This window comes from Cyprinodon tularosa, unplaced genomic scaffold, assembly GCF_016077235.1.
Source record: "Cyprinodon tularosa strain WSP-4 unplaced genomic scaffold, ASM1607723v1 ctg15, whole genome shotgun sequence".
NCBI lineage: Eukaryota > Metazoa > Chordata > Actinopteri > Cyprinodontiformes > Cyprinodontidae > Cyprinodon > Cyprinodon tularosa.
The window spans coordinates 1,419,555-1,539,211 of record NW_024038331.1 but is presented as its reverse complement, the minus strand read 5'-3'; the positions used below and the strand labels follow the sequence as shown (position 1 = coordinate 1,539,211).

The window sequence follows — 119,657 nt, the reverse complement described above, 5'->3', positions numbered from 1 at the left end:
GTTAGGCCATATAATATGAATGCAAATCACTGAAATGTCCCCATATGTCATAAAAACAAAGCTGTAAATGTGCGTGTTAGGGGGGGTATGACTTGCCCCCAGGGCCATAAATCAGTAACTTCCATATGCACATATTAAATTAAACTCCAATAGTATGTATGAAAGCTTTTCAGTAGTGTATATGGAAGCTTTTTAGTAGTATGTATGAAAGGTAAAGCTTTTCACCAGTTTATATGAAAAGTTCTCACTACTCTGGATGAGAGCTTTTGATTGATTATATAAGATCTAAGATATACATTTTTTCACTAGTTTATGGGAGAGCTTTTCACTAGTGTTTATGCACGTTTTTCAGTATATTATATGGAAGACTTTAATTTAATATGTGTATATGGAAGTCAATTCTGATTTATGTCCCTGGGGGCACCTCGCAGTGGGGTAGCTCCTGAGGTGTTAAAAATAATTTAAAGAATGAAATTAATCCTAAGTAGAGAATTATGGCAACTATCTTATTTTTTTATTTTCTTTATCTGCCATGATTTTTGTACAGAACATTTGCTATGTTAAGGACACTTGGTGAACATTAATGTTTATTTTAGCTAATTTTCTCTTGCTGGAAAGGGATCATTTTCAACAGTAACTACTCATGGAAGCCAGAAAGATTCATAATTAAATAAAAATACGAAATAACATTTTAATAAATAAAAGCACATAATATGATTATGAAATGGTAAAATAAGGGTATATTATCAAGAAATACTGTCTACTTTTATTCAATAAGTACTTATATTTTATAATTATTGACCATGTTTATCATAATTTAGGCAACTGCCTGCTGAACGGTTACCTGTGCAGATAGTCTAGCTATATGGTCAACTAATACCAGCTTATTACACTCTCAATGTTAGTCTATGCATAGTAGAAAGGCAAGCATTTGGAGAACACTAATCAATAAATATTATTTAAACATCTAAATTAATAAAAGCTATATTTTTAGTTTTAAAATATTATTCTTATTCATTATATTATTATATGTCCAGGAACACTGTGAAAGCTTGTTTTTATTCTATATGGGATTGTCCTACAGGTCCAGCTTATTTCAACATCTTAAAACCTCACATACCTAAGAACATTTTAGATGTCAGCTATGACGTACACACCCACATAAAAAGATTAACTCTTAAAAAAGAAGTTGGACCTTACATTAACTCATGACAGTATCCTTGTATTGCTGCATTCTTCTAGCCTACCATCACATGTTCATCAACAAAAAAAAATATCGAGAGCATGAGTCATGTTTTGGTTCCTCCCGTATTCTGAAACCAGTTTTTATTTAGCTATATTCAATAGATGGATTAGGAGTCACTCCTCAGGAAAAGTTGTTTTTATACAACATATGGACCAATGCCTTTAAGTTGTATCAGCTCTTTGTTAAAAAAAGGAAGAGTGGTTTTAGGGTGTGCATTCTGCAGATCATTTTTGGATTAAGTTTTTCAGATAGCTTATACAGACTAACGGCTATTTTCAGTCTCCTGTGTGTGATGTACAAATGTTATGGTGGGAAAAAAGTTGAAAATACAGAACCACTCATATCGTACCTTATTCATTAAATCAGACAGAATTTATAAAACTTCAGCATTTATTGAAACGTGACACAGCAGCATACAGTTATATTGGTTGTTTACATGATAAAAATGCAGTCAATACCCTAACTACACATGTGTACACATCTAATATGGCTTTGGTTTTTATATTTATGAGTATAGATTTTTTTTTTTAATATTACATGATTTATATTTTTTCCCACTGAGATTACAGACTCCCCTCTTTGACTCCAAAAACATCCTTTCTATCTTAAGAGTTTGTTAGAGATGACTTATTTTTTACACCGACTGAGGACATCCTCCATCTTCTCCTGGATTTCTTGCACCCTCACGGTCCACTTGTCACGCACTTCGTCTTCATCATCCTCAGTAACAGCATAGTAGCCCATCAGCGAGATGAGGCCAATGTGGAAGAGGTGTGCGATATGAGAGCAGCAGCGCTCCATGATCTGATGGTCTCCTTCACAGCTGTCCAAGTACACATCCAGCAGAGGTCTTCCAAACAATGTTTTTGTCCCCAACACACCGCGGTAGAACACATCTAGACTCATATCTGACTTGTCCCTCTCATAAATCTTTTCAAAGTTCTCCATGTACTTCTGACTGTTGTCCGGATCTTTCTTCACTCGTGCCACCATTTCGTTGAAGGCATCGTACTGGTGCTTGATGTACTCCTCGTACTTGCCATAGGTTTCGTTCACCTCATCAGTGCGGATCTTCTTGAGACATTGCTTGTTCTTCTCGGAGATGGTCTCTAGTTGGGCGTGGATTTCTTTGAAATCCTTGTCCAGGGCATGGCTCTCCTCTTTCATCAGGCCCTTTCTGGCCACACCAACCAGAGAGGAGACGACTCCAAACATGGGGTCGATGGAGGAAGCAAAGGAGGACACCTTCTCCACACAGCACAGCACTTTGACTGTGGTTTTTTTGATTTGTTCAGCACTGGCCATAACTGCAAGGCTGAATTACTCTGGAAGGGGTATAAATTGAAGAAGAAAAAAAAGTATAAATTATACAATGTTTTACCAAATCAATAAGTAAATTCTCAGTGCTGCATGTCATTTAAGGTCTTTTTTACTGTTTTCTGAAAACTGAGACAACTTCTTAAGGATTATGGAAACAAAATAAGATGCAATATGGGAATTTTAAACGTAAACCAACTTCCCCATTAGGAGTTCACAGATTTTTCTAATAGTCCATGCTTCCTATATACATTTTAATACTTCCAAATAAGAAGTATAGAATTTGCTTTTATAATTTCATGCCAGTATGGAACAATAAAAGCTGTATTCCACTTCTAGTTTCTCAAAATCCCAAAAAGATATTATGAATATTATGATAAACGTTTTCATATCCATTTAATATTTTGTATTAATTGTCTTTATGATGAAAAACAACCTTTTTGCTTCAAGACAGAATATTATCCGTCAATGCTTTATTAATTTAATATTCTACAGTAGTAAACATTTACTTTTTGATAGTGTTATTTATATTTACATTATTTTTACCTGCGTAAGCAGCAGAGTATTTGTCAAATATGTTTTTTAAGAAATTAGAGATACATTATCCTAAAATTTAAGCTATACAAAAATGTAATCACTTGCTTCATTTGTCCCTTAGTTGCTTTTTAAGGTCAAAACAATTTAACTAACTTAATTTTGGAAACATACCTGCTAATACCTTACCAGGCATCCCTATAAATAGTAGTCTTTTTTTTTTTTTTAAGCAATCTAATAATCTTTTTATACCGATGAAATAGTAAGCAGTCTGGAAGAACTACTTGAGTTGCATTGGATGTCATTGCTGAGACATTAATCATCCCTCTCAGTGTAGTTCTGCTGGAAAAAATAACTCACTAACAACAGTAGGTCTGTCTTCATCTCTAGTACTACAAGAAAAACAAGAAAAGTGCGAGCAGGTTATGACCTTCTTCGAAACATCTCCAAACAGCCTCAGGTAGCCGTTGTAATGTAAACCTCTGGATGCGTTTGTTCTCCAGCTCTCATTTCCTGATCTCCAGCTGCTTAATATGACCAACGCCTCGTGCCGCTATCAGCCCCCTGTCGGCTTTAGCTCCAGCACAAAGGTCCTGAAACCCTTCAGAGTAGAGATAATAAACCACAAAGGCCCGTCATGTTTACTTACCAGAGATAAAATTGTTTGTATCCCGCCCGTCTACAGTGGCCTTCTGACGATCTTTTCCACCATTTTTTAACACCAGTTAGCTAAGGCCCGCCCATCGTAACCAAATTAGGATGTAGAAACCAGGAAGTGAGCAGGGGCTTCTCTGTGCTGATTGGATAAGGAGAGAGCCTGGTGCTGATTGGATAAGGAGACTTCCTGCGTAGGAATCGCTGGAACTAATTCAGTTTATCTCATCCTTTTTTTGTAAATTGAAAATAAAGAATATCAATGACAATGTCAAACAATACGTCAATAATTAACATTACAAGAAAAGAATAAGCTCACAACTCCTATTAACTGCAATAGAAATGGAAGGTTAGAACAAGGAAAGAAAAAAAACAACAACATTAAATTATCAAGAAAAGGGGACTAACTGAAATTCTTCCATTAAATCAGACAATTTAATTAATATAAGGATCTGCATCTTTTTCAGACATCGGTAAAGTTAGTTTTTGAGAGCAGATAATGAGAGATTAGATTAGATTAGATGCAAATTTATTGTCATTACACAGGTACAAGTACGAGGCAACGAAAGGCAGTTTAGGTCTAACCAGAAGTGCAATAGCAGCAGGATAAATAATGGTTCTATACTGTAAGTACAGGACATGGGTTTGTACTGAATAAGTATAGAGGTGAATACCATTATAAACAGAATCTTACTAATAGATGAATATGATATATAGATAACTAGTGTTATGAACTAAATTTACAGCTGGATAATTACAGAATATAATATACAGGTGGATATTACTATAAAAAGGGTTTTCACAGTTATGTACAATAGCATATATACAGATGGGTTTTACTATTAAATGAATAAATAAAGTTTGTACAGAAACTATCTAAATTAAACAGCAGTGGAAGGTAATTGCATATTACAATTAAAGTATGCTATTGCAAATGTATATGTAAACAATGAGAGGGAGCATTTTGCATAACAACATTTATGGATATAATATTTGGTTATAATCATCAAAGCATTAACTAAGAATTCCAGATTTTTTTTCATTGATATATAAACCAAACTGAATTATTTGTAAGGAATTAAAGTCCACATTTATACATCTAGAAGATAAAAAGATTTGAAGTTGATCCCATGGGATTCTTACTTCTTTACATTCATAAAACAAATGAATTGTAGTTTCCAATTGAGTTGTACAGAAACCACAATTACCAACATTGAATTTAAATCTCTCTCTTAAGTACCCATTTGAAGGATATTTGTCATTTATTATTTTAAATAGTAATTCTTTATATTTAGGAGGAATTGTGAATTTCAAATAATTTGTCTTAATTTTGGTTATCATAGATTTCTTAAAATGTTGTAAGAGAAGTGTACGTTTTGTTCAACTAGGGTACATATTATGTATAGAATATTGATTCAAGAACCTATTAGTGCATTTATTGTCTCTAATGTCTGAATGCTCAATTTGAAGCTTATGGAGTCTTGGAATAGAGAAATGAGATATACTGTTTTTAACTAACATAAGAAGAACATTAGGTATACAACGTAAAATTTTATTGTAACTTGTTAATGAACAATCAGTTCCATGAACCCTGTTAAAATCCTCCAAACTTAAAATATCACCATTTCCATCCATTAAGTGAGAAATTGACCAGATTTGTTTATTCCACCAATGCTTTATAAATATAGATCTTCTACCACATAGAATGGCTCTGTTGTTCCACAGTGGGACATTATGAGGGCTGAAGTTGTGCTTGAAAATGAACTTCCACTGTAACAAAACCTGCTGATGGAAATGTGAGAGTTGTAGGGGGAGTTTAGATAATACGAAATCCCGTTTTAGAAGAAACTCAATACCACCCACACTTTGAAACAAAAACAACGGTATAATAAACCAAATGAGATCACCAGGACTGAAGCCATCTTATTTTTAAAGTACCATTCATAATTTAAAAATCAATTGCTTTAATGCCACCTTCTTCGTAATTGTTTAGCAAATCACTTTTTCTAATGTAATGGTGTTTGTTTTTCCAGATAAAATAGAAATTTATTCTGTTAATCTGTTTTATGAGATTTGGAGGGACGGCTAAGGAATAAGCAGGAAACGTCAACCTGGATAAGGATTCAGTTTTTGTTAATAATGTTCTGCCAAACAACATCAGGTCTCTCTGAAGCCAATTATTCAAGGTTTTGCCACATTTATCAATGTTTTCTTTTAAATTTTTCTTACACTGGTAGCTTTACATTTATTAATCCACATTACTAAGTACTTAATTTCAGTTTTAACTGGAATATTGGAAATTGAAGAATCACAATAGTTACTAATACTCTTAATTTCACACTTATTTATATTAAGCTGCAGCCCTGAAGCTTGTGAAAACAACTCTACTTCCTTTAGAGCTAGAGGAATTTGTTCTTTATTTTTTAAGAAGAGTGTTGTATCATCTGCAAATCGAATAATTATTATTTCTTGGTTATTTATTTTCAAACATTTAATATTAGAGTTTTTGATTACTATGGCAAGTAATTCTGTAACTATAATAAATAAGAGAGGCGAGATACTACAACCATGTCTGATTCCTCTTTCTACATTGAATCTGGGACATGTGCCCTGTGCCAAAGACACACAGCTGTTAATATTGGTGTTTAACATAGTAATCATATTAAGAAAAATATTACCAAATCAAAAGTGTCTCAGCGTTTTAAAAATAAAATTATGTTCCACCGAATCAAATGCTTTTTGGAAGTCTAAAAAGTTTATCTCATACTCATACCTAATCCTGATCACCATATTCTAAGGAAAATTGTAGGTAGGAGAAATGAAACCACAGCCAGAAACCTACCTGGTAACCTTTTAACAACAACCACTCCTAAAATTCTTCTCATATTTAAGTCTCCATACTTTCATTTTATTTCCAATCGGAAAACCAAGGCGATGCTATTTTTAAACATGAGATTCATCAGAATTAGAATCAGAGCATTATAATAAGACTTTATAATAAGACATTATAAGACTGTTTACCAAAAGTATAAGGTATCCTTATTTTATCAAGTTGCTGTCAACAGTCTAATGGATGGATCATTTAAACTTCCATTGGCTATAACAAGCATGGACAGTCAATTATATTTATTAAGTGGGCCTTGTTAGATTAAATTCAAGACAATACAACATTACCTAAAAAAAATAAATACAAAAAAATAAATAGCATTATTATATGTTGTGAAATAAGGTTAGAAACTGTGAAAACACACAGATTTTTCCCCCACAGCTTTTATTGTCATTTCGCATTTAAACCATCCCCTTGGGGAGCAGAAGGCTGCCATTGTGCGGAGCCTGGGGAGCAGTGTGGGGTTAAGGGTCTTGCTCAGGGACCCAAAGGGTCAGTCTGTGGGAGTGGGGCTCAACATCAGAACCTCAGAATTCCAAGCTCTATGCCCTAACCAATAGGCCACCACTCCCTACTAAATGTGACTAAAACAAGCAAATATATCAGTTTTTTTAAATTAGAGGGTTTTTTTTCTTAGTTTTTATGAAATAATAGCATATTAAAAACAAATAAATAGAATGATTTTCACAAAAAGTTTTTGGATCACTGCATTGACAGTATTCTAAAAAGATGCAAAGGCTCCCTAGACTGAGAGGTCTTTTAAAAATCCTGGAAACATACCTTTAAGGACTTTTATTGCATAGACTCTTCTTACTGACATGAACAAAAAAATCTTAGTTGTTAAACTATACATGGTTTGTAAATCATAATATCTTCGTCTTTTTTAATATTTTCCTCATGCGTATAATCACCACATGCTTGTGAAAGCTGTAAATGTTCTTGGTAAGGTAAAAATCCTGCCAGTCCAACTTTGAAAACTTTGTGCCTGACAGAAAATATATTAAAACCGATCATTAATCAACTTACATATTTTATTTTTTTTTTACAAGAATTTTAGAAGATTTGTTTGTTTTAACCAACACTATTATGTCTTTCCCTATGATTTGTGATGGAGATTCCCTTAAATGGAAGAAAAGTGAGATAAACTGCTCTACTAACTGAATTGTTTAACTGCCTATTTGACATATTTTCTGTCACCTGATGGAAATCAAACTTGTTTTTTTTTTTTCATAATGGCTAATGTTTTATGTGAAGAGAAAAAAGAGATACCAGACTAAATCACTTAACGGTATTGCAAGGTTTGCAATATGAGCAGGGAATGGTGCAACTAGAAAGACAAGGTGACATTTTGAGGAAAAGCATTGAAACCCTATTAATGATAAACACCCCTTTATGCCATCAAATTAGCTATTAAGTGGCTAAATGATAACAACAGCCACGTTTTGGGAAGTTGTTTCAAAGCTCCAATCTTAATCCCAAAGAATATTTCTGGATAGAGCTGAAAAAGTGAATGTGTGTAACCAGGACTGAATACGTGACTCAGGTACTTTAGCTTTGTACAGAAGATAGACTTGCTAAATGTCTTTTTTTATTAAGTATTGAGAAATACATAAAAAAAAATAGGATTTTTCCATTTTTTGTGAGGAATTTTCCTCAATTAAAGACAAAAATCTACATTTTTTTTTCTTGCAAAGTCTTGAGAACTGGAATGTGCTTTTAGTTTCATAAAAGCAAAAACACTCACGCTTGATTAAGCTTGATGAATACATGTTTCTATAACAGATTGCATTACATTGAAACTGTTCTTAATCTGATTTGTATCTAGTATTTTTGAACTCTGTACTTTGATATCAGGTTGTGCTGCCCTGATTTTTTTTTTTATTAACTATATAATGTTGTAGAAACCAGGAAGTGAATCTTTGCTGTCCTGTGCTGATTGAATGAGGAAGGCGTCAGTCATATGTGTCACAGGAGCTCCAAAGAAATTCATTGGTCCCTCTTCAATGACTCATGTTAGTTGTAGTTTTACTCATTCACATACATAAAATAGGTGAGCAGATACTAAAGAAATGTTTGGTTAGGAGTGTTCAAGAGCTTATTAAGATTCCTTTCATACTTAAGTCTGCATACCATCGTTTTAGTTTCTATGAAAGCAACACTGTTCCATCATGCTAAATGTTCGATTCAAAGGAATTTATTTAAGAGAATAAGGATCACAATCGGTTTACCAAATTCACGAATGTCCCTGTAAATTCATCCTTTGCCATTATCACCTTCTCTCTGCATGCACATTTTAATCTCATTAACACTGATGGCATGTAATAGGATTTGTATTTAATTTTTTTAATGTTCTCCTTTAAATTAAAGGGCATACCTAGCAATACAAAATATAATTTGTTTGAAATTATACGGTTGCGTTTTTATCCTGTTTTTGAAATCCTTCAACATATTAATAGCAAATACACAGAAAACATAATCTCAAAATAGCGGTCTTGGAATTATTATCATGAAAAATAATTTATCTTAATCTGATGTTTCCAAAAGAAAACATTTTCAGGACTTCTCCTAGCCTAAATTTAACTTGTTGGCCTAAAAAAGCTTTGTTTTAAATGTTGAACTAAACTTGAAATGACCATTTGTTCAACAAAATAAGTCCCAAAGGCTCTCTGGACAACCAAGGCCCTGCTTTGGATTTTCTGTTGCAAAGCCAGGATCTATATCCTAAAGAGAAGAGAGCTACAAAAGTATTTTTAGTAAATGCATGACTGAGGTACTCCCATTATGTCAGAAGATTTAGCTGAAACTTACTGTACAGCAAAGTTTAAAAGACAGTTCTATCAAATATCAAGGATATTATTCTGATGTTTACCAAATATATCATTTTGGTAATCTTAACAGACCTAAAATGACAAAAAATTGTCAGATTTAAAGTCAGACAATGTGAGAAAAAGGAATATACATGGAAGGAAAACGTACACCACATGCGTTAATTCATAGTTTTGATGCCTTCACTGTGAATCTACAATGTTCATAGTCGTGAAAATAAAGAAAACTCTTTGAATGAGAAGGTGTGTCCAAACTTTTGGTCAGTACCCTATATATGTATATATATGTAGATATAGATATATATAGATAAATATTTACAGTGGTAGAGGTTTTACAGAATTGTAAAGGCAAACAAAGTTTAGAGTTTCATTTGACACATGAATTGGGGAACAAAGAAATAAAACCTGCCTTTTTTATGACTGTGGCTTGGTTTGTATGTACTTGGTATCTATACCTTCCTGAAATAACTTGCAACTTTTTTTTAAAGATTTTGAATAAGATATTTATTATCAACTGTCCAAAAGCTCATGTTACTGCCATCTGTGCTACATATGGTTATGTCTCTAAAGGGTCTGTTTATTTTATCCACCCTCTTAGCAGATTTATTAATCCTGGTTATAACAAGATTAGACAGAACATTTTTTTTTATTCTTTAAATTCATAACACCTGCAACATTTTAGGTTGTGCTCTTAAGAGCCTTTACCTGTTACTTGTTTTGCAGAGCTCCTTTTTCTTTCTGTTTCCATTGAGCTTTTGCTAAGTGTTTGGTTCCTCCCCTTATTTGCTTATTCAAATGTAGAAACTTTAGACTCTGTGGGAATGATGGTGTTTTTATGTTTATTTTACTGACTCTGTCCAGTCCCTCTTCTCCCCTCTTAATTAAAGGTTATTTTCTGATGCTATTGGTTAATCTGACTCTGCAGCCTTTCTGAGAACAATTATACAGTCAAATTATTTATTTTACAAAATATTAATTTCCATGTAAAATGAAAAGAATAATTTCATTTATAGTTGGCCATCTGCTTGAATGTTTTATTCTAAATAAGAGAGGCTTAAAGTTTTGTAAACTGAATTAAACAGAATTGCAGAGTTATTAATGAATGGCTTTTAAATGTATGCATTAAGGAAGGGTTAGGAAGAAAGCTGTGAAGAGGTTCAAATGTTTAGGTATCAAAAACAATGTTGCATGCTTTAAACAAACCTCAGGGCTCTCTCAGTCCATGGTCTAATTATACAAAAAGTGTGTCACAACTGCAGACTTATTCTGCTCACCTAAATCAAACTCAGTATAGGTGGGTAATAATTTAAAAAAGGCAACATTTGGCAGAGAATCTTCAAACAGGACAAATATTAGTATGCACTCCAACAATCTCAATGTTAGGGAACAGTAGCAAAAAGAAACTCATTAAAAGTATGCTATGTAGTAGCAATCAGCTGCCACGGTGCAAAGATATGAAAAACATAAGACCTTTGTGGGCTCGCAAGCATATGAAAAATATGAGACTTTCACGGGCTGGCAATCAAAACCAGTACTGCATATCAAGCTGAATGTAACATTTCCACTATGAACCTGATGGTGACAATATTATGCTGCAGGGATGCCATTCTTCATTTAAAAGAGACTGACTGGACAGGCTTGGTGTTAAATCTTATAGAGCTAAACACCATTCATAACACACATAATAGAAAACAGGTTAAAGAATCTAACAGACCCTACAGTAATATATAGCCTTAATTTTAAAGTTCATGGGAGCTCTTTATCTGTTTCCTTACTTATGCAAAGGAGAAAGAGGAAAAAAAGTGAAAAGCTACAATAAATCAACCCCACAAACACTCTCAACTAAGGAAAATTGTTTTACAAAAGGTTCCAGGTGGCTGAATAAGAATGTCAATATAGTGAAAAAAAATAAGTGAAACCCATGCATAAGTTGTCTTATACTTCAGAGCAATGAAGTCCCCGAAATGATCAGAAATGTGTTTGAGAGGTTCAACAAAAAATTTAAAAAAAAGAAAAGTTCCGCAGGCAAGATTACTTTTGCAAAACATTGTAATTAAACATTTCTTTTAAAAACTGTCCACATTTTTTTTTATCAAGATTTTTTTTTCAAAATGTGAGAAACCGTTCAGCCGCAGTAGGCATGTGTAAACAGTCTGTTGTGTTTTGAGCAAATATCTGAAGCTATTTCTGTACTTGTTTAATCATGTTCTTAGCAGTCCAGGTGCTGGAACCAGTCACTGCAGCCCACAGGTAAGAGGCATGCTACACTCCGGACAGGTTGGGTAAACATGACTTACAGTAATCAGATAACGCTCTGATTCTACTCGATGCACTTGTTCTAAAAACGGAAATCTTTTTAAAAAATATATCAATACTAACGAAAAAAAATATTCAAGATTTTAGTCGACTATTTAATCCCCCCCTCTCATTTTCCTTTCTATGCTCCCACCCATTGCTCAGCAGGGTTCAGCTCAGCTGCTCTTCAGTTGTTTTTCAGGCTATAAAACCCCAGGCTGACCCTCTGGCTGTCTTTTTTGTCCACCCTTCTCTCTGTACTGCTGTTTTCCTGCACTATCCGCTGCGACCTGGGTCCAACTGGCCGAACTGACCATATAGTTTCAGGTATGCCCTTTAATGAACTGTGCAGCATGTTTGACTCAGCAGCGCTCCATGGAGTGGTCCTGCTTTTTGGGATTAGAAGGGTTTTAGTCCGCCATTGAAGTGTTGGAGAGCAGAGGCTGACCTCTTTTTGAAACAAAATCGATTCATTTCCAACTGTTTGCTTGGTTTTTACAATGTATTTTACAGGGAATTCTTTTTATAATGATATATCATGCATTTTATAGTATGTTTCCCTCAGTCCGGTCGAACATTTATGTGATTTGTTTGATTTATTTCTTTAAAAAAATACTTTATCAGACTTTTTTCTTTGTATCTTTGGTCAATTGGTTTTAGGACCAGGAAAGAGATGACATCAATGAAAATGGACAAGCTGTTATTAGAGCTGTTGGTCCTGCTGGGGTGAGGAAATTCAAAACATGTATCACACTGACATACGGAACACAGTTAAACCACACAATTGTATAGTGCAAACTATACATGGTACATAGACATAATTATTGTTATCATGAAGTACATTTCTATAATGAAAAATACAGTGAAAGCAAATATTTACTAAATTTATATTTTTTCTCATCATCAGATATTCTGTCATACTGCATGGGACTGAGATCAGGCCTCTGTAACATCCAATCCAAAAACATTGCTTTGTTCTCCTTGGACCATTTTTTGAATGATTTAGCTGTATGATTTCTCTGTTTGTTCTCTACTTTATTGCGCATTTGGATGAGCTGAACTCTTGATATGTTGCTACTTTTATGGAGCTTGTTGTGAACACTTAAATTTTAGTACTACCCGTCCTATCTGTCCGTTTGTCTAACTGAACTACTGCTGGTGTTCCCAAATGTGAGAACAGGCTCCAATCAGAGAAAAAAGTTTTTTTGTCTGTTTTGTATTGGATTTTTTTTTTTCCTGTGGGCGTCTCCCAACTCTCCTGTTTACAGGCCTTTTTCCAGTTTTTTTTTATTTCTGAGATATTTAACTACCTTACCACTATGATGAGTAAGTATATTAAATGTTCATGATGCTCAGAAGAAGTTCCAACCTGGTTTTTCATCAACAGCTAGACAGTATCTCTACTTGAGGTCAAAAGTATCCTTCCTCAAGCAATGTTGGTTTATCCAACTTTGGTCCTTTCTGGCACACTGGTTTGACCCCATTTACAATAAATCTACCAAATATAAATAAGAAGAATACATCTCAACCATACAGTACCTAGTCTTTGTCTCAGCGTAAAATCCAGTTGTTTTGTACTTTGGACAGAGTTCAAGATTTTTGAAGACTATGAAACAAGTCACCTGAAGGTGGTTGAGGGATCTGATGTGGATCTTTTCTGGGGAAATGTGTCTAGTAATATCCTAACAGAGTTAGACATCTCTTTAACTGTGAATATATCGGGATTAAATTTATAGATGGATGCACTAACATGTTCAAAACGTTATCATGTTCATAGAAAAAGAGCAAGTAAAGATTTGCTTAATTTTCTGAGTCTTATTACGCTTTACACTAATTAATGGTTTGCTATTCCCCGACAGTGTAGTAATCTAATTTAATGTTGTTTCTAGAGTCGTTGGGTTTAGTTTTGGTGCAATCCAAAGGCCTGATTATGATGACACTCCAAACCCGGAGTTCCTCAACGCATCCTGGATGGCCAGCATCCCTGATGATCAGCCATTGTCTGCAATCACAATGCCAGGAACACACAACACCATGGCCCTGTATGGCGGAGTTTATGCAGAGTGTCAGACATGGACCTTGGCCTCCCAACTTCGAGCTGGTGTTCGTTTTCTAGATGTCCGTGTGCGTCACGTCGACGGGAATCTGACCATCCACCATGGGGTGTCCTACCAGTGGGCTCATTTCGGACATGTACTAGAGGGTGTGGTTGACTTCCTGCATGAATATCCAAGTGAGACTGTTTTGATGCGGTTAAAAGAGGAATTCAGTGAGACAAATGACATATACAGTGCTGTGGTAGATTTCATCCATCGCTATGCTTACTGGGACCTGATATGGCACAGCAGAATGGTACCCACTATGGGTGAGGCCCGAGGGAAGCTCATCATTCTGCAGGACTTTACTGGTCCAGATTTGGGAATGCGCTACGGTTCCCTGGATATAGCCGATGCCTGGAAGGTATGAGAAGTTAATGTTGTTTTGTTTCAGCAACAATCAAACTGTAGCTGTTAGGATATATAATAATGCTCAGTCAAAGTAAATGTGTTAAAACGGATGGTGAATTTATGCAATCAAACTGAAGTTTCAAGAATCTTATAAAAGTAAATAATTTATATTTTAAAAAATATGTACACTGTAAGCTGGGTCATGATAGTATTAAAACGGTAAAACTTTTGTAATGTAACTTTACTGTTACCTGCAGGTACCAACCCTGCTGTATTTGGAGGAGAAATGGCAGAGTGTCTACAAACATCTGGAGGCTGCACCATCGGGAAATATGGATCAGATTTTTCTAACCTATGCCAGTGGAGCTGGCGTGTTTGCCCACCCCAGAGCTGTTGCACAGGGAATCAACCCACAGCTGTATGAGTACCTGCAGGCTAAGACAAACCAGAACCAGCGCCTCGGAATCATATGCATGGATTTCCCTGCTGCTCCTATGATCCAAACCATTATTGATTTCCAACTAAAAGAGGTTGTAAAAAACAGCAAAATGGATGTGAAGCATGCATCTTTTTTAGTCAGACAGATGATCAAACAATTTGCTGCCAAGAATTGACCTGTATTTTAATGACCCAGAACTTTACGAAAATTTGGTTAAATTTAAAAAAAATCAGCCAAGAGAAATAATTTGACTTTTTAGCCAATGATTTAAAGCTAACCTGTTTTCATACATCATTGTTTAGAAAATGAAAGTTGCAAAACAGGACTACTTTAATACAAAAGGAAATATTGAGTTTAAAGCCTTTGTTTTAAACAAAATTATTACGTTTTTTTAAATTGTTAAAATGGAAAATGCAAACTTCCTGACTAATAAATGAAATGGTTTAAGCTATATTTGTTTATAGCTCTTCTTATTTACTCATCTGAATGTGAGACTGGGTTGCACCTTAACTTTAATCTGCTGCCACCAGATGGCAGATATTCTGAAAAAAGTCTCCATCTATGGTTGCTTTAAGGCTTTATAGAAAATGTGGCACATGAACCATTTATCATACTCTTTTAACATTATACTTATGCACCATTTTCTGGTGGCCAAGCTCACAAAATCCTAAAACAACAAATAAAAAAGCAAGCAAAAACACTGTTTTTCAGTCAATGCAGTGCCATAATTGATCTTAAATGGTCATGATTTATTAATTACCCAGATGAAAATACAATACAGGGTGTGTTGGAAGAAAAAAAAAAAACAGATTTTCCCCTTTAAATAATGATCCATACCCCATTAACTGTCATGTCCCTTCCACAGGACATACACTCTTAGATAAAATTTGTTGGTAGCCCTATACTGAAAAAAACCCTACAATGATCACAGAAATAAGTTGAATCTGACAAAAGTAATATTAAATGGCCTGTAATTATATAGCACAATTTAAAGTCAGAGGAATTGACCAAAGCGCTTTACACTACATTCAATCATTCACAGATTCACACATAAACCCACACACTGATGGTGGCAAGCTACACCACCAGTCCCTCCGACCACCATCAGCAGGAAATGCACGTGAAGTGTCCTGCCTAAAAACACAACAACACTGAACGCCATAGCCTTGAACCAACAACACCTCCGACAAACCTCCGGTTGCAAGGCAAACCTACTTCATAATAGAATGGCATATATATATATGGGGGGTGCTTTCAGGGTTCTGCCCTCTGTTTTAGTTTATTTTTCGTTTCTTGGTTATTCTGTATTTATTGTACAGTTATTCTGTATTTCTTGAGTTACTCTCTGTTGCCCCCTTGTGGCTGTTCCTTCCCACTTGGCTCTTTTGTAGGCACTTCTTTTCACACCTGCTCCGTATGAGCTCATTAGCCCATCCTATGTTATGTTCCCCATATACTATATATATATATATATATATATATATATATATATATATATATATATATATATATATATATATATATATATATATATATATATATATATATATATATATATATATATATATATATATATATATATATATACTCCACCTCTGCAGTTCTTGTTTGCTGGTTTCTTGTTGTTGTTTTGTTGCTTTCCCCGTCTCTTGCTTCCCATGTGGATTTTCCCTGACGTTCAATGGATTTTTGGTTTTTAGTATTCTTCGTTTTCAGTTGCCTGTTTTTCTTTTTCTTTACTTAAATCAGTAAAACAAACAGTTTTCTATTCAGATTGAGAGGCTGGCTTAAGATGTGACCCCGGCGCTCACTGAGTGTGTGTGGGCTCCCTATGAATATGGGCTCCTATGAATACATCTCTGAATTTGGGTCCTCAAAGCCTCCCCCCAACCTGACAGATATTTTGTGTAATTCAAGAAATCCAGAAGGAAGACTATAAACAAGAGCATTCAAAGAATCTCAGTATTGGCCTTCCCCATTAGTTATGCTTCTGATTATATCTGAGACGTTGCGTTAAACCTTCTGCTGTTTTTTTGTTGTTTTTTTCCCCCCCTAATGTCTCAATACTGGGTGGCACTCTTTCTAATGGTTGTTTTTTTTAACCTTTTAAAAGACAGAAGTTAATAAAAATCCTCCAAACAGTGGTGTAGTCAGATGTTTATTCTGGTGCCTTTATATTAGTAGACAGATATTTGCTAAACTGAATAGTTTAATACATAGAAAGTATAATTTATTCAAGTGTCCCATTATTTTCTTGTTGGCTTAAAGCCCTGTGTTTACACTAAGAGGGTTTTACACTTGTTGAAATATCTAACTGCATAAATTCTGAACCTTGTTTTGAAAAAAGTCTGATTCGCAGAAGAAATGAACACCTCCATAGGAGAGGCTGGTGGTTAAAAATAAAGCAATATTTTGTGTGTCAGTTGTTTGCATCAGATGAGTTGCAGATTTTATCAAATTTCCTCTAAGAAGTAAAAGCTGTTGCAAAAGAGGTTGAATGTCTTCAACCAAATGACTTAACATCCTGTTTAAACTGCAAACAGCGTCCGCAAAGTTGTCGGTTAGTTAAGGGCAACTCATGTAGGAGTCTTAATTCAGAAGGAAAAAGAAGTTTAAAGGTTTCTTTTATGTTAAAACCCATTATCTGCAGCTTCTATTTGCTTGATTGAAATTTAATTTTAAAAGATGGACTCAAGACCTCAAAGTGCCGGATTAATTGCAATAATTGGTGAGATATTTTTCTGTTTATTACAATTTTGACATTAAATTTAAGTTTCTTAAACCTTTGCCTCTTTCTTTCTGTAGCTGTGATGAACATTATTTGGTGGATGGTGATGATAGCAGCCATTGGACTGGGTGGGTTAACTTTTATACATCAACTTAAAATTCTGAGGCATCATGAGTTTAAGTGATTTATTGGCTGTGCAGGTGCCACACATATGGACCGCTGTCCCCAGCAGCCCAAAATCCCTGTTTACCTGATCGTGCTTGGAGCAACAAGCCTCCTATCTCTGATTTTCACCTACAGCAGCAGTGGCTACCAAGACGGAGCCGTTCACATCCTGAGCGTGGTCTGCATGACTTTCCTGCACATCTTTAGTTTTGCGTGGCTGATAGCAGGTGTGAAAAAGTTTTAACTCTTTGCATTCAAGCACTTTCTGATTTACTGAAAATTTTGATAATAGAAACACGCTGGTGTAATTTGGCAATAAGATCAAAGGAAATGATTAGTGTTACCAGTTTGGATAAAAACTAAAAAGCCTAACTTATGCCAAACATAGGCTTAAAATCAGCCTTTCAAAAACAGTTTCTGTGTTTTCATTTTTTTTTGTCAAAAAAACAGGAAAAAATATGATGTGATGCACAGGAACTGCTGGTTACTTTTAAATTAGGACTAGAAATATTACAGCTTTTTTCCTTTAAGATCAAGTGCAAAGTCATCAGTTTCTTTAGTACAAAGCAATTTTCAGTTTGTATTTTAACATTTAAATCTAAAAGTATTCATAGGGTTTTATTGTTAAGAGTTTATTGTTATTTCAAAATTGCTAATTTATGATTTTTTCTTTTATATTAGTTACAGACATAATATGTACAGCAATTAAAGATTCATACATGGTATCTTCTTGTGCTCTTTCTGTAGGCTCGTCATGGGTTTATTCAATTTACCCTCCAAACTACAGTGAAAAGGACCAATACTGCCATAAAACGACCTACCAATTTGCATTTGTTGTAACCACACTCCTGTGGGTCGCCATGATCTTGGTGATCCTCTGCAGCTGCTGCTTCGCTCTCCTAACCTGCTGCACCACTGTAGTTGCAGGACGCCACTTGTTACCAGACCGCAAAAGCTTCTATGGTGCAACAAGTTTTCATGAACCAGCAACGGGGGATGTGTAATTGAAATTTTGGTTCTTGTGTTAAGATAGTAGAGGAAGTTATTCTTACACTGCTAACAGTGTAGAGTTTAGTCTTTCTGTTGACACCTCCCTGTGTTTCCCTGACATTATTAAAGCTTACACACTAGGTAGAACATGTAGCTTTAGCTAGAAATCCCTCTTATACTTTACATTTAATTATTTTTGTTCGTTATTTTCTAAAATAGACATATTCATGATGCATGAAAATATTTTTGCTTCACAGCTTAAATTCTCAAAGCAGTTTAGTATCAGTGATTGTTTTGCAGGCTCAGTTCAACTGGTTGCACCAGAGCTGATTAGATTGTTTCCTGTTATAACCAAATGAAGATAAGGCATCCGCTAGCACATACATTCAGTATGAATTTGAAATGTAAGTAATCAAAAAGACAAGGCTATGTGCTAAGACTGAGCTCTGAACCTCAAATTTACTATATCAAGTTGAGTTTTTACTTCTATGTTTTCTTGTATACTGATAAGTGCCTGATTACATATTTCTAGCTCTATTCTGAACCTAATTTACTTTTCTATCCATATGGCTCACAAATGACTGTTCAATACCCATTTTCATCTGAATTACTATTATTTTGTTTTTGTTTTAACGTCTCTGAAACCTGTGTAGTATTTACTGGAATCATGGGTTCTTTCTTTCACAATGCAATGTTTTTTTCCGTTGGTGTAAAAAATAGTAGCGTGTAGGAATATGACTTTAAAATGACAAAGAAATACGTAAGATTGAATGATAAATGTTTATTAATTTTTTTTTTTTATATTAATGAATTTCCATTACAATGTTGACAAAAGAAAACAATAAGTTCTTAATAAGATAAAAAGAGATCAACTTTGAAGAATAATTACATTTAAGTATCCTCCAGGTCTGGGTAAGTATGTTAAATCAATCAAAAATTACATCCATCCATGCTTGGTTTTGAAAACCTGAAGTTAATATAAATATTGTTCTGTATTTTGCATAGATTTTATTTGCACATGGATTAAAATGAACAAAAAACTCATCAAATTTTTTTTGAGTCCAATAAATTGTGTAATTTGGACATAAATCATCCTCCACCTTCCATTGAAAACATCACTGGGGTATGAAAAGCAGACACTAGATCTTGCCTAATTAAGAGGTCTCTTTATTTTAAATTACTAAGTAAATATGTTGATAGATAAAATTGGATAAAAGAAGGGTGTTATTAAATAAAAAAATAAAACATACAAGCTTAAGGTATTGTTTTGAATCAATAGTATTTATAATATTAGATAAAGATACAGTATTCATTTATTATTATATATGGTATATAACAGTACAGCAGGTAAACATATTAGCTAGAATACAGCAATTTTGTTCTATAGTCTATACTAGTAGGTAGCAGTAATGCGCAATCAACATTTTTGCAAAGCGCCATTGAACCTCACAAATAAGATTTATCTGTAGTACAAAATCTTATGTTAAATCTTTAGAATTTGTAAGAACAAAAGGTGCTAGTAATTTTCTTTCTTTCGTGAGTAAATTTGATCTGCTTGTTTAACGCCCTGTTCTTGAATCTATGTATAATATAATGTTGCCCCTTTATTTTTATTTTTACCGTTATTATTGTTCCCTCTCTGTTTATATTTGGTTTTCTTCTGTATTAAGATATGCTTTTTGCACTTTCTGTGAATGCAATTAATGCAGTTCTGTACTGGTATCTGGTGTGATGTACATTGGTTAAATATTTTTTTTTTTTTTGGAAAAAAAATGTATCTGTAGTACATTTTCCAGTACGCTAGGTGGCGATAGACACATTGATGGAGCGTTTTGCGGCATGTCAGTTGAAGTGGGAGCTCTCGTGGCTGTAGCTAACAGAGCATAGCTTGTTTTATAAATTTGGGTTGTCGGTTGTGGATAAGAGCTCCGGGGTGAAGCTCGGAGGAAGCTCTGTATCGGTGAGGTTTGTGGCAGCGCTGATCTGCGGGGTTGAACCAACATGTGGAGCTGTAGCCGCTTCGTCCTTCAGGATCTGCTCAGACAGTCTGCTGTCAGGAGCTTTTCTCTGACTCCTGCACAGGTCAGTGCCACACTGTTGTTTTTAAATAAAGATCTCAGATCAAACAAATATCTTACAGCTAAACCTCTGCTGCCTTTATCAATGCAAAAGCATAAATCAGACTTTTATGAGCTCCTCAGTTGTTCTAGATCCCAGATTTCTGACTTTTCCCTTGTCTTTAAATAGCAATATTTAGATGGATTTGACTTTGTTACTGATTTACCTGTTTTTTTTTAAACCTAGTTCTAGTACTTGTTCTAAACCTCCCACCAAAAATTTCCTTTACTCTTGTGAGAAAATGAAATTACTAGAATAGATTACAATGGAGGATCCCTTTATTGTTACACAATGGGGAAATTCTGGTGTTTACAGCAGCAAAAAGATTATATGATAAATTGTTACACAAATGTTGACCTTAGAAAAATGTATAAGAATAACAATATAGTGAAGAGCTAAAAGATAAACAATAAAATAATGCACTTTAAAGTGTTTTAACAATATAAAACTGTGCACCAATAACTAATATACAGCTATGGACTTTATTACAGTAATGGATATTTGAAAATAGCAGCAACATCAGAGATGTGTAAAATAAAAGCAGCATGTTATTTAACTGACTAAGGTAGAAACTGTGCAAAATCAGCATGAATGTAACTTATTGAGTTTGTTGGGAACAGTGATGGTTATAGAGTCTTCCAGCTGCTGGTTGGAAGGATCTGTGATAACGCTCCCTGGTGCATTTAGGGTGCAGCAGGCTGTCATCCTAAATGCATTATTATAAGAAAACAAGCTTAATCTTAAATCTTAAAATTCTGAGACTGTGAAATGTTTATCAAAATAAAAATAATCCTGTGATCTTGTAATCTCAACATTGAGCTTTTAAAAATATTTATCTTAATTTTCACATTGTGACTAATAAAACAAGATCACTCTGTGGGCATTTTAAGACAATATGATGAAATGATTACAGCAAGATAATGAAACTGCCGTGAAGCACAGGTTCTAAACCAAAAACAAACCTCTATGCATGGCATTTGGTTTTTAAGGTTTATTGATTGGAAACCAATCTGGACACTTGTGTGAATCCAGGTTTATATCCTTTTGGTGATCTTGGCTCAGGCGGTATTATTAAATATAGGAACATTTTGGAGCTTTAGATTTTTAAACCCGCACTACTTTACCCCAAATTATATATATTTGTTTTATTGTATAAAATTTGTACTAGGAATTAAAAGCCTGAATTAGGGAAAGTTCTGAATTTTATGTTATTAATCTTAGTGCTTATTTCTCTATGCTGATTTACTATTTAAATTCAGGATATGGTCCAATGTCTTTATCCTTGCATCATGACAAACAGTTAGTGATTTAGATATTTTCCCAGCACACTGTTGTCGTGGAGCGTTGGTGGCAGGTCCCGCTGTCGAAAGAGGGAAGTCCGCCGAGGCTTTACCCCCGAAGACACCGTATCTACAAGGTGGTGGAGGACACAAAACATGCTCCCAAGGAGAAGATGGAGCTCATTCTGACTCAAACTGTGGCAAGTGAGTATCTATTAGGGCTGCGTATTTTCGCCAAAGTCCTGAATCGATTCGATTTTGATTCATACAGTTCTAAATGGATTGATTTCAATTCGATCTGTTTTTACAATAATGAAAGTGGTTCATATGTGTTTCAGAATACTCATGTATTTTATTTTTTCCTGTCATATTAAACACAAAGTGCAAACTTGTAAAACAGACAGTTTAAAATTGAGATGTGAACAAAACTGTCTCAAAAGTGCAAACTTGTTTGTGAAAAGTGAAATAGCCTCACTCGAGCAAACAGACGTGACACAGCAGACATGCATGAGCTGCATTATCATCACTGCACAGACCATATTTGCAGCATTGTCTGTAACAACTACAGGGTGTTTGCTGGTCAGCCTAGATTTGTTAATGTCTTCCATCAACCTATTAGCTATATTTGCAGCTGTCTGGCTTGAAGTATTTTGAGTGCATCTTTCCTGCTCATTTGAATGTGAATGTCATGCATGTCACTATAAAACTAATCGATCTCATTCCCTAGACATCGATTTTGCAAAAATGTAAAGGAATCGATTCAAAATCGATTAAATTGATGTTTTTTACCCAGCCCTAGTATCTATCATCCTCTTGTTGGTTTTAAATTACCTGTAAAAAGTCACAAATCACATTAAAACCTTTTCTTTGCATTCGGAATAACAGAACTCGGTGGAAGAGGTGATACAGTGTATGTGAGGAAGTCTGTCGGGCGGAACAAGCTGCTTGCCCAAGGCCTTGCAGTGTATCCATCACCAGAGAACAAACAGATGTTTGCTGAGGAGCTAAGAGTGCGTACCACATGATTTATTTTTACTAAAAACGTTAAACACTCAGATACAGCTCTTCATTGTTATGTTTTATTGTAACCCAGCTTTTACGCGAGGGCAAACCAGACCAGAGGTTACAAACCAGAACGGGACAACTGGTGAGTTTACTAGCATATATCACTCGTTTTCAGAGTTGTTCCTGCTCCTGTGGTTCCACTCTGACTGAAAACCAATGGGATGTGAAATGTAAAAAACGACTAATGGCTATAAGCTTGTACTAAATGCCCTCTCTTGTTTTCACAGACGGTTGACCTTCTTAAACACTCCAAGCTCAATATCATCAAAATGCCTTCAGATGAATTCCAGCTCACTAAAGAAGTCGTCAGCAGACAGTTTGAGAAAAAGGTTTGTCTGCTGTTTCTTTTTTTTTTTTTTGAGTGGGGAATGCATCCCCATATGAGCATTGTTAAATATTTAAAAGGGGATGTTAAAGTGAACTGATCTGCCATGTAGCAGTATAATTTAACCCTGACATATTTAGAAAGATATAATTTTTTATTTCATTACATTATAAATCCAACATGGCACCCCCTGCTGGTAATACCGCATACTTTTAGTGGCTTAACGATACGTCAGCCATTTTTATATACCGTAAATTCTCTAATATTGGCCTGTATTCCAATAGCGGCCGGGTCTCTAATAATGGCCGGTCTCGCTGTCAGAGGAGGTAAATAATGGCCGGTCTCTAATACAGGCCGGGGCTATAAACGTTTTTTCTGGGCATACCTCAACATTATACTTGTGGTAGTAAGTAACATACAAGTACCACAGCCCTGCGCAACTGGACGACAGCCGACAGGCCCTGACTGCTGCCCGTCTGCGCGAGGAAGAGAACAGACACGCAGCAGAACAGGAGGAGCGCGAGTGATGAGGAGATTAAAGGGAGAGATGAAGAGGAGGAGAAAAACTGAGGAGGAGAATTAAACAGAATTGGAGGATTTTTTTTTTTTTTTTTTACTTCAAACCAAGCGAGACATGGCAACTGTACTTTTTCAATAAATGAACCTAGTGTTTTATAGGTTCAAATAGACACAAAATCTCAATTTTATTCATTCCACTGGTAGTCTGTTTTGCTCAAATAGCAATAGAGGCCTGTCTCTAATTCTGGCCTCTATCCAATAAAGGCCTGGACCGCGATGCACTTGAGTGAAATAAAGGCCCGGGCCTATATTAGAGGATTTACGGTAATTAAATAAAAAATGCCACCGTTAACTTTCATTTCTGGGAAAGTATTTTTGTTAAACCGAAAAAAAAAATTCTCGTTTTTTAATGATGTTTGCAAATATTTCCTCAGCTGGGAGTTGTCGTTCCACCTCAGGCATTGACTCTGCCTTTTGAGCCAATAAAGGACGTGGGCGACTACTGGTGTGAAATTACAGTATGTATTTCTCCCTCTCATTGGCTAAATTCAGTTTTTCTAACTAAATTGAAACACATTTTAAGCTGTTTATTTTCATCAAACAAGATCACATCAAAAGCATTCCTTTGTGCATATTAAGCATTTTCTGTACTTCTACTTTCGTAGCAGCTTCTGCATGGTTGACCTTTTTTAAAATGACACCAGTGGTTGTGCTTACTTTGTCTGCAAATGTCTTCCAGGTGAATGGAATTGACACAGTTCGCATCCCCATGTCCCTGTTACCACACGAAGATCAGTCTGCGACCTCCCAGAAGCAGAGAAAGGCACAACGGAAGCTGCAGGAGGCTGATCTTGCCTCACAGGCCGCCGCCGAGGAGGATGGCATTTTAAAATCCATTTCTGAGACAGAGGAAGCAGAGGACGCCAAAAACTCTGAGACATTGACTGCCCACACCCAGCAGGGATCAACACCAAGTGATAACTCAAATGAAAAGTAACAGACTTCTGAATAATTAAGTAAATATCAAGCTGATGTTTTTTGTATTACTAAATAAAAACACAATATGTATCAATAACTCTGAGAAGTGACCTTAATCCCACTTTGGAATTGGTACGTTTGCTTGTTTAAAACAGAAGTTTATTTGCAATACAGTGAGAACTTTGCTATTAATAATAAACTGTGTTACAGTTTAGGTCAGATGTTGGTGTTTGTTCTTCTTTGGTGTTTTTTTCTAATATTTAAGGCTTTTTATAATCTTTTTGCAGGGTTGGATCATTATACAATGATACAGTATCGATTCATACATAGGGTATAAGTTCATACTTGAACTTAAACCCTATGTTGGTCTGTTTCACTGCTTCAAAACAAGTGTCTTGGGTCATTGTTCTGTTAAAGCACACTTTATGCCCAAAATTTAACCAATAGACTCAAAACAGTCATCCTCAGATGAAGAACAACTGATCCAGGATGTTCAGGTACAACCGAGGCTGAAGCTTGACGTCCACTATACTGGTTTCACTGAAGCCATATTGTTCCCTTAAATTTGATGGTGACTTGATTTTGACACTTATCAAGCCAAAAAACACATTCTGGAGAAAACAGTCCTAAAGATTTTTTTTTAACAAAAGCTAAATTCAGAAATTCCAGGAAAAGAGATAAAGTCAGACTCAACCAAACGTGAGGAGAGCATCCTGGCTTCATCTGTTCCATCAACACCAAGCAAGGCTCCAAAGGTGCTGGTACTTCAAACCAGGTGCATGTAGTCAAACTATAAGTTTTGTTTGAATAGAATTCAACTTTATTGTCATTACGTTGTAAAGTGCAAAGCAACAAAATTCACTCTCTGCATTTAACCCATGCCCTTGGGGAGCAGTGGGCTGCTATTGTGTGTCACCTGGGGAGCAGGGCAGGTTTAAGGGTCTTGCTCAGGGAGTCAGAGTGGCAGTCTGTGGGAGTGGAGCTTGAACTCAGAACCTCTGCAGAGTTTCTGCGGGTCATTAAAAGTCATTAAATTATTATTCTTTTAAAATAAGGCCTTAATTGTCATTAAAATGCATTAAATGTGATTATTGTAGCATTTAAAATTATTTTTTAAAAAAGTTTCTAAAAACTATTTTGTCTGGTTCCGTTCATAACTGGTTACACGTGTTTGAGCAGAACTGCTTCCCGAAAATGTTAATTTCAACAAAAGTGGCTGGAAAATTAGGAATTTGGGACATGGCTGCAGCCTGTCGATGGTAAAGATGGCAAAGGACTTTGCAGTGTTTTATTTATATATATATATATATATATATATATATATATATATATATATATGAGAGTCATTGGGTAATTGTTGATGGCATTAAAATTTCTAAGAGCATTAAAAAGCATTTATTTAGTTACTCATTCCTGTATAAACCACGCTCTGGGATCCAAGCACGATGCCCTAACCTCTAGGCCACCACACCCCCATTTGAGAGACCATGAGGTTAATAGATTGATTCAGAAAACAAAAGCCAAGCAAATGTCTAAACAGCCACTTCTCTTACTTGAAAATGTCATAAATTGTCATTTTTTTCCTCAAACTATTGACTTAAAAAGCAAATATAGTAATGTGCAAATCTCAGTTTATAGATTTATCTCACATTTCTATGTGATAAGTCTGTCTCTGATGAAGTCTTGAGCCAGTGGCCCCTGCAGAACCCTTTCCTTCTGTGACTACCAGTGAGCAAGGACACCTCTGGACTTTGCAGGGACTTAAGTCCCGTGAAAGTATTCTGTGAAAAACGTAAGTTATTCCCAGTTATATTTTGACAATAGAATGTTATCCTGCATCAAAAAATGAAAACCTTTCAAAGTTCATGTTGTGTAGTATTGGTAGGTGGTGACTGGACTGTGATCAGGAGTATCTAACCAAGTGAATTGAGATCCTAAATCACTCCTTCCCCTTCAGTTGTGGCCATAAATACAAAGTAAACAGAAGATAAGGTAAAACTAGAAAAATTCAAAAGTGGTTTATTGAATTTTAATCAAACACACAAGAAAACAAAAAAAGGAAGATGTGAATAACAAATACACCAGCCTGTGATTTTGCAATGCAAATTCCCTAGGCTTAAACTTAGATTTAGTCCTGCATCACATTTCTGTAATTGTCTGACTAAATGTGCACCCTTAGCCTGCCAATTGAATGTTTACAGTTTTTCTTCCATCTTATACAAAGGGATTGAGTTGGATTGGTTCACATTATAGACCTCTGAAGATATCCTATTAATATATTGTTAAGTAACACCACTATACAACTGGGGAGAACCAGCATGTTAAGGAAGGATTCATCTGGCCTTTCAGAAGCAAATTATCTTATATACAGAGTTTCTCTAATAATTCACATGAAATGTAAAACTGTAGGAAGAAAAGATGCAACAGTGTCCATCAGAAAAATAAAAGGGGAGTTCAGCTTTAGCTCTTTAAGCTAACTGCATTTTTTTCTCCCATTAAACATTCCTGCATTTAAACTGTTCAGACTGAACTCAAAACAACTGAAGTCAATGGAAGAGAAGGCTAAGCAGAAAATAAAGCAGTAATGAAAACACAGTAGAGCATATTGAGATGTTTGCAGCTCATTTGGGAAGAACTCTGAAGTGCCTGATGGGAAATTATTCACTCAGAAGGACTGTTTTCAGCAGCAGCTAGAGGTCAGGTCACCATTTAGCTTTATTACCACAACTGATCAAATTCAGGTGTTCGTTTTCTTCTAAATCAACATTATAGCATCCCTTCTGCTACATGCTGTAGCTTCCGCAAATATTGGTCGTCACATTTTTCTCATTTTAGATCATGATCATAGATCAACAATGAGAATCGGTTCCCAGAGAACCAAACATGCTACGATGTTCTCTGCCACAAAAACAATGAATGAAAATGCCATGAATATGTTTTATACACATCCAAAGAATAAACATTTATGATTTGGAAACCTTAAAAACACTGGTTGGGTTTCTCTTTAGGTGTAGGGCTTATATTTACTGTAAAGGAGTAACTGAGAAACACCATATCAAACAGAATAATAGCAGTTTGTGACATTGCAGGGTGTGGAGCAGGAAGAAAATAAAAACAGGTTGAGCTTCTAGAAGAAGAGGCTTAATCTGATAACGGGTAATATGTGATACAAGGTATCTGTATGCCACAGCAGTCCACAGCTACAAGATCTAGAACCCATATTTGGCCTGGGTCTGACGACGTGTCATCCTGTTTTCTGCCCAGCTGTTCTTCAATTCCAGCTCACGTTCCTTTGCCTGGGAAAAGAGAAAATTTAATATTTAGAGATTTTGTTTATCTCATTTCTGATTTTTTCCCTCCATTTTCCAATCAAGGACAGTTTGTGCTGTTGTGTTACATAAAACCTTAATAAAATGTCCCCAAACAGGCTAAAGAAATATCCACAGGATGAAACACTTAACACTTTGGCAATACTCTACATTAATGAGACCACATTTATTATTCTCTATGATCAAAGTTGACTACAGTTATTCTGTAAATGAAGTGTTTTCACAGACTATTTTGTCTGAGCATTTTCTAGTGCAAAAAATAAAACTTTAAAAATATCAAAATGTGAATTTGTATTAGCAAATAAAAATCTTATCAGTGCATAAAAAAAAAAATCTAAGTTGTGATGAATATTATTGAAACCATTTTAGTGTTTCAGAGGTCGCTCACCTGGTGAATGAGATACGTTATCTGATGCTTTCGCCTCTGTTGTCCTGTAGGTTGTTCTCCTCTTCTCTGCAGAAAGAATGAAGAATAAAAAAAGTTGAATTTTAAGCTTTGTTATTTCTAATGTTTTCATCTTACCTTTTGTTTTTATTAAGACTCTTAAACATTATTCAGATGATCTAACAGCTAACTAGCACATCTTGTCAGCTCATAAAAAAGATCCAGCCAGCGCTCACCTTGCTGAAGGACTGGCGGGTTTGTTTTTCCTCGGATATACTCTTGGTCATCCACTGCTGGTTCCCACTCAGCTGGTCGTCCCCCTTGATCTCCAGAAACTTTACCTCCTCCTTCCCTCGGTTTCTTTTCCCCTGCAGCCGCATAAACTGCAGAGCAGGCAGATTAAAAAGAAGTTACAGAATATGCAAATGGTGTGAATATTACAAGCTGGTTTTAGATCCAGGCTGAAGCATAAACAGAATAGAAAAACAGGAACATGTCGACAACTAACTATGCAACCGACTTCTTACCGCTTCGTCATCAAAAATGGAGGAGTTGCCAGGCTCCTCTCCTTCTGCTAACTCGGGGTTAGGATCCTGATAGAATGGCTCATTATAGCTTCCCTTTAAAAAAAAAAAAAAAAGAAGGCAGGAGCTTTCACATGAAGTTGTTGTTTTTCTTCCATAGATATAAGAATGAAGTTAGATGTACCTCAGAGAAAGCCTCTGGGCCAGCCATGGGTTGTTCATACTGATTATATTGACCTTCCCATGCATCCGTTCCCTCTGGGTTCCCCGCAAAATCCAAAGGTGCATTTGAGCGTCCTGGCTCATTGGGAGTCACATAAGGAAAGGGTTCTGCAGGGGCTGCTGGCTCAGGATCCACACTCGGGACGACAGCAGGAACAGGTTGGAAGCTGTCTTCCAGGGAAAAGTAGTTCTGAGGAGTTATGTCTTCTTCGTTATCCTGGTCATCCGTTGCTATTTGTTTGGCCACCTGCAGGGCTGCTGACTTTGCCGCGGCTTTGATGGCGGAGGGAGACGCGCTAGAACTGATCAGACCTTGAGCAGGAGTTCCAGGTTTGGGTCCTTTGGGCTCTTGCCGTTTAGTCAGCGTGTGAGGAATCAAAGGTCTCTCCATCTCCTTCACTGTGAGGTTTTTGGGTTTGGGGAGAATGGAGGACAGACCTGACCCTGCACCCTGGTGAGAGCAACAGACAAATTGGTTCACCCTGCTTCAAATGTGTCACATTTTCTAATGATACAGCAACACAGTAAAGGTGCTTTTTAGATGAATGGGTTTTATTATGACAGACCAACTCAAAGCTGGTCTGCATTTGTATTCACTTCTTTTTTTTTGCCTTTAGATTATGTCCCTACCATGTTGCCAAATATGTATTTGAAACAAGCTCAAACTCTGTTAGATTGGATCAAGAACATCTCTACAGGTAAGTTCTTCTAGATTTAGTCTTTGGCTGCAGCTCTGATTAATGCTCTGCTTCCACATTAGGTGAGGTGGCAGGTTACATCCTTTTATATTTAAAACTCCTTTCGCTAGCAGATTGTGTTTTCTTTAACATGTTCAAAGCTGGGGACATATTGTTTTCAAAGTAAAGAGCAGGGGAAACTAGCTAAATATAGTGTTTGTTTTATAAGAAACATCCTTTTAAGTATATACTGATTGTTATTTCTAATAAAGACTCAACCTTACCTGGGCTTGTAGCTTCTTTGTAGCTGGTTCATCATCATCCGAGTCAGACTGTGAATTAAAAATGATCATAAATTACACCCCCAGATCCAAACACAGTGTACTACATGTGATCATAGACTTGATTTAACTTACATCTCGTCTCTGGACTTGTGGCACGGGAATCTTGACAGGCTCTGTTCGTTTCTTTGGTCTGGGCAGACTGGATAAGAACCCTCCTGTAGATGGACCGAAGTCCTCCCTCCCTGTGTTGTCCGCGGCTGCAAAGCCTTTAGCCCTGGCTGTTCCAGATGCTTTAGGAGCAGGCAGGAACGAGAAAAGTCCTCCCCCGCTTGGTTTACTTTCGATAGTCGATGTTTCCTCTGAGTCACTCTCATCACTGCTACCATAGGCGACTAGAGACATGTTTGCTGAGCTTACCGAGGATTAATATTCTACAGGAACAAGTGGACATGGATAAACACTTCTCCTTCAGTTGGTCTGAAGAAGCCACGAACACAGACTTCTTAATAAGCCGATGGAAATGTTAATAGTAGAGGTAACTTTGCTCAGGCAGCCACAATGTAAGAATTAACCGCATATGGAGTATTACAAAAGGGACCTGGTAAAACGGAGCTAGCAAATGTTAGCTAGGCCACCGTGGTCTAGTTCCGCGCAATTTCTTGTCCAGGTCAATTAGTTTTAGTAGTAATAACTTCTATTGAACAAATAAACCGAATGGGTCGTTTTAAAGTCTATATGTGTCCTTAGAACTGAGCTAATTACTCCATGGACTGCATCAAAACATTCGCCTTCATCATACGTTGATTGAGGACAACTGCCGCCTTCTTCTTCTGCTGTTATTTACAGCAGTACTGGGGCTCTTCTTCTTCTGCTGTTATCTACAGCAGTACTGGAGCTTTTGCGCGCCCTAGCGCGGAATACGCGTAGTAGATGTTATAAAACGATCAAGAAATATAACTTAGACTAGACACCTTTTATTGTGATTTAGTGCACACAGAGTGTATACAAAACGAAGTTTCGTTTAATACAGCTTTCCAGATGGTAAATTAATATTTTCATTCCACAAAGTGCAGCAGTGGTCAAATATAAACAGTGTGTTAGAAAAAAAACTTGGTGCAAAAAACACATTGATGGTGCAAATATACAGTATTTTTAATTGGTGTTATCGGTGTGATGCAGAGTCTGTGACACAATTTAGAGTTTTTCCATGTAATTATGTCTTTAAATAAACCAACACATGCAAAACCCACATGCACGTGTAATAAAAATTTACAACACAAATAGATGCATTGTTTTATTTTATTTTGTAACTTTATGTGAACCATTTATCTGAGCACAATATTCCAATAGCTGTACAAAATTTTGACTTATGTTGTACATTTACCCAGACTATACATTCCCATTATTATTATTATTATTATTTTGATAATTTGTAAGCCTTTGCATCCTGTTTCTGTTTTGAATTGTAATTAGCATTCTGTGTTGTCCCACTAAACAATGTTTATTTTATTTATTTAGATGAATGCTGCTTAAAGGTAATGAAAACACCCAAACCTGATATATTATTTCATAAACTATATTACATTTTCTATTATACCAAGATTGCTGTTACATTTAAGATAAAGCCAGAACAAACCAAAGTTTCTACAGCTCCTTCGGGGTTCCTGTAAACTTTTCTGACTAGTTTCCATATATTTCTGTGATGAAAAATGTCTAAAATCAATGTTTGCATTTTGTTTAAATCCAAAACCTGGTTACAAGTCAACTTTAATCCCTAACATTTATGTTTTGTTTTTTTTTTGCTGCTGTATTTATTTTTTTATATTTTTATTTTTCTAATTTAGATTTTGCTAAATATATTCACAGCTATTAAGTAAAACCAATAGTTTACCATTAATTCCAAATGCAAGTAATTTATCCAGATATTTTAAAAAACTGAAATAGGATTTTCTTTATAAATTTTTTGAGAAAGCAGCTTACAGATACAAATACAAAGAAAAACAAGGAACAGAACACAGTATGCCAGGGATATATGCTTCTGCAGAAAACACACTGGTACAAAAAGAAACAAATAAAAAAAACAAAAAAAAAAACAAAGCAGATGTTACAGATATGACAAGTTAGAAACATTAAATAATCTATAAAATTCATATTTCCTTACAGCTGTTTTCTTTGTACTCTTGCAAATAGTAGATACATATAGATCAATATCCTGAACCAAAACTTAAAAAAAGGGTGAAGATTATGAAAATGTATATTGGTGAATATGAAATTTACCAAATATAACAATTAGATTGTCAGTCTTCTGCTTGCATCGGTATTCTTTTCATGAAAATCAAAAAATAACATGCTCGAACCATATGAAAAGTTTGGTTTCAACATCATTATGAAGTTATTACCTTCTTCGTAATGGGAATCTTAATGCTTTGATTCATTTCGCAGTTGTTCTGTTTTGTTCCAGCCAGTAGGGGGCGCTGTTTTCTGGTTGCACCTAAATACTGGGGGGCGCGTCTGTAGAGGAAAGCGGGTTTCAATTTCAAACCTAACTAATCCGGAGAGCGAGCTAGCGTTTATACAAACTAGTCAATATACCTCGCTAATTTGTAGAAATTTATTGAAAATAGAAACACAGCCTTTGTCGTTCGGCCGCGGTTTGTTTTCGTAGCTCTTCATTCAAAGAAGAAGAGGGGGCGAACCGCTCGCTGCGTCTTCGCTCCGATTTTTCCGCGCTTGGTTTGTTTATTTGGATGTCGGCTCGACGCTTGGATTAGTTTTTTGTTGTAGAAGGTGGCAGCAAGGGATTTTAGGCTAAAAAATATATATTTGTTGTAACACATCTCTTACATTGAATCTGAATCATGCCGAGGACCAACAGGCAAAAGGAATACAAACCTGGAGACCTGGTGTTTGCTAAAATGAAGGGATATCCACACTGGCCTGCAAGGGTAAGCTCCCGCCGTTTGCATATTTAGCTCCCAGCATCCAGTCTGCTGCTAACTTCAGTCTTTCTGACCGTGTTGCTGCTTTGGTACCTTCTTGTTCACCCAGGAGAGGCCTAACATAGGCAGCTAACATGTGTTAGCTTAGCATCTCCGGTTTTTTGTTTTTTTTTCTAAAGCCAACGTAACGAAAAGAGCCAATAGTTTGCTATTACGCATTTCTTTAAGACGCACCAGCACGTAATAAATCCAGTCATTAAACACAGGTGCTGTCGCTGGCTTCTTTTTATTGACCCCTCCGGTGTTCCCGTGTCCCCTGAGGCCTGTTGATGCTAGCTGGAAGTTGAAGCTTTTCGCGGACTCTTAACGGTCGATAACCGCTGACCGTTTGTGAAAGTTAGCCAACACCACAACCCATGTTACAGCAACGCAAATACCAATGTTTTATCATTAAATACATTTTAATGTTTATCCTTACACATGTATATGTAACTCTGTAACTAATGATGGTTATTTTATGTTTTACTGTACGTCCACCTGTTTACCTGACCTCACATGTCGCCACTGCACTGCTTTTTTATGTTAAAATGACTGAAAACTTACTTTTCTGCCACATAATGTCCTTAGTTTATCATTTTATTTTCAGATTGGATTTTGTTTTATCAGTTTTATCTATCCTAACAAAGTTAACACTGTTTAATATAAAAAAGAACCGGGAATATTATAAAAGTTGCCAACCTAAAATACCCTCAATGTTAGATAAATGAATGAAGATGTCATCTAAGAGGTTAAAAGCAGGTTATGCGCTATTATTTCTGAAGAGCTTAGAGAAGGAGAAATGACATATATACAGTGATGTTGGAAGAAACAAAATCATATTTATGTATTTTTTTTTTTTTTTTTTTTTACTTTCCCAAGAGAGAAAAATCTAATATGACGCCTGATTCCATAATATGCTTATTTTCTTAAACTGTAATTAGGCTTTTTAAATAGTTTGGTGTTTTGGTGGGCCTTTCTTTGTAATAAATGTCACGGTTATTTAAGAAACAGTTCTGAAGCTAAATGTCTTTATTCACCTCTTAACTCCTTAATGGTGCATATAGACATATGTGATGGATCAGGCAATGAGAAGGATGGACCAATCTTTGCGTTTCTAAATAAGCACCAAATGAAATCTATATTTAAAACATAGATTACTACCAAAAAGGGCAAATATTTATAATCAAACAACTAGCAAAACATTGTAATCCCTTAAAAGTGTTGCCAAAGTAAAGACCTAGAAAGAAAAAAATGCTCAATATTAGAAGAAACAGTAAGAAGGAACTATGACTCTGGGCAGTGTCGTTTCCCTCCCTTTCCTCAGCCTTATCAGCTTCATGTCAACAGAATTTGGGTCCTGCCCCAACTACCATCTCGCAGCGTTCCTATCTGGTGAATGCCAGAAGCCCGTCTGGCAGAGACAATAGTCGCCATGCCTGTCTGTCATGACGGCAGTGTTTTTTTGTCTCTTTATTTCGCTGTGCCCTTTTGGAAGACTGTTACTGCCAGCAGAGAGGCAAACCCAAATGATGCATGATCAGCAACTTAATATTTTTTTTATTACGGTTAACTGAGACTCAATGTTATGTATCAGTTACCATTGAAAATTATTTAATTTTACTATAGATAATTGCATGTTATAGATTTGTTTTATTTACATGTTCTGAGAAATCATCCTTTCTCCAATTTCTTTTGTTTTTAAGGTAGTGTTTTATTATTGTTTTGATATTAGATGGATTCTTTCTATTTACCTGTACACCTAATTAGGATTTTATCTTGTGTCGTACAGATCGACGAGTTACCAGAAGGAGCCGTCAAATCGCCCTCAAACAAATATCAAGTGTTCTTTTTTGGAACTCATGAGACGTAAGTATTTCGTGTCTATGCCTATAAATGTTTCGCTTTTGCAGGAAGCATGTCATTAAATCCTCGAACTTTCATTTAGAATAAATCAAATCAGCATTGAACATAATTTGGAGAGCTTTTTGGTTGATATCACAGCTAATTGTTCAATGGTGGCAGGGCTTTCCTCGGAGCCAAGGATCTCTTCCCATATGAGGAGTGCAAGGAGAAGTTTGGAAAACCAAATAAGAGGAAAGGCTTTGCTGAGGGACTCTGGGAAATCGAGAACAACCCCACTGTCACTCATGAAGGATACGAGGTTGGTAGTCTTCATGAATGAAACAGGCCTAATAAATTCTTAAATTAAGTGTATTTGCCCTGAATTTGAGATGGTGAATTAGATGATTTTTGGTGGAGTGAGTATTTCTGAGATATTCTTATTTTTAAGAACAATTCCTCTTGTTTCATTGGCATTTGTAGTAACTGCTCAAATCAAGAGAAAATACACTTATTCCAAGGGAAAAAAATGGCTGTACTATACACGCAACAAAAATTATATATAGTCTCTCCTGTGGTATATTTTTCAGTAATGCTACATGTTCCTCACTCTCTGAGGTTTATGTTGGCAGCAAATTTAGAGCAAAAGACATAAAAACTAGTAAAATCCTACCTTACTGGTATTGCATTCACTACATTTAACACAGTGTGTTCCTTATGTCACACAGCCCATAAAACCTGTGAGAACTTGTTCCATTCTGTTGTGTTCATAAAGTAACATCTCAATTCTGGTTATTGTCTGTGGCCTTGATTAATGAAACACACGTTAAACATTTGTTTTGTTTAAGCTCAAATTCTGTTTGAAAGCATATTTTATTTATTGATTTGTATTTTTTTTTCTTTTCTTTTTTTAGTCTGCAAAGAAGGACAACTCATCAGAAGCTGCTGAAGACACAGGCAGCTCGGAGAAAGCCAATGCCGAGGGCAGCAGCGACGAAGATGAAGGGACCCTGGTTATCGACGAGAAGAACGAGAAGGGGGGGACTAAGCGAAAAGCAGAGGAGTCCACAGAGGTGAGCTTCAGGCTGTCTGAACGGACACCTCCACTGCTAGATTCCTGCAAGGCTCTCCTCACCCTTCGTTGCACTTTTGACAGGACTCTCCCAAACGGCCAAAGGATACAGAGGCAGAGGGGGACAAATCCAACACCGATGCCAAGCTGAATGATGTGGATAAAACCAAGGCCACAGCACCTTCCTCACAGAGTGAGTCGAAACCAGAAGGCCAGGAGAACGCTCCACCAGAGGCCCAGCTAACAGCGGAAAAGGTAAAACCTGCTCAACAACATGCAGATTATCATTAATCAGATAAAACAAAAAAGACATGTGATCTTTAAAATTAGAAGCACACAGATATTAGAGAGTAGCATCAACATCTACTCATTGAACAGATCATTCAGCTATTATAATAGGACACAAAATACAGGTCTGATATTAATGTGCAACTTTTTAACAATATGAAATCACCTTAGTTTACCTTTAGAGAATTACTAGGATTAGTTTGCTTCTCTGTTAACTTGGAAGCTTCTGATAGCAACGTCACAAATGAACATGGTGTTTATGGCTGTCTAAGGTCTGTCTGCATTTAGAAAGTCCGCACAGACAGATTATGTGTTTGCTACAAAAAGCAGATCTTCAAATGAACTTCTTATTAGTGTTTTCCTTTCTGTTTTTTTTTTTTTTTTGCAAAAGGAAACTTAATGAAAAAGTTTGTAATACAAAAATAATTTTGGTAATCCTAACTGACACAAAAAAGAAAACTTTGAGCTGAATTTATTTTAGTCAGTGAAAAAAAAAAAGAAAATGAATAACTCATCTTTTTATCTAGTGTATAAATATCTGGTTTGAACTACTGCACCGCTGTTCAACATCAAACATCTCATATTTATTATCAGTTTGTTTCAATGTACACAACAGCAAAGGTATTAGAGTTCATTTGTGTATCCATTTTCTTTTTCTAATATACCCCTAGCTAATTTTTTTATTTTAAGACTAAGAAATTAACAATTTTCTTTAAACTTGTTTAGTTAAAGGTATCTTTATGTTAAAGCATAGATGAGTATTAGGTTGAAAATGTGTTCAAATAAAAAGAACCCGCACAAAATCACAAACTACATTAGTGAAAACAGGCCATTAGCCCTATTGAAGACATGGGTGGTAATATTTTTAAAGCAATAATGTAAGAAATCTTTTTGTATCCATTGTATCATTTTATGATGTTGTAGATTTCAGAATGTTAAGCTAAAAGCTCTGCCCTGATGATTTCTTTTCTTTTCTCCCTGCAGCCTGTGACAGACAGCGCTTAACATCTACTCAAAAGAAAACCAACAGCCCTCAATGCTTTTCTCTGGAATTCAGGCATCGACAGAAATACTAGTAGGATGCCGTATTTCAGCGGTTTAATTAATGAGCAAGCTACGTGAGAAAACAAACAAAAAAAACAAAACATGTTTGTATTAAGAGACAAACAAATTTCCATTTGTCAATTTTGGGATGTTCTATATCCCAGAAACAAAAACAAATCTAACATTCGTTGATCGGTCTTCAAACAATTGAGCTGAGTGTTTTTAAGCTCTTGTGCAAACAGGATTTGGATGTTTATATATTTTTTATTTCCAAGTGCAATTACATAATTACAAAGACTGAATAATAGGTGTCAAAAACTTTTGTTTTCAGTTTGAGGGAATAAATAAACTTAATATATACTGCATTTATCACAAAAGAAGATCTAAATCCCAAACATGTCTTTGAGAACTACTCCCAAATAATGGTTTTTAAAACATAATGTACAGAATAATGGAACACATTTTCACACAAAACGCTCAGCTTTAGTTTATAACCATTTCACCCCCGTTTGTATCAACCTGCTTCTCAGCCTGACTAGGCCCTTTATTCAGTCATTGAATGCATGGTAAGTTGCACTTTCAGTCCCATTGTTTGCTCTTGTTATTAGCAACACCAGTTTTGTTGCTCTGGTGTGAATGCTTCACTGTAGAGCAACAAATTGTGTAGCTAATCTCTAAATTTTCTCATACGTGGACCTCTTGGTTTTCAAAGACATCGATCCTGCAAATTGTGTTTAATTACCGACTGCAAAGAACGGCCTTGTAACTGTCCAAGCTGATGGTAGAAAGCAGAAAGACATTCCTGAGTGTTGTCTCAGCTTCACCTTGAAATGTTAAGGTGGAGCGGTACAGATAGCTGCAAGGGTGGAAGAGTTTCTTACCACATCTGGATGAAACCCATCAACTCAAAACACAATCTCTGGTTACATTTGCCCAAACCTGTCACTGATATTCACTGCATTGATATTTTTTTTCTCCTAAGTGATCAAGGTGTTTCCATCACAGTTTGTTGAATTTGTAAAAAAATATATTTTTTTTTTTTTTTTTTTTTGCCCAATCTTGTAACTGGAATACAAGTCATTTTACTTCAGTGGTCTTATTGTTTTCACTGTGATATAAAGTTGTGGATGTGATTGTTCTTTCATTGTTTCGGTGTTTTTTCAACCGTATAGCGGTGTTAGCTTCAAGTTTATCAAGTCATCGAAAAAAAGGGAAATTCCTCAAAAGAAAAAAAAGATGATGAAACCTTTCCTCCACTTGATTTCAGAATACATTTGTTTTCAAGCGTCATGTTTTCCTTTTGTTTTCGTTTCTTTGCTTTTTGTTTTCTTTTAGATGCTGACATTCATCTTAAGCTGCTGCTTAGTTTGCCATTGTAGTTGCAAGTCAATTTAATAAACATGTTGATTACCAAATATGAACGCTGCTCTCGTCGTTTTTTTCAGGATACATGGGAGTTAAGTCAGTTATTAGACAAACCAACAGGTATATCAATTTTTCCTTTACTTCTCCGCTAGTCCCCCTCCCTCCAACTATAGAAATGATTGTCATTCATCTTGACTGAAATATTAAAAAGGACAGTCACCTCTTAAACCATTCTTATCTTGGGTCTATTTTAGATACTAAAGTAACTTAACATGTGGTTGCTTTTAGATTTCTGTTGAGCACAGCTCCTCCCAAATTGATTTGCTTGTTTGTTGAGCTATTCTATAAGGTGTGTATTAAGCTGACTACCTTGCATTTCTCATCCGGTTGAATAAACCCTGTTTTTGAAGACAACACTGTTAAACCATATAATTATTTCTACTGTTAGAGAAAGAAAAAAAACATTTCACAATTTAGGATGGTCAGGAACTAGCCTTTTTATTTTTTTTCAGTGCTGAGTCGGTTTCTTGTTGTTTCCCTGATTTGAACAGTCATTCGCCATATGTCGAGACAAAAGATTCAATTCTAGCACAGAGTTCTCAGGTGTACAAAGACTTTCAAAGGTCCACATGCCCATATTAAACTGCTAGGTTTTGTGATGTAATTAATAGTACTAACTTAAAAGTACTGCCTGGTTTAATTTGGTTTCCAGCAATTACAGTGACCCTGAAATAAGGTTAAGCTGATAACTTAATACTTTGGATCTAAAGCTATGGTTGGCAGAAAGGTTACAATCATCATTCAGAACTTGTGAATGGGAATTGAGATAACTACAAAGAAATGTTAAAGAAAATGGACGGTGTAATACACATTTGTATATTATATGGCTCATAGAGCATTTTCAATTAACAAGTAAAAAAAAAAAAAATGCTAGACTAATGTTGGAAAATTTAGATTCCTCTTATTTTATATATTATTTTATCCTATTTACTCACTATAAAAGTTTTCACTGAGTCTGTTTCACCTGCAAGGCCACACAATTCTCTGCATTTGTAGACCAGCTATAGCTTCTTCCCATAACAAACCAGATTCTTTCTCAAGGTTTATTCATAACATGTTACTGTTAACCAAAGCGTCTGTAAATTGTTTGGACTCTGACTACTTTCAGTTATTGTAAGTAAGGGGGAATAAACGCTGCTCAGGCAGAACAGAACTGAATGCTGTGCCATAAGAGCTGCATGATGAACTGTTCTCTCTTTGCAAAGATATATGATTAATAAAATGCCATCAATCTCTGTTTATCTAACTATGGTGAATAGTTGATTGCTTTTTTCCCACTATAATTTGTCGTTATCAGCCAGATTCTCCTGGACTGATTTTTTTCCGAGGACTGTGATTGTCAGAAGTGTCAGGTACCACCTGGAGGAAGCAGTCTTCCAGCCTCAATACCCCGTTTAGCAGGTGAAGGGAGTGAGGACTTCTGGCATCGAGGTCCCTGGAGGTCAGCAGGAGGATCAAAATGAACCATTCTTTTTGAGACGGTGAGATGAATCTTTTGTCGGCACAGTTTAAATTAAATTTCAAAAACTAAATTACAAAACAACAGGTTAACAGATTTAAAGATCAGAAAGTAAATGCTGTAAAATTAGCTCAAACATGGTCCTCTTCTTCTCCATAAAAATAATCAAATTAATAAATGTGATCTATTTAGCAAACTAAACAAAACAAACAAAATTAAAGATTAATAGGTTAATCATTTCAAAAGCACTAAAATTAGTATAATACTAAATAATATACATACACAATAAAAGATAACTTTTCCTTTGAAGACACAAAAAGCAATTCAGTTTTTTTTTTTTTTTTTCAATCTGTGGACCAAAAGACCCTCACATAGGAACGTGAGGCTCTGTCTAAGCACTGAGAGGAAGGTTGTAGGTGCCACCAGAAGGTACTTAATTTTATCGAGACGTCTGTAATCTAGAGTGGGATCCCCCCAGTTATCCAGGTTGGCACCAGAGGAATGGTGTGTATATGGGGCAGAGTAGCAGTTCTTAAGCACTAGGATAAAGGCAAGATCCGAGGGAATTGTCAACTCTCCAGGGAGAAATTTTTGATTTTATGCTAAGAAAATCACTATTTCTGTTTTCCTCAAGGAGGTTCTTTTTAATTTGCAATACAAAAAATGTTGAAGATAAGATAAATCAATATGAGGAGAAGTTAGAGGCTTAAAACGAAGGTAAGGTAAGAAGATTTGCAGATTTTGAACATTTTCAGTTAAGCTGACAACAACACAGGAATTGCTGAATTTTCGGGTCAGAACTGAATAATTATGATCTACCTTTAAATTTTCCCTGCATTCTCCATTTTTCAACAATGAGCAGTGTTTAAAGATGGAATAATTATTTAATGCCAGTTGTTTCTATGTGATCTGGACTATGAGTCTGTAATAAATACATCTGTCCTTCAATAGACGGGTGGATTGATACAAATAAAATCTAAAGAACCAAAGATACAAAAAAGCTCCTGTCAAAATATAAACGTAAACCTGTAAATTGATGCTCAGCAACTTCTATCTTGGTTTCCTAGAGCAGGGATTCCCAAACTTTACCATGCCAAGGCCCCCCTACACCAGCACATTTTCAGCTGAGGCCCCCCCTCATATGAAACATGCGTAAACACTCATGTGTATGCTACAGTGACAGAATAAACAAATGTGTGAACAAACCATCTAAATAAAAACACACTTATTTTGTAAAGCTGAAGTCAGACTTTTATTTTATTAACCTTTAATTGATCAATTTAATGAATAACATATAACAATAACATAGACCCACCACGTTAATTTTAATAACTTTTTTTTTTTTTTTTAAATGAGGCTCTTTATACCTTGCAAAAACAGAACAGGGTGGGGAAACTCTTGTCTTACATACAGCCAGAAAATATTATTTGTAAGCTTTATGTGAAGGATTTTAATTATGCAGTTATACCCAGACAGGAATATTTTAATAATTTTCATTCAATAAAATTATTTTATGTATAACTTTTTTCCCCTCCATCTTCTGGCGGCCCCCACTTTGAAAACCAGGGTCCTAGAGGACAGTCAGTACAGACAGTTGCGCATGTGTGGAGTCTTGAAAAGACACTCCTGTCCAGCAGGTGGCGCTAAAACTAAACAGCGACCTTAGTTCTGCTGCTACATGTGACATTGACATCAACAGAGGGTAAGCTACATATAACAGTCTCACTTTCATTAAAGAACCTACATGATTATAAAAACAAAAAACAAAAGCTGTAGCTCTAATTTCACGATATGTTAACGAAAAAAAGTGCAATTAGCTACGAGCTAATTTCAGCGGCAGCTAACTGCTAAAATTCCCCTAGCTTGTGTGTCTCTGAATTGTTGGCAAGGAGGATAACTTTTATTTCTTTCCTGCAGCACCATGAGGCTGACCGCTCTCCTGTCGATGGCAGCCCGGGTTGTGGTGCCCAAAGATTATCGTTACGGCACCAACAGGCCGTGGACGGAGGCTGCTAAGAGGCGGAATCCCCCGGGGAAGAGGAGGAGGAAGGTGTTCGTGGAGCCGCTGGAAGCAGAGGACTGGACAGTCCTGAAGGGAGACATGGTGAGAACCAGACCCAGGATCATTCATCAAGTCTTTATGGGCACATTTTATCCACTGGGCTGATTTCCCCAGCGTTTTATTTGAGAACAAAACATGTGAACGTAAACAAGCATATTAAAATCTACCTCCATCTCTTAATACTAAACTCTAGCTCTATCCAGATTTTTGGGGACTAAAGATTAAATATTCATTTTCTTTACTCAAACGGATATAAAACAAAAAACCTGATTCCCTGATTTTATCTGACAGTAACATAACCCCATTAAAATGTTCAGCATTCATTTGCAGGAAACATTTGGGGTGACCTCAGACAGTTAATTTAAATAAGAAAACATATCTTCTAGTTGCTGACCTTAAATCCTCTCCCACACACAATCAAGGGACTTCTAGAAACTTAACTCTTTTTTTTAATTGCATCTCACTTGGATTACATTAGATCCCTCTATTTACATCTTAAAGAATAAAGGCTGTTTTTGTAAACGTATGAAGGCAGTTGCTGCAAACAGTGACACAACCAGATAGTTAGGGTTAGGTTTACAATTTTTTCCACATGTTGACTTGTTAACTTTCTTTTTCAAATTGCATGGACTTGTTATTTCGAATTTGTGTTTTTATTTATTTACAAAGGAAAAAATCTATCTAATCAAGAAATATGTAAGGGAGGAAAATCATTTTTAAAGCTTAGTAGATTCAAAAGCTGTGTTAGTTTTGACCAAGACTCTTTTACCTTTACTTTCCTAAAGGAAAAGAGATGGACAGCTATCATAGAACAGCCTGCTGATTCCACCTGACGGAATACTTTTTTTTTTTTTACACACTTGGTTTATCAATGTTATCATTGAAATTGTGAATATTAAGTTGTTTTGTCTTTACAGGTTGAGATTCTTGCTGGGAAGGAGAAAGGGAAGCAGGGGAAGGTGACCCAAGTCTTCAGACACAGAAACTGGGTCATCTTGGAAGGGTTGAACACGGTAAGACATCAATTTCATTTTTTCTTTTAACAAGACTAGGTTTGGCCTAAAAAAGGGGAAATTAGCAATTTACCCTTAAGAGTGAGGCTGATTTTATTATCTATCCCTCTTATTTTCCATTTAGTTTTATTATGCTTCTTTTCTCTATTTTTTATTTTTATAGACAACTGTGACCCCTATTAGAATCTTGTGTGCCTTATTATTAAAGTCTTTCAATACGTATTGCTGTTGATAATTTGGAAGATATGCTGCATGTTTTATTGAAACGTTTTCCTCTACAGAAAGTTCTTGAAATTAATTAAACTTTATTTGGAAAACAAAAATTATTTTTTTGACCCAGCGATCCTCCTCAATTCCACTAGATGGAGCCAGATATCTATTGGGGTAAATGCCTCTATTTTTCTCACTGCAGCATTTCAGGTTCATTGGGAAAAGCAGAGATTACCGTGGAACCTACATCGCCAGCGAGGCTCCTTTGCTCATCAATGATGTCGCACTGATTGACCCATCAGACAGGTAGAATAAACACAACAAGACAACAACTTATCTTGAGATCAGAGATTTTCCAGGCATGTAACAACCACAATGAAGGTGTTACTTAGATAATGAATCAAAACATAGCATTCAATGTAAGGAAAAACTATTTACCCATTATAATTCAATTCGGTTTATTTATATAGCACCAATTCACAACACCTATCATCTCAAGGCACTTAGCAGAGACAATTCAGTCAGATTGGTCAAAAGTTTCTGTTAATGAAAACCAGTTGATTGCATCCAGTCATTGACTTGCAGTATATGGTCCTCCTGCGTGAGATTGCGGCAACGATTTTCTCTTGCATTTTGCCATTGACTCTTCAGCAACCCCTCACACCATGCATGCAGGGTCAGTGGCGAGGGTAAAACTCCCTTTTAACAGGAAGAAACCTTGCAGAACCAAGCTCTGCATAACCGGCAGACGGTTTCAAAGAAATAGAAGCAGACTTATACCCCTTTCCTACGGGTCAAAGAACCTGTTCAAATCGGCTTTTAGTGGCAGTGGGAAGAGCTCAATGACCCGTGTCTACCCGGGTTAAACGACTCGGCAAGCGAAGCATTGTAAAATCGACTCGACCCTGACCGGCATGCTGTGGGAACACCAGACCCAGGTTGACCTACTAAATTACGTGATATCATTGAGCTCAATGTACGGACACACCGCAGCTGTCGCATCTGATCTGATATCTAATAAGCCAAAAAAAACTCTCTTCCCATTCGATAAACATGCCGCAGCAATGTAAGAGGGATTTGGACGGACAAATGATACAAAACAATAAAGCACAATGACTACACCCCGGCTGCATGTTGCTCTCCATTGTTTACTTTCCTGATTTCTGTCACACTGCTAACATCATCAATGCTAACCCAGTGTGATGATGTCACCAGACACAAAACTGTTGGAGGACAGATTCCATGCAGCTTGCCAGCTAGGGATTAGACTAAGCCTTTGCCAATAGGAAGGGAGCCGATTGTTAGGTCGCCCCATGTCTGAAAGAACTCGGGTTAACCCGCTGATATCAGTGTGGAAGAAACGTATACAGACAGAAGCGGATACAAAAGGTAACTGTTAACTAGCTCCACAGGTGGCCCTGTCTAGGAAACACACTGCCAGGCAGATAAGCTCCAAGCTTTACTTGTCAGAGGATGAAAGAGAGCAAATACAGTTAGTTGCAGAAAAAGAAACAGGACTGCACTGAAAAACAGGCCAAGCTTCGCCAAACCGGAACAGACCAGATGAAGCTACTTTGAGAAAAAGCAGAGAGAGCATGAAGGTATGAGTGGAACAAACACTGCAGAATGGGAGAATAGATATGGAATGAAGTAGAAAAAGAAAGGTCTCTATGTCATACAGCAGCATAAAGATAGAAAATAGCTGAGGATAACTATTTTGGATGAGGTATAAGAAAGGTAGAGCCACAGTAGGGCCAAGGAGAAACTACTGTCTTGACTGAAGTTCTCCCACAATGGATCGAGGGGCTGTTTACGCTCTTCCTCCACCTAATTCTCTACTTACCCAGAGACTAAGCAATCATCACTCTGTTTTTAACTATAAGTTTTATCAAAAAGGAAAGTTTTAGGTATACCCTTAAAAGTAGACAGGGTGTCTTCCTCACAGACTAAAACTGGTAGTTGGTTCCACAGGAGAGGAGCCTGATAACTAAAAGATCTGCCTCCCATTCTACGTTTAGAAATTCTAGAAACCACTAGTAAACCTTCAGATTGAGAGTGATCTGTTAGGAACAAAAGGAACAACAATTTCTCTCATATGAAATGGGGCTTAGTTATTTAGGGCTTCAAGTACCTCAGTCCCATACCAATGATTATTGGTATGGGACTGAAAGAAACTCACTGTTTAGAAAATTAAAATGTTGCATGCAAAAAGACTCATAGCTAACTCTTATAAATAACCAAAAAAGGGAAAAATATGCACCAGTAACATGTTAACAAAAAATTAAATAGGTCTCTCTGAATCCATCTAATATTGTGTTACTCAGCAGCTTTTAAAGCAATGTAGCAGATCTTTTCGGTCCATATCAGTTGATGTTCTTTGATCGTTCACTTTTCAGGAAGCCCACTCAGGTGGAGTGGAAGTACACAGAAGAGGGCGAGAGGGTGAGAGTTTCCACCAGGACGGGCCGAATCATCCCTAAACCTGTGGTGGAACGGAGAGACGGCATTGTGCCTCAGCAGTGGAAAGGTGAAACATGAGTTCAGCTTAAACTGGGGGGGTCAGTTTATTTCAGGTTACAGAATTCAAAACCAGCTGGTTTATCTCCTACACCCACAGAAAGATTTGGTTCTTGTTTTTTTTTTTTTTTTCCTGAAATCAGGTCCATAAAGGCTGTAAACAATGGTCAAAATAGCCTTTTATGGTGTAATTTCTGCTAATTTAATAGTTTTTCTGAACTGATCAAATTGGCTTGTGTGTCTGTAGAGTTGTATTGCTTTTTGATTGAAAGAAAGTCTAAATAGTCTTTGTTTTATATGTTTGCCATGTTGGCAGAATCCCCTGTGTGTTTACAGTGTTAGTCAGGGTCCTGCTTCTGCACACATGATCGAAAAGGATTGCATCTCTGCATGCCTGTTAAGTTCTGCAGAGCAGGAGTAGTTCATCCCATACAATCCTTTGAGGTTTTGCAATGGTTTGGAAAGAAGGAAGGTTCTGAGGAGAGCACTGATACCCACTTATCTCCTACTTTCTGTTTCCTCGCAGATGGACCCAAAGACACTAGTCCTGAAGACACTCTTGAAAAAACCTACGTTCCAACTCTGAAAACTCTGGAAGAGGAGGTCATGGAGAAACTGGGTATTCAGGAAAACAGGAGGCACCAGAAGTCCTATTGGTACTGAACATAACTGTCAGACTTCTACCTCCTCATTCTGTTCGGTTCTTAGCGGCGCGCTGAGCATCCTCTGCCAGGAGTCTATATCTTGGTCGGATTACATCATTAATGGAAGACACCTTAAGGAGGCCAAACGGACTTAAAATTTGTGTTTCTGCATTTAAAACATTCGTGAACGTTGTATCTGTGCAACATGTTTTTCCTGAATTATTCTAGGTTGTTTTTTTTTTTCACCATAATATGGATTGTTTTCTGGCCTGTGTTTTATTGCCATTCAAAAAAAGATGTATTAAATATCAAAGTGGAAAACTTTTATTGTGAAAAGCATATTTTTAGCGAGAAACCCCGCAGTTCTATGCCTTCACAAAAAAATACAGTGATTTTTCTTAGCTTAGTGTAGCAATTTTTAGCTTTAAATTTTGAGCGTGTCAAATCTAATGCCAAATTTAGCAGCTTAGGAAATTAAAATTATCTTGGATTATCTTTTAATCACCCATGACCCCTGAGTTTTAATCATCCTTTCTCAAACCATAGACAATCTGCCCTCCATTAAGCATTAATATTTAAACTCAAAATATATTGATGCTTTAAAGCGTATCACATTAACCAAGCCCACACATTGCGTTATGAAGTGTTAAAATGGCAGCTTAACAATTTAAAGCTTTTGTATATCTTATAACAGATGGCAGTGAGGATTAAGATGTTCTCATAGCCAAGAAAGCAGCAGAACAGCAATAACTGTTGGTTTACTTCAGGCTTCATCTAGTGAGTCTGTGACTTTAGGAAAAAAATGAGATTATTAGTGGTATTGGCAACTTTAGGAATGGAAATGGGTGCTGCCTGTTTTGGATCGGGCTTAAGGCAAAAATGGGCTTATTTTATTTTACCAATGCCCAGACAGACCAGTGTATAGCTCTCCAACACTTCAAGCATCAGACAAATGAGTCTGTCTTTCCAAAACGTCTGGGAAACCTTAAGGAGACATGGAAACAGTCTGGGAGGAGAAGACTATACAGACGGCATAGTTTTAACATAGTCCTCGCTCACCTCGTTTGACTCCTTTCTGGCACCACTGGTTGCACCTGTGATGTGTTAAAGTTTGCAGGTATGACTTAATTTACAGATTTATTACCAGCTATGGAAAATAAGTTGGAGGAAAAATCATTTAGAAACTAAACCAGGCTGCAGAAAAAAGGATTGGCATCAGCGGAGCTGTTGTTCATTGTCATCCCTTAAAAACTTTCAGATACCAGATGATCGCTGTTCCCATTTATTGCAATTAATATAACATTTCTAATTTATGATTCAGGCGCAAAAAAATATTTTAGGCTACCTTTATTTTATTTCCCCTTTAAATTTAATATCTATCCTGTTCTTTCAATCCTTTCTTCTGCAAATGTAATTATCTAGGCTGAGATTAATAAACTAATCTATTCTATCAAACTCAGTATAAGCTGCAGAAATAAACTGCTTATTTGCAGCAGAAAAACTAATCAGATGATCTAATGTTGAAGTTGAAGGGAACTAGTAGGGGGAATTAATTTGGGTGTTCTGTTGTAAAAGGAGCAAAATACATGTCTACATGCCAAATCATTCAGAATTGATTAGACTTTTTTTATTCCTATACATGGTTATGCTCTCATCCTCAGGGGTGTAGTTAGATGGGGGACAAGGAGTGACCACAGTCACCCTTAGCCAATAATTGGCCAGATGATGACATATGTAATACTGTGGAATGTTCAAAGTAATTTTATATTTTAATTTCTTGTTAACAAAAAATATCGTTATTCACATTAATATACTAACATTTAAGAAAATAAATACATTTCAGAACTAGATTTTGTATTTTATGTGGTAGAGAGAAAATGATGCATCTCTACGAGTCATCTATCAGTCTTCACTGTTATCAGAGATAACTAAATCTGTTTAATATTAGTATTAGTATATATAAATATATATCATGTCTTATCATTATTTCCCTTTTATCTCCTTTTTCTTTCATCTTTTCCTCCTTTCTTTTCTGTTTTTCCTCTTCTGTTCTACTTACATTACATTGTCCATATAATCTGTAAAACTCCCTGCATAATTATAATAAAGCAATTTACATGCATGAATCAAGTGGAACACTATGGCGATAGCCCTACTGCCCCACTTGTAAAAGTAAGATCTGTTGGGCTCTTTTTGGCATCAAGACAATTATTCTTATTGCCACATTGTCAGACAGGACACTGTTAAAAAAAATAAAAAATTAAAAAAGTATATGTAAATATTGATATTAATGCAGAACAATTATTGATAACATTTGGGGGACATTTTTTATCAGAAATGTAGGCAAGAAATGACAATGGACCTGTCCGCCCCTCAGTGCATATTGGTTTCTGTCTGGCCACCCCTATAAAAATGTAGTGACAATACATATACCGTAATGTGAAAAAAAAAGATAGAATTTTGTGGTTCTAAAACAAAAGGTGGAAAATTGTTGTTAACACTTAATTTTAAACGCAGCTTTTTTAAAGGCACCCATTAAGGTTAAGGCCTCTTGATATTAATTCTAAATAGAAAATGTGTGTTGCTTCTTTGCTTTCACTTTGCTTTCATTTTTAAAGCATGCATCGTTCCCTCATCCCTTACATCTCATTTAGACATTTGGAATAAAAACATTTTCACTACAAGCTCATAAAAAACCAACATTCTCACTTTTACGCGCTATTGGCATAAATATCTACCTTAATATGTATGAATAAAATAACCAGTTCATTAAATGTGATTTATGGATTTGTATGTAACATATGGAAGGAGCAGCCTATGAAGGTTTCTTTTTCCATCTGGTCAACCACATGTATTGATTTACCATGAAACCAAGTCATTTTTATGCCAGATCTTCAGCTGGTAAAGTAACTATAGCTTCATTCATCGACAGACAAAACCAACAAGTAGCAGATCATAAATTTATGATGATATTTCACAGTGGATCTTTATACCCTCATTTCTGGTGGGTAGGTTCAGAAAGCTTTTGGTTTGGCCTGTGGTGGGATGTGTGCTGCACATTTTCCCAGACTCGCCCCTCCTGAACCAGTTTACCTCTGCGTCCATGAGGGAATGAAAGTTGCCAGTCAGCGGAAACAGGATTTTTTTTTTTTTTTTGAGGTTTTGACTTTATGGGAGGAAAAATAAGCTTAAGAGTTGTCATCTCTTCTGTCATTGTATGGTTTTGAGTCTGCAGCTAGGTGAGGTGCAGTGGAGAATTGATGCATGACTTCATTTGTCTCATTTTCTACTTTTCCATTTGTTCACAGAAAGTGCTGATTTTAGCCTTAAGTTGTCCATCTCATAATTTCTGCCTTGTGGGTAAATTGACAGCAGTTCTGGTAATCTAGTTAAAATGAAACCGCTTGCATGACTCAAGCAGAATCGGGGATGCATAGAGAATAAACTGGAGGCTCTGCTGCTGCTAAGCTGAGTCATGTTTGCTCCTCAACCACAAACATTAATGAGAGCCACCTGGATGGGACTCCTACTTGTAAAACAGCAGACTTTTCAAAGGTAAAGCTGTTTATAAGAATATGTTAAAATTGAAACAGAAAACATGGTGAACAGTTTGCATATAAAATACTGTTTTAAAAACCCATGGACTTCCAGAACATCTGAAGACAGTTTCAAACTAAATCTAAGTGCTGCTCTGGACTCGGAGCATGATCTAAAGCTGCAGCTTCAGTGTAATGATACAGTCTGATTATAGGCTGGATGTTTGAAGGCTGCTGGAAAAAGTAACTTTAGCCTCTATGCTGCTCTGAACCATTGCCTGCCTACATGTTTAACTGTGTTTGGGCAAATTTAGTCAGCTGCAAGGGGATATTTGTATATGTCTGTAATCTATTGTGGTTTAAATTACAAAACAAACTTTCTTTTGAGCTCTAATTCCTTCAAATAGCATCAATTTTCCAGACCAGTGTTGTGGTTGACAGTGACTTTCCCAAAATAATAACCTTTTAGCAGCTATTAATCATAATTTTCATAAAGCCAACATTCCTGTATTAGAAATATTTTTCTCTATTTTTCTGATCTTGTGTTCCAATATTAAAAGTTGTTTTTATTATTATTCATTACTATTTCAGTGTGTAATGAACAGAGAGAAATACTTCAAAACCAAGGCTTATGTTTGTGTTTCATTAATTTACATAAAGTTTTCCTTAGTGAGCTGATTTACTGAAATAAATTCACTTTTAATTCCAATTTATCAAATGGCTCTGTCTATGGCTTCAAGAAAAAGCAAGAACATCTTTAAGTAAAAAGTATTGCTTTATAATATAGACAATCATTTCTTTTGCAAGCAAGGATTTTCCATTATTACAATTTAGAGTATGAAGAAATAATTTTGATTTTTGTAGAGATTTCTTGACTCTACATAAGCATTTATAAGTCTCCAATTTCATAAATCTATTAAAGCCTCATCAAAGCCTCAATATTGAATTGAATTTAGGAACCTTTGGAAAAAGAAAACATCTGTCATCAGATCTTGGATCTCTGACTATTTTTCTTTGCTCAGTTTCTCTTCATCATGCAACCTCAAAGGTAATCTTATAGCTCAGCTGCAGTTCTTCTCACAGATTCTCTTTAAGGCTTAGGTTTAGTGAATGGCGGTTTTACCCTCCATAACTGTGACTTTTTTGTGATGGGACTATGTGCATGTTTGGTTAATCCTCTCAGTATCCAACAAAGCTGCATTCAACTGCATGGATTTTGGGTCTTTTCTTACTTTTTCTTTTTTTTTTATATTCATATAAAGAGTTTAAATTTCTCCTGAGATCTGTGTAGAAGGAATTCCAACAATGAGTATGGTTTTATTCTACTGCTTGTAGAGATCTATAGAGTTAATTGTCATCTGAGTCAATGTGATAGCTTGTCCAAGTCAAAGCAGCTTAAACTTAGACTTTTACTGACTTTTTGTTTACACATAGGGCCGGATTTATCAAGATCCAATTTTGCGTGCAGTAATTTGCGCTCGCAAACTGGAATTTTGCGCAAGGGGCTGGACCATGGTTTGCGGGTGATTTAACAAGAGCGATTGCGTAACTGGTGGAAGGTGCAAAACTGTTGGAGACGCCCTATTTAAATGATGGTTTTGCGCGTTTTGTGGTTTGCGGCAAAGTAGTTTGTAGTCTGTACAAACTAGTGCATTAAGAAATTTAAATCTTACAGTGACCCCCAACAAAAAAAATAAATAAGTAAATATATATATATATATATATATATATATATATATATATATATATATATATATATATATATATATATATATATATATATATATATATATATATATATACATATATATATATATATATATATACATATATATATATATATATATATATATATATATATATATATATATATATATATATATATATATATTTTATAAATTGGCAACCTTTATTCCCTAAGGTGGTATGTGCTGCAGTAAAAAAAAAAAAAAAAAAAACAGGTGTTATGTATTGGCCTGTGACTGTGGATGAGATCCCCGCAGCATTTGGCATGTTGCTCCACAGGCGCAGGGGGAGAACCCCGACCCCGTCGGACAGCACTTCTGAAAAAACGAGATTGGGAGATCCCAGCTCTCGCTGCAACCGTACGCTGGAATGACCCAGATGCAAAAAAGTGCAATGTTGCAAGGAGTTTTGTGATATCTGGTATTGCGTGGGTCCTCCTTGTGGCTGGCTCCAAATCCATTCGGAGTTCCCCCAACAGCTCCAAAATGGCAATATGCTGGATAAACTATATGTTTTGATGATCGTTTCCTCGTTCATTGCAAAAATATTCACACGGAGTGAAAAAATGCGCTCTCTGCGTCTCCTTGCTTTATTTCGATGTCTCCTTCTTGCGACAATAACCGCTGCCATGTGTGCGCGATTACGCATACAGACCATTTGCACCTTCTTTTGAAACGTGTTAAATATAGAGTCAGATACCGTTAGCAAAATTGCTTTCAGGTTTAATAAATCACTTTGCGAGTGCTAAATTAATATATTTGCATGTTCTCCTCCCACAAGACGCACTTTAGCGTGTAAACGCCCCATATTGCATATTCATTGCAGAAAAAGTACTAAATGGATAAGAGGCGCTATTTAGCACGTTTTAAAGACCAAATCCTTTTAGCACGCTGTTGATAGATCAGTTTGTACATTTTTTAGCGTGCGCAGTGAAATAGCTCACGTTTTAATACACGCAAACCTTTGATAGATCCGGCCCATAGTGTATACAAAACTAAATTTAATGTAGCTTTTATGACATTTCCATTTCTTAAAGTGCAGCAGTGATCAAATGTAAACAGTGTGGAAGAAAAAACATGATGCAAAACAACACATTGATATAGAAGTTCAGAGCATTAAATATATATAGTGCAAATATGCAGTGCTTTGGTTTGGTGCTGTCAGTTTGATGCAGAGCCTGTGACATGATTATATATATATATATATATATATTATAAGTTTTCTCAACAGTTCAGCTGTCTGATGCCTCCTACCAGAGGGCAGCAGGAAGAACAATCCATGATGGGGTGTCAGAGGTCATTTAAATTGTTAATGTTACGGGTTCAGGACACACAGCGCTGTAATGAAATGTCTTTAATTGAGGGAAAAGGAGCCCCGATGACCTTCTGCGTGTCTTGGACACTAAACAGTAAGACAGCTGGTCAGAACGCTCTCTATGGTGCTTCTGTAGAAGGTCGTGAGGATGGGTGGGGGCAGTTGGGCTCTCCTCATCCTCTGCAGAAAGCACATGCACTTTTGCGCCCTTTTGACCAGTAAGGTGAGCAAGACCTGTGATCCTCACTTGCTTTGAGCTCTGTCATTTCCTCCCTAGACTGTTACCTGGGTGTGAGATTCCTCAGGTGTGCAGAGCCAAGAGCTGCAGCTCAGTCAGAGAACGTCCACCACAAAGCACAATTCACTGTCTGTAGAGAGCTGCACACTTTCCCCTCCATGCAGAAGACTTGCTGACGATGCAGGGAATCAGTTCAAACCCTTGTAATAAACTAATCTGATTGTACTTCATAAAAGTAAAAACCTAGGAGTTTTTCCTTTAAGTCTCCTGAAATGAGATATGTTCTCAATGATAGCTGCAAAAACAGCTGAAAAACCTCCTGAACAAAAGTCCTTTGTTAATTCTTTTTTGCAGTTTTTTTTTCCATCTGGAAAAGAGTTTAATTTCACTTCAGAAGATTTTCACTTCAGACATGACAGGGTTCTTATATTTTGAATTATTATAGATTTTGGTTGTGTTTGTGGTTCTATAAATGTCTAGGCTGAATTTGATCTTTTTTATTTATGTGGTCTTTGATTTAGTTAACCAGTGATTCCACATCCATTTTCCCTGGCCAGGATTTCCCCGACAGCTCAGCTCCTTCCTCAGTGCACTGGATTTTATTCAGAAATCTGCTTTCTCTGCCTTTTAATATCCATGATGATGTTTTTCTCTCATGTTCTCTAACAAACCTCAGATTTTCACTGATCTGTGAACAGATGGGTTCATACTACATAAGGATAGACTCCTTATGGCAATTTGCCGTAGAGGATTTATTTGCTTTGGCTACATTGTATATGGGGTTAAATACAAACGAATACCGCAGTTTTAAAATGTTTATCTGTTAGTTACTTAAAAAAGCATGTATGATTTTAGACCCACTGCACATGATGCAATATATAGAAGATTGTGGCTATGACATGACACAATGTGGACATCTATACTTAAAAAGTTGCTTTATATTTGTCATAAAATGTCTTCTGCACTGGCTATGATGGAGAGCTATCTACATTAAATCTGACACTGCTTGCCTCTTTGACCTTTTTTTCAATTTCAGTGGCCATCATACTTTTATTTACCTTTTATATGCAATGAACAATGGAGTTATAACTTGTGCTTTATGGACTTCTTATACTTGTCTCTCCATCTGTCTGATCTGTTTAGCAAAAAGGACTTCTCATATGTTGCACCCTCATTGTTAAACTCGCTTCTATTCTCTGTTTGAGAATTTTGAATGCTTTTAAATAGCGTCAGATATTCTACAGGTAATTGCCCCTGTTTGTGTTGTTTATCAGTGTTTTAGTGTTTGTGTCTAAAAAACTATGTTGTTGATTTCAATGTTGCTAAAATTTCTAAGTTGCATGAAGAAAAAACGTTTTTCTACAGCAGGGTTCTATTCATGAATGGGGTAATTCAAAGTGATTTACTGGAAAATAAAGGATCAAAAGTGAGGATGCTATAAATTGCAAATCATTAAAATGAACATGTAAAAACAGTTTTTGTGTCATGATCTGCCTCGTGTTCATTCATCTGCCTCACACTGCCCTGTTCCAAATCATTCGTCAACTTATCCACCTGCTTCTGTTGATTTATATATGACTCAGCCCAGCTATTGGGGCCAGATCATTGTTTGATGTTTGTTTCGTTAGTTCTTGTTTTTCCAAGATTCATGTCCCCATCCCTCGACGCCAGTGGATTGAGAGGGTTTTGGTGTTGGTCTTGTCTTCTCCTGATCGTGTCCTGGCTCTTTCTCGCCGATCACTTTATCTTCCTATTTTGGCTGGCCGGAAGGGAGAGAGAAGGAAGGGAAGCTAGTTTAAAGTCCCATAGTCCTGGCTCCTAGGTGGAGACCAGTTTAAAGTTTCGCAGTTGTCCTGGTACCATGTCTTGTCTCTGTCTCTCAACCACTGAGCCTGCCTGTCTCAATTTGAGCGTGTCTTTTTGAGCTCTGAGCTCGCTGCTGGACTCATGGAACTCTGAAACTGCCTTCACACTTTGTAGATTCCTGGAACCCTGGATCTTTCTGTTTGTTCTGTTTGGATGGGAACCCCTGACTGGGCTGCGGACTCCTGTCTGATCTACTTTCACTGAACTGGATCAGATTTCTGCCTGCTCACTGAGGTTGCTGCATCGAGAACACTACGGGCGGTTCTGCGCCGCAATTCGTTTGCAGTCTATCGGCTGGTTCCTACCTTTCTCGGAGAGGATGGACTGAACTGGTACACCAGGTTGGTGACTCACATGGATAAACATCGTCGGTCAGATGATCGTGGTCACTTACATGGGTTTCTCCCTCCAGAGTATCAAAGATTGGGCAGTGCCCCACCCCCCTCCTGCTCCTGTGTTATGGGTTAATAAACATTTTGACTTTCCACTGTCTGTCTGACCTTTAATACAGGGTCTATCTGTCTCGTTTTATGACATTTTGACCATAATGAGTAAACTGTAGTTAAAAAAAAAAAATATATAATAGTCCAGAAGCTGAGTAGTTTTTGTACATCTCAGGTTTTCATGGAGTTTTTATATTTTATGTACTACTCAGCTCTTTGATAAAAACCTTAAATGTCTAACTTTCTGTATATCTCAGGTTATCAGGGAGTTGATTTCACTGCTTGGAAGCATTTAGCTTTTTCCCACTACTCAACTCTGGAACCAACTCCCTGAAAACTTGAGATCTGAATTCTGCACCAGTATTGGGGTAACGCATGACAAAAGTAACGTATTACCTTAGCATGTCAGGCAATGACAAGTATTGTCATTGCCTGAAGTATTAGAAAGCGTTACAAACTACATTTTGTCAATATTATTACAGTTCCTAAGGCAGGTTACTTGTTACAATTTGATCTGTCTGTTTTGAAAAAAAAAAAAAACAAAACAAAAAAACACAGCCAACAGCTAAAATAAAGAGAAGACTATGTTTTCTTCATTTTTTTAGGCTTGTTTGGTATCAGGAAAAGACAGTTTTAGAACATCGGAAGACGATTGTAAAACATCAGAAGAATAGGATGGCTATAATTGTTAAAGTAAATGGTACAGGCGAAATGAAATAACTCCAAAGGACAAATCTGTTACAGTCTCTACTCATATCTTCATGATAAATCTATTTAGTATTAAAAGACAAAAACTAATCCAAAATTAGTTACCGTTTCTTAAAATAAGTTTATTTGCCCTTAATTTGAGCAGGTAATTGTGATGATCTGCCAAAGGATTAAATAGTTTTAATGTTAAAAATAAGATAAATATCATGCCCTTGAATTTGAGTTTATTATTTTAAGCAAATAATCTCATTCCATTGGTAAACTGTCCAAATGCTGCTCTAATCAAAGAAAAATACATTTATCTAAAAAAAAATTAACCTAATTATATTTCTGTTTTCGTAGTGTATGTTTTCAGTGCAGGGGGTGTGGCCCCTGTTGGCTCCTGTCTAGAATCGCCCATGAACCCAACACCTCTGTTCTAAATATTTTTGATCAGTGCAATCATTTGGAAAATAGTACACAAAATGAGGGTTTGAAAATAGACAACAACAAATCTGCTATATTTGATTATTTCATTAACAGTAAGAAAAAATGTTTTTTAAACTCTCAACCAAAGTTGCCAGCTCAGTTTGTCCTGGTTCATCCATCTCTTTGCACTAAACTGGCATATGGGCTTTAATGCCCCCCCCTCCCCCCGAGCAGCCTGCGTCACCTCCATCCCGATGCCTGGATGGAGAGGGAGGAAATGGGCAGTTCATGGTTTCATTTGTAGCGCCTCATTCTCCTGCATCCCTCCTTTCCCCCCTGAGCCTCTGACACTGTCGGCGCGCGGCTGCATCTCCAGCTCTTTCCTACCTGTGCAGAGGCGCACTGCAGCACGCAGAGAGGAACTGACGGATAAAAGCCACTTGTACAGAGAGGTCAGACCGTCCTGCATGAGCTGAAATGATGATTACTACCAGGTATGGTTTTTGGTTCCCGTAATACCTTTAAAAGTGTCCAGTTGATTTCATATCGTGCAAATATCGCTCTGTTTGGCGCGTTGCGTTAAAATGGAGAGGAGTTAATTTCATCAGCAGTAACATGTGAGGTGCATCACTGCGCAAAACTTTTGACCAGCCCTTAATGCTTTAAACTTTGCTTCGATATAAAGAGGCTTTTATTTTATTTTAAAGTGGAATTCATAGATAAACTTTTTATTTAGACTTTAATTTCTGTTTCGTTTCATTGTACGTCCTTTACAGGTTAACCTGTATGTTACAATTAAATATCTGAGGTGGATAATTTGAGGATGAAGAAATAGCAAGACAAGAAAAGTTATATGCTTATGTTAAAAGAGGGACACCTATGGAAGAGAATTAGGGCCACTGAAAAGAAAAAGTTGATTGATTTTTAAATTTTATTTGATTTTAATATGGGAAAACTGTCAGAATTCCGAGATTAAAGTCAGAATTATTAGAAAAAAGTCAGAATTCTGAAAAAAAAAAGTCAGAATTCCCATATTCCCAATCCAATTTCCCCATATTAAACTGAAATAAAATTGAAAAATCGGGTAACTTTTTTAAACTTCTTCAGTGGTCCTAATCCTCTTCTATATCATATGATCGTTTGTGTGTTTTTCTAAGGTATTTGGTTATATGGATCTGAATATTTGGTCATATGAATCTTTACAATCAAATTTAACAATATTGATTGTTTCAAGAAATATAAGTACAATTGAAGAGAGTATATTTCAGATCTTTATGAAAATGTAATTTTGAAAAACATTCCTTTTTTTTGCAAAAGCTGATGTATGGCATCCTTAGATTTACTTCCTCTTAAAAAACAGTTAATTACACATAAGGCTGTTTTTGTTGTTGACATGAATGTGAATGTCAGTACAATCAGAAAATGTCTGCTTTGATTGAAAGTGAGTAGAGAGGAGACTTGTTCTCAGAGAAATGCATGGAGGTTTTCCAGAACATTGACAAAAGAACAGGACTTTTTGATCCAAGTTAATTTGATGGGTTTTAAAGTTAATTATTATTTGGAATCCAGAGCAGAGGACATATTGGTTTTAAACCATATCCAAAATTCCAGGAAAAGACTCCCAGGCTAACTGTGAAGCATGGAGGTGGAAGTGTCCTACTTTGGGAATATTATGAGGACTTCACCGCCTGATCCCTAATGAATTCTACCATGTATCAGGAGATGCTTGTCATAAATCTAAGCTTTTCTGTAAAAAAAAGAAAGCATGAACCAAAACTAACAAGGAAACATGCTTAACAAGGGGTATGAGCTGACTTATGAGCTACTTATAGATGCTTCTCTGCTTAACACCTTATCTGGGTGATTGCGGTTCTGCAAAAACCTGTTAAACAGCCACTTATGGAAACCAGTTGTGCTCAAGCAGGTATGGATCTAAAACATTAAAGACTGAAGTTTAAAACCCAAGGCGAGACCAATGACTAGGTATAAAACTTAAAAATGGGAACTCAGAGCGAGAAGTTGTGGAGTGTCTTTATATATGCAGAACATGCATAAAACCTCTCCAAGACAGTTAAGAGCATCGAGCAAATGTTCACAGAGGGAGCCCATGGGATGGTGAAGAAGCTTAGGGTGGCACAGGATGTAGAATTCATCCCATAGTTTAGATATTACTATATAATCCAGTCTTTATTTATTTGAAATGAGTCAAGTTAATTTGAATATAATCCAATCATAAAGTAAGACAAAGAGCCAATTACATTTAGGAGGATTCACGCCCAACAAAGATAAGTTCAGGTCTAAACAGAAATATACTTTAGCAAACCCATGTACCATTCCACATGAAGCCAGCGTGTTTTGGGTCTGTAAAAAAAAAAATTCCACTAGATCCAAGACTGAAAATATTTTAAACTCCATCTCTGATCACTGCATCTCTATCAGAGACACTTGCACTATTGTCTTACCTGTAGACGAGTGTCTGCCACATTAAGGGCCGTCACAAACCATGTAGTAGATGGGGCGATTGGACCGCGACTCTGCATCAGTGCAGGCTCTCTGGAATTTGGCAGCTGGTGAAATCATGTCAACCTGCACCCCAGAACTACAGCCATGCTCACGAGGGCATCACTGTGTTTCCACAGAAACTGCTGCTTTCCTTCTCTGTTGGAGGGAAGGGGCCGTCCCATTCCTGTTTGTGATTGTTTGACTTCATTGGGAGTAACACTTGATAAGAGGTAGTGCTGTGGGCAGTTTGGGATTAAGACAGTCATGCGCCACCCTCAGAAAATTATTGCGAACATGCCCAATTCCCTTCCCAGCTTGTTTCTATCATTGCATTACAGCACCACCAACAGGTCTGGCATAATTCCACAGCTTTTTCAGGTATTTTGAGTTTATTCGTGTGAAGGCACACATTTACTGAGCTGCCTTTTTTCTTAAAGCGAAAGTTTATGTAGTTTTGAGCTTTTTGTCTACATGTGGATGAAGCTTCAGTCCAAACCTTTCTATCTTAAGAAGCCCTACTTACTGAAGTTTGCAGGAATTCGTAATCCCTAGCAACCACACACTACGTTTTGTGACGGTGACCACAAGGATACAGCTACTAAATAACAAAAGCCGAGAAAGACTACTTCCTTTTAATCAGACTTTTTATCAAGAAAAAAAACAAACCAAAAGAAAATTAAAATTTAACTTGATTAATTCTCACAGCTTCATAAGAAAAAGGTTTTATATGCCTGGAGGCCTGGTGAGCTGCTTTCAGTCTTGAGTGCTTTCCTGTACCCAAACTTTGCTTTCTGGAGTTCAGCTTGATGCACAGGTGATTTTCAGTAATGGACACACATAGAGCCTGGGGTCAAATTCAATTATTTAGTCTCATGTCAGTAGTTTCTGGTTATATAATATTCCAGTTTTTTGACTGAAGGATAAGGGAAAAACAAACAATGGCCATCTTGAGACTCTGAAGAAGGGTATGTGGCTTGAAACCTCACTGTTTTGGTGAATAAACCATGATTTTGCACCTTTTTCCAAAAAATAAACAATGTAAAATGTTTAACTGCACCAAAATAAGTAGTCATGAAGTTTCAGATATGATACTATTTGCTTGCTGGTAATGGTGAAACAGCAGATCAGCATCAGGTTCATCAATTCAGTTCCCCTTCTTCGAATCATGCAGATGTATGACAATGGCAATTTAGGGGGTTCGTTTTCAGGCAGTCCTTCATTTCAACAGCAGTATGGGAATTATAAACAGTGTCATATTTTTCTCAAAGGTATTTTATTTTTATCTGATAAATGCTACCATATTTATTATCATCCTTTTTTTTTTTTTTTACCTTGCATCCTTGACAGATACAAATAACAACTGGGTAATATCAGCTTGTATGACTTTTGTATTATTATCTCTAAATATGTTATTTTATTATCTCCAGGTAATTTTAACACAACCATCCTGTTTTTGTAGCTGAGTCCATGATACTGAGACCCACTCATGATGAAGTATGCATTTTCCTTTTTTTTTTTTTTTTTTTATAAGTAATTAGGGTTTCTTGTAATTTTTTTAAGTGCTTGTAATCAGTAGATTTCCTGCCATAATTAAGATTCCTTTTTTATTATCTATCCGGTACTTTTTCCTGATAGTATCCTATTTTAAATGGACTTAGGAAAGAACTGTCCAAATAAAAAACTTAACATAAAACAACTAACTGAGTTATAGTCCTAAGCTAGGTGGTTTTACAAAGAAAGAAACATTCCTTTAAAATAATCAGGTACTAGAGTGAAAATAAGTGGAAACATAGTCTGAAGCTTTTCCAGACCCACGGGATGGTGAATCATGGTGGGTGGCTTTCTGGCATAGTAATGTTGTGGCTAGACATCCTGGTGGTTTTTCTTGGATATGTGCAAGCGGAAGATGCAAGAGGGCAGAGTTATGGTGCTGAGTTAATATTCTTAACTTCTCTCACAGATAATTAACCTCATATAAAGACTTTGCTTATTTCACATTCTTTACTAACCTTTTTAAGTTACCTTAAAAGCTAAAATGTTCCACTAAATATGGTCATTTTATCCGATCTATGATCCGTGCAAACTAAAGACTAGTCTTTAGTATAGTTTAATGTTCAGAATAATTGTTTTGCATGATTTTAGTGGACAGTAATTTAATAGTTAACTTGATACTTTTAAAACACTTCTAATCAGATTAGAGATAAAAGACCAGGAAGGAAGACTTACAAGAAAACGTCCTAACAAACAACCACTTACCTCTATTATAGTGGTCAAATGTATTGGTTGTGTGCCTTTTTGGCACACTGCTTTGAACAGTGTCACCGCAGACACATGTATGTAACCCCTCAACGTTGTCCCATAAGCTTACATCATGGCTAAAAACTAAAACAGTAACAGGATGTTTAAAGTTTAAAAACTGCTGGAAAATATGAGTGACTTTATTCCAATAGCTTAAGGCAAAACATTTGTTTAAAGGTATTTCAGACCCCAAAACTACCTGGTTAGGAGTATGAAACAATCACTGCTAGAATATAACCTTTCAGAATGCATATTGCTACCAAAAAAGCTTTAATTGAAATCATTTAGATTATGACCCCACTAAAGTGTTTAAATTTTTTTTTTTTTTAAACAACTGGGTCATTTAATGGTTTTTAAGTGCTAAAGCCAGAATAAAACATCGTTTTTTAGGGTTCAGTTGACAGTTTTATTTTTTTTCATTTTGTGTGTGCACAATGTCATATTTAAGCTTTATTGGTGCCATACACAAGGGTATGTACCTTATTTTGCCTTTTATTCTGGTGCAATCAAAGTAATAAAATAAAAAATCCAAAAATCTAAGGTAGATTGGGTGTGAGAGTAGGAAAGCTAGAACCCCAGATTTACACCTTGTAAAACCCAACGTTATTGTGCTTAAGAGAAAACGAGTGTTGTTCTAGCTCAGCACTCCTCCGATCTCACAGATCATCAATCAGACAGACGTGTTTGACCCGGCTGAAATGAGTTCAGGAGTCATTTTCTGGCTTGTTGATTGGGAGGAGGGACAAGATTTCCCTGCTTAGACAGTGATGCAAAACTCTGCAGAGACCACCCAGGATATACAGGGGAAATTTCTTTACTGTGCAAAATTTGCAAAAAGATGTTGCTTTTCATTTATCATTGCATTATATTTAAAGGAAACGTGGATCTATCATATTCTCATGTACTAAAGACAATATGCTGGAGCTAATCTGTGTTGACAGGAGAAAAAGCCTGGATAATGCATTTGCTGCAGTTTGCACACCCCTAAATGCAGTGGGTGGCATCGATTTCAGCTTGACTTATCTTCAGTGTTGCTGTCATTTAAACAAGAGGTGTTGCAGGCTTTCAGCGGCAAATGGGATCGACGGCTGGCACAATATCTGACAAGGGCAGTTTTTTTTCTTCTGTCGTCGACCTGAATTCACAAGCAAATATTTAGTAAAACTCCAGCAAACAACTTTCTTAGATTTTCTAATAATTTTGGAGGTCGTACATTTTTAAATCTGCATTTCAACCATGGTATTCAAATGTGAAGTAACAACAATTACAACTAGAACAGATTTTAATGGAACGATTCAACCTAAATTCACAAATGAACATGTAAGCCTGACACTGAGACCATTTAACTCGGTGTCTTGGGTCTTAATGTTGCTGTTTCTCCTCTACAAAGCCTGGTGCACAGCGATCCTAAGTGCTATAAAAACTTCCCCTTCCATCCATGAAAAGAGTGAGTTAAAGAAAAGGGAAACGGTGCACGAGTGTGCCAGTGGCCTGTCCTTTAATTTTCCATGAGGCCTTTTGTGAGAGAGTATGAAGTGAAAGCACAGTGTGCAGCTGTCTGCTTGGCTCAGTACGTGCTCTTTTATGAGACGCTTTCTTGTCAAGAATACTAATAGTGATACCAGCCTTGTAGAGTCCCCCCAGCTGCCAGGAAAACAGACTGCAATTATATTGCCATAAGAGAAGGCCATTTCATTTGACAAAAGTCAATGAGGTCTGTTTGCGCCGACTCATTTTAAAGACAGTATTTGATATAAAAGAAGATATTATAAACTTCATTAAGTTTTTTCAGTTCAGTCTTTTTCCAGAGGCTATAACCTTTTAAATGTAGTGTTTGGTTTTGGCTTTAAATCTTTCAATTAACATTTTTCATTGAAATGGGTCTTCCCAAGTCCTCTGAGTGGAAAAACATTTTGAAATAGCATCTACTTGAAAGTTAATTTACCAGTGCATAAAAAGGCTACTACTTTTCTGCACGATATCCTGCTTCCAGTTTCTGCAAGGGTTGCTAATAATGATGGGTGATTATGGGGGTTTGGGTTTGAATCCCTGTTTGCATCAGGCAGGGCATCTGGTGTAAAACCTTTGCCAAGTCCGTTTGCAATTGTGATGTCTCCCTGAAAGAGGGAGCAGCTGGAATAGGACTTTGTACTTCCAGGAATTTAGTTGAAACCATCGATGGGTAAATCAGTTGATGCATTAATGAATGCTGTCAGGTAGCCATCAAAACCATGACTTGACCCTTAGAACTGGAGGAAGTATAGATTTTAGCTTAGATATTTATTGATCCTGTAACCCTGTGAAACGAATTATGGGTTTTTATGGACTCAATTTTTAAAGTTTGATCTCCTGCCAAGACTTATTGACTTTTTTAGATTATTTAGTAGTTTTAGCCTCTTTTACAAGCTTTTCTTAGACACTCAACTAACCAATACATCCATACTAACACATGGCCGTTTGAGTCTCCAAAAGGGAGAGAATCTCCACATGTTCATATCCCCATCACTGATTTCAGGACCTATGGCTCATTATAGGTGAGTTTCCAGTTTAAATACTGCGATTTACCCCTTAGCTCAGCAATAGGCCTCTGTTGTTTTAAATTTTTTTGTCAGGGGGTTAATGAAATAGTAATCTATAGAAGAGAGATCTACTAAAATGAGAGATACATTAAACATTTGCTCTAAATTTAAAGCTAAGCTGAAAAAACGGACGTCTTTAAAGAAGATTATATGTGAAATTTGGTTTGACAAAAGAATACATAATTGATGTGTTAAAGAAATAGTACAAAAGCAGGACTTTTTCACGATGGAGGAACGTTTCCAGTTCTCCCAGAGGTTGTGTGAGGTCACTTCAGACATCCTGTCATGCCTGCTGGGTTAATAACACACTCGGGCTGGTGACGGAGGGTTGGACGGATGCCTTCGGGCTGAGACACTGTGTCATTACCTCACGGAGGTGATAAATAGCTTGAGGTCAGAAGCCTGCGGCACCAATTTCCCTTTGAAAAACCAGAAAAATCTGCTGTTTGGTTGGGCTTTCATTTACTTTTTTATTTATTTTCACTGGCTCCTGTAATTTTCAAAAGCATACACAGTTCACTCAGATCACATTCTTTCCTTAAAACAAAATTATTCAGTTTTAGCTGCAAGCAAATATTTTGTGTAACTCCAAGAAACGACATTGCTAGATGTTCTGATAATTATAGAGATCATACATTTTTATATTTACATATTAATATTAGCTTTGGTTAGTTAAGAAATATAGAAAAAATCCAACATGTAGCCTTATTAATACACTAATAGCTGACTGTGGGTAAGTTATAAGAATTAATTTAGTTGATAAATTATAATATATATGATATATTGTAATATATATGCCCCACAGTGCTGAAAGAAAGGTTTGACACAGGAAGGAGCTTCCACTGCTCAACATATACTGTGAGTTGCTGGGCTTATATGTTGCAGGTTGAAGAGACCAACACAGAAGAGGAGGAAATGATACATCAGGAGTTAAACACAGATCTAAGAGGAAAACAAAGAATAAAAAAAACGTGACTAATAAGATTTAAAAAGTCATGAAAGACCCCAAGGCAATATATAACATAATAGCACAAAAAGAGCATTTGTTTCAAGGTAATGCAGCCAAGTGGCTCGGTTTTGAATCAATGGAGCATGTTCAGCTGAACCAACACCATGCATACCTTCCAGCATCACAAAAATTGATTTCCCTTGTTATTCTCAAGTATATTTAACTGGAAAATGAAAAAGTGTCCTATCTTTTATTAGATATATGGATTCACTAAGATTATTTGTATCATTGAGTGTGATTATTTTTCACCTTGTTCATTGTTTTTTTCTTTACAGACATGTCCAGATCATTTCACTCATCTGTGCAGTTTCTTATCTCAGCCTGGCCTTCCCTATCCAAATGCCAACTACTCATTGTAAGTACACATTAACTACAGTGCCTTGCAAAAGAATTCAAATCACATAAACTTTCATTGTCTTAATAAACTTTCACAGGACAAATAATAAATACAATAAGGCAAAATATGTGCCTGCATTTTCTAAACTGTGGGCTTAGCATGTCAAATGAGGTTAAATGTGAGTATTTTTGTTAATTTCTCTAAACCACATTGCCTTACATATTGTTTTTTCTTTAGTTTCATCAGATGATGTGCGGCGGCTTCAACTGAACATGCCCCACTCAGGTCCAATTTTTGCACCTTTGGGCAGCTCGATTTCCATTCCTTGCTTTGTGTCCCTGTCCCCCACCTCCCCTTCGGTGGTGCCCCGGGTGAAGTGGACCGTGGTTTCTAAAGGGGTCGAGACAGAGATCTTGGTAGCCAGGGGTCCAAGAGTGAAGATCAACGATTTGTACAGAGATCGAGTAGCACTATTAAACTACTCCTCCTCCCCTGAAGATGTGACTCTGTGGTTGGGGGATCTGCACCACAAAGACTCTGGCCACTATCGTTGCGAGGTGCAGCAGGGACTGGAAGATGCCAGCAAAGTTGTACAGGTCAAGGTCAAAGGTAGCCTATGATATACTGTGATTTTTTTTTATCCTTCTTGAAGGTTTAACTGTGCATTGTTCACATTTAATGTATTGTACTGGAGGTACACAATATTTGGATTCTGCAGTGTACTTGATAATTGCAATTAAGATATTATTATTAATACTAATCCATTCTATATCTGCATTTTTTAATGTGTTTAGGGGTGGTGTTCCACTATAGAGATGCTTTGGGTCGGTATTCCTTCTCCTTCCAGCAGGCCCAGAGAGCTTGTGAGGGCATCGGGGCACAGGTTGCCACACCTGAGCAGCTGCTTGCAGCCTATTTCGATGGATATGAGCAGTGTGACGCAGGCTGGCTGGCGGACCAATCTGTCAGGTAGTTGTGCACCTTTTGTTTTCAAAAGTCTTGCACTTACAAAAACTTCACCCAAATTTTAAAATTTGTTTAATTGTATTACAACTTCCCATTTACTCTGTATAGAAAATTGTAACATGAATGTTTTAAATAAATCTTAAACGCTGCAAAATAATTTATATACCAAAGCTTATTTATTTAAAATATATAATCATCAGGTTTATGTATATAGTATTAATAAAATATACTTACTCAAAATAGATACAAATGAGTGTATTTATTTCATATACATGAAGTTTGTTTTAATTGCATAAAGGTAACCCTGATTATAATGCAATTCAAAGAATAAAGTTTATGTTACCGTAATAAATACACTAAGTAATATTCATTTTGACTATGTATACTCGGTTAATTCTAAATAGATAAACCTGACAATGTTTTTTTTAAATAAATAAGCTATATTAAAGTAAATGCATCATTGATTGTTTGCATAATAGGTTTGTAGATGGGCATTTGTAATGTAATAAAATAACAAAAATTTTAAAATCTATGTGAAATATTTATGTGACTGCAGAAATTTCATGGTTAAACATCCACAAATCCATGCTTTCAGGCCTTGAGACGTTTCTTTTGTATAATTATTATCTTTAAAATGGCCAGAGGCTTGTTTTATTTAAGGATGTTTTTTTCTGAACAAATGCAGGTATCCAATCCAAGCACCTCGTGACGGCTGCTATGGAGACATGGACGGGCAACCAGGAGTGAGGAACTATGGAACAATGGATCCAAATGATCTCTATGATGTTTATTGCTATATAGAACAAATTCACGGTATGAGTTAATGTAAAGTTAATTGTTGTCTTTGTGTGTATATATATATATATATATATACAATAATTATAAGTTTAATTAATTATAATTAGAAGTTTACAAACATTTACTTAACATTTAATTTAGTTGCTAGTTAACCTTGAAAATTTGTAATTATATTCATGACATCTTGCGCATAATTTTCTTTATGGGTTGTAAAAAATTAACACAACAATTAACTCTAATGAATATTTTATTTTTATTAAAATAGTAAATGGATTAAAATTATTTAAAAGATGAGCCTGTACCATCTGTTCAGTCTAGCATAATTATTTGATATAAGTTTTGTGTCAACCAGTTACCTAAAATCTATTTGAAAGAAACGTTAATGTTTAAGTAAAACTTAAAAGCAAATAGAAAAATAGTTAAAAATTGCACAAATTTATCTGTGCTTCATCTTTCTAATCTAAAATAAGGAATCGTGATTCATTTTGTTTTAATAGGTCACAAGACAGAAACTTTATTAATTTTGGTGCCAAGAAAGAATCATCGTATGTGGGGGGGAAGGAGCACCCATACAAATTCTCTGAGCCAGTAGTTCAAACATGGATGCTGGCCTCCTCCATGCAACCTTTATCTCTTCCCCCATTTTTTCTGTCTGAGTGGACAGAGATTAACAGACCAACAGAAGGAAGATCCCAAACACACATTCAATTCTGCGACATCTTAAAAAGGCTCAATTTTAAAGCTTTGATCTGGAGTTAGGTCAAAAAGCAGACAAAAGAATTGTTGGCTTAAAATTAAGATTGTTTTTTAAGATAAGCTTACATGGACATAGGGGGAACTGCAGCTTAAAAAAAACACAGAAACTCAATTGGAAAAACAGAATAAAGGCTTTGGAAAACAGGCAAAATTGACAGCATTGTCGGTCAGTTGATTCAGATTCAGAATGGTTAGCAGCCATGAAGCCAATTAGGTAAAAAAACCGACACCTTATACACAAAAATTCAAACAGTACAAGCAGAGAAAGGGCAATAAACAGTAAACAGAAAAAACAGAGCCACATCTTCACAAAATTACTACTTAAAAGACAGAGATAGAAGACACAGAATTAACTTAAAAAAAAAATGTATTCTCAGGTAAACAAAACTCAGAGTTCATTTTGTAATTAGACAAACTTTTGAAGACTTAACACTGGTGTGCCCTTTTTGATTTTTTTTTTATGTATTTGTCCTAAAAGGACAATTTTGTAAATTTTTACATAAAGGAATCTCTAAAATAGCCTTTTTTTATCCTGTACGATTGAAACATAGTTTGATAGGCAGACTGACACTTCAGTAGTTCAGTCCCGATGCATCTATAAGCCTGTAACATATTTTCCATGAAAGAACTGTTGGTCGGAAGTTCCTGAGCTTTTTCTGTGCATGTGTCCATGTTAAATGGGTCCAATCTGGCCAACAATCAATGTGTTATATTTAAGATGGATGGATTTTGTGGATATTTGGAAGCGGCCTGCATCCAGCTCAAATCAGACGCCAGTATCAACTTGATGTAATGTGAAAGAAGTAAAAAAAAAAAAAAAAATGAGACCATGTCTAGTACAAATGCGAGACCAAGCAGAAGAGAGTGCTGCAGTTCTCCATTTTGGCCACAGGTAGCAGTATCATTAAAAAAAAAAATCTGTAATGCCTCTTTAAGAAAGAGGAGCGCATTATTTTGTTGAGAAGTAAAAAAGATGCAAAATAAAGAATTTAACAACACAATAGGGGCTTACCTACTCAGTTTATGAGCTTAAACAATTCAAATGTCAGGGTTATGAGGCCTGCAGGATAAACTATCTGTTGTGGATAGTTTATCCTGATGGAAGCCTTTCCTTTTTTGTCTTCCACTAGACTATTTTCATTTTCAGCTCATTATCCTCACAGGCACAAGACCTGTAATAAAACTGAAAATCAACCAAAGCCTGAGAAGTTATTGTTCACATTCACAAAATCCACAAAATTACAAACAAAATAATCTGCTTTGAAGTGAGCTGCAACAAACTTTTCATATATCTGCATTGAGCAAATTAAACATTCCGTGCAATAATTGATGAAAATATTGTCTTTTTCTAGGCAAGGTTTTCTATAGCCCCATCCCACTACAGTTATCATTTGATGAGGCGCAGTCATTTTGTCAAGACAGGAAGTCACAGCTGGCATCAACTGCACAGTTATACTTAGCATGGAGTGAAGGGCTGGACCGCTGCAGTCCTGGCTGGCTCTCTGACGGCAGTGTGCGTTATCCCATCGTAACCCCAAGAGAGAGGTGTGGTGGTCCTCAAGCAGGCGTCAAAACAATCTATCGCTTCAGGAACCAGACCGGTTTCCCCGACCGGTCTAGCCTTCATGATGTTTATTGTTTCAAAGGTGGGTGCCTTCAAATATTTCCTACTATAAAGTGGTATCTTTATATTATATGCTTTGACATAAAAGCTATCTTTAACCACTTCCTTCTTTAACAGGAGACAGTGAAACTTCTACTGACTCTCCAGTGGACGTCACAGAAGCTGAAGGCTTAGAACAAAGAGTTGTTATGTTTAATGAAAGAGCACAAGAAATTCATCTTAATCAGCTAGAAAAACAAGTGGAACGAGAAGCACAAAGTGAACTTGAATCTTTACCTCTTTTGCCTGACTCTTTTACTACATCTTACCCAATCGATACAAACCAGACAGTTACTTCAGACGTAACAGAATCTTTCCCAAGCACCACCTCTTCGTTGAATCACCTTCAACCACTTCAAGAAGGCACAGAAATAAGTTACAACTCCCAGTTTCTTCCAAAAGAAATTAATAGCACAACAGAGGTCTATGATTCAGCACAAAACTCAACCATTCTCTCTGGTGATTACAATGGGACAGAGTTTCAACAAAACCTGAGCTTCACCTTTCACCTATCTGAATTTGTAAAAAGCACATACCAACCCCAGACAGAGAACCACTCAACACCAGACACATATCCTACTCAGTCTCTACAGTCAATCGAACAGACGAAGCAGTACCACGAAATTCATGTAACTGATGTGAAATTTGACAAATCTCATACCAATTACAGTGAGACGGAGAATAACCATACAGACGTTGATGTAAAAGATGGGGTTTGGAGAGGGACCACCGTGGCAATTAGTCCATTGCTTGACATAAAGATGGAAGAAGCAGCTGCAGAAGATCCTGTGCGGATGTTGGTCACAACTCCGGCTTCCCAAGATATGGGAACTCCTTCCACACAAGAAAGTCCAACTGCTGAGTCAGCCATGGAGACCTATTCAATCTGGACTCCCATAGATGGATCTGGAGATATTTCCCATGGTAGGGAAGGTTATTTAATAAATCAAGACATGCTCAAGCTACATCACAGTCATCTGAAAAGCTGTTTAAAGTGTAGTAATGTCCACATTAAGATTTTGTGAACACAAAGGCATATTTGTCATGCGGTTGCCAATCTAAGCAGCACTACAAGTTTAATAATTACAGAAAACTGAATTGTAATTTCTTGTCATTTCTAAATCAACTGCTTTTTGACATTTTTTTCTACCAGAATGACTTTATTCAGTCAAGACTGCTTAAACAAGTTTCTTCCTTTATCCACAGTTATAACTCAGTTTCAGGATTTAAAATACTTTAATTGAATTATCAACAAAAAATATACTCTTATGGGTTAATATTCCACATTTACCTACATTTTTTTCTTATAATGATACTCCCCATATTGTAATGGTTTGTTGTAAAAATATATCAATGATAATTGTAATAGTATCAAGTGTTCTTGCTTTATGATCCTGATATTTTGATCAGATAATCTGCACTCTTAGTAAATTCTAGATGAATAAGCTTCTTTAGACAGTAACTGTTATTTATAATTTATTCTCTCTTTCAGAGAAAGAGTTTGAAATGGGAGCAGTCACCCTCATGTCCACGTCTCAATCCTCCACTGCTGGATTCGCCACCCAATCGCTGGGCTCTGCTGTGGCTAGCAGAGCTCCCACCACGCCTCAGAGCACAGATCCAGCCCGCGCTACTGTGTCACAGAATGTGGACAAACTGGGCTTTGAAATCTTTTCTACAACACCAGACTTGTGGGATCTCACTGTGTCTAGACAGGAGGGAAGTACAAGCTTGGACTCTGAAGAAAGTGAGGAAAAATTGGTTGATGCAACTCAGCCTCCCACCCAGGTAGTTTCTGGGGTACTTCCTATGACTGAACCTCCAGTGGGTTTAAATATCTCTTATTCACCATCTGAATTGGCAACAGACAACTATCAGACAGGTTATAAAGTGCCTAATGGCTTGATAATCCCTTATGAAGAGGCAAGTGGATATGAGCTTGGAACAGTTACTTCAACCTTTCAAGAGGACATTAAAAAGACCTCACCTTTAGAAGGAAATGTTAGAGTTTCCCCAACCCAGACAGAGGAAGTTTACAGCTCAATTTTAGTTGGAAAAGATGCTAAAGTTCCGTCGACTGCTACGTTTACAACAGAAGCTAATGTTGGCCAAAGCACAGAAAAAGAAGCCAAAGTTGCCCCAACACTCAGTCTGAAAGGAGAAACCAAAGTTACACCAACTGCTGTCCCAGAAGAAGAAACTAAAGTTAGTCCAACTTTGGTCCTTAAAGTAGAAAAAGGTTCTCAAATTATTGCTGTTGGAGAAGAAGCTACAGCAACGCCATCAGCTGTTCTTGAGAAAGAAGATGAACTTGTGTCACCCTTGGTGTTTGATGGCGAAACTAAGGTTGATATAAATCTTACAGAAGAAGCTAAAGCTATCCCAACTCTTGTTCTTGATGAAAAACCAAATGTTGGCCCAAACGTCCTAGAACAGGAAACTAATGTAAACCTAACGTTGGTCCTTGAAGAAGAGAAAGGTGCTTCAGTTTTGTCTATTGAAGAAGTTAAAGTACACCCAACAGTTGCTCTCGAAGAAGATTCGAAAACTGTGTCAACTTTGGTTTTTGATGGAAAAACTAAAGTTGACCCAAATCTTTCGGAGGAAACTGAAGTTATTTCAACACTGGTTCTAGATGAAAAAGCTAATGCTGACCTCCCTGTTATTCTAGATGAAGCAACTAAAGTTAACCTAACTTTACCGCATGAAGAAGAGACGGTTGCTTCAGTTCTGAGTGTTGAAGAAGACAAAGTAATCCCAACAGTTGCCCTCAAAGAAGAGTCAAACATTTTGTCAGCCTTGGGTGTTGATGGCAAAACTAAAGTTGATGCAGATCTTACAGAAGAGGCTAACGTTACACCAGCTCTTGTTCTTGATGAGAAAGCTAATGTTGACCCAACTGTTGTTTTAGAACAGGAAACTAAAGTTAATCTAACTTTGGTTCTTGAAGGAGAGACAGATGGTCCAGGTCTGCCTGTTAAAGAAGAAATTAAAGTAATCCCAACAGTTGCTCTTGAAGAAAAATCTAACTTTCCTTCAACCTTGGGTTTTTATGGAGAAACTAAAATAACCCCAACTCTTGTTTTTAAAGAAGTGGGTGCTACTGACCCAACCGTTACAGAACAAGATAAAGTTGCAAGATTCGTCATCGAGGATAAAGCCCCAGTAACTCCTAAAGTAATTTTTGAAGAAAATGCCAAAGTTGACTCAACTGTCTTTCTTGATGTTATTTCGAATACAAAAGAAAATGCTGAAGTGGAATTAACCCCAATTCATGTGAAAGCCGAAGTTACACAAACCCCTTTCGTAGAGGAAGAAGCCAATGTTCGAAGGTTTAATTATGCAGAAGAAACAGATAATTCCTCTGGGTTCCCCGAAAGAGAATCCAAAGTAACCTTTGGGACTGATGAACCTGAAGTTACTCCTGCCCTTGATTTTGAAGACAAACAAAATGCTGCACTACCCTCTGAGGACTTTACCATTTTTGCTCTCAATTCTCAAACATCTAAGTGGAATCTGCTGACTACCACAACTGGACCCCAAGAACATCAGAATAATCCAAAGTTCAGTCAGAAACTCCCTTTCACGTCAGTGTCAGAGACCTCAGTGAGCACTGACCAGTCTAAACTGTCTACTCCTACAATGACTACCACACACATGCCCAAACACACCTGGAGCCCAAGAACCACAAGACCTCACAGTTTCCGTAAGACGACAGAGCCCCAGAAGTTTAACCGTTTTGTCCCACCTTTGGATCATGGTGTGGTTGATCTTGACATTAGCCTCACCCCACCACCCACCCTGCTTATCTTGCCCAAAGAGAGGGCAGCTGTAGGTGGTACAGAGGCCTTTTCAGGTAATGCTAAAATCACTTTCATCAGCCTAACTGTCCTCTCCTTCCTCATCAAAGTGATGCACTAAAATCCCCGGTTTGTTTTCAGACCATTTTCTGTTTTAAAAAAATCCAAAACAGAACCATCCTTCCTGTTTTTTTCACTTGCTGTCTCAACAAATCTACTCACTTTTCTGACTCCTAAACCCCTTAAACACTCCTCACTGCTCTCCTGCTACTCACACTGGGACAGTCGACTGTTGTCCACGTCTTTTTATTTTTTTGTGCATGATATTCCCCTACTCATCCAAAGACTGACTTCTGTGAAGTACGGTTAAGTTTGACTGCTATTTTTGGGTGTTCCTTTAACAAGAACGGTGGTGACAGCCCCAGCAAAACATTTCTGGTCAATCATTTAACCAGTTTTATAAGTTTAGAATGTATTTTTCTTTTATGAATGTAACAACATTTTACTTTGAATGTAATAGCACTGATCAATGCAGCAGACTTAAAAGTCTTTTCATTTGATTTTTTTCCAACAGTCTCGTTAGCTAACAAAAGCAAATGTTGTGCTTAGGTTTTGAAGCACAAACTATTTTTGTTTACCATTTGTTATGAGCAGTGGCGGTTTTTGATGTTGGCCATATGGACAGTATTGGAGACGGGGGTGTTCCGTCAGACCAGCATACCCATAGTCAATCCCAATTTATCCCTTTAGTTTTGTACGAAAAATACACTTTAAACTACCTCAACAGGCATGTTTCCCTTTATTTATGTACAAAAAAACAATTTAATTACTTATTTCTTGGTGTTTTTTGAAGCGTATGGCGATCTGACCTTGAATCGTTTTTTGTACATGACTAACGGGATATACGCCCGTCGAGATAGTTTAAATTGTATTTTTTGTACAAATCTAAAGGGATAAACAGGGCTAACATACGCATATGCAAATCTGACTTCTTGCACATGCGTATGGACTATGGGTATGCTGGTCTGACGGGTTATACTGATCTGACAGAACAGATGTGCACTCTTTAGATTTTCTGTTGGTTTTGTGCATGTGCATTCATTACCAAGTTGGCATCCACTGCTGACTTATGAGAATTGGAAGGCACTAAGAAGTTAGAATACTTCTCGCATTGGTTGGAGGAGGACAGAATGAGGGACCGGAGTGCCATTCATTAAGAACTGCCATTGGTTGTATCTTGTTTTCAGTTGTTCAAACCTCTGTTTTAGGATGACTAACTTCAACTAGCTTTTTCTGTCTGGGCTAGTTAAAACATTTAGTTATTTCATTTTTGTAGTTTCTACATCTATTTGCATTGGATGCATATTTCTTTCAATAAAATATACAAAAAATATTTTAAGAGCCTTGTTGTACAGAGCTTAAATTCAAGTGGTATTGTGTGAGTTAAATAAAAGGCTTCCAAGTTTAAATTTTTAGTTTAACAAGATAAAGCTAATATATTTTATCAGTCAGAAAAGGCTATTTGAATGTTGACAGAAAAAAATGTTTTATGACAGTTTTGATATGAAAATAATAAAGGAAGATTAAGCATTCAGCAACGATAAGGTACTGTTCCTTAAGTCCTTATGCATGCTTTTTTAAGTGCTGGCCATTAAAATTTAAGAATATTTCATTGAGATTTTTTAGACAAAGATTTACTTAAAGATGGATGATTCAATCACTAATTACTATGGTAACAACTAGTAAACCTATAGTACCTAAACAGGTAAACAGTAAAATGTGACATTTGTTTTCAACAGTGAATTCTGGTGGGCCTAAGCATTATTATTATTATACTTATTATTATTATTATTGTTATCTATTTAAACTTTAATCTTACTTTGATTCATTTATTCATGTTTTGTTTTTACTTTACTAGTTTACTGAAGAGTAAAGTGTATCTATAATCTTTTTCTCCAGTTTTGTCTATACTGTATGTATTTTTAAAATTTTCATTTAGAAATGATACCTTGTAATATTTAAGATTTTATTTTTATATTTAAATTCATTATGTTATCATATTCATTTTAGTTTTTACTTATTTATAACTCTTTTTATGTAATATATCTGATTTCCTGTCTTCTTACTGTATCTACATCTACCTTTATTTTCAATGTTTTTGTGTAAAGAAAGTCATAAAAGGGTTAAGTCATTAAAAATGTATGTAATAGAAAATTACAAGATTTACAAATAAAAAGTTAACGCAATAAAAATAGAAACATAAACTTGGGCCTTGTTTTGTAAATCCTAAAATATTTGCAAAAGTTAATTATAATAATAATATTAACTTTATTTATAAAGGGCTTTCAAACAAAGTGCTATTACTAGAAGAAAAAAATAAATAAACAGAAAATAGCAATAGTATTTGTATTATTTTGTATAAGTATGGGCATAGCATTTTCTGATTGAGCCATATCAACAAATATTTCTTTTTGGAAAAACTTGATCATGGTGGTTTCTTGTTTCTGTAGTTTATATAGCTGGTGCAGCAGGATTTTTATTGCAGTGTTTTTCTATTATTTGGGGAATATGAGACTGGCTTCTGTCAGAAATGTTACATATCTTTAATACCCTATTACCCCCATGTCTGCAGTGCTCATGGTTGGTGTGCATGAAAGTATTATGCACTCTGGAGCCTTGAGGTTAAGTTAATAGAGGTCTCTGTCGTCCACTAATGACTGACTGTGTCCACTTTCTTCAGCAGAAATGAAAACAGTAATCATATAGTTATTAGTGTGTTTTTCAATAATGCACCAATACCAGCTTTGCCAGGGACATTTGATTTTCCCATTTAAGTCGTACATAACCCTCTCTTCATTCAGTGAGGAAAGGTGAAAACATCTCTGTTAAGGCAGACTTTGCCAAGTTAGTAAAATGTTAGTATTTTAGGGAACATAAACACGAGGAAAAGCATCTTAATGAGAGGATGGGGTCTGTTAGACATTAAAGGAATCAAAGTGGTTTCCCACGCTGCGTTTGTATATTTCTTTGCTCAGCTTTGACAGCAATTATGCCCAGAGAGCATATGATTCTCATTTGTGTCGGAAAAGTAGTTATTACCTTTCATATACACTGGAGAGATGTTTCTGGAGGGAGTTTTATGTAACAGTGAACATAATGACAGGACAAAGCTTATGTTTAAAATATTTAATTTCTGTTTCCACAGACATGTCATATTTTGCTTTCTTTTCACAAATTTTAAAATAAATCCAGAGTTCAAGCTCTCTTTTTTCTTTTTGAGCCTTCAAACAAGCGATCTATCGTCTGAAGGTGACAAAAGCAAAAGGTTGCCTCTTTAGTCCACTTTTTCATAACTTTTTGCTTTAGTGAACATTTAATATAAAATGATGTTAAGGTATATCAAAATAGCTGATTTTTCAGCTTACGTAATGAACAGAAAAGATTGCTCCTTTTTATTTTTATGACCTCAACAAGCAAGCTTTGTTAGCATTTAATTAAAGGCTAAAAATTTGACCAAAAATGAACAACCGTTCTTTTGTATGTGCAAATCTCTTTGAAAAGAGTCTTTGTGGAGAGTGGAAAGAAAATCAAGGCTCCATTTATTGTTCTGACCTTATGCACACAAAAACAGGTTTGAATCTTTAATACCAAAGAGAAGATTGAAAGAAGAGAGAAGAAGGACCTAAGAAGCTGAGGAGAATTTCGTATCCTGCCTTACACCGTTTAAAGTTTTACTTTATTCTGTGGTCTATATTACAAGTTATACTAACCAGCGTGTAACAAATGTGAACAATGTGTTGCTACCTTTAAAGTTGTGTGTGCATTAGTCATGCCCCAATATCATTTGTACTTTCAACACACAGATACCTGTGGTCTTTATTCCGACAGTAATCTGCAGTAGCCCCTCTCTTGTGTTTCAGATGCCTGTTTGGATGACCCCTGTCTCAATGGAGGCACCTGCACTGAGAGAGACGGACACATTAAATGTCTCTGTTTGCCAACTTATGGAGGAGACCTTTGTGAGAACGGTGAGCTTTCTTTTGTTTTCAGTATTAGTCACCTGAAATACAAACGTATCTGATGAGGGTGAAATACAAAAAACTCATACAGCTGCAATTGCCTGGTTGTATGATTGCAAATTGTTTAACTAATCCTTTGCCAACCTTGCCTTCTGATTCAATACCAGTATTCATTCTTCTTGCATATGATTTATATATTTACATTTGTTGGCCAGATGTCTGATTACCTGTAAATAAAGTTAGGCTAATATAATGAGGGTTTACATTCACACTGGTTCTTTTCCATCCTTTAACTAGAGCCTTCGCTTGTAGATAGGTTGCAAAAATCAAAAGTAAGTGTAAAGGAATCAGGAAAGGGTGCAAAAATCCATTGTATTTTGTACAAATTGAGCCTTAGAACTGGTCCTTTTTACGTGATTGATAAAACTAAAACAGGTCAAGGAAAGTGGTCAATGGGGCGATAGAAAAGAACAGAAATATTCTTTATTGTCCTAAAGTGAGGAAGTTCGGGTGTATCAGCAGGAAAGTAACAGGCAAGTTCAAACACTGAGAGCTAAAGACAGACAGACGGATAGATAGATAGATAGATAGATAGATAGATAGATAGATAGATAGATAGATAGATAGATAGATAGATAGATAGATAGATAGATAGATAGATAGATAGATAGATAGATAGATAGATAGATAGATGATAGATAGATAGATAGATAGATAGATAGATAGATAGATAGATAGATGATAGATAGATAGATAGATTGATAGATTGATAGATAGATAGACAGATTCATTGATTGATTGATTGATTGATTGATTAAATGTTATTTAAAAAGAGAACTGCTGCTTAGATAAAACTGACTAACAGAATAAACAGAATAAAGGAACATTTTGACAGCAATGCCTCTTTATTCTTCTTAAGTCTGCACTATAGCATGGTAAACAATGGAAGCCTTTTCTTCCAGGCCTAAAAGCTGGTTGAAGAATGTTTTTATCAGCAAAATAACCCACATCAGACTTCTTGTCATGGTTGATTAATTATTAACCAGTCCTAAAATATTTCATTAACCAGTCAGTTGTAGCCCCAAACCTTAACATGTCAGCTTGAGAACTAGTTAAGAAAAGAGGTTATATTTTTAAGCATCACAGTAAAATCAGCCAAACATCCAGATCTATAAAAAATAAATATGGGTGTGAAATGAAATAGCTTTTGTTTTGCCACTAATTACCACAAAATTAACATATATTTACTGTATTTTGTATTTTCTTTGCTATGTTTTCCTCACTAATGTCTGGCATTCAGACTTGGAGCGATGTGAACCAGGCTGGGATAAATTTCAAGGTTTCTGCTATCGACACTTCAGCCAGCGTCAGAGCTGGGAGGTAGCAGAAAGGCACTGTCGCACACAAGGAGCTCATCTGGTGTCCATCATGACCCCCGAGGAGCAGGAATACATTAACAGTAGGCCTGAATAAAGTTTTTTTTACTGTTTAAGAGTTACATCGAGTACCGTATGAAAATGGTAGAATGTTTTGGTAGGTTATAATTTGGATATTTGTCTCCTGTTTCACACACTTCTACAGGACAGTGCCTTAAACACCATCAGGCATTGAAAAATCACAGCAGATATAAAGTCTGTCTGAAATGACAGGTTGTAAGAGATCCACCATCCCTTGGTTTATGTTCTAATTTATAAGATGTTTTAGGAAATATCTTTTTGGTGAATCTCCATTTGTATTTATCACCCTTTATTCTAATATTACTAGAAATCCAGTGAAACCACGTGCTTTCAATATTCAAATTTCAAACTAAACGATGTGCAGCTGTTATAGCAGCAAAAAGTGGTTACACAAGATATTGTTTCAGGCTGAATGTCTACCAGTCTTATAAATGTTTCATTTGTGAGTAAACAAAAAAAAAAAAAACATGGAACAATTTACCTTGTTCCATATCATAAGTACAGTATATATTACCTGATAAAATCAGAATAAGATACATTCAAGTTTGAGACTACAATGTGAATAACATTTAAGAAAGGTCAGGGGGGTAGTGAAGATTTTTCAATGCACTGTACTTTCTATCCACCAAACTGTTGCCTTTATTTTTGTATCTTGAACAGATTTTCTCAAGAAATGTAACTTTTATTAGACTGCAGATAACTGAAAAAGAAGCAAATGTCTTTAAAAAATATATATATATCAAAAATACCAATTCACAAAATTACAAGACTGGCTTCTTGGAAGCAAAATAAAAACATACTATTCATGCCTAAATATTTTGCATTGTACTTTATATATATGAGGGCTTTTTTAAAATATGTGTTAGTGAAGTGGGATATGTCTTTACTAGGTAACTACAAAGAATACCAGTGGACTGGTCTGAATGATAAGACTGTTGAGGATGATTTCCGATGGACTGATGGAAACCAGCTGGTGAGAAATATTAGACTCACAACTATCGCAGAAAAATACTAAGCAAACTACGCACACAATACTTCTAAAGATAAAAATTGCTTTCATTTAGGTTGGATATGAAAGCAAAAACATTTATGAAGTAATTAGTTACAGAAACTTTTAAGACCATCCATTGCCCTTTGTGTTACATATAGGTTTTACATTTAAATTTTGTTCTTCAAATAATACTGAATGTAGTCTAATCTTTGAAGAGTTTATTTTCATGATTTTTTATTTTTTGGGCTGAATTAAAATCTATTTTACAATGCAGCTGTATGAGAACTGGTACAGAGGGCAGCCAGACAGCTACTTCCTCTCTGGAGAGGACTGCGTGGTGATGGTTTGGCACGATAATGGCCGCTGGAGTGATGTACCCTGCAACTATCATCTGGCATACACCTGCAAGAAAGGCACCTGTAAGTTTATTCAGTCAGACTGACCACATTTCATATGAATATGAGATCATGGCTCCCTCTTTTGGGTATTAGAAGCCATTACGTATACATGTGCCATCTCTTTCTACAGCTTCCTGTGGTCCCCCACCAAAGATTCGTAATGCATCCATATTCGGAAAAGCTCGAACCAGGTATGAGACCAATGCAGTTGTGAGGTACCGATGCTCAGAGGGCTTCCAGCAAAGGCTGAACCCTCTAATCAGGTGTCTGTCTGGAGGCCTATGGGAGAGACCTCAAATCCTTTGCTTCCCTGGTGAGATTGGTGCATATTCCATAAATCAACCCTTTCAATCATAGTAATTATCTACTCTATGCCTGATTATTTGTTTCTCCATTTTTAATCCAGGGGGTGGAGAAATTGTGCAAAGCCTTGACATGCTGTCACAAACTGATAGCAGCTTCTTAGCAGCTGGAAATGATTTTGAAGCCACCGAAGAGCCACCACAGTTTTGGGACATCAAGTTTTAACACCTGTTCTTTCTTTTTAAGCATACAGTTTTGTTACTGTACTGTGATATGATGTTTTTTTTTTATAGAGAGCACAATGAACCACAGAGACAGAAGATAATGCAAGAGGACTAAGGTTTCCTTCAGTGAAGAACGTTCATCCGTGATTATGAGGATTTTAAATATGGCATTTAATTATTTCCAGATTAGGCTTTGATGTATGAATCTTTTCTAATAATTATTCCTTTTGTGGTTATAACAATGTCCAAGGCCTTTTCACGCCATGGTGCTATCTTTGAAGCCCTTTCTACAGTTTTAGATTTTCAGTGTGTCATGTTCCTACTTTATCAAAGATCCTGACACCTTTAAAGTGAGCCATTAACAACCAAGAAACGCAAGTATGTGTGTTTTTTTGTTTTTTTTTTACAGTTGAAATAACTGTCCAGAGTTTGTTTTTTCCTACAAAAAAATTTGAGGTCAAGCAGACGCAGTTTTGTTCTGTGGCTTTATGTTGTAATAAAGTTTTGTAGAACAGATCCAAGAATAAATCAGTTCTCCTATTTTACTCCCACTGTTTTTTGGCTTTATTTCATGCGGATTCATGTGAGAAAGTTACAACCCATTAATAAATCCAGTGGATATGGAAAACTACAGTATTTCATTCAAAAATTAAATACATAAATAAATACTGCTATTGATAAATTGTCAATAAATATTCCATTAAATGTCCCTATAAAATAAAAAAATATGCTTTTGATCCTTTTTGATATTATTCAAGATTTTTTTTATTTATTCAAAGATGTATTATTACTTTATTTATTCATTTGATTGTTTATTTAATAATGGAGTGTAATTTTGTGAAACTTTAATTATGTAAAGCTATCCTAAATATTCAGTTACTTATTTTCTAAATCTGTTCTTCATGTAAACGTTTTTTTAAATTTCAAATTCTTATATTCAAATAAGGAGTATTCCTTTCATAATGATCAATCAAATCAGAGTATTTCCTCTTGCTGAGCTATAAGCCAACTCCCTCTAGTTATTCAAATTTTCAAATACCAAGGGCGAGGAGGATTAGTAGCAACAATCTTTCAGTCTGACTTACTGATTACTCAAAGTCAATGAATAATCACAAGTCTATTGAACATTTAACCCTTAGTTTCCCCTTATCCAAATGGAAAGAAACAAAACTTCTTCTTTTTGTACCTTTGGTTCGTCCGCCAGATCCTTACTCTGAATTTTTAGATGAGTTTTCAGAGTTCCTATCTGATTTTGTGCAAAATGCTGACAAGGTCATCGTTGTGGGGGATTTTAACATCCATGCTGACACTAAAGGTGATAGCTTAAGTGCAGCACTTAATTTTATCTTAGACTCGATTCACTTTTTTCAAAATGTGTGTAGTCCCACACATTTTCATCATCATACTTTGTACCTTTTGCTGACATGTGGTATTGAATGTGAATAAATAAAACTATTTCCTTACAACCCTGTCCTGTCTGACCAATTTTTAACTACCTTCAAAATTACATGAATAGAGTTCTCCTCCCCCAGAAGAATGTTTCACTTTAGCAGATCTTTATCGGATAATGCAGTTATACATTTTAAAGAATCTGCTCCATTTTCTCCCCTGTGATGCTGAGCAGCCCTGCAGAGGGCAAACATTTACCGGTAGTTTATTCCCCTTTACAGGTTGATGGTTTTGTAGATGGGATTGTGTCATGTGAAAAAGTATTCAACTGTACAGTCCAGTTAAATAAATGGAGATCAAATGATTTAAATCATTCTGCACTTTATTTTACTTTGCAAAATAAAATGAAAGCAAAAAACATACAGCCGTCATTGCATGGTGTTCAGCCCTGTTCTGAACAGACTTCTCTGTAGTCAGAGTCAAAACAAATTGTAGACAATTTGGTTAAACAGTAGCATGTTATGAATAAACTTTTAGAAAGAATCTTGCTTGATATGGGAATAAGTATTTCTTGTTCCAATCACTCCTCTCGCTCAACATTTTGTGGCCTTCAGGTGAGTAAAAATATTTTTTACAAAGTAAATAGCAAAAATCAATATAAGAAATAAGAAATTAATAGTAATCAAAATTTTCCGACCACAGGTAACTAGTTCTCTGCGTACTGCCTTAGACAATGTAGCCCCCTTTGAAAAATAAAAACTTAAAAAATATAAAGGTGGCTCCTTGATTCAACACAGAGCTGTGCACTTTGAAGCAAAATATTAGGAAATTGAAGAGAAAATGTTGCTCTACATGCCTACGGGAATCCTACCTAGTCTGGAAACAGTTTGCTGCTGTATAAAATGACCCTTTGTAAAGCAAGAGCAACATATTTCTCCTCATTAATAGAGTAAAATAAGAATAATCCTATATTTCTTTTTAATAAAGTTGCCAAACTCACCCAGAGCCATAGCTCCATTGAACCGTCCCACCTGCTCTTAGCAGTAATTATAAATCAGATTGATTCTATTAAAACTAAGATCATTAGTAACCCTCTAACTATGGTTGTTTTTTTCTGGATGGTGAGGCAGCTTCTGCGGTAACTATGGAATCTGAATCGGGTTTAAACTGCTTTGATTTTCATCAAAGCAGTTTAAACTCAAATCATATTATGTCTTCATCTAAGCCTTCAACTTGTATGTTAGGTCCAGTTACAACCAGGTTAATTAACGAAGTACTCTCTCTAATTTCCACCCCTATTCTAGATATGATTAACATATCCGTGTTACAGGGATATGTACCTCGGGCTTTTAAGGTAGCTGTAATTAAAGCTTTTCTTAAGAAACTGTCACTTAACCCAGATGACTTGGTCAATTGTAGACCTATTTCCAGTATTGCTTTCTTACCTAAAGTTGCCAAACAAGTGTGCAACCACTTACACCGTAATGAACTTTTTGAAGAGTTTCAGCCTGGCTTTTGAGCTCATCATAGCACTGAAAAAGCTCTGATGACCAGTGCTAGGACCAATTCTCTTTACTATATATATGCTCCCAAGCGGTAGAATTATTAGATAGCCTGGGATTAATTGCCACTCTTTTGCTAATGATACTCAGCTATTTCTGTCTATAAATCCAGATGAAGCTAGCCCATTACATAGATTACAGGCATGTATTTAAGACATAACCTGGATGACTCTTAACAGTCTGATCCTGAATACAGAAAAGAAAGAAGTTATAGTCTTTGGACCAGAAGCTGATTAGTCAGTCACTTAATTTGGATGGGATTAAATTGATCTCAGATTTAAAAAAAAATAAAATCTTGGTGTTGTTTTTGATCAGGACCTGTCATTTAAATCCCATATCAAAGAGGTTTCTAGAATTTCCTTCTTTCATTTGCAGAATATTTTACGAATTAGAAATCTCCTGTCCAGGGGTGATGCTGAGAAACTAGTCCATGCATTTGTTACTTCAAGGCTGGAATATTGCAATTCTTTATTATCAGGAAGTCCACAAATTGTAGTTGAAAGCCTTCAGCTGATCCAAAATGCTGAAGCCAGAGTTCTAATCAAAATTAAAAAGAGAGATCATATCTCTCCACTTCAATGGCATCCTGTAAAATACAGAATATAATTTAAAATCCTCATTTTCATGAACAAAGCCTTAAATGGCCAAGCTCCATCTTATATCAGAGATTGATTGTTCTTTGTGTTCCTAACAGAGCACTTCGCTCTCAGTCTGCAGGTTTATTAGTGGTTCTTAGAATTCCTAAAAGTTGAATGGGTGGCAGATCTTTTAGTTAACAGGCTCCTCTCCTGTCTACTTTTAAGGATAGGCTTAAAACTTTCATTTTTGATAAAGCTTATAATTAGAGTGGTTCAGGTTATCCTGGGCTATCTTTATGGTTATGCTGCTATATGCTTAGGCTGCTGGAGGACATAGGGACCTATTTTCATCATTCTGCTTCATTATATCTCTATTCTCCCATTCTGCAGAATATGTTAGCTCAATCTCTAACATTATGCTCTCTCTATTTTTTGTCTTAGTGTCAGGGTTGGTTGTGGTTTAGGGCCCAAATGCAGAGGCAGAGAGGCTGAGGTGATGTCTTGTTGATTTAATCAAAAAGGTAAACAATGGCAGGGATGCAAAAATCCAACTAATAAAGAAAAGCAAACCAGAACTATAGAGACATCTGGGGAAACAAAACACGAGGAGCCAGGGAGAGACGAGGAACGTAGACCACAGCATGGGAAGACAGCAAAGACAAGGAACCAACAAAGAGTGAGAGCAGAGGGAGAGCATATATAGCAGAGAGAGACAAAGGGAGGGCTAACGAGCAGACAAGGAGCAGGTGTGAGAGGATACAACGAGGGAGCCAAGGGGAAAGGAACACACACACACACACACACACACACACACACACACACACACACACACACACACAAGAGGGCAATAGAGGACAACAGAAAAACATGAGAACTAACATAAATCTAGAAATTACAACAAAATTGGAATTAAACCAATAAAACTAGAAAACAAGGAGCAAAGTAAAGAACAACAGAACCAAGACCATGACACTTAAAAACTTCATCTCGTCTGTTTCTGTTTTGCTGTGATTCCATCCTGGAGTATGAAATATTACCTGTGCTGCTGCCATCAACACCTTTGTTTATAGATGTTGGAGCTTGGCCTGTTTTTCAGTTTAATCCTGTTTCTCCAGCTGTGACTAACTGTCTTTGTGCTATCTATCTTCTGACTTGGGATTTGTCTCAAAGCTCTTCTGCCTGGCTGTATGTTTTCTTGACAGGGCTGCCTGTGGAGGTGGTTGACAGTTGCCCTTTGTATCTGTGCTTCTTTTTCTATGTTTGCTTCTGTTTCCTTAAACCCCAGTCGACCTTGGCAAATGGCCGCTCACACTGAGTCTGTTTCTGCTTGAAGTTTCTTCCTATTAAAAGGGAGTTTTCCTCTTCACTGTAGATGCAGAATGACAGTGTGTGTGTGCGTGTGTGTGTGAATAACCAGACCTTAAAAATGTATGGACAGATTTCGACACCAGGTGGCAGCATTGAGCCATTTTTGTGGAACGTCAAACTGCACCAGAGCAATCCATGCTATCCTATATGGGATTTTCTGTTGACAGTATAATTTTATTTTAGCTAAGATTAGTTGAGCAAAGTTGGTAGTGTCCTACTTACAACTATAAATGAGGCAAAAGCTACTTCAACATCATATATATTTTTGCTGGTCTTTTAAATCATATCAAAACAAAATAAGGCTGTTGGCTCTAGAATGACAGTGTGTGTGAAAAAATATTTCAGCCATATGCATGCTGTGCCAGGAAGACTCAATTTGTGAAGCCTTTAATGGACTCATTCTCGTTAATAATGAAATGATTCAGTATCTGTCCTTTTTGTCATATAATTGATACTTTAGCTCTAGATTCTGGGATGAGGGACGAAGGAGGGTGGGCTGAGACCAGTGACCTTGAGGTTGGAAGGTCAAAGGGGTTGAAAAGAGGTCAGTTTTTAAGGGCTGTTCATTGAGTTCCTCTTTCTTCCTACAGACACGTGGCTCACTACTCCACCTCCTCACACCCCATGTGAGAAATCAGCAATGCCAACAGATGACCGCTGCTGTGAGCAGGAGCAGGAGGAGATACAAGGACTTAGAGCATAGTAAAATGAACCCACGCATTAGAGCTAAGGAGTTATTATTTAGATTTCTTCTCATCTTTAAGATACAATTTTAGAGTAGGACTTCAGATTCAATTAATCACTTCTTAATAATGTTAATGACTGTTTATAAATCATTTCACAAAGAAATTGATAAGAAAATTATTACATTTTGTTCAACCTGGAATGTAAAATACTGACTAATTAAATTCCCAGAACAGACTCTTGCTACAAAAACAACAAAGCTCTTTTACTCTAATGGGAGCTAATTAAGAACCCTTTATTTAACAGGGACTATTTCCTATTTACAGAATGAGAGTTGAGTTTTTCGTGGGGTTTGTTGGAAAACATAAAATATCTTCGTTTTGCAATATCAGTAGCAAAACCCAAACAGATCTTACCCACCTGCAAGATGAAGAGGAAAAAAGGCCATAGAAGATGTTGAAAAGTTATGTTGAGCAGGCTGGGAACCTCAGAAACAAACATTACCCCAAACCCTCCATCTCATCTTTGTTTCTCGGTAGGTTACATTTGAAATTTCTTCTAAATCAAGATTTGATGGAGAGTGTACTGATCTTAGGATTTTTTTAAACCTTATAATGGGTTTTAATGTCTTTATTTAAGCACCTATATACTAAAAATGACCATCTTTGATGCACTGTCTAATTTTTGTTAAACTCCAAAAGAGAGTTGTCAGTCTGGAAATGTCAATGCAAACAGGAGGGTCATCTGCTTTAAATAGCAGAAAACCTCTGCCCTCTTTCCTTTTTATTAATATAATTTTAAAATATAGTAAAATGATGAAAGAAAAAATAAATGTAATTAATTATTAACACAAAAACCATGATATGCTTTGATGATAATACAGAAGCCAGCTCTGGTCAGGTTACTGCACAAATTCAGGGGAATTGCCAAAATTGCTACCTTTATTAGGGAGCCTTCAGCATATCAAAATACAATATTTCCTTTTATTTTGATAAGGGTGGAACAAATGGTTTCATGTGTTTTATAAGCACTGGAAATAAATTCCAAATTGGAAGAGCCAACATAAAAAAGGAACCCTGAGCCTGAGTGGTGCATCTCCTTATTTGTTTGAAACAAATATGTTTTAAATTACCTTTCATAAAAACTAATGAACTATCCTTAAGTTTTTTATTATCATCACAGATTCATGTGCAAAACTTCTAAGAATGATATATACTGTCTGACTCATTTTGTCCTTAATATCTAAAAGTTATATTGTTTAATATTAAACTCTTCTAATTATTTTTCATATAACTTGTAGTAAAAAAAATTATTTTTGGTCTGCAACATATTTTTTAGGACATCCTAGCTATAACTATAACTATAACATCCTAACTATAACTCATCTGTGCTTTAAAATGGAAGGTTGCTGAAGGTTAATAATTCATCTTTACATCAGCAAACAAAACCTTTTAAGTCAGGCAGAAAATATTACATTCAATCCTTATGAGTCAGTATAATGTAATGCGACATCCGTGATTTGCAGTTGATAAGGATTACAAATTTCTTTTCAAATAAAAACTATCACAACTCTATCCACCAGAAAGGGGGGGGGGGGGGATACTGTGGTGTGGAATGACTTTGTATGAGTCAAATCTTCAGGTATTTCTGTGACTTGTGTTGGGAAAAGGCCTGTGTCTTGTATTTTTTTTATAGCTCTTATTCTTGCAGCCATGAATTTAATATAAAAACCGCTAGGCAATGTTTGATTCTAAAGAACAGATTTAAACTGAAAGGTGAAGGAAATGTGACGTCCTTCAAAAATATGTCTCTGAAAATAACTTAAATTGAAAGCTGGTATAGATTCCATCACAGTGTGTGTAAAAAAAAATGTACAATACACAACCATATTTTTCTCTCTGCTGCCTCATCATCAGCCTGTTACTCTTTCATGTTCCTATTTACTGCTAATTTTTAACCACACCAAGAAAAAGTAATTTGTTTTTATAAGTTAAGCTGACTTGTCTGTCAAACTCACTTGAATAAACCGTGTTCTGTCAATGTGTGTTTTCCTAATGTGCTGCTGCGACACATTAACATGAGAAAGCTTGCAGTTCCTGTGAACTTATTTGACCTCTGACCTCTCTTCTGTGTCTCAGATAACAAATAGCTGCAGCTGAGGTGTGGCTTGCTGGTCGGTTCTCACCCACAGCCTCCAGACGAGGACACGCCTGCTCACAAGCAGCTCTGAGTGGGTAAGAATAATTGATTATTATAAATGATTCTGTCTTGTGTTGACCATTAAGGACTCCTAGAAAAGAAAACACTCTCTGTGTCGATTCTAGAGTTTTAACTTAGACAGTTACTTGTAAAAGTATTCACACCCCTTGTTATATTAAAATTAGAAATCTCAATGCGCATCAGTTCAGCTCTCTTTTTCATTCCGTTTTTCCTCTGAGGTCAACTTAGTAATTGGTGCCCACTCTATGTAATTAAAAATTAAAATCAACATTAGATCATGAAACAATTTTGAAAATCTTATATCTAATATTTAATGAATATATAATATATAAGTGGAAAGCGTACTGGACCACTCAAAAAACTGCTGGGTGGGAAAGGAGAGCATTACAGATGGAGCTAAAAGGCCAGTGGTAAATTCTCAGGTGGGAGATTTTGTTTAATGGCCAGTTATTAGTAACCTGACTACAGCCAGATGCATCTGGCTGTTGTCAGGTTAGGTTATTAGCCCTGTATGCCACAAATCGGGACTTTACAGAAGAATGGAAAGAGGAGAAAGAGCCAGAGGAAGTCGTCTTTACACTTGGAGCATGGAGTGGAAACAGCAAACATGTTGAAGGAGTGGGCTGAATTAAACCAAAACTACAATTTAGTTGATCTTCAAAAGAATAAAACAAGTTAGAAGAAGTGTTCACACGCAGTGCAGATCTTCATACGAATTGCAAAGCATTTGTCTGCACCTCATCAGGCAAAATCTTTTTTTTTTCTTTGTTTGTGCCTTCATGAAATATAGAACATAATCCAATGACCAAAGTGCACGAATATTAGGTAGTACTGGGTGGAGGATGAGCTAATAAAAACATTTACAACTGAAAATCTATCAAAATCTATCAAAGAATGAGGTCACTTTTTTTGCATCTGTATTTAGTAAGTTTGGAAGTCGGATACAAACTCATACAAAACTTTCTGTTCTTATGATAGCCCATCTCTAACTTGTAATAAAAGAAAATTTCCCTAATGCTTTTACCACAGTTATGTTATCCTAATGTAAAGAGTTTTATCTGCAGATATGTAAAACAAAAGACTTGCAGCTGTAATTTCAGGAAAAGATGGTTCTACAAAGTAATAAATGGTAAAAATGAAGGCCACACTTTATTCCTATTTATTTTTTTATGTAACAGGTTCAGAAAACCTGTTTCTGTTTCCTTCCGCTTCACATTTCAGAGCAGCTTTGTGTTGGTATGTCACATTAAATTCGTATAGGATCCATAATGGTTTGTGGTTTTAGTATGAAAAATATAAAAATTTCAAGAGGTCAAAGTTTTAAGAAACTTAAACCTTGCGAAACACGGTAAGATCTGGAAAAATATGCTGCCTTAAAAGTGGGGAAAAGAAAATCTTGATAACTGACAGATTTATCTCTGTGTTTTGGTAGAATCACTGCATGGAATCATGAGTATCCAGAACTGTAAAATTCATGAAAGTCATGGGTTGGAGTTGCATTTGGCTTTTTTTTTTTTTTTTTTTATTAAAAATCTTTATCACTGCTAAATGTTCTGTCAATGTGACTGTGCAGATGTTTTTATTAGTGGTATGGAGCTGATTTCTGACACTAAAAATTGACTTTATATTGTTCACCTATCTTGTTCTTCACTGATCCTCATTGATGCATGTGACTCATATGTTGTTTTCTCATAACTGACTAGTGATGCCATGGAAATATTGCAAATCAAAACTTTCTTATTATTGCAGCTGAGCTGCCGGATATCTGCCCAAACTTTACTTAATTTCTGCACATTTCAACAATGCATGTAAAACCAAATGTTTTATTACTGTTACAGTTAAAGCTCAAGTACATTTAAGTGTTCCCCATTGTATCTGTTTCATATGCACAATCTCGTTCTTTGTTTGTACTATTTTGTGCTTGATACTTTGCAACATTTGTTGATATTTTTATGTATGCTTGCATTTTCTGTCCCAACTGTCAGCAAGTCTTGAACCTGCAGGCTCAGAAAACCATTTAAAAGCTCACCCCTAGGCTCAAAGCTTAGGAGAATTTTTATAATCTTCAGATAACCTACTTCATTGTATGTAAGAGCGTGCAAACTCCACAAATATTTGAATATAGGACCTCCCTACTGTAGGAAAACATCCCAAATTTTGAAGCCATTATCATATCAAATACATTTCTTTTTTTGTTTTGTTTTGTTTGTTTTATTTAAAGAAAGACTTGATAAGAAATTATCTAGTTTGTTATGAAAATTCAAAACATTTTAAATTGAAAAAGCTTCCTGGATGGGAAGCGAAATGTCTTCAAACTTAAAAAAACAAAGTCCAGCGGTTTTTTATTTTTTACTTTTTTGTAATACACAAATAGTAGTAACAAATATTAGTATGAATAATCTTTCAAATTGCAAATACATTATTTGTCTTCATGTGCTTTTCTCCCTCCAGGACAATCTGCTTCATCCAGTAAACGTTTTTGTCACACATTCCTGATAATGAACAGAAATATTGCTACCACCACTGTAAAAAACTAAGTCGATAATCTCCCCCCACTCCATACCTTAAACCCAAATAAATGAAAAAATCCCACAGATGTGTCAGAAAGAAACAGATTCCAGCACACAGACCTGCACAGCCAGAACTCAGATATGCAGGCCACACTGCTCACAGTTTCTCACCGTGCAATACACACACAGACACACACACACACACCCTCAGTGTGATGCAGACGATCTGGAGGGCCTCATCTCGCCTGCCTTTCTCTGCCTGTCTGATCTGTCTGACCCGGCCCTTTTATACGTTTAATTAAGCAGTCAGACCCTCCACCATGCCGTGACATGCTCATGGTTGATTTCTCACCACGTTTTGTGGTTGTGTCTAAGTCTGGAAGGAGCTGTTATTTATCGTAATCTATGACACATTGTTTTCTCATTGAGTTCTCCGCCCCTCCGTCACCGCTGTGTGAGAGAAGGAATAATTCACAAAATATTCAATAGCAGCCACCAGACGCTTTTTGTGGGAAGGCAGAGAATGAATGACTTCAGTCAAAATTTCAGACGGTGCTAATTTTGAGGGAACAGATTAAGCCGAGCATTCCCATACAGGATCTACGACACAGAAATTTACTGCTGTATTGTTTCAGCATTGTCCTGGGAATTTGTCTAAAAACTAGCTGCGAGGTTCCCTTGGTTAGCACACTTCTTCTAGGAGATGTCTACAGTCCATAGGGAGCTGTGACACACTTTGTGTGCCTGGCCGTCCGTGAACTTCCCTCCAGGCTGAGCCCTGACCTCTTAGCTCCCATCAAAAAGAAGGTCTGAGGGGTTAAACTCAGCCACCAGCAGGTCAACAGCCTTTTTATCAGGCCATGACCTCTTCATTAAAGATGATAGGAAATGCCAAAAAAAATCGTATTTTTTCCCCATCTTTAGCTGCTTACCTGTTTTGAGAACATTGGCAAAACTTTGGAAAGATTTCTTTCCAGGTTTTTTTTCCTATACTTTATTTACATTTACAGGAATACAAAAAAGTGTTTGCCATCTTACAGATTTGTTGTTTTGGGGATTTTGTAACATTTAACTTTATATTATCAAAGTTCAATATCAAAAGTAACCCAAAAAAATTCAAAATATTTTTTTTCAGTGCTACATAAGCCAACTGCAGTAAATTTTGCAATGTTAAAGTAACACTTTAAGGGACAGGCTATCTCGGAGGATCTTTGGACACTAATGTGGTCACTGGTGCACAAGTCTTCTGTTTGTGTCAGACATAATCTTATTCAATGCAAACTTGTGTATCGTACTTATTATACTAAAAGTCGTCTGGCCAAGTTCTACACCAGCGTTTCTCCTGCCTGTGATAGATGCCAACATTCTCCAGCCAATTTGATCCACACTATCTGGCTCTGCTCTCAGCTCTCCAACTACTGGCCCAAAGTTTTTGCTATTTTGTTGGACATTTTTTGCATGAAACTGGAGCTTGATCCCCTGACTGCCTTGTTTGGGGTTGCACCTTCACAGCCCACCATGTCGTCTTTTCAGAAGTGCTCCTTGGCTTTCCTGACCTTTTTGGCACGGAGAGAGATTATAAGGAAATAGAAGTCGCCTCAACCTCCATCATACATCCAATAGCTCAGAGATACACTGTGTTTTATTAAACTTGAGAAAATTCGTCTTACTTTAAGAGGCTCTTCTGTGAGATTTCTGGGTTTGTGGAGCCTCTTGTTAAAAGTCCTTAGAAAGATTAATTTACCTAATATCTCAGACTGATGCGGTGAAACGTATATAGCTGTTATGTATTATTCTTATCAATATCTTTTTTTTCCCTTCTCTTTTATCTTCTGTCTTGAGTTAAGTTTGTCTGACATATCAACAGCAGTGTCCCCTGAAACCTGAAGAAAACTGTTTGTTTTTTTCTTGAGTGTTTGTCTGTATGGACTGTGGAAAAAGATTAACATAGTTTTAATACAGCAGTTTTTTTTACTTTAATAATTTACCTTCTGGTATATCTGTTTCTGTCCACTTACTCATTATGTTCACCTAACTTGATCCTTTTTGTATTTATTTAGTTATTATTATTATTTTTTATTTTTTTGTATTCTGTGTGGGAGTATATATATGAGTATATTGGGGTTTGTTCAGGCCCAATTATTTTTATATTTTAAAGGTACATTGTTAACTATAAAACTATTTCTATGTCTTTACTTTTTACCACTTGTTAAAACTTAAACATTGGGGAAAAAAAGCAACACTTTAAGAGTTAAATTTAACAGTAATCCAAGTGCTTCAGTGTTAAATTGACTCTCTACATCGTGTATATTTTACTCCAATTGTTGTTGTAATAACTCTAAAAGAGTTAATTTACTTTGACAATACATATTTAATACTATGGATTTCATTGCATCTATTACATCATGAATTAACTTTCTTTAGTCAGTTTGATACAGCAGTTTCTCTAGCCAGACCAACTAGTGATTGCAGCTAGACATGTAAAGGATTGTAAAGACATTTAATTACATTGAACTGAATTAAATTCAAAGATACTTCATTCATTATAAAGGGTGAGAGAGATTAAATAGAATCTCTCTGACAGTATGAATGAAATAGGATAAAGCATTGAAAAAAAGGTAAATATATAACATATTTATGTTATCAACATCTATCTGTAAAAACGACTTTCTGAGGCTTTGGCCATGAAACACAGATAGTTTGAGGAAATATGTCACAGTAGTGAATCTCCCCAGGAGTGACCACCTGTCATTCCATGATCATAAGCTTCAGCAGACCTGTTTTTTAACTTCCCATTTATTAAAAGAACACCAGTATTCCCATTGTTGTATTTCCATAAAAAAGATTTAAAAATATAGTTTATTTTGATCTGATGATGTGTTACTTGTTGAAAATAATCTAAGCTTTAACGGCTGTTTTGAAATGGTTCAATATTTAAAGGAAAGGATTCAGTTTGAGATTTTGATAATTTCTTCCATAATCTTTTCATATTTTGAACAGAAATCAGTCCTGTTAAATCATGAGGGTGTGTCAGCACATAAAGCAAACAGCAGGATTTCACAGGTGTCATTATGGGAAATCCCAGTGGCCTGCCAGGAAGCACAGCGGCAATCAAAGAGATCAAAGGTCAAACAACTTGAGGATTTAAAAGACTACTGGTGAGGGTTACAGAGAACCCCCCCCCCCCTCTCCAGTCATAGGGCACAAGAGCCTATAGGCAGAGGTCATGAACCTTTGTCCCGCTGCCCTGGGGTCAGATCTCTTTATGTTGCGCTCAATTTCTGACCTTGGACATGTTAAGAGTCTTCATTAACTACACATTATGTTTGGATGCGATGTTAATTTAGATGAATTGTTTAGATCTTTGGCCAACTTTACTATAAATATGACTGATTTGGGCCATTTAGAAGGAAAAACGGACTGTTATCCAAATAATTTTAATCATTCTAACACTCATATATTTTTCAAGACATATATTTAGATGATTTCTACGAGTTATATTTTTCTGCTGGATTTAAAAGACTACATAATGTACACCACGTTTTCCTAAAGTCAAGGAGACCAAAATCTGTCATTTAACTCCACTTACCTACAAATAAATAACCTTTATTCCTGCTCAGGTTTTTGAACAAATCATATAAAGGTTTAAAAGAATTTTAAAAACTATTCATTTTCATGAAGAAATACACAAGAACAATAAATAAATAAAATGGTACCTTTTTCTTTATTATAAAATATAAAAACTCCTTTCTCCAGTTTTTAACAATTGCAAATAATATGGAACCTCTCATTTTTAGGGATCAAACATCCAATAAGGAAAAAAGACACACTTGCTATTATAACCATAAAAGGTCACTAGAAAACACATGTTCAAGTGTATGTAGTCATCCATCAAATATAATTGATAAACAATCTGTATTTTAAATTATTTAAAATGTACTGAATAATCAGTTTAATAGCTTTTATCTGGATTTAATCAATGGATAGGCTGTATTTTCAAAGGTAATGGACTTCCTTTTTTTTTAAGATAGACTATCTTTATCTATGTGTCTATTTAGATGGTTTATAGAGTTAATATAAGACACTTTAAACATTGATAGAAAAGCACTTTTATAATTTTCCGTATTAGATTCATATTAATGTGATAATCATTTAATATTTGTATACATTTTACACAAGGAAGGCCTAAACTCTTAAATATTTAAATATATTATATTCTATATGAAGGTACACATAGAGTTTACAGTTTATATTGTACATATAGAGGATTATGATGATATGCAGTTAATAATGCCCTATTTTTATCCAAATCATTTTTCTTTGTGAATGCAAGTTGAACAGGTAAATAGTTATACCAGCTGTCTTATTTTGTTTGTTGAAAAAAATTACATCCCTATGAATCTGTTGAGTTTAAACAGCATTTTAAAAAAAATATATATTTTTTTTTTTGCTTCATAGGCAGGGCTTTGGTAGAAAGATATAAATGATTCTGCCAAATACCCCTCCACCCCTCCCTGTCCATCCCTCCTTTATCTTTATTTAAACAGGCAGTCCAATTGGCAAATGAAAGACTCAGATTAAAGAGAAACTAAAAAGTGGGCAGGAGGGTAAAGAAAAATAAATACAACACAATAACAAGAAGTAATAGATCAGACACAGCCAAAACTGGAAATATCAAAATGCGGTCAAGACATAAATGAATAAATCATCATCAATTATACAAAGGAAAGAAAACACATGTGCAGATAAATTTATAATATTTAGGAGCCTAAACGCAGACATGAGAAACGAATAATATAAATCAGCTCATGTCCAGAGATATTTTAATGAATCCCAGCAGCAATGAGACCCTATCTGAACAAACCTTTGAGTCTAATTTGATCTGAAGTTCAACCTTAATAAATGTATCTAAGAGAAATAACCTGATGTACAGTTCCACTGTAACATATAATGTTTAATCAAACAGAAATAAAATGCATTTTATTTTCTAATCTTGTTTTTTGAAAAATTCCATAAATCTTTTTAAATTTAAAGTGCTCACTGATGAATCCAGAACCTATTTCTTTTTATTTAATAAAAGATAAACTTAAGAGGAGAATAGGTTCATGGTTATGTGAATCTGAGTCAAACTGCCTTATCTTTCTTTTACCATCAGTCTGAGCAGGGATAAATGTTCCCTCAGCTTTAATAAAACTTCCCCCTCAGTTAGTTCCAGTCTCAGTCAGACGGGATTCCTCAGGAGACATCTTGTCTTCATCACCTCAACATGATGATGAGGATTTGGAGTTGAACTTGAACCCATTTCCCTCACACTGCCTGATTTCACGCCATCCCCCCTCCTCCGTTGCCTCCCTGCTGCAGCAGCATGCCCGTCTTTGTGAAGCTGTCTTCCCTGACTTTCTGCATCCCCCGTCTGGCCCTGTGCAACCTACTCTCTTCTATTGCTGCCCCCTCCTTGCCCCCTTAAAGCCATTCTTCACTTCTGAGGATGGGAGAGGGGGGGCCCGGGAGACGGCCTGTGGGGACTCGCAATACAGAATGCTAATCATCCCCTCAGCGACACTTCCCACGATTTTCCTCCCAGACGTGGCCTTTTGTTTCATTATTGATTCTATCGCTATCAGACAGTTCCCTCAACTTTCCTGCCGTCTGGGGCAGGAAAGAGTCTGCAACGCTGCCTCAAGTACAAGGCTCACTGTTCAGATGGCGCTTTCTTTAGGTCATTGTCGACATCATACAACACCTAGACTTAGACAACTTTCATTGTCATTCTGTATACTCAAAGTGTATACATAATGAAATTTTGTTTTGTACAGCTTTCAGACAGTGAATGAGCAGCAGCTTAGCAGTAAAATTAACATTTCCATTCCATAAAGTGCAGCAGTGATCAAATGTGTGGGAGAAAAAACGTGGAAAAAACGCATTGATATGGAAGTTCATATATATATATATATCGTGCAAATATGCAGTGTTTTGGTTTGCTGTTATCAGTTTTTTGCAGAGTCTATGACTTGATTTAGAGTCTTTTCAACAGTTCAGCTGTTCAGTAGGGAAGAAACTTATCCAGAATCTGCTGAACCTGCAGTGGATGCATCGAAGCCTCTTCCTAGAGGGCAGCAGGGAGAACATTCCATGGTGGGGATGTGAGGGGTCATTGATGATGTTACTGGCTCGGGACACGCAGCACTGGGATGAAATGTCTTTTATGGAGGGAAGAGGAGCCCCGATGATCTTCTCTGCTGTTTTCACCACGCTGTTCCAATCTGAGGCGCTGCAGCCTCCATCCCACACAGTGAGACAGCTGGTCAGAACGCTCTTTATGGTACTTCTGTAGAAGGTGATGAGGATGGGTGGGGTCAGGTGGGATCTCCTCATCCTCCACAGGAAGTAAAGGCGCTTTTGTGCCCTTTTGACCAGTGAGGTGGTGTTTACAGTCCAGATGAGGTTGTCTATGATGTGCACCCCCAGGAATTTGGTGCTGCTGACCACCTCTACAGCTGAGCTTTTGATGAGCAGTGGAGCGTTCCACTCTTTTATATACTGTATACCAGTTAAATGGAGTAACAATTTTAATTATTCTATCCCTTGCTTGAGTCAATGGTAATATAAAGAGATTCTACTGCTTTGAAAATGAGAGAAAAATATCAATAGATATATGTTATCCAAATCAGACTCTTGAAGAGGCTGTAACATTTAACTTACCGTACTGTTAATTTAGATAAATTCATTTTTTATGTCTCTCTTTTTTTCACTCCACATGGAGAAACTCTGCAGTCCCCAAACCTGACACAGTACTTGCTTGCATCAGTCACTGACACGTTCTCCCTAATTTGCAGCCTGCTTAGCTAGTTATGCACTTATGCCTCTTTAAAACCATGTTATATGGTATACTTGAAAAAAATGATTAAGTTGACATTTTTCTTCTCTTTCGTTTTCTCCATACTTTAGCACCTTTTAATTTAAATAGAGCCATTAATTAAGGTATAGAATCAGAACCTACTAAAGGTAGGAAGACGCTAAAGGTCAGACAGTTGAGCACATATGTTCAATAATTGGGACACAAGTATTCTACTCTCCTTTATAAGATTGATTGTGCTTTCTTATTAGAGTAAGCTTTTCTTTAAAAATCTATATAAGTAGCTTATATATAAGTCGTATTTAGTGAAAATCAAAAGGTAGAAAGATCTCTTTACAAGATGAATAAGTGAAAACTACAAAAGCGTTTTTTTATTTTATGAATCAGTTATGCTCCAAAACCAAAACAGTTGCCTATTTTGATAGCACTGGAAATTGTATTTGAATTTGAGTATTTTCTTTTTTATTTAACTTTTAAATAATGAACTAAATCAACATTAGTGTTGGGTATAGTATATGCTTGAAGTTGTCATGACTGAAGGTCTTATAGTTTAAGGTCAGTGGGAAAACTCATGGAATCTGTCTAAAAGACAATGAGTTAAATATAACCTGCCAATCAATGCTGATGCTCTTGGAGACAGAGAATGTCTCCGTGTTGTGGCCTTTGTATGTATAAATTTGCATGTTCTTGCACGCATGCATGAGTTCTTTCTAGTTTCTTCCCACAGTCCAAAAATATGCATGCTGGGTCGATATGAGACTCTAAAAGCACACCTGTGTCTTTGTTACTTTCATTCATGTATGTTTTGGCTTGGTGATGAACCAGACCAAAGTAAATGCCTGCCTCTGATCCATTAGCTATTGGGTTGTCTTCCAGCCTCCTGGGTGTCTCTCTAAACAGCATTTAAGATATCTGTAGGACATGGATGAATCTTGGCCATCACTAATGATTCTTTTTTTTTTTTTTTTTTAACATAATAACCCTGAAAAGAATAGCCTTTAAAATGTTTTAAACTTTCATCTTGTAAGCCATAAATAACAGTTTGGTTTTAACAGTCATCTAGCAGCAGGGATGATTCATGCTTATATTTAGTGCTGCTCAGTCTGAACTGTAACAGGGTGTTTGTGAACTGAAGAGAGATGACACTTCCAGATGTTGTTAGATGCAGCACGGTAGCAGCTGGATCCACTGGCCTGCACTTTGTTTCCAGCAGCTGCGGCTCGCTGCCACAGATTCGAGACTTTAAGCAGATGCGACTTCCTGATTTTTATATCCCTGCTCTTTCATTGACATTCAGGCGAACATGTTATACATACATTTAACACAGTGTTGTCTTCCATCTCTAAGGTGTTTTTAGATGCATTTTCTTTTTCTTCAGTTTGCTACATTCTGTGAGGGTGCATTACCTAAATATGTTAAAGTGAGTGGATTCTACCTAAATCCTAATGCACTTAAAGGTTAGATGGAATAGCTTCCATTTAACCTCAAATAGGCTAAGAGACAAAAGAATCTATATGCTGTCAATATTTAAAAATATAGTGGAGGATGTTCTTTCAGGGTGGATCATCAAAATAAGAGGTCCTCCTAATTGTCAATCATTCTGGCGATATCTTTACGTAAGGCGATTCTACATGCTCGTCACCATTTTCACTTACCAGTGGCGAGTCTGACATAGTGGAAAAACTGCAAATCCTCTTTTGGAAAGTAAGCTTGTATGAGCAATGCAAACAGCAAATTTTAAATAGAGCATGCAAGAAGAGAAATAGCCTTGTGCACGCTCTCGCACGTGTTTAATATGTTCTCTCTCTGGAGCGGGTACAGGGTTGTGCATGTGCTTTTTTTTTTAAATTGGAGAAGGTGGGTCTTTTAGAAAAATTCTCCAAAATACCTATAATAAAGATCAAGCTAAAGTGTAAAAGCTTCCCACCGAGAAAAAAATTGGCTGAAAAGGCATTACAAAGACCACATGATTTAAGTCCAAACTGCGTCTACGTTTGGTTGAAAAGTGAAAGGTGAAAAGCCTTTTTTAGAACATCTTTTCAACGTCTATTATGGACTAAAGTGGGACAAAATCAGACCGACCAAACACAGCCAATTTTCAATAACTATTTCTGTACTAAATCAAGATTATCATGGACTGACCAGATTAAGCCTATATACCAAGGTCTAAATGGTGTCCGGTGTTTGGGGGGTTGGAGGGATCTAATAACTTGTCAAACAACCTCCAGCAGCTATTGCTTAAAGTCGTGGCGCGTCTTCTCGTGAAGACATTTTTGCTAATTTGTCTTTATAAAATTGCTTTAGTTTATTGAGGTTTACAGACATTTGGTCAAAAAGTCCCAGCTTTCAGCGAAATTAAGATTCGACTCTAGAATCTGTTGGTCTACACCAGGCATCCCCGAAGTCGGTCCTTGAGGGCCGCTGTCCTGCAGGTTTTAGAGGTTCCCCTGCTCCAGCAAAGCTGATTAACATGAATAGTTGATTTACAGGCTTTTGCTGAACTGCAATCATCAGAATCAGCTGTGCTAAATCAGAAAAACCTCTAAAACCTGCAGGACAGCGGGCCTCAAGGGCCAACTTTGGGGATGCTTGGTCTACACAGACATTGATGGTCAACTGAGTTAGTGGGGCCCTCAGGCTCTGGGTGATACTTTTGTTTTTGTTTTACTTTTTGTTCTATAGTCTTTTCTCTTTCTCTTGCTGCAGGTGTGCAGGTCCTATTTTTCCTTCTTTTCCTCTATTCTTATCACCTTCCGTTTTTAAGCTTTGTGTCTCTTTTGTTTTTCCCTCTTCTTTTTCATTGTAATTGTTAATTTGTCTTGTGTTGTTCTTCTTAGCCTGGTTTTAACACATAGCTGTGTGCTCAGAGTACACAAAACTGATCAAACTTATGGTTACAAGTATGCAATGCTTGCCCTTCATATAATGACCAATTAAAGACCAATTAATCGATTACTTTTCCCAGTGACTTTTCATTACATTTTGAAAATACATTTTTGATGTCTTGTCTAATTGAATATTTCCGCGTGTACTTATGCAGTGCCTTTTCAATTTCAGCAGACTTTACCCTACATTCAGTCAATTACCCATTCACACACACACTGATGGTGGCAAACTACATTGTAGCGACAGCTGCCCTGGGGTTCCCTGACAGAAGCAAGGCTGCCATACACTGGCACCACCAGTGCCTCTGACCACTATCATTAGATAGTGCGGTTGAAGTGTCTCCCATAAGGACACAACGACACTGAAAGCCAGAGATGGGGCTTGAACCAACAACCCTCCAGTTGCAAGGCAAACTCCTACATCTGTCACCACTGTCGGTTCTAAAATATTTACTGAATATATTTTTCAAGTCATTAAGGCAGAAGCTATGTGCTCTTTTAACATAATTGTCCAGTAATAGCAATATCCTATGGTAGATAAATATATCCACCCCTTCATGTTTAACTGAATTTTTAAACTTCAGAATAAAAATAAAAAATAGACAATGGTTCTCTAAACCTAAAAAAGATGTTTTGTATTGTAGATAATTATAAAAAAATTCTAAGTTTTCTTTTCTCAAAAGATTATGTAACATTTGTGGTTCCAAATGAGTTTTATTTGAACTGCGGACAATGATGTCCCTCTGGATTTTGAAGGCCGAATAGGGCAGACTTCCTGAAAGCTAGAAACAAACCCATGCATATGTGGCCATGTAAACTTTATGCAGAAGGCAGAAATTTAGACCCAGGACCCCCTTGCTGCAAGGCAACGGTGCTTAAAAGCAGCATAATGCAGCAAGCTGTGTGATATTAACAATTAAATTGGACTTTTATTATATCTCGGGTTCATTTAATTGAACTAGTATGTGTTGGACCCTAAACAAAAAAAAAAGAATTGAGTCCATACTGAGTCCATATTATTGGAAATTAGTTTGACTATTTTTCTGTCTTTTTCAAAGCGTTGAGGTAGATTTTTTCTAAGTTGCTCTTTGAATAAACTGAACCATATTTAGAAGAGATAATAATAAGGATAGACATACAAATTTCACACTAATTATTTTATTGATTTATGTTATAGAAAGCTGCATAGTACATATTAGGTTATGTGCAAACTGAACTTCTGAAACTCCAAAGAGACAGTTGTTCACAGTGCATTCACATAAGTTTACATTACATTATAACAAAACCTTTTAACAATTGTCACCAGCAGTAATTAATACATTTTCGTAGAGAAAAAAGTGTTTGAAGTAATAAAAATCCTACAGATTCTCCTTTAAAATCCCTTTCCTTTCACATTGCCTTGTGCTCATAAAGCGCATGTCATTGTATGTTAGTAACACGTCTCTGTTTAATGTGCTACTAATATAAAACAAGCCTGAACATTTATCCTCTCAAGTGCTAATCTAAAAGCTTAGTACAAACTCTTCTAAGCAAAAACTAGTACAGAATCTATCAAATTTGACAGCATCTTACTTTATTCTTCTTGCATAGGTAAATTCAATGTTAGGCACAAAACTAAAATCCCTGCAGAGTAAGTGTGCAACACAAACACAGATTGTAAAAGACTGCTGAGGTTGCTCCAGTCTTATGATAATGATGCACATTCAAAATCCTTTAAATCATTTTTAAAGTGCTTCAGTTATTAAAATAAAAATAGACTGCAGGATATCTAAAAAGAAATGCTATGCTAAAAACAAAAATAAACATTAAACCATCCTAAAGAATGCATTAATAAAATAAAATGTTAAAAAGCATTTGACACTGCAGTTAGTTATAGGTGATTCATCAATGAGTCCTAAGATTGTCAACACACTGAGACATTCAGATTCAAACAAGACAAAATGTATCACTAAATAAAAAACAAACACTAATAAAAGACTCAATCAAAAATTAAAACAAAATGTTTTAAATTGTCTATTGTAAATATGCTACTGACATTCCCTAATTTCGTCACTATTTCCACTTTTCTACATGAAAATGCATAAATGTGATTGATGTCTCAGCTCAATTTTCTGTTTTTTGTTTGTGTGCCTGTAAGAGAGATTGTTGATCTGAGCTCTGACCTACATTAAAATCTAGTGCAGATGTTTCCTGAACAGATGTGCAGAGCAGCTTCTCAGAATCGAGCTTGCAATGTTTGCTTGCAAAATCCATCCGTGTGTCTTTCAGCTTTCCAATGTTCGGTATATCGTTCAGATAGCATCTTCTGTATTCATTGCCCACTGCATTGCCTCTGCGTTGTTGTGTTTGAGATCCTTGAAACAGGTTAATCATTGTAGTTTAAACACCTTAAACACCTTTGTGAAAGTGATGTCAGTGGCTCAGTCAAAATCCTCTTCTGCGCATCTGAAACCTTAAAAGAAAAGATGATACACATTAAAAGCTTTCAACTAATATAATTTGATTAAAAATAGTTTTTTTATATCCTTCTGAAATTTCACATCAAATGTTTTAATTTTCATCTTATAGAAAAGACAAAAACAAAGAGTTACTGGGTGAAAAGTAGTACATTGTCCACACACAGAGGTATTATTCAACAGAAGAATCTGCAATGTGACAAATATAAGATAAATATACTGATATTGGTTCTCCTCTTACAGATGCAATTTTACTTTGTTTTAGACCCACTCATCTTCATTTTTGTAGTGCTTCAATATGTCAAACTATTTTTTCTAGCTTACATCTGGTTTCACTGCATAGTACATATTGTTTCCAGCATGTTTCACAATTGGTTTGATCATTGTGACATTCCAAATATGCATCAGCCAGGATGCGTTTAAAAGGGGCATTTGCTTCCTAATTGCTTACAGGTTTGCACATGTATATGCTACATTTTTCAAATGTTTCAGAACTTTATAGGCATCAAACTATACTGGCTTGTCGATACCATCTCATATGCAACAGAAACAGGGCTCCATCATTATGCTTGTTGAAATTTTATTGTTACATTAAAAAATCTATAATAATTAGGGCCTTACCCTAGCTAAAATTAGTCAAAATTATATTGCTTAATAACATTGAAAGAAGCAGCACAGAGATGGACAGTTTTTATTAATTCTGTGCTAATACGACCTAAAATGTAAATGATTAATATTTTTTGTCTAAAATCACATAGACTAAAAGTAAAACTAGCTCTGGGATTAAGACATGCACATTTTGGGATTAAATAGCAGGTATTGTGTTACTCAAACTGGTTTGGTTGGAAAATGCCTGCATGTTTTTTTGAGCGATAGCACTGTTGCCTAAAATTAGCGTTTATAAAGAAATATAAAGACCTCAAGCAAGTCGTAGGATTGTGCATACTCTTATGTATCCCTAAATCTCATGTTGTTGTGTATTTCCTTTTTACAATCAGAATGCCCTCAGTGAAGACAGACACAGAATGTGAAATATGCCCCCGTCGACCCCCAAAACAACCAAACTCTACAGCAGTCAGTCTAGACACAAGCTGCTCTTTAAATCATCACACCTCCTCCTCCTCCCTTATCCCGCCATCATTGTCTGAGCCCCCAAAGAGTTTTTTTTCCCACGCTTTATTTTTCTCTGTCCTGTTTGCAGCCGAGGAGAAGGAGGAGGAGAAGGAGGAGGTGGGGGGAACTGATGGGGTGACCATGGAAACCTCACATTGGTGTCCCCCCTGATTGGAGTATGCAGTGACTAATTATTCAGTGCATATGCTTAAAAAAAACAATAAAGCGGCACGTATTAAGATGCAGACCCAAGCATCACATGGTGTGTGATTAGCATACGAACCAGAAAATCTTTCTCTTAAGAAAGGGAGTCCACTCTCATGAAAATTAGTGACTCAAATTATGTTCAGTCTGATTCAGAGTGTAGCTTCAATGTTGTAGGATTTTAGGGATATAAAAAAACCCCAAAACAAATAAATGATTCAAACTTTATTCTTAGAAGTAGCATTGTGTTTGGTTTGGATTATAATCTATTAGATATTTACTTTAAGTTCTCTTTGCACTGGGAAGGTTGGTATGAGTTTTATATGTGTGACAAAATAGATTGAGACACATGTTAATATCTATATATAGTTTGGTTGTTAAAGTAGGGGTTAGGTTAACAATGGCCGGCATTGTTTAACAATCTCCTTCGTCCATTAATCAGGATGATCCGGCTCTAATTGGCGTTTTGGTTAAGCTGCTCTGCAGACCCCGGTTCCCTCCACTGGCCTAAATAATGGCGTTACGCCACAAGTGCCGCCGCACATTGGGGAGGACAATGTACCGCTTGTCTGAGGGTCCAGGATAGGATCCCCACCCTCTCCTCTTTGCCTCCTTTCTTAGCAACCCCCTGCGCCCCCAAAATAAACCTCACACGGAAACACAAAGAAGGCCTCACACTATTGAGATCTCACCGTTGCAGGCTCCTTCTTCTTGTCTGTCTGTCTCCCCCTCATCTTTCTTTTCCTCCCCTCATTCCCACACCCCTTCATCATCCTTCAACTGGTATAGTTTCTTGAACAGTACTTATATTTTTCCAGGCGTAGTTTTGAGGTAAGAAGAAGTGATGCATTTCTATAAAGTGATCTCTTTGACCCCTTCAGACCCGTTTGTCTGACAAAAAAAAGGCAAAATTTCTCACTGTAGTGTGGTTACTATTATTTTTGTGGAAAACAACGCATCGATTAAAACACAGCATAGCCTACATCTGTTTTGACACCTTGTCTTAGAACTAGTAAAGCTAATTTAACCCTACCAGCTTCATATAAAATGACCAAACCAAAGGATGTCCTCGTGTTGCAGCATTTTACCTTTTCATATCCATTCTTAATTTGAAGTCGTATAGACATTGTCTTAATGTTGTGCCTTCATTCTTTATCAACCATCGCTGCATTAATAAAATCGACATTGCTTCAATGTTTTTTCAAAGAGAATTTACACAGAGGGATTTTTTTTTCTTCTGTTGTAAAATTACACCTGATTTTTCTAACTGTAGGACAATAATGTTTCTATTTTTTTTTTCTATTTCTAGGGATTGTTTCAGTAGCAAATATCATGAAAAAATAACATGCTTGTGGAATGCAGAACAAATGTACGGTAGTATAAAATTACTAATTTGTTTAGACTTTCTATCAGCAGAATGTTTTAAAAAATCAATGTTGTTTTTTTTTCCAGTGGTGAGCTGCTTATACATCGATATATATTTTCATATACATCAGGGAAGTAGTGTTTATTAGTATCAAAGCTGTGGAGAATATTTAATGTTTTCGTTTACATTGCTCCAACTGTTTTGGGGTGGGGTCCTGTAAAGAGCCTAGGGCAAACCACATGTGCCCCTCCCCCACCTGTTACCCTTTACTGCTGGTCAGCTGGCTGAAGGAGACAGAGACCAGTGTGGCAGTTTGAAAAATATTTCTTGTAGTAGAGCACTGGACAGCCTTTACATGCAACACAAAGGGTCACCCCACCTGTAACTTCTAAAACGGTGCTACAGTTTCATATAAGCAACGTGTAATTTTAACAGCTGATAGCAAGGTGGTATTGGACAAGTTACCTGAGCAGATAGCCTTATTATTTAACTAGCTATAAGCTTGTTATATACAGCTTTTATCCTATAAATAGTAGCCAATGGGTTTTACATTCTGCACAATAGGATAAAATTACCTCTAAAATATCAGGTGTTTTTGATTTAGTCAATGAATATTACATCCATCCAGATGGATGAATTGATGACAGGTTTTCAGTCCCTAATGCTAAGATGCATTATTGAATAAATTGAATAAATGATATACCGTAAATTCCTAATGCTTTGATGATCCATGTGCAATTTTTAGTATCAATTGTAAGAACATTTATGTTTATAATCCCAGTGAGAATTTAATTCCAGCTCTTGCGAACATCTTATTCAGAGATAATCTTGGTCAAGAGAAGTATGAAGAAAAGAAAAAGAGTATAGAAATACAGTATGTATGTGCAGATCTTATTCCCATCTAACTGTTTAACAGTTACGATTTTCCATCAGTTTTTTTTATTTCATCCGACCATATTCTGTTCTGTCCATCCCTACAGTCTTTTATCTACAAACCCTGTCCCACCTCTCTATGCTTTTAATCATGCAACCAGCTACTTAATCAGCGATTCATCGATCCATCTGGGTATGTTGGTTTTTTTCAGTACTTAAAGCCCTGACCGTTATAAGAAATCTGTCTCAGTTATTAACTTTTGTAGTTATTCTTTAAAAAAAGGGTTAGAAAGGAATGAGAACTTGGATAAAAAAATATGTCGGAGGTCTGTATTGTGATTGAAGGTCAGGAATTTTACAGGCAAATGAAAAATATTTTAACATGTGCACCAAGGTATTCATCAAAATGCTTCGACATCAAATTTGTCCTGACATTAATAGGCTGTCAAATCTGTACAGCAATGTGACGCAGTGTCTTAGGAGTAGTGCCTACTAGACCCTGAAAGTGTAAAAATGGAAGAAATGTTATCCTATATCGACTGACCAACGGTTAAAACAAAAACAAGAAGCGGGTTGCCCATGTGAGAACACTGTTAAGTCTGATTACAAGAGGAGATTTATGAACGGTGCTGTGTAGCTAATTATGGCTCCTCGTGTACATGTGGGAGGGTATGGGTTGTTTTTTTTCTTCTCCGTTTCATCAAATCAAGATGCCTCCACGTTCATCTGGAATTAAAAGCTCCGCATGCAGAAATACTGCCAGTTTTGCTAATTGCAACGCTTTTGTAATTAAAAACACTAAAACAATTTAATTAACAAGATTTTTCCCGGGCATCGCCATTAAATTCTCGCTCAGCTGCAGTGTGACGATGGGCACGGCCAAAAGCGACGCAGTTGCCCTTAAAAATACCACCTCTTTCACATTACGCTGGCTGCACGGTTTTCTCCTATCTCATCCCTTCCTGCATGTCTCTGGGGTGGCGGTCTCTGCAATTAACACACGGGCAGTAATTAACACTGTCTTGAGGCGACCAATGGCGCGGAAAAGATAGGGGCATACGTGAAGTGGGGGAAGGTGCAAAGCCGGCTTGTCCACGTTCCTTGTTCAGCTGCCATTTTGTGCCAGTCTTAGCACCTAAGATGGTGGCGGGACTGTGACTTGCCATGCGGGAGAGGAGGACAAACTGGCAAGGGAGGGGTCGGAGACGAGGAGGATTATGGGATCGAGGAAGGAGTCTTTTATTTTCATTCTTCTAGTTGGTGCATCACTGAACGACTACCAAGACAGCGGGAGATAGAGGGGAGGGAGCAGGAGGGATGATCATCACATCGCTGCCCTACATCCACCACACGTTCGCAAGAATTCTCCCACTCACAAACATGGCACAAAGGGAAAAAAAAACTCATGGAAGAGAAACAACTCATGATGTCGGTCTGTTCGTTTAAAAAAAATTAAATAAAACATGCACATTTACACACATGGCTCATGCATGAGCAGACACACTCACACAAACAACCAACACAGCCGTTTCATGGTATGGTCTGCCCCTGAGCATGCAAATGACATTCATTATGCAAATGCACACAAATCAGAGCCAACCATCTGAGAATCTGAGCTGGGGGAAAAAACCCCACAAAGAATGAAATTAAATGAATGAGGGTGGGAGAAGCATGGAGGAGGGCTGCAGGAAGTACAGTGTGGTCAACAGAGAATAGATTCCAACCTGCTTCATTCAAACCCAACTGTACAGCCTGAAGAGGCGGCAACCTCAGTTTGAGATTTTTGCTTGTAAAACAGAATCCAATGGGCTTTTAGGGGAAGGTTACACTTGAATCACAAATTTCATGGAATCTCACAAAAACAGTTATGTTGCGTGTTATTGCTAATTGCAATATCATGTGCTGTCATTGAATGACTTCCTGTACCGTTCTCTGACACTCAGGTTTAACATCATCTAATACGAAGCGTCATGTATTTGATAATGACAAACCATAATCTCTCTTTTTAATGTAGTTTAAAAGAAGCCTGCTGGTGTCTATGGCTGGGTTTGTAGATCATGGTTAAAGGTTTTCATTCTTCTGGTGTGTTTTTTTTGTTTAATTTTTCATTTCTTTCTACATGTTTCCATAAAAGTCCCCTGCATAAAAAGAAAACAAAAAGCTTACACTGGAGTGGAGAGGCTCTAAATGAGGCAAAGTGCTGCTAATTGCCTTTGGCGATGGTCTTTGTTTTGTCTCCACCTCTGCCTCTGCAGGACGTGCTCTCTGAAACCCAACAAGAGCTGCAGTCTCATTATGTGCTTTTATGAAGGGTACCATAAAAGAAGTCAAACCCTGATGAGTATGGATTATTATTCATGTGGGGGGGGGGGTGTATAAAAAGACTGCCACATGTATCTGAACCAGTTTGCTGCTAAATGCTAAAAGCTGTAACATCAACACATGGACAAGTTACCAAATGAAGGGATACCAAGGATCAGGAAAGGTCATACTTTCCTAAACAAACATTTCCCACTGTTTAATGAGAGGGCACTGTAGGTGCTGAACTTAGTTTTCTCTAACACAATGGCTTTCCCCTTCACCTCCCCTCCTGCACCTGTTGCTGTGTGCTCCTCTATTCAATTGTCCAAATAAGAGTCACTCATATTTAACAAAGAAAATCCAACGTTAAGGACTTCTGACCATTATGGTTATTGAGTTAAAACCATTAGAAACTTCAGTTGGAATGCCTCAGGCTGGTGAGCTGGAGACTATACAAGATAGACTATCTAAGCAACATCTTGGATTTTATCTTTTACACACTCCATCAGTGGAGGTGCTTGCATTAAAGCCATACTGAGAGAAACCCCTTTTAGCCAATCTGTCCATATTGGCCACTCAAATTTTTTCTGCAGTTTTCATGCTTGCCTCCGTTCTTTATGGTGCAAAAAAGATATTGAAAGTAATTTTTAAAAACTATTCCCTCAGATGCTTTTTTTTTTGTTAATGGAGGCATTCGGAGGATAAACAAACCAAAATCTACTAACAGCCATAGTCAAGTAAAAAAAAAAACTAAAATCCCTCCTTAATTTAGCTTTGATTCTAAATCTTATATCAGATATTAATGTCAGGCTGGTTACCTTATTATCGGAATGGGCTGATAATCTGTACAAGGCATGTGTAGCCTATTTCTGAATGATCTACATGTGAAAAGAACCACTGGAAAACAAGCATAGAGCACAACTGATTACATGATGTTTATTTATTTTTTTGCCCTTGTGTGCTCAAGCCATTCATTAACACACAAAGGCCTTGGTTAGTGAGCCATATCAAAGAAGTCAATGTTTGTTATGAAGAGCAGAAATGCAAAAAGGAGATAATATTCTTTGCTAGTGGGTGTTTACACTTCTACTTGAGTCAGTGTATCAAAATCAAAACAATTCTGAATTTGAAAAAATTCAAGATTGCATAATTATAGCTGTTTTACACTATGTTTTGTTATTTTAGCAACAGTTTGAAAAAGTGTTGCTTTTTTTTGTTTTGTTTTTGGTAAAAGTAATTAGATAACGTCATATATATTTTTGATGATTGTCATTCTGAGAGAAAAGGTCCATGCCAAGTTATGTTTTAAAAAGTACTTTAAATAATGAAAAAAATGTATGGGCCTAAAATCTTTATCGAACTCATGTTTTTTTAACAAAAAAAAAAACTGTTTAATTATTTTGTGTTGCTAAATGAGATCATTCATCAGATTAAATGAAGATTTGAAAGAGGTGTGTGTGGGACAAGAAGACAGCTCTTAATGGAGATGATTTTTTTCAAATGGGTTCAGTATTACTGACTTTCTTTAAATATTGAAAAATTCTAAAAACCTGTCAGGGTGTGATTTTAAACAAATATTTTTTTATGTCACTTAATAATTTCTTTTAGCTGAAAGGCTTTAAAAACTAAAAGCGTAGTTTGAGGATTGCTGAGGTTTTAAATCATTTTTAAATGATTATTGAGTTTGGATTATTGTTCACGTTGATAATATGCACATTTGTGTTCATTTTCTTTTTTATATCACAGTTATCTTTTTTGCACAGAGATGCATCCCTCCCCTCTTGGTAAAATCAGCCCTTATGTAACGCAGCATCATACCTTCACATCATTGGTTAGCAGCAGCTGTCGTCCAGTTCCAGCCCTATCTGCTACTGCTCTTCGACTGGACTATTTTCCATGTTGTTTTCCTTTTTCCAGTGCATGCGTGTAATGGGATTCTTGTTACTTTCGGTTATCTAGCTTTATGAAGAATGTACGTCACTCATACAGCTAGATAACCAAAGATAACAGACAACCCCTCAGGCCTTTGGATACAGCTCTTCAGATGGGATAAAAACAACACCTCTCGATGCATCTGGAAAGACAAACAGCAACAAAGGAAAAGACATTAGGACTAATTCACCAAAACAAAGCTAATTTACTCTAGAATATGTGCCAACCAGCAGGCAGAGGTGTAAATTAAGATAGTAATAGTCACACATTATGTAGTGTTAACACAGACGACTGATCACATAGTGATAAAAGCACCCCTGTGAAATTGCTTCAAGAAAAAAAAGCATCACTAAAGATTCACAACGGGAAGCTACTGGGGAAAAATACATCCTCTAAGCAATTAAAGGTTTCATGCAACTGAAATCTGAATTTTATAGGATTTCAAAGCAAATCCATCCCATAATGCAAAAAAAAAAAAAAAAAAAAAAAAAAAACAGTAACAACATTTTAATGAATGCAACAGAAGGTGCAAATAAAGCAGAAATACTACATGCTTTGATTTTACAGAAAACAAATACTACTCTGTATAAAACTGTATTTCTTCATTTAAAGATTAGAATTATATAAATTTGTAGCATTTTAAAGTTATTTGTGAAGTCCGATTTTTTTTAAATCTCATATTTTGTGTAAAAGCATCCGAAAAAGGGAGCAAATGTAAATTTTTTGTCATGCTGCAGAATGCGTAATAAACAGATTGGAATGTTTCAAAGGTGATAAAGATATTTAGGAGGCAAAGAAAAATTCTTATTAATTTTGAGAACTGAGATGTTTTAAAAAGCATTTCTTAAAAATAATTTACCGTACATATACAGAGAAAATAGAAAAATAAGCAAAATTTTTGTGTAAGGGGAAAATGCGCATTTTATCCCAAACTTTATTTGTTAATTTGAATCAGCTTTCCGTTGGCTGTAAGTGAAGGGGCTGATCTAACTAATAAAATCTACATTTTTATGTATTTATTTATTTTTTTACAGCATGAGGAAAACAGGCCAATGACTTCGTTCATACACTTAGAACCCACTGGCTGAACAAACTGCTGCTGCAGCAACTTAACAGAAGAAGAAATGCATTTAGTAGGAAAACACTTTATTTGGCTTTCTCTCAATGAATGTTTGGATGTTTGCCAGAAACACCCCTCACTGCAGATCAGTTTCTTCTCCACATATTTAAACCATGTTGCACATTTCAGCTGTAGATTTTTATTCACTCACACCTTTCAAACAAACCATTTCTTATCATGTAAGATTACAAATACAAGCAAAAACCCAGCAAATAGCCCTTATTCCTAAATATTAAGTTAAAGGGATTATTTACATTACATTACTTCTTTTAGTAATTAATAATGTATTTTTTGAATTAATTCATTTGTATCGTTGCGCCCTTTTTTAAGCTGGGTGTGTTTAAAATTCACCCGATTATTATATCTTGGTTTGTTTTCTGTGATTTTAAATAACGCAGATAGAAAAAGTAGCACAGCAATACATTTCTCTCTCTTTTTTTTTTTTTTTTTTTTTGGAAATTATTGTGTAGTTTCGGTTTATTTCTTTATGAAGTCGCGGCGATGGAGTTGAGATCCCGGCTGGATTTTAACGCCTATCACTGACTTCTACCATCGCTTTATGTTTGAAAAGTTTGTATCACATTGCAGAGGGATGGTGGGCGAGTCAGTCATAGTCACCTGGAGGTTAAAGGATGTCTTGATTCTTCAGTTCTAAAAAGAAACAAAAGAAAAAAAAAACATTATAGTGCACCGAAAAGAAGAGATTTAATTTTCTGTCGTCCTCATATACATATTGTTTATCCCTTTAGGGGAGATCTCTCCCTAAACGTATATTGGAACTATCATAAAATCTTCCCAGTTTGCATCTCTGTCCAGTTGAAGCTTCCGTGGCTGCAGATGATGCAGCTGCAGACTGATGGGGCCCATTTCCATTTCAGACCTGTTGTGCGTCCTGGCGCACGTCCCAGCTGCCGAAGGCAGGATATAATACCCCCTTTTTGATACCTTAAGGCATTTTTTCACATATTTCCATCAAATTAAATCTCAGGCTTTCTTGTTAGGATACATTTATGGTTTAGGTTCTGTAATGAAGCAAAATAGATAACTCTGTGCCATCATGAATGTGTAAAACACGCGTTTTTGACCAAACATTAAACTTAGATCACATCCATAATTAACATATTGTCTATTTAAAATGCTTTTAACAAAACACAGCTTGTATAATGGGGATATATAATTGAATATAAAAAAAAAATGAAAGTAGAAAGCTTCCAGATAGATTAAACGGCCCTTATGTAAGAGCTCTAACCTGAGCCTGCAGAAAGTCTTACTGCTGGATAGAAAGAAAGCCATGCTGTAAATTTATTGACCTGTTTAATATGTAGGCTAATCTCTCGCTGAGCAGAAAAAATGAAAAGAAAAGGCCGAATATGAGAGTGATGTAAGGAACAGAAAACAATCTGGAGTAATATGATTCTATATCGACTGCCACCCCGCGTTATGAAGTATGCAATAATAACTCTCAAATCTGTCCTCAGATGTAGTAAATGGTGCAAAATGGACTTATGTAACAGCTGAGAAAGTAATGAGAGCATGGCAGATCCTGAGTCAGTAGGTTCACACGGTTTAAGTCTGCAAAAACAATAAATGCAATATATCTAAAATAACCTGATTTCTGTTGGGGTTTTTTCTAAGTCGGCTGTGAAGTGACCTGAATGGTCACAATGGTATTAAGCAGATTTATATTCTGTGGCGCTATTATTAACATTTATGCACTACTTATGTTGCAACTGCAAATGATCTGCTGCCCAAAGTGTTTGCAGCCACAAGTGAAGCTGCACGTCTCTTGCTGCTGACATCACATGCTGCTCTGAGTCTTTATCTCAGATGATGCTGCGCACCATGCATGCATCTCTAACTCGTCTCAACACCTGCATCCCTGAAAACATTATTTTAGCATTTTATTTTTTAGAAATCCTCATCTGATCCACATTTCAGGTAAACCAATAATAATAAATGATGAAGAGGTGTTCATTTGGCACGGCTCGGAGCATTAAAGGGCAGCTGCGCCTTTTTTATCCAGACGCTCAGAGTGTCAGAAAATTGTATTTTTTTACAGAAGAAGTGGGTCTTACTTTTCCCTCTCCGTGTGCTGCAGCGATGGTGGGCTTGTATGGGGTCCCCTGGTGAGCGGTGGTCCCTCTGGGTGTGCGGCATGCTGGTCGCCAAATGAGCGCGTTCATGAGCTTTGTGGCGACGACGCATCGTGACGTCCCCGTCGGCGCAGTCCATTTATGCTTCTAACGGGTCCATCCTCCAAGGTTCTCCCCGCCGCAAACGGGGAGAGTTGGATGTTGCCCACGCTCCCCTGGTTACATCTCCACCAGCGTTGTCCCTCAGAATGACTCAACATCACGTTTGTCCAAATTCATATATCTGCGTCCAAATGAAGACCACGCCCCCATGTTGGTTGGTGAGGTAACACTGTTCCCGCCCTCCTTTTTCTTCTTCTTGTTATATATGCAAGACAAAAGATGCAATTATAATACAGAGCTTTAAGCTCGCAGTGCTGCTCATGCCCCCTCAACAGACATATCAAACAGACATTCCTCTATCCTGACAAAGGTTGGCAAATATCCTACCCTTTTACAGAAGTTCTGTTCATATTGTTTAGGTTTGCACCCAAGAATATATAGATTCATGTCCAATATAAGGAAATAAGTAAGTGCAAAAGCAGCTGAAGGTTAGTTTGGTAACTTTCATTTGGTTGTTTCCTTGGTTGAATGTCAGAGCCAAATTAAAGCAGTTGAAACTTTCAGCTCCTTTTTAGGCTCTTGGTTTCAACCAAGGAAACAATCAAATATGTTTTGGGGGGAAAATATGCAAAAGAAGAAACACTGAATTAATCGATTGTTAACTCTTTAATGAAGCACCTTCTATTTAATTCCAGCCTTGAATGCTGATTTCCCATAGTTGGAACTCAAGGGATGATCTACAGAGATGTGCACATTCGTCTCCTTTGACTAGACCTAAAATTTGGAGAGAAGTTAGAAAGGTTTGAAAAGATCTAACAATACAAATGTATCAACCATGAGAAGGCCAATTCTGAAAAGTATGTTTGGCACAAAAATTAGTCTTGGCATCATGTTCCATGTTTTATTTCCTTTTGACTGAATTGGACCTTGAGTAAATGCAAATTAAATGATGAAAAGTTTCAAATGCTTGTCAGTTTTGACCCAAAAATCCTCTGTTGTGTGCTATAAAAACATCCAGATCATCAAAAAATAAATAAATAAATAAATAAATAAATAAATAAATAAATAAATAAATAAATAAAAGCAGTTGAAGTAAATAGAAGTTGTGTATTGACCCATCTATAATGCCACACCACATTGGATGGTAGCTGCTTGAGAAACAAGCGGTGCTTAAAGTATGAGGAGTTTTTTAAGACCCAAAGAAGACCTCAAAAGGACTAAATGCTGTGATAATTTAGCGAAGTTGACTTAAGAGGTAAACAAAAGGTTCTGATTGATTCTTGTATATCTACAATATTTGAAGAATGCAAACTTTAAGTTTAAGGGCGAGCACATGTATCAATCTAATATTTTAGATAAAAAAATCCTGAAGCCTTTGAAGAAACTCCAGACATGTACATCGATGCATAACACAGAACATACCCACAACAAAAAGCCTGATAAAGGTCTTCAGATTTAAATTTTTATCCAAATTTGCCACTGATAAGGAGGAAATCATGAGAAACATTAACATGGCGAGAAGAAGTCAGGAGAATTTTTTTCAGCATATAAGAGTGGTACAGTCCCATGAGACCAATGAAACCAGCAAACCACCCAGGGATTAAAAAGCTTTCTTTATTAACCATTTTAGAATGCGAAAGGATGGCAAAAATACTGACAGACAATCAAACTACAGAGACTACAGAAAAAACAGTTTTCAACAGAGACTGACTTTGGTGTGTAAAGAGAAAGGGACCTTTTCCTGCAAAGATCATCTTCAAAGTAAAAGTGTTCACTTTATCAGTTTTCAGTGTAACCAAAAATTAGTCACACATCCATGTGGCCCCTTTCTGTTTTTACAGTTTTTTTTTCTTTTTTTTATTAAGAAATATAAACATATTTCTTATTTGCCTAAAGCAATAAAGAGTGGCACACTTGAAAATGACATTAATTCTTGCAATGTAATCATCCTTATATGGGATCTTCTGTTTTTACTATGTTGTCATATTTACATTCGTTATCTTATGCCAAAGTCAAAAAACTAACCAAAGGCTGTAAGGCTGAAGTAAAACATTTTGGAAGGCATGTGCTCTCAAACATTTTGGTTATAGAGTGATGGTATGAAGCTTACTTGTGTCTTCATGGCTTATTCTGACTCTTTAGCAGATAAAAAGAAAGGGAAATATCCCCCCATTGGTTTATCACTTAAATTTTAGCAAACTTGGGGTATCCACAAAGGTATTAATCCAAAAGAAATTAAAGAAATAAGGTTTTAAAATTGCTTAGTCAAAGACCTGAGTCAGGGATTGAAGTCTCCACTTCAACTAAATGACAACAACCGTGCAAAGAAGGATATCCCAAATACCTCAAATCTGACACAAAATATGTAGAAATATAAAAAGTGTTTAAAAAGGAAGCACTCTAGCTCAATTATAATGATAATCACAACAAACGTCTTTCAAATCAACAAAGCCAAGAATTGGTTAAAATTCTTTTGTATGTTTGTTTGCAAAGACTCAGCACCAACATAGATAACACCTCTATAAACAAGCAGTCAGGCATAGCTGGAGACCTTTGAGATGCTGCAGAAAACTATGCACTGTTACATTTACAGAGCTGTGAAGGTGAAGAGAAGTAGGTTTATCGTTAAAATAGGGAGAAGGAGAGTCTTCAGGTCTGGACAAACAGGCATTAACTGAATCATAGTAAATGCATAAACCTGTTTCATAGACTTTTAAATATGCAAAATCTGGCATCAGCCGGTGGGATTTCATATATTGTGCCCTTACAGACTAATGGCAAATCAATAAATATGCTGAATACTAATTGATGAACGGCCTGCGCTTTGTCAAATCCAAAACATTCCAAAAGCCCTTTACATTACATTCAGTCCTATATTCACATGCTGATGAATATATGTAGCTGTGGCTATATATAGCTGCATGCAATAGGGCGGACTGAAGGAATTGAAGCAATCACTGTCTTCTGACCACAAACAGCAGGCAAGGTAGGTAAAGTATCGTGCCCAAGGGCACAATAACTGAAGGAGAATGCCTCAGACTCACAACTCACCAAGAGAAGGACAGACATCTATGTCCTGAGCCTCCACCCCCCTGTTAAATATACTTTAAACAAACCTTAATATGGCCACAGTGATCATTCATAGTTATTTCAAATGTTTATCTTGATCAAAAAGAATATAATGACATTAAAGAATTTTCACAATTACTAAAACCTTGGACTGTTTGCTTCTACCTTAAAATAAGTGTATCATAAACCTTATCAGGTCTTCACTGCAAAAATGATCTAGAAATAAGTAAAAATGTCTTAAATTCAGTGTATTTACACTTGTTTTGAGTAGGTAAAGAAGGTGATTTGCCAGTGAAATTAGTATTTTTGCACTCTTGAAATAAGATAATTAGATAATATGCACTTGAAATAAGACAATGCAAATGTTTTCTGTTATTTTAAATGTAAATTGTCTTGTTCCATCGGCAAAGTGTCTCACTTACCTACTCAATTCAAGAAAAAATGCACTTCTTTTAAACAAAATTGACACATTTAGATTTCTATTTTTTTGCAACGTTATTGGGACTTCATGTGACAAACCAACATAAAGAAGTGAGCAATAGTGAAGCAGAAGTTAATTATAACATGTTTTTCCTATATCTCTACTGACAGCTCTGAAAAGTACTAATACTACCAAAATAAAATCCAATGTATCCTGCTGCATTTAAAAGCCACCTAATTAGCCAGTATAGTCTGTGATTTAATCTTAGAGTCAATTTAGCTTCTTTGCAAAACATCAATTGTTTTTTTAGAGAACATCATTGAACATGAAAATCAGTGTTTGTAGGAGACTAGGGTTAGGCCATAAACCAATAGTCCCGATTTTAAAATCGGGCAGGAACACTGATCCATCTGTCATCTTAAAATGGACAGAAAATACCAAAACAGCAAAATCTTTAGTGAAGGATGAACAGGTAAAGAGTTTAGCAGTGAAGCAGCCTGGAGGAGCTGCCTGGATCTGCAGCTTGTGTGGTGGAGAAATCTGCTCCTTTTCAAAGAGCAAGAAGAAAGTAGTTGTCTATATGTTTGGGAGACTGCAAACGTGGAAGAGGGTCTTCTGATATTGAGCTCAAACTGACCTTTTTCCGCCTACATGCATAATCATGCTGTGAGGATGGTTTTCTTCAACGAGGAAGAGTAGCTGGTGAAGTAAACCGGAACCTTAGAGGAAGCTACATATAGAACAATCTTCAAGGATTTAAAGACTGGGGCAGAGGTAAACTTCAGGACAACAACCTTAAGCAAACATCAGGAGCTAAAACAGAGAACAAAAACGGCCTACTCAAAGTACAGAGTAAAAAATGACTGAGTATATTTGACAAGGTATGAATTCTTTCTTTTATCAGAAGAAACACCTTCCAGTTTTCTAAGTTACTTCTATCTGTAACAAAGTACAAATACTTAATTACTGTACTTAAGTACACTTTTTAGGTATCTATACTTTACTCCATTACTTATTTTTCTTCCTACTTCTGACTTCTACTCATTACATTTTCACACAAGTATCTGTACTTTCTATTCCTTAATTTTTTTAAACAAACGTTACTCGTTACTCTTGGCTTCGGTTTAATGTTTATATTTATTTCAGGCCATGTGCCATCCAATGCAGATCATTGGCACCATCCACATCTAGTGAAAACTAATGTAAATGGATGAGTCATATAACACAAACACTATTCGTCAAATTTATGCTGATGCCAAAGAAAATCATCAGAAGCAAGCAGGTGTTCTTCAAACTGCAAATGTGAATTGTCTATGCCATGCTACAATGTAGGATTCAGAAAAAGATGTTGAAATGTCTGAAAGGCCAGACACAGGCGAGAACGTATCTGGAGATGGAGAAGAAGACCTCCC

The 119,657-nt window shown here is 36.3% G+C and overlaps 8 protein-coding genes and 1 long non-coding RNA gene across 11 annotated transcripts; 6 read left to right on the top strand and 3 right to left on the bottom strand.

Annotated features, from left to right (window-relative positions):
• Positions 1-1,725: 1,725 nt before the first annotated feature.
• Positions 1,726-3,881, bottom strand: rpz2 (rapunzel 2). Of its 2 annotated transcripts, none has more exons than XM_038279411.1 (2): positions 3,747-3,881; positions 1,726-2,571 (listed from the first exon to the last, which is right to left on the bottom strand). In XM_038279411.1, exon 2 carries the CDS (start codon positions 2,549-2,551, stop codon positions 1,874-1,876), a length of 678 nt encoding a protein of 225 aa, XP_038135339.1. In that variant the 5' UTR covers positions 2,552-2,571; positions 3,747-3,881; the 3' UTR covers positions 1,726-1,873. The 2 variants fall into 2 exon arrangements, with proteins under 2 accessions (XP_038135339.1, XP_038135340.1); XM_038279412.1 differs by lacking the exon at positions 3,747-3,881 and adding an exon at positions 3,528-3,659.
• Positions 3,882-11,665: 7,784 nt separating this feature from the next.
• Positions 11,666-15,095, top strand: si:dkey-266f7.9 (uncharacterized protein LOC100006223 homolog). The gene is made up of 5 exons (XM_038279437.1): positions 11,666-11,713; positions 11,961-12,085; positions 12,419-12,484; positions 13,648-14,218; positions 14,463-15,095. The coding sequence occupies exons 3-5, from the start codon at positions 12,432-12,434 to the stop codon at positions 14,817-14,819; spliced, it is 981 nt and encodes a 326-aa protein (XP_038135365.1). The 5' UTR covers positions 11,666-11,713; positions 11,961-12,085; positions 12,419-12,431; the 3' UTR covers positions 14,820-15,095.
• Positions 15,096-17,084: 1,989 nt separating this feature from the next.
• Positions 17,085-19,714, top strand: LOC119779641 (transmembrane protein 272-like). Its single transcript, XM_038279354.1, has 4 exons — positions 17,085-17,372; positions 17,450-17,500; positions 17,573-17,764; positions 18,285-19,714. Exons 1-4 carry the CDS (start codon positions 17,330-17,332, stop codon positions 18,539-18,541), a joined length of 543 nt encoding a protein of 180 aa, XP_038135282.1. The 5' UTR covers positions 17,085-17,329; the 3' UTR covers positions 18,542-19,714.
• A 625-nt stretch (positions 19,715-20,339) lies between these two features.
• Positions 20,340-24,909, top strand: mrpl9 (mitochondrial ribosomal protein L9). The gene is made up of 7 exons (XM_038279353.1): positions 20,340-20,609; positions 21,970-22,129; positions 22,811-22,935; positions 23,019-23,072; positions 23,218-23,319; positions 24,269-24,352; positions 24,574-24,909. The coding sequence occupies exons 1-7, from the start codon at positions 20,529-20,531 to the stop codon at positions 24,829-24,831; spliced, it is 864 nt and encodes a 287-aa protein (XP_038135281.1). The 5' UTR covers positions 20,340-20,528; the 3' UTR covers positions 24,832-24,909.
• Positions 24,910-26,805: 1,896 nt separating this feature from the next.
• On the bottom strand, positions 26,806-31,094 carry prcc (proline rich mitotic checkpoint control factor). Its single transcript, XM_038279351.1, has 7 exons — positions 30,366-31,094; positions 30,234-30,281; positions 29,235-29,723; positions 29,054-29,146; positions 28,763-28,909; positions 28,530-28,595; positions 26,806-28,108 (listed from the first exon to the last, which is right to left on the bottom strand). The coding sequence occupies exons 1-7, from the start codon at positions 30,633-30,635 to the stop codon at positions 28,022-28,024; spliced, it is 1,200 nt and encodes a 399-aa protein (XP_038135279.1). The 5' UTR covers positions 30,636-31,094; the 3' UTR covers positions 26,806-28,021.
• A 1,623-nt stretch (positions 31,095-32,717) lies between these two features.
• hdgfl3 (HDGF like 3) lies at positions 32,718-38,875 on the top strand. The gene is made up of 6 exons (XM_038279352.1): positions 32,718-33,178; positions 35,001-35,077; positions 35,234-35,372; positions 35,965-36,123; positions 36,207-36,377; positions 37,395-38,875. The coding sequence occupies exons 1-6, from the start codon at positions 33,092-33,094 to the stop codon at positions 37,413-37,415; spliced, it is 654 nt and encodes a 217-aa protein (XP_038135280.1). The 5' UTR covers positions 32,718-33,091; the 3' UTR covers positions 37,416-38,875.
• A 3,056-nt stretch (positions 38,876-41,931) lies between these two features.
• Positions 41,932-47,111, top strand: mrpl24 (mitochondrial ribosomal protein L24). Its single transcript, XM_038279350.1, has 6 exons — positions 41,932-42,040; positions 42,256-42,442; positions 43,318-43,413; positions 43,826-43,929; positions 46,020-46,150; positions 46,667-47,111. The coding sequence occupies exons 2-6, from the start codon at positions 42,260-42,262 to the stop codon at positions 46,801-46,803; spliced, it is 651 nt and encodes a 216-aa protein (XP_038135278.1). The 5' UTR covers positions 41,932-42,040; positions 42,256-42,259; the 3' UTR covers positions 46,804-47,111.
• A 10,246-nt stretch (positions 47,112-57,357) lies between these two features.
• LOC119779635 (neurocan core protein-like) lies at positions 57,358-81,688 on the top strand. The gene is made up of 14 exons (XM_038279349.1): positions 57,358-57,537; positions 65,707-65,786; positions 66,006-66,377; positions 66,563-66,737; positions 67,420-67,547; positions 69,641-69,934; positions 70,030-70,875; positions 71,444-73,807; positions 77,672-77,779; positions 79,071-79,229; positions 80,118-80,200; positions 80,493-80,637; positions 80,747-80,929; positions 81,023-81,688. Exons 1-14 carry the CDS (start codon positions 57,521-57,523, stop codon positions 81,142-81,144), a joined length of 5,076 nt encoding a protein of 1,691 aa, XP_038135277.1. The 5' UTR covers positions 57,358-57,520; the 3' UTR covers positions 81,145-81,688.
• A 20,646-nt stretch (positions 81,689-102,334) lies between these two features.
• LOC119779634 lies at positions 102,335-114,885 on the bottom strand. 2 transcript variants are annotated; one of them, XR_005280256.1, is made up of 4 exons: positions 114,636-114,885; positions 113,179-113,211; positions 111,327-111,582; positions 102,335-103,647 (listed from the first exon to the last, which is right to left on the bottom strand). It is a non-coding gene; the product is annotated as an uncharacterized LOC119779634 (long non-coding RNA). The 2 variants fall into 2 exon arrangements; XR_005280257.1 differs by lacking the exon at positions 113,179-113,211 and having other exon boundaries at positions 114,636-114,650.
• Between the last annotated feature and the right edge of the window lie 4,772 nt (positions 114,886-119,657).

Coding starts and splice junctions, on each gene's coding strand:
- rpz2 (XM_038279411.1), bottom strand. CDS start 2,551: ATGGCCAGTGCTGAACAAATCAAAAAAACCACAGTCAAAGTGCTGTGC.
- si:dkey-266f7.9 (XM_038279437.1), top strand. CDS start 12,432: ATGACATCAATGAAAATGGACAAGCTGTTATTAGAGCTGTTGGTCCTG. Junction 12,485..13,647: donor GAGCTGTTGGTCCTGCTGGG/GTGAGGAAATTC, acceptor TGTTGTTTCTAG/AGTCGTTGGGTTTAGTTTTG. Junction 14,219..14,462: donor ATATAGCCGATGCCTGGAAG/GTATGAGAAGTT, acceptor TGTTACCTGCAG/GTACCAACCCTGCTGTATTT.
- LOC119779641 (XM_038279354.1), top strand. CDS start 17,330: ATGGACTCAAGACCTCAAAGTGCCGGATTAATTGCAATAATTG. Junction 17,373..17,449: donor CGGATTAATTGCAATAATTG/GTGAGATATTTT, acceptor TTCTTTCTGTAG/CTGTGATGAACATTATTTGG. Junction 17,501..17,572: donor GATAGCAGCCATTGGACTGG/GTGGGTTAACTT, acceptor TTGGCTGTGCAG/GTGCCACACATATGGACCGC.
- mrpl9 (XM_038279353.1), top strand. CDS start 20,529: ATGTGGAGCTGTAGCCGCTTCGTCCTTCAGGATCTGCTCAGACAGTCT. Junction 22,130..22,810: donor TCTGACTCAAACTGTGGCAA/GTGAGTATCTAT, acceptor TCGGAATAACAG/AACTCGGTGGAAGAGGTGAT. Junction 24,353..24,573: donor ACTACTGGTGTGAAATTACA/GTATGTATTTCT, acceptor AATGTCTTCCAG/GTGAATGGAATTGACACAGT.
- prcc (XM_038279351.1), bottom strand. CDS start 30,635: ATGTCTCTAGTCGCCTATGGTAGCAGTGATGAGAGTGACTCAGAGGAA. Junction 30,282..30,365: donor CACAAGTCCAGAGACGAGAT/GTAAGTTAAATC, acceptor TTTAATTCACAG/TCTGACTCGGATGATGATGA. Junction 29,147..29,234: donor GCCCAGAGGCTTTCTCTGAG/GTACATCTAACT, acceptor TTTTTTTTAAAG/GGAAGCTATAATGAGCCATT.
- hdgfl3 (XM_038279352.1), top strand. CDS start 33,092: ATGCCGAGGACCAACAGGCAAAAGGAATACAAACCTGGAGACCTGGTG. Junction 33,179..35,000: donor ATCCACACTGGCCTGCAAGG/GTAAGCTCCCGC, acceptor TGTGTCGTACAG/ATCGACGAGTTACCAGAAGG. Junction 36,378..37,394: donor CCCAGCTAACAGCGGAAAAG/GTAAAACCTGCT, acceptor TTCTCCCTGCAG/CCTGTGACAGACAGCGCTTA.
- mrpl24 (XM_038279350.1), top strand. CDS start 42,260: ATGAGGCTGACCGCTCTCCTGTCGATGGCAGCCCGGGTTGTGGTGCCC. Junction 43,930..46,019: donor CTGATTGACCCATCAGACAG/GTAGAATAAACA, acceptor TTCACTTTTCAG/GAAGCCCACTCAGGTGGAGT. Junction 46,151..46,666: donor TGTGCCTCAGCAGTGGAAAG/GTGAAACATGAG, acceptor GTTTCCTCGCAG/ATGGACCCAAAGACACTAGT.
- LOC119779635 (XM_038279349.1), top strand. Junction 66,738..67,419: donor CTGGCGGACCAATCTGTCAG/GTAGTTGTGCAC, acceptor GAACAAATGCAG/GTATCCAATCCAAGCACCTC. Junction 73,808..77,671: donor TGGTACAGAGGCCTTTTCAG/GTAATGCTAAAA, acceptor CTTGTGTTTCAG/ATGCCTGTTTGGATGACCCC.